Raw genomic sequence first — 144,179 nt, 5'->3', positions numbered from 1 at the left:
GTGAATATACAGAGTTTTAGTAATTTGCCTGTGTAGCCGCACCTGACACAGGAAGGGTTAATAATCACTGGAAAAGGCTTGCCAACAAACTGTGACCAGGAGGTGAGAAGGCCGGTTAGCCAATGATGGGTAAGACCTCCGGGGGAGGGGGGGGGGGAGGCAACCTAAGCCAGGCGGCGGCTGCCCGGGGGCACAGATGGAGAAACGATATCGACATCGGGAGCAGGAGGGACCGTTGCCTAAGAGACCTTGCCTGCTCTGATATAAAAATATACAAGCACAGCAATAACATGATAATATCAAAACAGAGGCCAAGGGAGGGCTCCTTGAGAAATCACTAAGAATTCTTGGCATTTGCTAATTATTTCATCCAGAACACCTGTGTATGCTTAATAGATGTAAGCTATGTATATATTGAAACATTGGTTATAATAAACTCAGAGTGGCCATCAGCCCTCTCCCCATCTATCCTGATGTGTACATTGGATTGCGACACTGATAGCCTAAACTCAAAGAGCCAAGAAGTTGCTGAGACTTGAACCCAGGTAGTCTGGTGAATCACTCACCTATGCTGTAAGAACATGGGAGAGAGGACTTTTCAAGCAGGAAAACATGTAAATAGTCAGTGAGGTAACTGTGTGTGTGCCCGTGTTTGGGAGAGGAGAGTGTTAAAGTGAGTGAGAGCATGCAACAGACATGGGGATGTGCCACTCAGATCTCCTTTGAGATGCGAGGAGTCTGGTTAGTTTACAGCTACCAGCCGTTTATTCTCTCAGGATACACCTCAGTTTTTGAGTGGAATTCATGCTCTTTGGAAGATGACCCCTGGCCAATGAATGATCGAAGCAGTTGGATAAAGAGCTAGTCATTTCTGCCGAATACAGGCCTCCCCTCATTGGGCTGGAGAGACTTCGTCAGGTCTGCACTGCTCTCAGTTCTACTTCTTCCCTTTTGCTTCCACACGTGTTACTTCCCAACCAAATTTTATACTCCTAATTTTATCTAAGCATCTGATTTCCAGAGAAATTAACTATGGTAGAGAAGACAAGAATAGGAAGTCAGGTAGAGGGCAGATCAACAAGAGCTTTATAATCTCTAATAATGAGTTGTTATTGATATGATAATGATAATACTTTTATTATTACATTGCTGATATTTATTTTGAAACTTTCTTGATTCTTTTAAATGATTTTCTTATAAGATAAAAACAACTGAATCTCAAATAAAGCCATTAAAGAGATAAGAGAATTAAAGATGTGATTCCATAGTCTCCATTGAGTTGGGAAGGAAATGATCTCTGGGAGAAGAAACCTTTTTACCATTAAACTAGAAAAAAATACCTACAGAATCAGCTCCCATTAACAAATAAGGAATTTTTTCATAACACTTTTGTTTAGACCATGCCAGACTCTTCTAAATATATAATAGCAGACAGACAAAAGACTCATAAACTCTTTATAAGCACCAAACCTTCCTTAGCAGAAACAGAGGTCTGGCTTGCCCATTAGAATTCAATAAATTCCCCTTTCTTTTGCATTAATTCCATTTCTAATTTCCACAAGTTATATGTTAATATCTACCAAACAAAGAGTGAAAATTTTGTCTATGCAATATTCAGAATACATCCCCTCTCAGAGTCTCCTTTTTCTTTAGACAAAATTAATTACCTCTTCTCTTTAATTAGAAGATATTACTTAGATTAAAACAAAAAAGTAGAGCTACTTTACTTAAGAATCAAGCATATACATCACCATACAATATTTTGCTTTTCTAGAAATTTGGCAACCATCTGATCCTTCAAGAACTTACCCAGACCCACTTATTATTGTTGTCATTTTGTTTTGTTTTGTTGTTGTTAGCTTTTTATTGTCATTTTTAAATGAATTTAATAATGTTGGGAACTCACAAATGGTCATGACAAACATTTGGGACATTTACAAACAAAATGTATCTCACTAGAAAATGCTCCTCTCTTCAAAAAGCAAATTAAGATTTTTTTCAACGTGGAAAAAAATAGCCATATATTATTTTTAGACAGAAACTTATCATCTAGAAAACACTTTCAGGTGCCTTGTTTAATATTTTTAGTAAATCAGGCGTGGTAGGTATTATTACTCCCATTTTACAAAAGGAGAAACCGAGGAGCTGAAAGAGTAAGTGCCTGAGATCACACCAAAAATAAGAGACACCAAGTCAGGACCGGAATGAACTCCTGACCCCTAGTCTTGTTTTCTTTCTAGTCCGCCATGCAGTCTCCACAGAACTGCACAGGAGAGCCACAGCATTTATGATCGCTTTCCCTGTCCTCTAGCAATCTGGGAAGGGGCCAAACCTCAAATCCACTCATGCCCTATTTACCATTTTACTTAAATGAGTCTTGCCAGGAATGCTAGGTAAGTGTTCTGTGGAAATAACTAATCGATAAAACAATATGAATAATGAGCGAGAGACCTGGCAGTTTGTCATAAGGGCCATTGCAGTGAGTGGAAACTTGGAACAAACACACTCCTCATGCCCAGTAGTGTAGGCGAAGTCCTGTGATAGCAAACCGTAATGGGGCCAGTTTTCTGAGAATCATCGTATGCCCGGTAGGTTCTCATGGGGAGCCTACTGAAGGCGTGCCCTGGGATATGAATGCAGGAAAGTTCCAAAGGCAGGGTACAGTATCAGGACCTGAAGCCTGATAGACTTGCCTCCTTTCCACTTGAAGGACATCCTAACAGGAACATCTTTGTACACTGTATAAATCTGATCTTATTTCTCTAACTGTTGTCTCCACTGTCACCCAGGACTCTGCCATGCCCCTCAAAGTCTCCAGAGATCTTGAAAAATCTATCACAATTGGCTTTAACATTGCTCATATTGTTCAAATGTCACAGAGGATTACATGAGAAAAGCTTGACAGATTTATACTAGGAAACTAAAATTTTCATTTCTAAGTTTAGGGGGCATGTCAGCTATGTGAGCTTATATTACCGTTTCTCCATTCAGTCTTTCACTCCACATCTAAGCAGCAGGAAGAAATAGAGGAAGTCAGTATGAGCATGATTATTTTGATATTTGCTTTTTGAGTCTTGTCTTCAGTCAAAATTCCTAGAAACTGATTCTGAGGACGATACTTGCATGCAGGAAGTTTATTGGGAAGGAATCTAGGGAACAACATCAAAAAGGAAGTGAGGGAGCAGAAGTGGACAGCAGGATTGTGAGGAAGTTTCAAGAAAAGCTGTAACAAATGCTACATGGGACTTGGAGCTAAAATAACCCCTCAGATTTGTCCCAAACTGAGGCGAGGGGGCCAGGCCTCTGTAACTCCCCATCAACCAGTTCGTGGGTGAATTTCTTCCAGCAAGGAATCAAACTCTGGGGAACTATACCACATCTGGAAATAGCTTCTCTGTGATTGGTATCATTACCTGGGGAAACTTTCAAAAGGAAGAATGGGGGGAGAATTGTAGCCCTCACTGCAGCAGCTACTCATGAGGCTGCAATGAAAATTCACTATCTCCCAAATCTCGCTTAGATTTTGTTTCCAAAGACTACTGATATCAGCTGTCCTAGTGTGGGTTTCCTGGATATAGAAACTGAGAGAGAGATTTGCATGTAGAAGTTTTACTGGGAGGTGCTCTTGGGTAACACAACAAGAAGAACCACGTAGGATTAACAAATATAATCCAGTATGGTGGACGAAAGGAAGGAAAAGATCAGAAGAGGTGATACATGAGCTGAATAGGAATTTCTTAGTGGCAGTGAGGAAATGGGAGGATTATGAGAAGAGTGAACATCATACAAAAAGATGTAGAAGTGTGTATGGGAATCTCAAACATTTGATATTGCTGGAATGTAAAGTGTGAGGGAAAAAGTGGTAAAAGATGAGGTAGGATGGGGGTTCAGGGGTCTGACTAAAAAACTTAAAAGCCTAAACCTCACTACTGTAGATAATGGGTCAGGGAGTGAAGCAATCAAAATTGCCTATTGGATCATTCTGGCAGCTTCAGAAAGAAGAGATTTAACAGGAACTATACCAGATACAAGGAAACTAGTTAGAGTACATAAATGTATTCTGCCTCTCATCTCGACACATGTACTTTCGGTAATCAATTTTTATCATCTTTTAACTTTTGTGATTCTATAATATCCAGATTTAGTGGGGAATTGTTTGTTTTCCTAAAACTTCTAGGACTACTTCTTTGACCTGCTTTATTTCAGTTTAATTAAAAGGCTACAAACGATTACTGATCATTTCTTTTATACCAAGTGCTGTGCTAGGTACTGGGGAACTAATAAGCATATACTATCCTTTTTTTTTCCTTTTAGCAATTTAACTTTTGTCATACTTCTTGGCTAAACTATCAACTTGAGAGTTCCCAACATCAAATCTAATAACTAAGTCACGTTAAACGCTGAAACATTTTTCACTTGCTTTCTGATGTTCTTTTGATAATTTAAGGTAATTAACAAATTAGAGATACATTCTATAATTTCTAGAGTAACCAATAAAAGAAGAATAAAAAGTACAACAAAAAAGCTAATATAGGGGATAAAATGATTAATGAGAAACACTTGGTTAATACAAAAATGGCAGAAAAAGAGGAAAAATGGAATAGAGAAAAAATATAATGTTGAATGAAAGAAGCTAGACACAAACAGGACATAGTGTATGATTCCATTTGTATGATGTTCAAGAAGAGGCAAAACTAATCTACGATGCCAGAGGCCAGAATAATGGTCAGCCCAGTGGCATGAGCTGAATTCACTGGGATGGAGCATGAGGTAATATTCTTGAGTGCTGCGTCTTTATCTCTGTGCTGGTTACCAGTGTAAACATATGCAAAACTTGTATATCTGGATCCTTAAGATGTCTGTCCTTTACTGTACATAGGTTACCCTCAAGTTAAAACCAACTTTTGAATAAAATAAAAATATTTCTAGGAGAGATCAATTTTTTTTTTCTCCCCTTCCATCCAGTACCAGGCTTAGACAGGCAAATTTTGTCCTTTTCTTATCTATGTTAAAGAATTAGACATTTATTCATGCTTTGGGATCCCACTTCTATCTCAGGGGTCACCATGGTTGTTCTCTGAGGTTTATCTTCTGCTCCCATAACCAAGTGCATTCATCTGAGTACCCTCTTCAAGGTTTGCAGATACCCTCAGTGAAGGCAACCACACATTTCCCAGGGTTCCTGGTTGGTTGGTTTGTATGTGTTTATCATATCTCTACTTTCATGCCACCTTAAAATGAATATTACGCATGTGTGTGTATGTTTCACAAATATATATTTTATCGAGCATTTTAGTAGTTTCAGTCATGAGAGTAATTCCAGATATCTAAATCTACTATCTGATAAGATGTGGAAGTGTCTCTCCTTCTAGCATTAATTTTCCTTCTGTTCTTTAGACCTACTGTGGGTAGAACCATCCTGAGCAGGAGATTTGAGTTTGTTGTTTCTTGATCTCTGTGATCATTGGACCCAGTCTAGTCATATTGAAGATGCCGTCATCTAGCTCTCACTCCTCATCCTTTTGCCATTCCTACTTCCCCTGAGTCCAGAATCAGATCTAATATTTTTAACTTAGAGCTACTGAAAGAGACAGAGGGAGAATAAGAAAGAGCCAAAAAAAGGAGGAGGGAAGAGACTTGTACTGGCTGATAAGTAACTATACATTTTTCTAATCATGGTTTTCTATTTTTACCTTGCTTTTCTTCAAATTCTTATTAGATTTAAAACTGGTATGTACAAAATGGAAGTTTTTTCTCACTCAAGTTTTATTCAATTATTCACAAATTTTATCTCTTTTTATCAGCTCCTGAATAACAGTTTTTTCCCCTGAATTCTTCATAAATTTCAAAAGCAGCAGTTTATTTTACCACTTTCAAAAACACCTATTATTCAGTTACACTCTAAATGTCTTGCATTAAAGTCCTATTTGGAAATTAATTTAAAAGTAAGTGTTGGAAGTGCTGAATGCTACAGAAGTTTAAAATTTTGGTTTATTAATAGTATGAAATCACATACTGTTTTACCCTATTAGCTCAAAACTCACTATTAAATTCCAACTGACTTTGGTTAATAGCTAAACTAATTGGGATGCTCAAGGACTTGGGTGTAAGAGGTACTTGACCTCAAAATCTAGAGGCTATTCATGACTTATGATAGTTTAGTAATAAATAACTAAGTGTGGTAGAGGGCTCACTGAAAATCCAAAGAGATGTGCCTGAAAGAAATACTTAAAGAATAAGGCTGATGAGGCTAGCTATTGAAGATCTGGGTGGAAGACAATGCAAAGGAAAGCCAGTTATTTAATAAATGGGACCAGTGAAGCACCCTTTGGGAATTGCCAGGAACTGGCAGCAATACTGATAACAGAATGCTAGCAACAGGGAGGGAACTACCTTTGCTGAGGAAAGCAGCTCTCAAACCAATGAGAGCCATTGGGCACATCGCCAGTAGGATCATGACCAACACAAGCCACTTCCTAGTAGAACAACTACTAGGGCAGAAAAAGTTGGTTTTTCAATACACTTTTGCCATGAAGGGAAGGTAGCAATTTTCATCTAGGAAACTTGATAGGGTTGAAAGACTAAAAAGTGAGCACTATTTCAAATTACCTTGAATTGTAATTATACTCTTAGATCCAGTGGATATTTTGCCTTCACAAAATTCACTGGCTTCAAAATTACTCTGTGTGAAGTCAGTTTTTATTCATAATAATCCTGTCATGCAGAATTCATGTACTGAGCAAATGCATATATAAAGAAATAGTGGTCTGTGACTTACCTAAAAATCATGAACCCGAGAAGTAACAGAGACAGGATATGAATCAGTTCTTCCAAATCCAGGTGCAGTGGTTTATGTCATATAAAAAAGAAAAAAAAAAAAAAAGAAATTGTAAAAACGAAGTCATTAGCTACATAACCTTAGGAAAGTCACTGCACATCTCCAGACTTTAGTTTCCTCAAAAAGAAAAAGAAATATTGGAAGAGATGCAGGCTAAATTCTCTGAAGCATCTCGAAAGGTAGCATGACAAAACAATTGAATGTGGTCTCTAGTGTGCAACTTGCTAGAATTCACACATCAAACTGTACAGCGTTGGGCAATTGACCTCACCACCCTGTGAATCAATTTCCTACATGAAAATGGGAGTAATAATAGTACTTCCTTGATTGTACTTAATACTAGAATTGTCTGAAGGTTAAATGAGTTTTTAGATAAGGCAAATAGGGTAGCACCTGGCACATAGTAAGTACTCTATACATACTAGACATGATTATTACGAAACTGATAATTTTATAATACACATATAAAAGAGAATGTGTGTACTTTATTTGTGTGTGTGGTAGAAATAATTGTCTACAGAAACACTACATTGAGCTTCCTTCAGATTAGAGTATAGCTTACAAAATGTATCCCAAGTGGTATACAGGCAATATTCTCATTTGAAAGAGTGATCTGCATGAGAACAAGCTAATCTATTTGTCAAATGTCTATCATAGAATAAAGGTAATTCATCATGCTTCTCTGCAGTCTAAATGAAACAGCCTGTGAGCATATGCAATTCTATTTGAGCTAATTTTGTGCTCACAAAATAAAATTCTGGTCATTAATTCTATTCCACATGTTGATCAAAAGTGAGAAGGTAACTTCTTGGGTAATAGACAAGAGTTTTTCCAGGCACTGGACTAGTTTCTTTCTTATGGTTCATAATTAGTTAGCATCTAGTTCATCAATCATTCCTCTGGAAGTTGGTTCAGTCTGATTCGGCCCTCCAGATTCTGGTTCCCAGTGCATGAATTGTGGACCAGCACAGCAGAGGACCACATCTGGACCATAGTTATCTCATTAAATGCCATTATTCTATCTGGCCCATTCTGCAGGATTTAGCCATTTCAAAGCCAAGACCCACCCAAACATCTCTTTAGATAAAGGGCCACTGGTCCATTTATAGCAACCACTCTCCATTTACATTACCTGACAGTTTTTACGGCTTGTCATCTTATTGCTTGATTGAAGGATTTATGAGGAAATAAGTCATACACCAAAAAAAAGAAAGAAAGCCAGGATCGCACAGGCAACACAAGAAAAAATAGATATATTGACCTTCGTCAAAATAACAAGCTTCCCTGCATCAAAGGACACTAAGAACAGAGTAAAAAGGCAATGCAAGGAATGGCAAAAATATTCACAAGTCATATATCTGATAAGGGTTTAATATTCAGCATATATTTTTAAAAACTCCTACAAGTTGGGGCCAGCCCCATGGCCAAGTGGTTAAGTTCACACACTCTGCTTTGGCGGCCCAGGGTTTCGCGGGTTCTGATCCTGGGCACGGATCTAGCACTCATCAAGCCATGCTGAGACGGTGTCCCACATGTCACAACTAGAAGAACCCACAACTAAAATATACAACCATGTACTGGGGGACTTTGGAGAGAAGAAGGAAAAATAAATCTAAAAAAAAAATTTTTTTTTAAATCCTGCTACAACTTAACAACAAAACCAAAAATAAAACATTCTGATTAAAAGATGAGCAAAGGACCTGAATAGACGTTTCTCCAAAGAGGGTTATAAATGGCCAATAAGCTCACGAAAAGATGTTCAATATCACTTGTCATTAAGGAAATGCAAACAAAACCACAAGGAGATACCACTTCACACCCATTAGGATGGCTATTATAAAAACAAAACAACCAACACCAACAGAAAATAACAAGTGTTGGCCAGGACATGGAGAAATTGGAACCCTCATACATTGCTGGTGAGAACATAAATTTATACAACCATTGTGGAAAACATACGGCAGTTTCTCAAAAACTTAAACATTGAATTTCCATATCATCTAGCAGATCTACATCTGGGTATAAATCCAAAAAAACTGAAAACAAGTATTCCACAGATATTTGTGTACTTGTTCATAGTAGCAGTGTTCACAATAGCTAAAACATGGAGTAACACAAGTGTATAAACGAAAGGTGTATATACATATAATGGAATATTATTCAGCTTTAAAAAGGGGTGTTTAGGCACATGTAATTAGCCTTTGACGGGTGAACATGATGTAATCTACACAGAATTTGAAATATATTACGATGTACACCTGAAATTTACATAATGTTATAAACCAATAAAGAAATAAACGCTGCAATAAAGAAAGAAAGAAATTTTTAAAAAGAAAGGAAATTCTGACACATGCCACAACATGGATAAACCTTGAAGACATGCTAAGTGAAATAGCAAGTTACAAAAAGACAAAACTTTATGATTCCACTTATATAAGGTCCCTAGAGTGGTCACATTCATAGAAACAGAAAGTAGAATGGTGGCTGTCAGGGGCTTGGCAGAGGATGGAATGGGGAATTAGTGTTTAATGGTTACAGAGTTTCAGTCGGGGAAGATAAAAAAATTCTGGAGACAGATGGTGGTGACGGTTGCACCGCAAAGTGAATGTATTTAATGCCACAGAACCATACACTTAAAGATGGTTAATTTTATGTTATACATGTTTTTACCATGATTAAAAATATTGAAACTTTTTCAAAAGACAGGATCAAAGGACTAAGGAAATTTACATGGCCTGCCCACCCCCCACAAAAATAATTAAATAAAAAGCAAAGAAATAAGCTAATAATGGTTGATGCATGCATTGATGCAGTAAAAATAAAATTTAAGCCGTTAACCTTAACCAGAAACCTATGACTTCTCCACTGGTCTCTTCAGCATTCCTCTTGGCAAGATTTCGGTTGCATTTTCTGTCCAGCGAGGGATCAGAATGTACTAGTGATTGATTGAGTTTAGTAAGAAAAACTTTCCTTTGTACTCAGATCTGTCCTTCGTGCTGTAAAATAACTAAAATCAACTGTCTATGATATGTTAATCTTTCCAGAGGATATTTAAATATTACCATCTCGTATATGGTAGAGTTAACTTGAATCATTAACTAAGTATTCTTGCCTGCTGCTGTTTTCTTTTGATAATAGCTTCTCCAAAAATCATGTGAAAATCCTTTATTCTGAGGGAGGACGTCACATTTGACATAGCCACATAACGCTAAGTTAAAAACTATTCTAGATCAATTGCCATTAGTACCTTTATAATGGAAGTTCCTTAAAAAAAATTAGATGAAATTTAAAATTGATTTTGTGCCCAGAGTTCTGAGTCATATGATCTAATAAAACAAAAACATTCCAATATTTATAGCTTGGATCTAAATCTGACACACTGTCAAGTGATTGAGTCTATAAATCTAAGCAGTCAGCAACATTTCTAACAAAAAATAAATCTCTATATGCATGAATACACAGACAGAGAAAAATCATACATATATGATCCATTTATTACTGATCTTTTTCCCCTTACGTATCAAGAAACAATAAAATTGCAGTTTTCCTACTTTCTCAAAGAAAAAATATTACCTAGAATATCACACAAAGCTTTTCAAAAAGTTTTTCTGCCTCATTTGTCTCTGGCCGACTTATCAAGCATAGACATCCCGATTATTTTCCTAAAGCACAGCTTGATCATGTCACTGTCCTGCACAGAAATCCTCAAGAGTTCTTCATTGCCTGCCGAGTGAAGCTCAAAACTCGCTCAAACAGTCCAGGACTTATATCAGTTTCCAACTTCCTTCTCAAACTGCCCCTGCGCTATTTCTTTATTCGTCCTCCTTTGTAAATAAAACAGGCAACGTGCCATTCCTGAACAAACCCAAGATTTCCAAAGCCTAGGCCTAATCATTCTGCCTGACTGTAACGCAACTCCGTGTATCTAAATGTAACTCTTCTACATCTAAGCACAGTATAATCTTCTCGCTTAGCATCATACTAGACTGTAGGAAGGAGACCCACACATTCTGATGGCGTTTTCACCATATGTTTATAAATTAACACTAAATACCCCGTGGTATTTATTAAAAGCTTACAAATAGAGAGCTAGACTGACTTTTCAGCTTCCTAGGAATCTGGAAATCTCTGTTCTACATAATTCTATGTAAGTTTCTCTTTCTGGAAGTAAGAATTTTAATGAAAAAAAAATTAATCATTGTCAGTTTCTTCCTCTAGAAATTTTGACCCTCAAAGAGTGAAAAGAAACTGTATTCACAAATATATTTACTTGTATATTTCACAAACCTTTGCTGAATAACTTCCATGTACCTCAAATTATAGAAAGCAGTGCAAAGTGATTGAAAAAAATACAGAGGTTAGTATGAATTTCATTTTTTAGGAGTAATAAGGCATAACCATAATACCAAGTAGAAAGTGACACGTTGTACAAAGAGAGAGTAAGAGATGGCTTTGGAGTTAAAAGAAAGAAGAGAGATTGTGCCTGCTAGGGAGGATCCCAGAAAGCTTCACATTAAAACAAGATATTTCCATTTGTCTTCAGCAAACGTCAACCACAATGGAAAAACATTAAGACAGCTAAGTATAAAACCCTTCGACATGAATCTGTTTCCATGGTGTCAATTCTATATGTTTATAGAGATTTTTTTCTTGGTCTCGTGAAAAAGATTTTGGTAAATCTATGTACATAAAAGCACTGAGAGCCACATTTACCACAAAATATGAAAGTTCTTAAATATTAGTGATTTGGAATACTTATTGCATATATTCCCACCCTGAACTAGCTCTCTTTTAGCAATTTGGGGAATTGTTTTCAGTCTATTCCTCCTTAGAAACTATTGATGCTGTATGACTTTATCAGCACAAAATAGTTTCATGAATGGGAAGGTAAGTGCTTACTTCAGGAGCTAAGTTTTGTCTTTCACAAATGTGAAGGGCTGGAGGTAACTTTATGAATTAATTACAGTTCATTTCAGGACTTCTCTTGCCTTTAGTGTCTCTCTGAAAAGACATAGTCCAGAAGCCATGCTTTCCTTCATTAAAGGAATATTTAGATTCTTGTGAAGGGAGAAGCAACAAAGAAATCCTGCTCAATTAATAAACTCTGGAACATTGCTATTAACGAAAGGTAAACAAACCAATATAGTAGTTATTTGAAAAGTGAAAAACAACAATGGATCTTTTAAAAGCAACTTAACACATGTTTATTTAGTTTCTATAAGGTGTCATCATTTTAGGCATGGTGGACATGCGAAAAAGACAAGCAAAGTCCATGCTCTCCATGCATCTCATGTTCTAGATGTGTGAGATGTGGGCTATCGGGAGAAGAAAGGCAAGAAGTAGGAGACAAGTGGAGATAAAATACATGTGACTAAGAAGTAAACAAATTCCAAAACATAATTTCAAATAGTGATAAGTGCTATGAAGACAGTAACTTAGGGTGAGTTGATAAAGAGAGAATTGGCAGGGACCTGAGGTCAGGTGGACAAAGAAGGGTGGCATATATAAGAAAGTGATATTTGAGCTGATACTTGAGTTATCAGTTTACAAAACACCAAGCCATGTAAAAATCCAAGCAGAAGAGCAGTAAGGGCAAAGGCCCTGAGATGGAAAACAGTTTGGAAGATTCTAGAAAAAACAAGAAGCCTAGACAGAAGAATGATGACTGAAGTAGGGGATGCTACAAAGTGAAATTTTTGGTTTTGGTAAGATCATGTAAGGAACATCATTTAAGTTGTGTAGTGTATATAAGCACTTTGGATTTTATTTCTTAAAGCCCTGGTAAGGATTTCTGTATACCCTTGCATACATTAGTGAAATGAAACTTTCATTTTTACATTTATTCAGAAAGAGATTATTGAGGAATTCCCATATGCTACAGTCTGGAATTGGGAGTGGGGTGTTAGACAAGAGGATAGACTTGGTACTTACTCTCAAACAAGTTATAGTGATAGAAGAGAAAATGCTAAAAGCCCTGAGTATATTATATTTATAAAGTATTATATATATTCTAAGAACTGATGTAACATCCAGTGGGTAAGATATTTGCATATAACATTGCATATAAATTGAGGCTCGAAATATAGGTATGAATTGAATGTATGGAAATAGGGAATGGGGTGCTGAAAGTGGATTAAAACAGGAGGAAAAATACAGGGCCTTTTATGGAATGCAAGGAACAGCATTTAGTTGCTGATACAGTCCATATATTTGAGGTAATGAAGGGAAATTCATTCATTTAATCTTTTATTCAGTGAATATTTATTGAGCAAGTACTATGTGGGAGGTACGACAGAAACTGCTAGTGAATGGAGGTGAATGGAAGATAAAATCCCTGTTTTTATGGAGTAGTCCAGTAGGGGGAGACATAAAATAAACAAGTAAATACAGACTACAGGGAGATGATAAGTGCTGCAGAGGAAATTAAAGCAGAGAGGAAGCAAAGGCAGTCTATAGGTAGTTAAACTTTTACAAACAGTGATCAAGGAGGTCTTCTCTAATAAGTAACATCACAGTAGAGACCTGAAGGACATGAGAGACTGACTGATGCAAACATCCAGGAAAGAGTCATCAAAGCAGAGGAAACGATAGACAGAAACACCCTGAAGTGGAGGCAGACTTGGAATGTTCAAGAAAAAGTATAGAAATTAGAATAACTAAAACATTGGAGGTAAGCTGGAAAGTGACAAGAGATGAGGTCAGAGAGGTAGAGTGGGAGAGAGAGTGTAGACATGTAGCAAATTGGGAAGCCACTGGAGGGCAATGAACAAAGTAGTAGAATGATCTAATCTTTATTGTCAAAGGACACTATGACTACTGTGTTAAGAAGAGCCAAAGAGGACGGAACAAGGGCAGAAGCATACTGACCAAATAATAGGCTATTGAAGTTATCTAGGTAAGAGGTGATGGTAGCATGGAGCTGGGTCTTTATGAAACGAGTGATGAGAATGATCCAAGTCTGGAAATACTTTGAACTGATAGGATTTGAGAATGGATCAAATATTGAGTGAGAGAGGAGTCAGACTGACACAAAGCATTTGTAGCCCAAGCAACTGGAAGAATGAAGCTGCCATTCACTCAGATGAGAAAGACGCCAGGAAGAACAAATATTTGTTAGGCAATCTAGATGTTGATTTTAGACATAGCAAGTTTGAGATGCCTATTTGTAACTAAACCAGGATTTTGAATTGGCAGCTGAATGTATGGATCTAGAGAAGAGGGAAAATGTCTGAGCTGGATGTAAAAATTGGGGAGTCATTAGGAGATATATGATATTTGACACTTGTGACTAGATTATATGAACCATGGGGTAAGTCTATACAGAGAAAACAAGAAGGCCTAGGATTGAGTCCTAAGATACTACAAAATTTAGAGGCCAGGGAGAGGAGGAAGAACCAGCAAAGGAGAAAAGTACTAATAAGGAAGGAAGTAATAAGAGAGTCAAGAGGAATTAGTGTCCCGATAACTAAATGAAGCAAAAAGAGAGTAATCAACAGTGACAAATGCTTTTAAGTAAATTGAGAACTGAAAAGTCACCGGTGAATTTGGCATTGGGGAGGTAATTAGTGACCTTGACAAGAGCAGTTAGAGTGGACAGGTAATAATTAAAACCTCGCTAAAGTAGAATCAAGAGAGAAAAGATGGGTAAGAATTAGTGAAAGTTAACTCCTCTGAGAAATTTTGTTGTAAAAGGTGGCAAAGAAATGGGACAGTGGCTAATGGAGGAGATCCAGTCAAGAAAAGATTTGCCTGAGATGGGAGACAGGTCAGTCTACTTGTGTGCTGCAGGCAATGGTCCAGTGAGAGAGAGAATTTGATGAGCTAGGACAGAGAAGAACTGCAGAAGTGATACACTTGAGTGGCCAAAAGGGTTACTATCTAATGCACCAGTGGTTTATCATACTAATAGGAAAGAAAGCAGAGTATATTTGCATTAATATTTACAGGTGAGTAGATGGAATCGTCAAAGCTTGTAGAAATTCTTTTCTAATTCTTTTTTCTTCTCAGTGAAATCGAAGGCAATTTCATCAGCTGAGAGTGAGGCTGAGAAGGAGGTGGTTAGAGGAGAGAGAAGATTTAAGAGTCCTCTATAGGAGTAGGAGAAAAAATAAAATACATTTCCCTAAATGGTTTGTAGGTCAGGACAAAAGTTCTGTTTTAAACTAGCAGGCATGCATTTAAAAGTGATGTCATTAAGTAAAATGTGTATGCTTTTCTCCAGTATGATTGCAGGGTTAGTGTAGGAGAAGCATCTAATTTAATCAACTTTGATTTTGTAAAATTAACGATGGGCAGGATGATGCATGGATAGATTCTAAGCTAGAGAAGGACATGGAGGGTATAAACACAGTGAAAATGTGGTAAGATCCAAAAAGCATAGTTCCTAGAGTATGGTTGGAGTTTGGATACAAGGGAGACTGAGATTTAGAGCCTGTGGGTCTGAAGATGTTATAATTATTGGTATTTTATAAAGTCGAGTTTTCATCAAAGAGAAAAGTCAAAGTAGGATGGAAAACAAGATTGTTTACGAGCAGGAAAAGAAAATAGGAAAAAAGGATTAATTGCCAGTATAAGGAGTAAGGGCCACAGACTTAATCTTAGAGTAAGTGAGAGTCTCTGAAACTTTAAAGAAGAAAAGTAGCATGATCAGTACTTTGAAACAGGTAATCAGAAAGGAGCAAGGAAGGTGAATAGAAGTATGTAGAAATTGAAGGCAAGAGAAAAATTAGTAGTCTGATAGCACAATCCAGAACAAAGAGACAGGAAAAAACTGAGGAGAGGTTGGGTTGCTCTCTGTTCTCAGTGTAAGGAAACAGATGTGTTGTCTCAAGAATTTGGCATTCAAACTAGGTAAACAGGCATGTAAATAAAAATTTTGACCAGATGTAATATATGCCATGCCACAGGTATGCACAAAATGTTATGTAGACACAGAGAAGGGATTGAATAATTCTGATGATTCTGCTATGATGAGGGAGAAAGGAAAAACTTAATTGAAGACATAAATTGTTAGCTGAAAGATGAGTGGTAATTTTCCAGATAGGGTACATAGACCTGGGTATGCAATGTAGAGAGGAGAGTAAGCTTAACATCTAAGGAGCATAAACAACATGCCATAGCAAGTATGATAGCGTTGTTTTGGATTAGTGTGAGCACGGGTGCCAAAGGGGACATAGTGGAAAATAAGGTTAAACTCATAAGTGGAAGCCAGTTGTGAAGGACTTTGAATGCCAACCTAAGGGATTTGGACTTTTTTCCTGTAGATAAGGAGGGTTCACTAAAATTTTAATAGTGTGCTTTGAGAGGTTTCATCTGCGTGTGTGTGTGTGTGTTGCTTGTGATTTTTTCTGGAATTAACAAAATGATATGCAACTCTCTTTCTAGGAACACTTAAACTCACTAATTCAGAGGCAGTCAACTAAGACTACCTATAAAAGTATATGCAACTATATTTTTGATAAAATAGTTTATTAGGAGTTGACAAGATATAAAGTAGATAAGATAAAAGTAAAAAGTTCTGCTATAATATGATATATATATATATCTATATTCAAAAAGCTTTTTGAATATTTGATCCTGGATTTCTGCATTTGTCAGTTTGTTTCCTAACAAGATTTTACCAACTGTTTTTCACATTGTCACCACGTCTGTGCAGCGAGCACATGCACACATGTCTAAGACAGTGCACAATGTTTCTTTTTGTGAATAAGTCTGAACTTATTTGTTCACATTTTTATCTCCCGTGAAATGAGTGACAACATACAGCTGGATTGTAGTTACAATATTTACCCATTCAAGAGAGTAAAACTAGATTTCGTTTCTAGTAATCCAATCGGAAACACTGATCTCATCATTACTACACTTTAACAAATGAAAATGATCAAGAATTATGTGATAGGAGCAAAACCAGAGCCTGGCAAACATCATCTGGGGTTTAGTTCCTCTTTGAATCCAGTTCTGCATTTGGATAATGGCAAGGGTGGAGGATGGACATATTTGATAACTCTAAGCTTCATTCCATATCTAAAAATGTGATCACTCTATGTTAAGAATGAAAAAAGGAAATCTATAACTAAAATTTCACTGTGAACATCCACATATCAAAAAAGTAAAACTGGCTGTCCTCTTTTTACAATTCAGAAATAAAATGGAAAATCTAGTTGGCCAAAATAGCAGTTGGTCACTATACTAGTAGGTCAACATTGAGTAGGTCAACAATTATATTGAATGCTAGTACATCCATACTGATTTCCAAGGGCAGTATGGAACATTGCTGTCCAGCCTGGTTGGCATAATTTTGCTAATGTTCAGCTCTTACTGAATTTGTCTCATTTGAATTCAGAGGAATAAACCAAAACTTTAAAACACAAAGCCAGCAAGTTTTCCTTGTTTATATGTTTATGCAATTTTTGTGACAAAATGTTGTGACAAAACCACAGCTTCCAGTGGGTGCATGAGAGCCAAGTGGTTTCACCATCTCAAACTGGAAGCAGATGTGAGGCCTGGTAAAGTGACCAAATGTCATAATACAAAACCAAAACAAAACCACTGTTCAATGTCTTTATCTCTGCAAAGTACCAAAATGATGTGTTTCAAGGATCAGCAATGGTCTGCATGAAACTTGTCTTCATTGGGAATTAGGATCTCATCCAAGACCAGCAAAGAATTAAATCGTCCAGGGATTTGGGTGAAATATTTGCACCATAGTTTTCGGAGGAAACTGTTAACTGTTGACTAAACTCATGGAGCTTGATGGTTAACCATGTTGAGGTCTTTTCACTGTTCTACAAACACTATGCTCATATCCATTTTAAAACGCTGCTGCTTTTATATCCCCCAGTGACACTACTTTCCTCTTTTTCTCTCACTAGTTTCATTACTTCTTATCACTAATGGTCCAGCTCAAATTCATTTATGAAATAACACTTGCCATGAATACTCCCCTCTTTCATTAGAGATCACCTAATGATCATCTAATCCCTTTATTTTATAAATGGGAAAATATATCTTGGAGATATAATTATTATATTACATATAAAGATTTGATTATATAAAGATTTGATAAATTCATACTGTTTACTGAAGGTTCATAATTTCTCTAAATTCCTATAGCTTTAATTATCTATAACACAAATAGCTTTTATCATAACCAGAGAAGGGTACCTCCCAGTTTATGAACGTCTAATTTGTGAACAATATAATCCCATGCTGAACATTGGGGGAGCTGTCTATTAAAAATCCTCAGATGTGAGAAATGATCCCAGAATGCCACAATCTGTTCCCTGCATTGATGCTTTCTTCACAGGTCCATAAATATGGAAGGGAGCAGCACCATTTTTAATGTCTTTAAATGGTTCTGAGATCTGAAACTCGTGCTTTAGTTTGACAGGTTCTCTACTATCATACCATGAATGATTTATTTTTGTGTTCTTCAAACACCCTGAGTTTTCTAATTCCTTCGTATCAATTACTCAACCATGGAAAAATAACAAGACAAATTTTACTGTTCCCTTGATGTGACATGAATGAAGATTTCAAAATAGGTAATGTCAAGCCTCTTGGAATCAAGTAGTGACCTAGGAGAGAAAATAATGCAGTAGCCTAAAATTTCCATATTTATATATCTCATATCGTATAAACCAACAACAACTGAAACTCAGAAAAGTAAAAAAAAAAATTGTATATGATCACTGAGCATATAGCTAAGGTCAGAAAACTAGGTGCTCCAGTTCTAAAACCAATGTCGTTCCCTCTTCACCTACAAGTGTTAGTAGTATTGCCAAGAGTTGCAGTTTCCTAGGCCAAGATTCTGCTACCATCTCATCAATCTCCTCTCCATAGTGGAGATAAATTCCTTTCAAGGTTGTAATTGGTAAAAAGTTCTGAAAAGAAAGACAAAATAATTGTTTCCTCTTCTGAAAAATTTAAAGGACTTACAGAATGTGGCACAGAATTAGGACACCTAAGCAGCACTCAAATATCCCTAGATGAGTATGCCTTCTTACTCACATCCTGGAAGCTATGTGGTGATATATTCAGGATGTTGCTGAGTTCTCACACACTCTCTAACCCAAATTCATAAATAGCTCCCAAGTGACTATTTGATTTCCTGACTTCTCCTAAGGGTGACTGGCTCCAGTACGTAATCCTTCAATAAATTAGCAAATTTAGGTAAACACGTGGGTTGGCAATGGTCAAGGATATAAGGATTTAAGGTAATAATGCCACCAGACTTGAGGAGAGGTCACATATTAGGCCTTCAGGAGGAGGGGTTAACATTTCGGTAAATTGGCTTCTCATCTCCTACAATGATCTTTCCATTCTCTGAATTTATGATTTTAGCAGGTACCATCATCACTTATATTCACTATTATTCAACAAATATGGAATCAGACCCGGAACATACACTTCAACAGTGTATAGTTCAAATATTAAACCTACGTTAATCACCTAATATATGCTAGGTATCATGATAGGCTCTGAGAACATAAAAAAGAAAAGAAGTAATTTTCTTAGAGAGATTCACAAGACAGCAAGTCCAGAATGCTTGGAAGACCAACGCATAGAACCATAACTTGCATTTATTATTTGATCTATAAGTAAGAGAAGCAGCAAAAAAAAAAAAAGGGTAAAACTTTCTTTCATATGGCAAAAATTTAGTTGGAGAGATCAAATGCCTCCTAATAAAAACTTCATAAATTAGTTTATTTATATAAAATTCCAAACCCGAAGGCTAGGAGGTGAAGATGCAAATGAAAATACATAAAGTAACATCTTTTCATATCTCTAAAGAAAAAAGAGGTACATTTGTTCTTTAAAAATTGGTTCCATTTGAAATTATAAATGGGCAAATGAGGCACTGATCCTTTAAACTTTATTCTAATATATTTAAAAAATCTAGAAAAATAGATGTTTAAAAATTATATAAACATTGCTCACTTTTATCTATTTGTTAAAATATATATAGATGTAAATGAACAATGTTTATGCAAGAAAAAACTTTAAGACTGAAAATCCAATACTATAGAAGCAACCAGAAAGTATGTTTAAAGATATATTCTGACCCAGAGGAACAAATATTTCCTAGGTTATGTAAACTCTTCTAAAGCATAAAATGGAGATGGAAAACTCCTCAACTCATTAGAAGAAACTATAGGGGCTGGCCCAGTGGCTTAGTGCTCTGCTTCAGCGGCCCAGGGTTCACAGGTTTGGATCCCAGGTGTGGACCTACACACCACTCATCAAGCCATGCTGTGGTGGCATCCCACATACAAAATTGAGGAAGATTGACACACATGTTGGCTCAGGGACAATCTTCCTCACCAAAAAAATCCAAAAGAAATTAGATAGCAAAACCACCCGTGTGCAGGTGCACACATGTACACACACACACACACACACACACACACTCTAAACAAAGACCCATTTATATACTTAGATTCAAAAGCCCCTAAATAATGTATTTAAAAAGCCTGGCAAGCAATGAATTGAGAGAGTAATATATTCTGAAAAAATGAAAACTTTCCCAAAATTACAATAAGAATATCTTCTTTGCTTCATTTGGTGTTTCTCTATTTTGTGAGAATCTATTAAAAATTTATTAAAATTTACCTGACATATATTATATTTCAACTTCATTTTCTACTTTTTAAAAGTTTTCTGTCTCTTCATTATAGTATATAACTGATTATTTTTGTTAGTTTCTTAATTAATTTGTTAGTTTGATTTTACCCAATTTGAAAGTCTCTGTCTTTTGAAAAGGAGAATTCATCCTTTTATCTTGATTGTGTCCTTATCTGTTGGTCCTGTTTGTCTTATCTTTTTTTGCCTAATTATGGGGTAAATTTGAGGAGGAGGTTGTGGGTTTTTGTTTTTTCCTTTCATATATTTTGTTGAAGTTTATAGAATTTTCTTTTTGTCATTTATATTTCTGGTGATATGAAATTTATATATCCTTTTTTTTTTTTTGAGGAAGACTGACCCTGAGCTAACATCTATGCCCATCTTCCTCTACTTTATACGTGGGATGCCTACCACAGCATGGCTTGCCAGGCAGTGCCATGTCAGCACCCAGGATCTGAACCTGTGAACCCCGGGCGGCTGAAGTGTGAACTCAACCGCTGCGCCACTGGGCCGGCCCCTCTATATCCTATTTTAATCTTTCAGTCATTGTAATTAAATTTAAACTTTTTTCTATTGTCATCTAGATTTACTTAGTCATCACGTGCTGTATAACAACGTTTTGTTCAACCATGGACCACATATACTACAGTGGTCCCATGAGATTTGCACCTATAGTCCAGGTGGGTAGTAGGCTATACCATCTAGGTTTGTGTAAGTACATTCTATGATGGTCCCACAACGAGGAAATTGCCTAATGATGCATTTCTCAGAAGGTATTGCTGTCGTTAAGCAACACATAACTGCACCTGTATCCATTTGATGAACAAAAGAAAACTTAGCCCAACTGTACTTTCCCATCTCAGTTATCTCTCTTTGCAGAGAATCTGGAAATTTAACTGCAGATTTCTATTTATATCGTTTTTTACATTTTTCATCTGCGATTGTATGAACTTTGGTTTTACTAAGTTCTTCACCAGCCTTGCATCCTACATCTTCCCTCTTTTGCATTTATTTTTTATTTTATTAAAATGCAGTTTCAATCAAGTCTTTTAAAATGGTCTGAACCCTTGATTATCAGAAAGTGTCTTTGTTTTGCCCTTCTGCTAGGATGCTAAGTGACTGTGAATGATTCCAATATCAAAAGCATTTCCTCTCATAGTGTTGAAGAGAATACTCCATGTTCTCTTAGCAATGATGGTTGCCAATAAGAAATCTCACGGGAATCCACCTCTTTTCTAGGTAACCTGTTGTTATTGCCATCCTCATTACTGTTGGGTTTGCACATACATTTTAGCTCCCTGAGCTTTCACAGTCATCTCACCATTCACACTCTTATGTTCATTGATTATACTTGGCAGTCACCATGTATGTCATTGGTGTTTTGTTGTTTTTCTTTTTCTCACCATTAATGGTTTTATCTCTATTCTTTCCTTTTATAACTCCATTTGACTGATGTAGTCATTTCAGTATCTATGCTGCATATCTTCTAATTTTTCTCTCATGCTTTCCATAGCTTTGGCTTTTAGCATTGATGGACAATCTTGTGGTCATTTATTTGTTCTTAATCTGTGTCCATTCTGAAAACCAGCCTATTTTTGAGGTCTTGATTTTTTTAATGTAAATATATAAAAGTTCAAAGAAAATTATAACTAACACTAACATTCCCACCAAACACTAAATAATTTGTCATATTTTTTTGTAGTTGTATTTTATAGAGAGACTTGAAGTCCCTTCTAATCACCACCTTCTTAGTTGTCTGCCCTTCCATGAGAGGCGCGCCTCTCCTCAAAACATTTATAAGCATTTTCATCTAGGTATGCATTCATAAGCAATATAGTCTTTTTTTAAATTACACAACTATCATTCTACGATGTATATTGTTTGCTTCTTGCTTTTTCACTCAATATTGCATTTTAATGCAATAGTTATTTTACATAGTCCGGTCATTTTAAATACTATATAATATTCCACCATACCAGTATACATTATTTTATGAATGCATTTTCTTATGAGTGGAGAACTAGGTTTTTCCAACAGGTTTTGCTACTATACAAGGCAAACAAACTATGTAAGGACATTATTTTGTATTGCTTCAACTTTAGTAAGCATGCATTGAAATGAGCACTCTCGAAAGGTATTGAGTATCTTATTCACCAGAGTACGCCCTACTGGCTACTGCCTCACAAGTATCGTCTTAGGTGTTTTTTGGGCTGCAGTTTTCTCCAGTGTTGTTTCAATTGCATCTGTTTTCTATCTTTCCATAATTCTTCAATTATTATATCTCTTTTATGACATGTTTCCTGTTTTCCAGTGTTCTAATAGGATGTTTTTCACATATAGAAACATATATGTGTAGGGGGCTGGCCCCATGGCCAAGTGGTTGGGTTCACATGCTCCACTTTGGTGGCCCAGGGATCACTCGTTCAGATCCTGGGTGCAGACCTATGCACCGCTCATCAAGCCATGCTGTGGCTGCATCCGACATAGAAGAACTAGAATGACCTACAACTGGGATATACAACTGGGTACTGGAGCTTTAGGGAGAAAAAACAAAGTAGGAAGATTGGCAACAGATGTTAGCTCAGGGCCAATCTTCCTCACCAAAAAAAGAAAAAAGAGAGAGAAAGAAACATATGTATATATGTTTTTGCATCTATCTTCATATATATTTTTTAGCTTAATCTTTTCTGTCTTCTGCATATACCATAATCCTTTTCACTAGGAATTATACAATAACCTCTTACAGGTTGTTCTCTCTTCATCCTCCTTATCAATTTTCTACAACATTAGGGTTATCTTCTAAAATTATAGGTGATCTCATATCACAACCCAGTATCCATAAAGCCCTCAACATTTTGCACTTCATTTAGGTTAAAATGTGAATCCTTACCCTCTTCTAAAGGGCCCCAAATAACACAAACCCTGTATACTGTTCCTCCAACTTTACTTCCTTCCAACTCTCCCTGTTCCAGCCATTGTCGATTCCTTTTTTTTGTTTCTTACCTACTCTGAACTGTCTTAGAATCTTTCCATATACCACACCTTCCCTGTTCTCTACCATTTGCTAATTTCCTCTCATCATTGTATCTCGGCCCAATTTTATATTTGCAGAGGAGCTCAGGAAAGAAATTATCTTCTCTACTCCACAGAGAAAAGACACACTGTAGTGTTTCTAAGGACTGGAGCCTCCCTACTGCAACATGAAGGCACATAGTTTTTATGAGGTGTTAGGAGCTGAGCCCCTTCCTGACGGCAGCAAATAAGCTGAAAGATCTCTTTTGTCTGTGAGGACCAAAATGAGAAGCATGGACCTGGAGGAGATTTGGGAAAGGACATGAAGAAATAGTACTGGGTCCCAAATTTGGATACCTGAGTCTCACCAAAAAAAGCAATTCAGAGATCATTCAGTGACCTGCAAGCACCAGGACAATGGGCTGGAAGGAATAAGAGGACAGCATACAATTGCTCAGGTCTCTGCAGGTCCTGGGTAATCACTCCAGTACGAGGGCCCAGGAATGCTTCATCAAGACAAGGTAAAATTATAGTTACAACTCTGATTATTCATCTTACTGTTTGACCTTAAGTACATCTCTTTTTCCTTATACACATCATCAATTAAAGTGATAATCTCAAAGATTTTATAACTTTATAGACCTCTACAAAATGCAAATTCTCGACACAACTTCTTTTTTCAGAGTATGCTGTTTTTGTTTTCACTTAGGGCAATTAGCACTGGACATTCTCTTGGACAAGGGACCAGTCATTAAGCTATTCTAGATTTGTTACATCTTATGATCATTTTATCCCATACTTGAGAAGTCAGAAAAGTACCTGGTATAGTACTCACTCTCTCCTGTTCCCCTCAGGTGACTTTGAAATGATTGCACCAGGCCCAAATTACAGATCCTGCGTAAGCTTTCAACAATAAAGCTGTAATTTTAGAAACAGCACAGAAGTCACTCTGTTCTTGTTCTTCAATTAGCTAGAATGTTTGGGGCTGTAAATCTTTTTGGAACAACCCCTCACGCCTAGTTAGTCTTGCTTGTCAGTTTATATGATAGGTCTCTGGGTGCCAGAAGAACATGTCAACCCCAGAATGTAGTTTTATGAGGAAGCCCATTTAACTTTTATGTCTTCACCAAGGCAGTCATTATTGTCACTAGTAAAAGATTTCTAAATTGGCTTACAATGTCAAGCATCACATTGAGGGTGCAAGTGTTTTGGTGGTCTGAACAGTGAATAAAAAGGGTTAAGGACAACCATGTGCATGCAATTGTCCATTCAGCTGACTGGCTTGCAAGCATGGCATACTTTGGAATGTCAACTCAACTTGTAAAAATAACTTGGACTCTTAAACACTTAGGTCTGTATAATAATTTATAGACATCAGATTAGAATCCCATAGAGTGCTTTGGAAATTTATTTAGGTAGACTTTATTCCAGGAAAATTTCATCATGTAAATTTGATAGCTAAAACAGTGTGCTAAGAGTTTCAGGCAATTGCCTGCTAACTTGAAATCTTGTACACTCAATATAAAAATTATGGCCACTGAATTTTCAAGGAAAAAAATGAAAACGTTTCATATTTTCTTTTTTGCAATTCCACAGTATATTTATTCTCTAAACTCACAGATCCAAAGAGTTAAGAGCAAGAGTGGATTCAGATACCATCTGACCCATTCTCTATTTTTCATATAAGAAAACTGAGTTCTAGAGGGGGAAAGTGGCTAATATGGTTATACAGACGTTTACTGCAAGGCTAAGAATAGAACACAACTTTCTTTTTTTTTTTTTTTTTGAGGAAGATTAGCCCCGAGCTAACTACTGCCAATCCTCCTCTTTTTGTTGAGGAAGACTGGCCCTGAGCTAACATCCATGCCCATCTTCCTCTACTTTATATGTGTGATGCCTACCACAGCACGGCATTTGCCAAGCGGTGCCATGTCTGCACCCGGGATCTGAACCGGTGAACCCCGGGGCCACTGAGAAGCAGAACGTGCACACTTAACTGCTGCGCCACCTGTCCAGCCCCAGAACACAACTTTCTTATACCCGATATTGTTTCAACCCAGATCATATTAAGCCTAACTATACAGAAATGTGTTTATGTCCAAGAATGTAAAGTTTCAACCTCTAGTTCTGGTGTATCAGCTACTAAAATGAGACAAATAGTTTTTCCACTCAAACAAGGGTAAAATAAATAAAGTTTTGAAAGAAAGCTGCTAACAATTTCCAGCACGTATTTAATCAGTAATAGTCTCACTGGTTAAGAAAAAACAACGAATTTGTCATTTCAATTCTAATAAAACCAGAGTTTTTAAATGATGGATTTTAGAGATGGAAAGAAAATCACCTGAAAAGAGAAGAATCAGGCAGCCTTGTAGGGATATTTATTCAAATGCAAACAGGCATCCTTGTAACTTGTCATATCTATGGAATTAGAACTAGAAATGATGGGAAAAAACACGGAAGAAAATGGCTTCCTCACTGAGTCTTCCACTATAATGGATTAGACCATCCTGCATTATTGTTCAAAATACCATGCTGAGCAATGCACGAAGCAGTCAAAGAATTTTTTTGACATGTTCCATTTAAACTAAATTTTAGATTCATTCGCTTATTCAACCACAAATCATTCAGCTTGATTTGGACTCAAACTTACTCAAAATCAAATCAATTTTCTCTATAGTGAGGGCTTGGGGTAGGGAGGAAGTCACAGTGATAAATACCACAGACCATGTTATTTTGACAAAATAGAATATAAATCTATATTTTATTTGCTCTCTTTTATGATTCAATGAAATGAAAAGTTGCCAATTTGAAATGGTAAACATAATATAAATTTAACCTTTTCTCTTTTTTCTTTTTTTGGACTTATGTTCAGTCCATCTATATGGTTATGTTTTTAAAGATAATGAGGCTGAAAAAGCTTACTTTAACCTGAAACACAAGGTTGCATGGGAATTTTCAGAGAAAATTGTGACTTTTTAAAAACATATTTCCTCAGGGTGGTGACCCGACAGGGAAGAGATTTCTTAAAGTAACCTCTTAAAGACAGTTGAGGTTTCTGCCCCACGGCTGTGCTCAATTAGATTAAGGTGCATAGTCTGTAGTTCCATTTTCCACAATAGAAGACATTAGAAAGTAAAATAAAATATACACAGAGTTTTTCAAATTCCTTTATTTTCACTCATTTTGACCTTTTCTACTAATTGAAGGCTATTCATATTCAGAATTATATAGCCTCATTTGACATATCAAAGCATCTCTTTCATAAAGAGAACTATACCTAAATTCTAAGATACTGATATATTCTTTGCATTGCTTGCGCTTGTATATACTCACATTTAGAATAAATTTCACTCCTTACTAGTTTCTGCAAGGCCCTATTTGAGCTAGCCCTTGCCTACCTGTGTGGGATCATTGCCTTCCATTTCCCTCCTTAGTCACTTTACTCTCCAGCCACCAGAATCATTGCTCTTCCTAAAATATGCCCAGTTCAAGCTCTACATGAAAAGCTCTTCCCTCAGATTATTAAATGGTTCAAATCATCATTTCATTCAGGTCTCCACATGTATTTCCTTAGAGAGGAATTCCCTCACTAAATTACTTAAAAACCACCCCCAGCCTTATCAGTCTTCTTCCCCTGATTAATTATTTGCATGGCTTTCACTGCCTGTTTATATTAAATCATAGTTTATTTTTCTATCTGTAAATTCCCTGACGGCAGGGACTTAGAGTGGCACTGTTCACTGCTGTGTGTCCAGTGCTCTGACAACGCCTGGCACTTAATAAGCAGTCATTACTTATATGTTAAAAAATAAATTTTATAATCCTGAATTACTTTAAAAATTATATTTCTAGGGGCCGTCCCAGTGGTGTAGTGGTTGAGTTTGCGTGCTCTGCTTTGGCAGCCCGGGGTTCACGAGTTTGGATCCCAGGTGCAGACCTACACACTGCTCATCAAGCCATGCTGGGGCAGTGTCCCACGAACAAAAAATAGAGGAAGATTGGCACAGATGTTAGCTCAGTGACAATCTTCCTCAAGCAAGAAGAGGAAGATTGGCAACAGATGTTAGCTCAGGGCCAATCTTCCTCACCAAAAAAAAAATATATATATAGGTATATATTTCTAGCTCTAGGCAAGCACATTTGTGTATTTTAAATCATATTGAATAAAATTTTGGAGTATAAAGGTGTTTAGAAGATAGCAAATTACTTTATGAAAGCACATTTAGACTACTCATTAGGTCAAAATTATCTCTAATTTTTACATTTTTATTTTTGTTATGGTCTTGAAAAGAGGAAGAATGATAGATAGATAGATAGACAGACAGGAAAGAAGAGTCGATTTCTCAATATGTACACCTTTCAAAATGATTCATAAGATGACTGAACCTCTGTGATTATTTCAAAGAGCCACAAATGGGATGAGACGGATAGGTCGCTCAGAACCAAGACAGGGCTCTCTGGCCTGTCTTCCTCATGTGCAAATCAAAGAACTGGACCTGATGGTCTCTAAGGCTCATTTAGTTTATTGTTCTACAAATTGATTATTGTAATTTGAAAAAAAAATCCTCAGCTGTAACTCTGAAATATCAAAAATAAAAATATAATTTTATTAATGGAAGTTTCATAAATTATAACCATAAATGCCAATAACTTACAAGAATCCATGTTGATTAGGAAATATTCCCACCCAGATTCTCCACCTAACTAATTGTGTGACATTAAGAGAGTGGCTTCATCTTTTTAGGCCTCAAGTTCCACACCTATAAAATGGGATTAATTATAGTATACACGCTATGAGGTCCTTAAAATTAAGTGAGCTGATGTGTGATGCCCCATAAGGGGACAAGCAGCATAGGTGCTAAATAATTGTCAGCTAATGACATAAACACAATTAAGGAACTTAAGGTTTTAAGAATAAGTTAAAGTGAAACATGCTACCAGATCATCTTAACACTATCGATCAATTTCCACGTTCCTTTTTTGAATGGGAGTGGGCAGGTGGGGGATATTTCCAGAAGTAATTTAAACATAGAGCTGACTTAATTAACACAAATTCTGAATCCATTCAGTCCAGACAAAAGGTATTATTATGATTATTTATTTTCCCTTCAATCATTTATGAAGACATATTAGCACTGATTTTTTCATATTTGGAATATATTATAAGAAATAAATAAAGGAATTCAATAATAAATGGAATGGGAAATATATATGTTAGGAGAGATGCTGCTCAAGTGCAGAATAACATGGCAAAATAAGAAGTAACCCCGGGCCACCGGCCACATTAAAACTGTGAATGCCAGAGAAGGGAGTGAGAAAATTTACAAATCTCAAATAATAAAGTAAAATAGAGAATGAAAAAAGAATAATAAATGCAGATATAAATGTTACAGAGGTTTAAAAATCGTAAAAGATTTTTATCAATAAATAAATATAATTAACTCAAAAGTAATGAAAAATATAAATTTGAAAACAATTGGATAATGAAAAAAATAAAAGTAAAACGTTCTTTATCATTTTATTATTTTATGTGATAGTAAAAGAATATCACCAAGAATAAGATAAATAGGCTTCAATGGAAATTTGCAAAATTTGAAAACCTAGACGGAGGAGCCAGCCTGGTGACACAGCAGTTAAGTTCACATGTTCCACTTTGACGATCTGGGGTTCACCGGTTCAGATCCCAGGTGTGGATTTATGCACCGCTTGTCAAGCCATGCTGTGGCAGGCATCCCATATATAAAGTAGAGGAAGATGGGCACGGATGTTAGCTAAGGGCCAATCTTCCTCAGCAAAAAAAGGAGGATTGGCAGTGGATGTTAGCTCAGGGCTAATATTCCTCCAAAAAAGAAAAAAAAAAAACCTAGATGGACAAGATAGAAAAGTATGAAATGGAAAAGTTGACACCCAAAAATATGAAACTTCAAAATCCAATAATAATTCTTAAAAACTGAAAAGGGAATTAAAGAACAGCTCCTCTCCATCTCAGAAGAAAATCCTCAAACCAAAACAATTGTATGATATTTTCTTGTAAATTTTACGTTAAGCACATTGCTGTGAAAAAAAAAATAGAAAGAGGGAAAGCTGTGCACGTCATTTTATAAGGCCATATGGAGCTAAGCCCCAAAGTGGAATAAAGATAGAACAGAAATCATAAATCTATTATATATATGGAATAATTGCAAAATACTAAATAAAATGTCTGAATATCAAACAAAAAAGTGTCTTAAAATAATATATTTTGTTCAAGTAGATTTAACTCAGAAATTCAGATGATCTGTCACATTAGTGAAGTATAGGAGAAAATCAAATGGTTATTCAGTAGAAACAAAAACGGCATTTGATAAATATTAACAAGCATATTTACATTTATAAAATATCAAAGCACTGTGTTGTACATCTGAAACTAATAGGACATTGTATGTCAATTATACTTCAGTAAAAAAAAAAAAAATAGGAAAATTCCCTTATGAAAAAGGAATAGAATGAAACTTTCTTAATTTGATCACAAACATATAGGAAGTCTCATGATTCCTGAAAAATCTTTAGTTGGGCATATTATCTCTAAGATCAGAAACAAGATCACAGGCCTATGATTGAAAAAAAAATCAATAGATGATGTAAAGAAAAGAAGGGAAGAGACAAAGCTGTTGTTATCTACAGATGATGGAATTAACTACACTGAAAACTCAACAGAATGAAAAACTTTTAGAATTAGAGAGTTCACCTGGAATTCTAAATACAAGATGAACTTGAAAAATAGAAAAGCATTTATTTAAATTAAAAACATTTATATTAGTAATATGCAACTGGAGTATATATTAGATATCATTCACAATAGCAGGGAAAAACAGATAGGAATTCACCTAACAAAGAATTTACCCTGCACAATGTATGAAGAAAAACGTTTAATTATATTAATTATATTAAAGGATATAAACGACATAAAACACGAGCTAAACAAAGAGATTAATTTCATGTTTATGGATGGAATTTTTAGCATTTTAAAGATGTGAATGTTTCTCCAGATTAATCTATATATTCAACACAAATTTGAATAAAAAACCAACAGGATTTTTTTTGAGAAACTAAGGAAAATTATTTCAAAACTTACTTTGAAGAATAAACATCCACAGATGGTTATTTCAAATGGGAAAGAGCGGAACAAAGACTCATCTTACCAGATATTATGATATATTATAAAACACAGTAATAAAAAATATTGTGGGATTAGTTCAGGAACAAATTACTAGAGCAAAAAAAAAAAAAGCCACAAAGCAGAGAATTTTGAAAAATACCCATGCGCATAGAGAATAAAAATGAGTAGACTGTAGTGCTTAAAAGCATGAATACTGCAGCCAGACTGTTGTATCCAAAACATCATCCTGATAGGGTACTTAGCAGTTACGTGACCTTGGCCTAGTTCTTCACCTGTCTGTGCCTCGATTTCCTTTTCTGTAAAATAGGAATTAAAAATAGTGCCTTCCTTTTTTTTCTTTTTTTTTTCTGCTTTTTTCTTTTTGGTGGGAACATGTAAGTTCTACCCTCTTAGCAAATTCCAACTATACAATACAGCAGTATCGACTGTAGTCACCACGTTATACATTAGATCCTCGACCTTATTCATCTCACAGCTGAAAATTTGTATCCTCTACCGACCTCTCCCTATTCTCCCCACCCCTCAGCCCCAGGCAACCTCTTTTCTATTCTCTGTTTCTGTGAGTTTGACCTTTTTATTTTAGAATCCATGTGTAAGTGATACCACGCAGTATTTGTCTTGGTCTGTCTGGCCTATCTCACTTAGCATAATGCCCTCGAGGTGAACATGTGAGGTGATGGATGCACTAGATAGCTAGATGAGGGGACTGCTTTCACAATGTGTACATATCTCAAATTACCCCGAAGTACACTTTAAATATCTGACAATTTTATATATTAACTACACCTTATAAAGCTGAAACTTAAAATATATATATAATAAACAAAAAAAATAGTGTCTTCATTATATGATTGTTGTAAGAATTAATTGAGCAAAGCACTTAGAACCCTAGTGGGGATAGGGTAAGTGCTCAACAAAGATTAGTTATTATTAACATATCAGGAAGGAAACTGTGCACCCCTTAGTCGATGGTGTTGTAGATGCTGGTTCACTGTCTGGTAAAGAAGACATTAGGAACTCCAAGTGACTTTTTAAAAATTAAATATGAAAGATAAAACTATCAAGCTAATAAAATTTCTTCTTAAATTTTTTTTTGAAAGATTTTATTTGTTTTTCTTTTTCTCCCCAAAGCCCCCCGGTGCATAGTTGTATATTCTTCGTTGTGGGTCCTTCTAGTTGTGGCATGTGGGACGCTGCCTCAGCGTGGTTTGATGAGCAGTGCCGTGTCCGCGCCCAGGATTCGAACCAACGAAACACTGGGCCGCCTGCAGCGGAGCGCGCGAACTTAACCACTCGGCGACGGGCCGGCCCCTTAAATTTTTTAAAAGGTGAATCATAAGATAAGCACTTGATAAACTTGACTACATTAAAATTCAGAATTTGTGTTCATGACACATGTCATAAACAAAGTTAACAGAAGGTTAAAAGACCTGGAGCAGATATTTACAACTTCTAATAGGACTAATAACTATCTCTAGAATATAAAAAGAGCACATAAAATTTATTAACATCACAATCCACCAAAATAAACAATGACTCAAAATAACACTAAATGGAAGAAGATATGCTACACGATAAAAGTCTGTGAGCACTGAAATCTTTTAAATATAAATAAAATTAAACAGCTTTGAGAATTATGGCTGTTGAAGAGGATGTAGAGTGGTAAATCTTGACACTGTAAAAACAGCACTGAATAAAAACTGAGATGATGGGAGCAAGTGGAGGAGGTAGGAAGACATGTGTATACAAATTCCTCATCCTTTAAAGTAAGAAGACAACACAATGCTCAGAGCTTATAAATTAGGAAACGGTTTTAAGTAAAGAATAATTGCAAGCAGAATATAGCTACCCAAATTACCAGAAGAAAATAAAAGCAAAAGTATCTAAAACAAAGCAAATGTAGAGTAGAAAGTAAAGGAGATCAAGAGAAGCAATGAAAAAATCAAATATAAAATTAGAAGTCCAAAATATGGAACACATGATAAATTTCCAAAGTCTGCCATCCACACTGTTTAATATGCTATATGTTTCCTACTCTGCCGACAGTCAGCATCTCGAGAGCTGGTGTAACATTTGATTCATCTCTGTCCAGTTCTGTGCGTCTAGTAGGCACTAAAAACTAAGGCCTCAGAGCCGGCCTGGTGGTGTAGTGGTTAAGTTTGTGTGCTTCACTTTGGCAGCCCAGGATTTGCCAGTTCGGTTTCCAGGTGTGGACCTATGCACTGCTCATCAAGCCATGCTGTGGCAGGCTTCCTACATATAAAATAGAGGAAGATGGGTACAGATGTTAGCTCAGGGCCAGTCTTCCTTAGCAAAAGAGGAGGATTGATGGTGGATGTTAGCTCAGAGCTAATCTTCCTCAAAAAAAATCCATAAATAAAAAATAAAAATAAATCCTCAATCTATAATGAATGTATATATTTAGAAGCCTAGCTAAAAAGTTGCAAAAGATTTTTTAAATTTCATTTAAGGATGATTAAATCCTACTTCAGATGCCAATATCTTGAGGAGGTTTGAAGAACAATGAAGAGTAACATATCCCCCTTTACCTGAGGAGTTCAGTTTACAGTCTCAGCGGGGAAAAAATGGCACCCTCAAATTGAGTAATCGGAGGAGGGTTTCAAGCAGGGGTTTGAGAAAAAGCTGTAGGTCTGATGGAAGGAAACTAGAAGAAATAGCTCAGTAACAGGACTAGTGATGGTAGAGTACTGTCACTACCTGAGTCCTATAGGAGTGAAGTGAGGGAGCAGGTTTGTGTAGATAGACAGAAGGCCACCTGATAAGATGGAGCTGCAACCTTCTATCTAGAGAGCCAGCCCATCAAAATACCTGAGGAAGACTGAGCAGGGGCATAAAACCCTGATTTTACTTGCCTCCCACTCACCCAATCTGGAAGTGTCTCGCATTGGTCAAAACCAATTGAATGCTAGAGGACAAGGAGCGAGCTGATGCAGCTTATGAGGCCAGCCTCCCTGAACAAAGAACAGACTGAGAAAGGGGAGCAGAGGTTCTGGAAGCTCAAACAAGACATGTCCAACACAGAGACTCTACCCAAAACGGTTGGAACATGGACCATGTTGATGTTTTCCCATGATAGACAGATAATTATTTTTTGTATTAATAAATAGCAAGTGTTAAGCTTCTATTCGACCTATAATCACAATCTCTATCTTCTGTGGATCTAATATCTTTTCAAATAAACCAGGAAAATTACATTCTATGCACTCAGATAAAGAGTTCTCAGCCACAGGTCTTATTTTGGTTCCCCTGGGTTTGAAAACTGGGTCTCTGATCTAGTTTCTGGTCAATAAAAAATCAGTCATGAGTGACACACAGAGTTTCTATTTAGCAGCAATTTTCGGACCAGGCAATTCCCAGTGCAGCAAAGATGGATTTATTTCTCTGCAAAGCAGATGGAAAAAAGCACCTAAAGAGTGTCTTCTGTGTTGCCTGTTAGGGTAGCCAATCCTTTGGTGCCAAATCTTACATGACCCTTTTTACCACATTATTAATAAGGGCAGATGTTTTGAATTAAGGATCATGCCAGATCCAAAATATGCTCTTGACCTCAAAAGACAGGATCAAACTTCCACTGTACTGTAACGCTTTTCTCATCCAGAGACATTTATTTTGGGATGTATTCTTTTCATAGAAGATTTCTGTCAAATGAATTGAAATACTTTCTTGGTCCCTCCTAGCTGGTTAAATTTGACCTCTGCAGACACATTTTCAGCTGATCTCAGAACAGGCAGAGAGCAGAGGGTAGAAGATAGCCTCACCAAAGAATTGAGCTTTAGGTCTCACGTCAAAAAGAGGTAGCATCCCAGTCTATCTTTTCTTAACTCCTCATTTTTAAAAGAATTCGCATGAAATGTGTCAAATTGTGGTTCCTTGCACTGGAGTTTACAGCTTATAATTTGTTTCACATTCTAGTCAATTTGCTTTCCCCCCTACCCAGTCATGAGGTCAACTGTTCTATTCAGTTCTCTAATTCCCTTACCTACCTGCTTGACTCAACTTTCATGGCTTATCTCCTGGGATGCAAACCTGAAGGGTTAAGCGATGCCTGAACAGCTCCCCTTAGATTCACATGGGCATTTAAAACTTCTTAAAATATGCCTTTCCTCTGGGATTTTCTATCTTCTTAAATAACCTCTCTATCTATTACCCAGTTTTCAAGACAAAAATCTGGGCATCTATTAAATGATCACTCTTCATTATAACACCCACCCCATACCCAACTGCCATAAAGTGAGTTCCCTGGGAAGCCAACTCTGAGGCAGAAATTAGTGTTCAGACGTTCAGTAGAAAGTGCTCTTGGGATCAACAGCTATGGAAGGGAAGAGAAGGAAACAGGACTGGATAGAGGGAAAAGAGTCGAGATACAGTCTTAATAGAAGCCTCAGCCTCCTACGGCTATTCTCAAATGAACATTTATATCCCCACACGGATTAGTCGTTGGATGTGGGCCACCCTAGGAAGGGGTGTACCCTTGGCAAAGGGAGCTGTTCCCAGCTGAAGCTGGGGCTTTTTAGCAGCAGCACTCCCTAAATAGTATATTAGAGTGGCACAGTATCCACTGTACTGATAAATCTCCTCATTCTATCTTTTTTTTTTTTTTTTGTGGAAGATTAGCCCTGAGCTAACATCTACTGCCAATCCTCCTCTTTTTGCTGAGGAAGACTGGCCCTGAGCTACCATCCATGTCCATCTTCCTCTACTTTATATGTAGGATGCCTGCCACAGCATGGCTTGACAAGCAGTGCACAGGTCCATACCCAGAATCCAAACTGGCACACCCCGGGCCGCCAAAGCAGAATGTGTGAACTTAACTGCTGCGCCACCGGGCTGGCCCCTCCTATCATTTTATTACTTAAATAGCTCTCAAGTCAATCCACTGCTTCATGTCCCCACTTCCAGTACCCTAGTCATCACTAACATTTCTCCCCAAGACACAACTTTTATAAAGGATTTCACTACATCCAGTATATCTCTCTTCTAATTTATTTTCCACCAAGCTGTGAAGTCTTTATCAGTCGCTTATTGGACCACCTGTCTCCTCTGCTTAAAAACTTTCCGTAGGGGCCGGCTCCGTGGCCGAGTGGTTAAGTTCGCGCGCTCCACTGCGGCAGCCCAGGGTTCGGATCCTGGGCGCGGACATGGCACCGCTCGTCAGGCCACGTTGAGGCGGCGTCCCACATCCCACAACTAGAAGGACCTGCAACTAAGATAGACAACTATGTACGGAGGGGGTTGGGAAGATAAAGCAAAGCAGAAAAAAAAAAATAAGATTGGCAACAGTTGTTAGGTCAGGTGCCAATCTTTAAAAAAAAAAAAACTTTCAGTAGACTCTTATTGCCTTTATGATAAAACATTAATTCCTTGCTCTCACCATTAAGGCTCTAATGATCTTTCCTCTGTTCATCTCTTTAACATCCTGAAGCCACTCATCGCCCCTCACACTGCCCTCTGGCAATGCCTGACTATAGCAAACCGCTCAAATGTACCCTACTCTCACCCCTCTGATTTTCTGTCAGATTCCTGCTGGGAATACACATCACCCTTCTCCACCATTATGGCTAATTTAGCCTACTCTTTTCCTTAGAGAGGTATTTCTTGAGTCCTTAGAATATGTTAGATCCTTCTACTTCTGCTCCTTTAGCATCTTTTATTTCCTGTATCATAAAAATGTTCTATAATTTTCTGCCTCTATTATTTTATTTTGTACTTGTTGCCTGCTAAGTATTTCATGAGAACAGAGCTTGTATTTGAACTAATAACCAACATGGCCCGATATCTGGTACATAGTAAGTGTCCATAAATGTTTGTTGATTGAATGCAGAAAGCTCATCTGAAATGATTGTCTAAGTGGATCCAGGAGAATACTTCAAAGTTGCCAAAACTTTGAGAAGCAAATTCAATAATGGTGCCATCCTAATTTGATAGAATCTTAAGGGGTTTTCTTTTTTTAACCTTTTCTTTCTTCTTTTTCTTCATGAGAATTAAACCAATTTATAGTAGTGATTTTTAAGAGCAGTGTGTTAGCTCAGGGCTAATCTTCCTAAAAAAAACGAAAAAGCTAAAATAATGACTTAGTCTCTTTATGTTATATAATATAAATTTGTGTTGTGTATAAATAATATAAATTTAGTTATTCAAGATGTGTTGTACCAATTTTTACATCCACTGCATCAGATCTCTAAATCAGAGCTATAGTTAGACTTTGTGGCTTGCTCCTGAGGTCTCTTACCAATCTGCCATGGATTCGGAATATGGTTCTGGAATTTCTAATTTATGCTGATCTCTGGAACTTTTCTTGGAAATGAAGAGAGCTTTCTGTATATTATGTAGGTGATTGATACGATAGCTAGGACATTCGATTAATCAAAGCACAATGAGAATAAACTGTATTTGAGACATTTACATTTATGTTCTCTCAACGTTCTTCAGTTACTGAATTATACTCTCTAAAGAATCTTGATTTTGTTTTTTTTAATGACATAGAGATAAATTGTGCAGAAGTAAACACATATTCAATGGAGCCTTTATGGGCAGTCTTACTCCTATGTAGCACCTTACTCTTATATAGTCCAGTCTCAAATGTTGTAACAATAACAATAAAAAAGGAAAAAGGAAAAAATTAAAACCAGACACACCAAAAACAAAACATAGCACAATATTTTGAAATAAGTAGGTTTTGGCTGAAGAGTTTTGGGGGAACAAATAAGAAGAATGAAACTGCACATAACTCAACAAAACTTTAAGAGATTCCACTCCTGGTTGTGGAGAAAAAGGAACCCTCATACCCTGCTGGTGGGAGTGCAAGCTGGTGCAGCCACTATGGGAAACAGTATGGAGATTTCTCAAAAAAATTAGAAATAGAAATACCATACGACCCAGCCATCCCACTACTGGGTATCCATCCAAAGAGCTTGAAGTCAGTAATCCCAAAAGTCCCATGCACCCCTATGTTCGTTGCAGCATTATTCACAATAGCCAAGACGTGGAAGCAACCTAAGTGCCCAGCAACTGATGATTGGATAAAGAAGATACAGTGTATATGCACAATGGAATACTACTCAGCCATAAAAAAGAATAAAATCATCCCATTCACAACAACATGGACGGACCTTAAGGGAATTATGTTAAGTGAAATAAGCCAGACAGAGAAACAATCTCTGTATGACTCCACTCATATAAGGAATTTAAACATGTGGTCAAAGAGAACAGATTAGTGGCTACCAGGGGAAAGGGAGTGTGGAGGGTGGGCACAAAGGGTGAAGGGGTGCACCTATAACACGACTGACAAACAATAATGTACAAGTGAAATTTCACAAGATTGTAAACTATCATCAACTCAATTTAAAAAAAAGAGATTCCTCTCCCTTTGGCATGGCAGCTGTTGCTAAATCATTATTCTCTCTCTCTCTTTTTTTATTCTCTCTCTTTCTCTTTAATCCTCTCTCTCTCTCCTGCCTCCAGGTAGCTTTATCCCTTTTTTTAACTTTTTTTTTTTTTTGGTGAGGAAGATTGGCCCTGATCTAACATCTGTTGCCAATCTCCCTCTTTTTGCTTGAGGAAGATTGTTGTCCCTGAACTAGCATCTGTGCCAATCTTTCCCTGTTTTGTATGTGGGACGCCACCACAGCATGGCTTGATGAGTAGTGTGTAGATCCATGTCTGGGATCTGAACCCTCAAACCCCAGGCCATTGAAGCAGAATACACAAACTTAACCATTACTCCACTGAGCCACCCCCCTAGATTTATCCCTTGTTTATCTTGGATAATTTAGTCCTATTCATTACTTTCCTTAAGCAAGAAGATATACCTGACTTCCAATCCAGCCACCTTAAATAGGGACAGTAGAAATTTCTAAATACTATAGATATGTTTGCAAAGCTTTATAATAATATGAAATTTCCACAACTCTTGATTGACATTAGTGCAGATGGAAAATGGCTGTGGGTTTGCATAATTCCCAGAGCATCACCTCTTTCTCAACTGCTATAGAGAGTATACTGAAATACTTATGCATGTGCATGAGATCATTCATTCATTCAAAAAAATATATTTAAGTGTCCTCTGTGTGCCAGGCACTATTCTAGTTTGGGGAAATACAGAAACAAGGAAGTGATACATGAACACAGGTTTTGTGGAGATTTCTTTCTAGTGAGGAGTGGGGAAATATATAAACTGAAAAATAAATTAAAAAGGCAGTGTTAATATAGAAAAATTCCAAGAAGAAAATAAAACTGGATAATAAAAAAGTATGGCCAAGTGACTATTAGATTGACTGGCCATGAAAAACCTCCTTGAGGATAGGCTATTTGAGCCAGAAAGCTAAAGGATAGGAAGGATTTGGCTGCAAAGATATGAGAAAAGCCATCCCAGGAATCTGGAAGTGTGAATGCAAAAACTCTAAGGTGGAACATAGTTTGGTTGGGCCATTTTAGTTGAAACAAAGGCATCAAAGGGAGAAGTATGAAGTAGGCAGATATCAGATAATGTACCTATGATTAGGAGTTCAATTTCAGTTCCATGTGAGATGTAAGGTCAAGGATCTTGGTGAGAATCAAAATGAAGAAAGGCAGTACGGCCTAGTTATGAGGAGCAGGGCTTTTTGGAATCAGTCTGCATGGCTTTGAATCTCAGTGCTGCAAATTGCCGGCTGTGTTATCTTAGACAATTCTCTTAACCTCTTTGGACTCATTTCCCCATAGAATGGGAATAAACATAAAAGTATCTATTATACTTTGTCAACTGTAAAGTGTTAGTAGCTATCTGACTTCTGTTTTAAAAGATCACACGAGGGGAGTATGAAGAAATAATTGCATGAAGGAAAGGAGAAATGGTGAACTCATTTGGGGGCTGTATTAATTTCCATTGCTGGCATAACAAATTACCACAAATTTAGTGGCTTAAAACAACACAAATCTATCATCTTTTAGTTCTGTAGGGCAGAAGTCAGACATAGGTCACACTGGGCTAAAATCAAGGGGTTTGGCAGAACTGCACTGCTTTCTAGAGGCTGTAGAGGAAAATCCATTTTCTTGTCTTTTCCAATTTCTAGAGGCCATCTGCCTTCCTTGGCTCAGGGCTCCCTTCTTCTACCTTTAAAGGCAGCAACAGCAAATTGAATCCTTCTCATATTGCATCTCTCTGGTTAACTACAGCTGGAAACGATTCTCCACTTTTAAGGACTCCTGTAATTAATTTGGACCCTCCCAGACAGTCTGCACTAATCTCTTCTCAAGGTCTGTACCCTTAATCACATTTGCAAGTCTCTCTTGTGTGTAAGATAACATATTTGCAGGTTTCAGAGGATTAGGGCAGGGGCACCTTTGAGTGGTCATTATTCTGCTTAACACTGCTTAACACTGGTGGCTATTAGGAAGATATTTTAGTAATACTTAATTAAATAATATTTTAGTAATTTAGTAATATTTAGTAATTTTTAATTTAGTGATGTTTAAGCAAACATTTAAAGTAATATTTAAGCAAGTCCTGTGCAAATTTCATGTCTAAAAATATACCATTGGCTTCAAATTATACAAGGTTCTCATGATCCAAAGACACTTAAGATAAACCTTTTTAAAAGGGGAAACATGTCCCAATAAATAATAAAAATCAAGTTTAAATAAAACTAAAATTAATTTGAGTTTATTTATTTTCAAATTTAACAGTTTAAGATGTAATTACAATTATACAATAATTGTTAAAATAAAAAAAGAAGCAAAAGTAATTTCTCAGAAAAGTTGTATGATAGCATAAAAGGACATTCTTTTTTTTCTCTTTGCTGAGGAAGATCAGCCCCAAGCTAACATCTGTGCCAATCCACCTCCACTTCATATGTGGGTCATCATCACAACATGACCAATGAGTGACACAGGTCTGCAGCCAGAATCCAAATCTGTGAACCTGGGCCACTGAAGTGGAGCACACTGAACTTCACCACCACACCACAGGGCTGGCCCCCCCATAATAGGACATTCTTTTTTTTTTTTTTTTTGAGGAAGATTAGCCCTGAGTTAACATCTGCTGCCAATCATCCTCCTTTTCCTGAGGAAGACTGGCCCTGAGCTAACATCTGTGCCCATCTTCCTCCACTTTATATGTGGGATGCCTGCCACAGCATGACTTGTCAAGCGGTGCCATGTCCGCACCCAGGATCTGAACCAGAAAACCCCAGGCCGCCAAAGCAGAACGTGCACACTTAACCACTGCGCCACTGGGCCAGCCCCAAGACATTCTTTACATTGACATTTCAAATTTATTATTTAAAAATTATTTCAAAGCAAAATAATAAAGAACAGCATTTTGGCAAGCAAGAGCCCAATTCTGATTAAGGAAAGTTAGTTAATGTAGACTAACCCTTCTACAAGAATAACTAGAGAAACTGGAATAGATAGAAATCAGTAGATAGATACATGGATAATAGATATATTCCATTGAAGAGTCCTTAAAGAGCCACTAAGGCAGTGAAGAATTGCCTGTTCAATGTGACTGTGTAAGAAGGAAGGAGATGAGGCTCTGGAAGATGAGTCTAGCATTTTGGGCACTTTGCCCCTGGAGAAATCTATTGATTCTGTCAAAGGCTACTAAGAGGAAGACAACATGAGTCACATTTTCAATAAAGGGCTGGGTGGATAAAAATTGGCATTGAGGACCTGCTAAGGTGGTAGGTTTCTGATAAACTTCTGCATATTTTTGGTTGAAATTTGAAAGACATATATCCTAGGAGAAAACATGCACTGAATCTAGACTGGCACTTTCAGGGACCACAGTCCAACTTCAAATCATTGAAAATATTTTCAACTATACGTAATCAGAAATAATCAGGGACACACGGCAACAGGAATATATAAAGTAAATCCAGCAGAAACAAAATATAACAGAAGCCTATCCAATGAACCTCCAGATATTGGAGTTGCCAGACCAAGCTTTACAGTAATTATGTTCAATATACTCAAATAAATAAAACAGAAGACTGAAAATTTATAAAGTAGAAATTCCATAACTGAAAGATTTAAAAACTGAAATCGAAAATTGATGATAGGATCTAAACTTTAGACGTAGTTGAGAGAATCAGTGACCCTGAAGATGGGTCATAAGAAAGCATCCTAATGAATCGTGGAGAAAAATGAATGAAAAAAGGAAAACAGTTGGGTAAGACATGTAAATGATATAGTAAAAGAGTCTAATATATGTATAATTGGAGTCTCAGAAAGAAAGAAGAGAAAGAAGCTGCAGCAATATGTGGAGAGATAATGGATGAGAATTATCCAATGATAACAGACATAAAATATGAGCATACAAGATCCAAGCAAATTCTTACCTAACTACATTTTACTGATGTTCCTGAAAATTTGAGACAATAATAGTATGTAAAAGAAGCTGAGAACACAATAAAATATTTTTAAACGAGCAACAATTGGACTGAGAGCTGAATCCTCAAGGGAAGTAATGAAATAAAATAAACAGTGGAATGCTATCTTTATAGTGCTAAAATAAAATACATGCAAATTTAAAATGTTTTACCCAGAAAAACAAAATGATAAACATCATCAAGAGTTAATGGGAAATAATGTTACCTTCATAAAAATAAAAATTAAGAGGATTTTTCCACATAGACAAAATTAATTACAAGGCATATTTTTCAAGGAGAAGGAAAATAATCTCAGGTGTAAGACCAGAGGTTCAGGAAGAAATAAAGAGCAATCAAAGTGGTCAATATCAGGGTGAATCTAAATAAACATTGACTATATCAAATATAATAATGATAATTACTATATCAAATAATAATAATGTCTTAGGATATACATATATAGAGAGAGTGAGATTGAGAGGGAATTAAAATATATAACAATTGCATATAGCTGAAATGTAGTGGTAAAAGTAGTTAAAATGTTTTAAGTTCCTTGAACTTTTTTTTTTTTTGAGGAAGATTAGCCCTGGGCTAAGTGCTGCCAATCCTCCTCATTTTGCTGAGGAAGACTGACCCTGAGCTATCATCCGTGCCCGTCTTCTTCTACTTTATACGTGGGAAGCCTACCACAGTATGGTTTGTCAAGGGGTGTCATGTCCGCACCTGGGATACAAACTGGCGAACCCCTGGCCGCTGAAGCGGAACATGCGCACTTAACGGCTGTGCCCCCCTTGAGCTTTTTTAAGGTTAAAGTACTAATTAATATTAGACTAAGCCAAGAATGTTATACTCCTAAAGACTTCACAAAAAGAATAATAAAAAACTTTCACCTAACAGAGGAAAAAATGGAACCAAATAAATATGTAATCTACCTGAAAGAAGCAAAAAGTGAGAACAAGAAAAGAGAAAGGAGGGATAAATAGAAAGCAAATAGGAAGATGCTAGACTTTAATACAAGTATATCAATAGTTACATTATTTATATTACTTATAACTGGACTAAGTGCTCTAATTAAAGAATAGAGATAAGACTCAAAAAGTAATAATATACTGCCTACAAAAATATTTCTAAGATATGAGTACCACAAGATTGAGGTTAAAAATTTGGAAAAGTATATAGAATACAAATTCTAACCAAAAGAAAGCTTTTAAGTTCTATCAGTAGCAGGTAAACGTTAGTACAAAAAGAATCATAATTAGGGGCCGGCCCAGTGGAGCAGCAGTTAAGTTCGCACGTTCCGCTTCTCAGCGGCCTGGGGTTCACCAGTTCAGATCTCGGGTGTAGACATGGGGCCACTTGACAAAAGCCATGCTGTGGTAGGCGTCCCATGTATAAAGTAGAAGAAGATGGGCACGGATGTTAGCTCAGGGCCAGTCTTCCTCAGAAAAAGAGGAGGATTGGCAGTAGTTTAGCTCAGGGCTAATCTTCCTCAAAAAAAAAAAAAAAGAATCATAATTAGAAATAAAGGCAGGCACATCAAATGGTAAAAAGTTATCCACCCAGATTATATAGAATAAAGACACAAAATATACATGTGTACAAACTTAACGTCATTGTCTCAAAATACGTGAGGCAAAAAATGACAGATGTAGGAAGAGAAATAGACAAATACCTAATAGGGGGACATATTAATGCAAGTTATTCACCAGCTGATAGAACAACCAGAAAAAATAAAATCAGTAAGTATAGCGGAAATTTGAACAACAAGATTAGCAAACTTGACACAACTGAAATATGTGGGACAGTGCACTGGACACCCGCAGAATACACACTCTTTCAAGAACACATGGAATATCCATAGAAAATGACTAAACGATAGAATTTAGAGTATGTGCTCTTGGCATTTTCTACTAAAATTGATGAAACGTATCTTATCTTATGGCAGAGAAATTCCACTCTCATTACTTGATAGATAGATAGATAGATGATAGAGATATAGATATAAGCACCAAAATACACATACAAAATTGTTCATTGCAGCTGTATTCATAATGGCCAAGAACTAGGAAAAAAACCAACAGCAGAAGAATGAATATTTAACTGGCAACATATTTATAACTTAGAATATTATATGGTAATAAAAATAAGCTACAGCTAAAGGTAACAGCATATTTAAATATCACTAACCTAATATTGATAAAAAGAACTCAGTCAAGGATAATATATACTGTATCTTTATATTTATATGAAAATCAAAAACTAAAGGATAATAAAAGCCAAACTAAAGGGTAACATTAGAAATTGGTATTGTTGTTATGTTTGTTCAGAGGGAAGAAACAGTCAGTGGGAGGGTGAATGGGTATTGGCAATATACCATTTCTTGAACTGAGTGATGATTACGTAGATGTTCTTTTTGTGATATTTAGTTGAACTCTGCAAAAATGTTTTCTCTACATTCTTTTCCATATATGTGTTATATATCACAAATTGCATATGAGATTGTATAATTATATATGCATATACATATACACACAAATATATATGTATGTATATAATATAACATGATATAATATAATATATAAATATAATCAGAAATTGGAGTATGACAAAACATAGCACTTTCTCTAATTGAAGTTAACTTACTATCAAGCCTCTATGACAACTGATAATGGACAGCGCTTGACCTTGACAAATAAGATATCTCAGTCTCTTCTTTTTAAAAATAGTCTATTTTGGGTAGTTAGACTGGATATAGCACCAGCTGTCCTCTCTACTTTGGCTCAGATCTCTCCCCTGACACAGTGGTCAGCATATCCTCTAAATTAATATTGAACAAATATTTAAAGGATATAATATTTAACCAGTGCTAAAATAGTAGACTCCATAATACACCTACGTGATTCAGTTGGGCCTGTATACAAACTATTCGTATGTACCTATTCAATTCCCAAAATCAATATTATTTTCCTTAAGAGCAGGCTTCAGATCTAACTTTCCTTTTTCTTTTTATTTTTTTTTGTTGCCTCTGCCTAAAATAATATACTCCACAGCCTAGGCGTTCATTAAATTTTTGTGAATATTAACCATTGTGATATGCTTTTAAGGTAAATTGTTAATATCTCCATGTTGAATAAGAGGAAAAGAAAGTTTAGAAAAGTAAACTGGACTCCCCATGGCCCCATGGGCTGATAATGGCATAGTTCGTATTCAAAGTCTGATGCCATAGCTGAGGTTCTGCCAAGTTCCATCATTTTAGACTAACTTGAAAACCCATTCAACTCTTTACATTTTTTCTATAATTCTATAGCTTTAAAACAAGAATAATACACTTCACAAATCATATTTTTAGTGCGTCATATTTTTACCATGGATCCTTATAATGAGATTATTATCTAAAGCACAAGTTGGCAAACCATAGTCTGAAGGCCAGATCTGGCCAGATGCCTGTTTTTGTAAATAAAGTTTTACTGGAACACAGCCACTGCCCTTCATTTTCATGTTATTTTGGCGGCTTTAGCTCTAGAACAGTAATGCTGAATACCTACAACAGAGATTATATGACCCAAAGCCTAAACTGTCTACTAGCTGGCTCTTTATAGAAAAAGTTTGCTAATCCTAGAATAAACATTCCATTATTTCCCAGTAATATATATTTGTGTACTCTGAGTCTCCTGGACACCAAAATAGAAAGTAAAACACAATGGATTTTCATTATATAATAGAGTGAAAAGTAACATTTATTTTTAAAAATTGATGCTAAATTTGTCATTTGGATATTTATATGTTACTTTGAATGGCATAATAGAAAATGGGATGTATCAATCAGGCTCCAATCAGAAGAAAAAATCCACATCAGTAATTTGAACAGGAAAACAATTAAAGAAATTTTAGCCATTAGAAGAAAATTAATTACTAAAAAATGCAAAAGAGAACTCTTATGAGATCCAAGAGTTAACAGGTAGAAAAAAAGCCGCCATTACTTCTAGCCTGAGAGAGTGCACAATAACGGAACTAAGAATTAGGAGAAGGATCCTACCTCCAAAACTGAAATTCAGACGTCATTGGCTTGGGCATGGTGACCACAGGAATACATAAGCCTGCCAGTGGTCAAGGAACTAGCTGCAGGGTTCAGCCTAGAGCTGGTGTGTGGAAGCGGTTTACCATGGCAGAGCTGGCCTGTTTAAGCACTGGGCTGCTTGGAAGTGGTTTATTCTAGGGAAGTATAGTCTGAAGATGCAACTGAAACTTCCTTGCCGCATAAAATAATAGAGGACTGATCAGGACCCAGCAAGGAAGAGTCTTCTTGCCTCCATCACCTTGCAGTTTTGCTCCTTTGCCCTTTACTGATGAAGCCTTACATTCTACCAGCTGGGAAGATCCACAAGATTCAGTTCCAGTATCATAAAGCGGGGCAAAGAAAGATGGACCTGACTCTGAGAAACAGGAAGTTGATAACTGGCACATGTGGAAAAACAAATTTACAGAGCATACGTGAATGTCCCATGTGGCTCTTTTAAGAACTGACTCAATTAACATTTAAGTCATAAGACTAGATTAGAGTCAGAGAATGAATTCTTCTGGCAGAGGGCTAAATTTTTAAGATACTAGCTGCTTCTTAGTGATCGAAGTCCATAATATGATAGTATTTAGAAGATATAGAAGAGTGAGTTGTAAGCATGCTGTTTAGGATAAATATAATTTTAGTTATAGTTTACTTTTCTCTAAAGAAAAATCACCCAACAGAAGAAATTAAAAATGGGGTCTAGGTGGTGTTAAAATAAAGTACAAAATAACGCTCTCTGTTCTGCTTTTATCCAGTGTTTTGAGTACTTCCAAACTCTAACAACCTAGTGCTTTGTGTTCCCCAAATTATCATACATTTGCTCTCATCTCGGTGATCATGTGTAGCTGCCATTTTCCTCCTCTACTGCTTGGATAAATGGAAAGAAGACAGCTGCTGAGAATGCTAAAATCCCCATAAGCTGCAGAGACACTGCCAAAGCAGCCAGAGCTCCCAGTGCCCAAGCCACAATTGAGGGTGCCCATGCAGAAGATGACATGATGCCTATGGTGTTGTCAGAGTTGTCGACATATGCCAAAGTGTGACATCTTCCCCTACTTTTAAGCTGGCCCATTCGCTGGAGGGTGTTGCCCACTTGGACTACGATGTCAACCACCACCATGACTTGCACTTATGCCGTGCACCACAAATGTCTTTAACCGAATGTTAGAGACTTACATCTTACTTTTTGCTTTTTTCCTCTCTTTAGGACTCAAAAACATGTCCACAAGAGAAAGACCAAAGAAAAATCCCCTTTTCCAATGGGACACAAACCAATTTTTTATGCCTCTTAACTTGCTTTGCTACTTAGAGTTCTTCCCTGTAAGGCTTTGGTTTCTCATGCAGAGAAATTCGAGATGAGTCCCTACTGTGGAACCTCCAGACATGTCCAAACATATCTAAATCCTCTAGCGACACTTTATGCTGAAGTCTCTGAGCTCCTAATACATAAAAATAAAATTTGTTTTCCACCCGAAAAATATTTAACATTGCGTCATTTGAATTCTTCTGGTATCCTTACTGAAAAAATCATCTTTTTATGTGTCTCTCTCTTTCCGTCTAGCTGCTGAATTTCTCAAGAGCAGAATTTTGTTCTGATTTTTCTTATCATTTTCTAAGCACTTAACACAGTGCCTGGTAGAAATAAACATTCAGTTAATGTTTGTTGTTTCAGTTTGTGTGGAAAAGAAGTGAATTTTTAAGTCAAGTCAAAAGAGCAACATGAAAATCCAATGTTGTGTCCGTATTATTAAAGTTAATCATTTTGACTTAATTTGTGTTAAATAATGAAGATAATTTTTGTGATTCTCAACTGCTTTTCTTCTATCAATATGTTAAAAAAGAATGCTAAAGATCACCCCCAGTAATATATGTGGAAATATTTTCTTAAACAATTATATTTGCAAGGTTTTTCCATTTTTACACTAAGATTTGGTAGCTGGTGGAACAAGGAGGGCCAGTAATTGCAGTTGCTAATGGTAACATATCCTGAGGACAAACAGGAGAGAGACCCTGGGAAGTGGCATGGAGAAAACCGTAGAGTTACAGGGAGGATATCAAAGTAAAAATAGAATAATTTAGAAATCACCATCTTTCTTTGAATGGATATCCTGGCAGTCAAAATCCCCAAACAGAAGCAACTTGAGCCAAGACTTCCTTTGAAACCACTTCTATTTCATGGAAACTAATTTTTAAAATGCCCAGTGGTTTAGGAACATGAAGAGTCAGTTTACAAATCATCATTCACTTCACGAAAAGAAAAAGAAAAAGAAATCGTCGAGAACCCAGATTTTAACCATATAACAGAGTTAAACGTTAAGTCATGTGACAAATTAGAGGGACACCAGAGTAACTTCAACACAGTCAAATCATCAGCCTTCAATCCTCATAGTGATTATGCTCTCGGTTTACATACATCTCTGCATTGCTGTGGTGTCTTAATAACATCTGTTAAAAATCCTGACATGTTGGTAATGTGAGCAGAGGGCATCCTTCAGTGTACCTATGCCAGTAAGCAAATGTCTGTTCTAGTTACTGAGGTTTTTAGACTTTCTGACTATATATAGCCCCTACTTTTCTACTCTCCTTACTTCAGAGTGGAGTGTACTTAATAGCTCAGTGGAAATAAGCAAGTTGTGATTATTAACTGGTTCATGTGTTGGTTGGAAAACCCGGGTCTATAATAAAAAGCTCTGATAATAGGCATGAGGTGAGTATGTGTGAAATCTGTACTTGGTAGGAGAGCTGCATTAAATTTACCTTAAATATAAGGCAACCATCTTGTTTTTTATTAAGATATTTTTTCCATTTCCCAGATTGATTGTGTCCCCAATTATCATATATTCTGGCTCAAATATTAATACTCACTTCTCCTAGAACATGCACTTTAATCCATGAAAGCCTTTGCACATAGCGTTTCCTCATCACTTAGTATTTTTACATATTCTTCAAATCTTAACTCAGATATTTCCTACTTTATGGAGCCATTCTCCATTCCCCTAGCAGAGGCAGTAGGCTTCTCCCTTCGTGCTCCCACTGAACGTACAGCAGCCATTGCATTTGTTGTAATAACATGCTTATTTTTCAACCTCCTCTCTCAGAATGAGTTTCTCAAGTGCAAGAGTGGCATATCTTGCTTCTTAATGCCTCACTGTTTAGCCCAGTTCTGGAACATAGTTGAGAAAAACAGTAGTAATTTGTTAAATGAGCCAATCTGCCTTCTGGATCTTATCTCCCATAATACCTCACCCCAGTACCATACATACATTTTATTATGCTTCAGACACAGGGGCCTATTTACCACTTTAAAATCTGTCAAATTTTGTACTACAATAGTTTTGTTCAAAGAGTTGTATCTGTCTGCATTGCCCATCTCTGGGGCGAGACAGAATATATTCATAGATACACAATATAGGAGACCTATTGTCTGTTGTATTTGCAGGGACTCTTGAGAACTGCCTCTGTGGCCAGAACCTCTACCATCAGAGTGTCTTCCTTTACATCACAGCCCAGTCCTATTCAACTTTCAAATGCTTCTGAGAAAGATCAATCGTTGATTTCTCTGTACAGTAGTACTTTCCAATGTGCAAATCATCTGAGAGTGAGAGAACAATTTGCTCAAGGTTCAAGACAATCTCTATACTTTATTGGATATATGATTTGGATTTAACTTCAGTCTGTCTCATGTCCCCAACTGAAAAATTTTGGTAATGATAGATAGAGGTGGTACCTCAAAACATTTCTATTTTATAAAATTCAGTTGAATGTGAAACTGTGATGATAGTCACCATTTATTGACTAAATATTCACATTTACATTTGCTTTATACTCATTATTAAATTTAGTCATCCCTACAGCATTACAGAACAAGTATTGGTATCCACTGTCTACATAAAATTTGCCCAAAGATATACGTATGTGTGTGTGTGTTGAGGAGGACACATCTAGTATAGTAATCTGGTCAGAGTTAGTTGAAATATGACAAGTGAACAGCTGGAAAAGGGAGTTAAAACTACTCAGTTAATATGGATTTTTATCAAGTGTAATAATAAGGTTCTTAAGACAATAAACTAGCAATCAGCTTTCAGATAGGAGCTGGTATTTTTAATAACACAGTAAAAATAAGAATATTTTAGCAAATAACCAAAAAGTTCTCCTGAGATGGAACCTCATAAGAGGCCATATAATCCTGATAAAGCTAAAACAAATCATCAACTCAAGGGAAAATTTATGTTATCTAACACAAGTCAAGTATCAAGCTAGATTGCTGTGATGGAAACAAAGATGCTTGGATGCTGCTGTTACCATGAAGGATCATAAAATGCAGTGGAAGAATCAGAGATGCAGTGGAAGTTTTAAGTTAATAGTGAGAGGAAATAAAAGTACTCACATTATGGAATGTCAGCGAAAGAAAGAACTAATTCAACTGGAAAGACGAGGGAAGGACTTCATTTTTGTGGTCTTTGGGACCTGAGTAATAATTGATAGTTGAGGAATAAGAGATATTAAACACAGGGTTATCATGTACTATTTAGAAATATCACCTCGAGAACCTAGTCTATTTGGAAAATATTGAGATGCTGTATTCCGGTTAATGTGTATCCAAAAAACATGTGTTCCAAAAATGGAATCTAAATTCTAGGTAAACTTGAGGTATTACCATGTGACCAAAACATATTAATCATCAGAATTTAAACAATAAAATAAAATACTATTTCATAATTTACCTAAAAAGTATATCGCTGGACAGCACTGGAACCCGTAAAAATATAAGTTTAGCTCATGTTTTGCATTTCTTCCTGAAATTCAGCCAAGTTTGGAATGCAAAATAACCATGCTTAGTTTCTCTTTTAGTTGTATCTAGGAAATGAGAATAGTGTCTTTGAAAGTAAATTAATTATGGAATTAAATGAAATTCCATAATTTTAATTGACTAAATTCCATGATTCTAATTTAATATTTAGTGAATAAATTTTTTCACACCAACTCTCTGGATAATTCTCTTTCCAACCACCATACCCCCACTTTCTCCACATATATAACTTCATCTTAGTAAATAAAAATAACAATTTCTATCCCCTTGTCAAGTGGAGTATGAGTTAAAGGCAATTCCAGTCAGGACTGAAAAAGCTAAAAAGTGGGAAACTTTTACCTTGATAGCTTGAAAATAGAGGACAGATGCCAGAAGTCACGCACCAAAGATTAAAATCCACTGGCAATTAAAAAATCAAATAGTCAAACCAAATAGTGAGGTGACCGGTGAGAGTCAGCAAAAAAACCAACTGGTGATTTGAGAAACCAGAAAAACTAAAGATTAAAAAGTCATGGAGTGGACAAAGAGGACGTGATCTGGAAATGTTCCTGAAATGGAGTAAGGATGGCTCCAGCAGCCAATCCCAAGTCAGGGAAGGGTTTTGAAGGTCAAGAGCATCTCATAGAGCCTGAGAAGAGCAGAAGAGTACTCATCCCTTTATACAGAAGATCTGGACAGTGTAGACTAGAAATGGAGACACACCTTCTTAATCTCAGTTTCCATGTACCAGCTTAAGTCTACCTGGTCGGTCTTCCACAGCAACCCTAGAAGTAAATCTCTCCTTGTAGTAGATACAAACCTATCTAAAGAGAAACTTTGGGAGAATCAAAATTTTCTCTCTGCCCCAATAAAGGTGTGTTGATATAGAAACCCAAGCTTTTGAGAAAGTGAAAGCTAATTTTTGAAGATGGTCTAAATCAGAGAGGTGATAAAAGAATCACACTGCTTTTTATCTTTAAACTCACTTTTAATGATTAAATTTAAGCACAAAATTTTGTATTATGTACCCAGAATCAATACTATTTTTAAATCAACTGAAAAATACAGAGTTAAGTAAATCAATTTTTGCTCATGTTTATAAATGGATAAAGCTTTAATTTTAAGGCATTAGATATAGAAAAACATTTCCAGCAGATTCCTATTTCAGAGTAGTTCGATATATCAATAACCTTTTCATTCTAAATCCCCAATTCTGTAGAGAGTTTTCCCCCTGGGACCTTGAATTATTTGGACTAAGGTAACAGATACTGGACCAAATTCTATAGCTCTACCCTTGATTTTTTCCTTCCTTAATCTGGCCAGCTCTGCTTCTAAAAAGAGATTTTTTATTTACATATATGCTCAGCATATCCTCTTCCACATGTTTCTCTGAATTTTCCCAAATACTTTCTTCACCCTAGCAGAAGGTTTCTGGGGAAAAAAGAAAACAAAGAATGAAAAGATAGCTGTGTAATTCTAGGTAACTTGTTTTCGTTAGAAAAGGGTGAATAGAAATTGCTTATATTTAGGAGGCATATAATATGTAAGCAGAAATATGCATGGCCTCTGAACACATCAGCTTGCATTCCATCTCAACCACTTACCAGCTGGGTGACCTCTTATAAGTCATTTGAACACTTCATGCCAAAGTTACTTCTTTTTAAACTTATGCCTAATAGCAATACCCACCTCTTAGAATTACTGTGAAGAGTAAACAAAATAATGAATGGAACACTATTAGCAGAGCGCTAGCTCCAAGTAAACACTGAATAAATACTAATGGTTATCATTATTGTTAATAGACTTCATGTTTTGGGAATATTGAAGTAAATGAGCCATTCTGTGTTCAATTTCCTTCACCTTAATCTAAATATCACCCTTCTGTTTACAGGAACAAAGGCTCATGAAATCGTTTAGATCAGATAATCATAACCAAATAATTAAATAGATAGATGCTTTTTCCTCAGCGAAATACGTTCAATAAACCGTGATTACTTAATAACATTATGACAAAGGATCCACGAACAAAATAATTGAGAAACATTTTCTTGAGAGTTGTGTTGCTTTATGACTCAGATTCTTTGAAAAGTGTTTTAAAACTTTTGATAAATGAATAACCAGCTGACTTCATCCTTTATAAATTTTAATTAAGTATTTTTAATACGGTGCTATTGGAACTTCAATGTTTGTCATTGTCAGTGATTTTTACTTCATTCTGTTTGTTTTATGTCAATAAATGAATATTTCTTCCAATAAGGTAATTATTTTTGTTGTTATTTTATACTACACTTTAACACAAGTGAAAAATGAAAACAAGATGATGGCACTTGATGATGCTGCTCAGAATGGACTGGATAAAACTGGAAAATATTGTGGGACAGTGTGGGAAGAGGATGGCTCTGCTTACACCCACATGACTCTCATTTGTCAACTTCGCACAACGTTAACTCTAACTTTACATTCAACTTCATATTACCAGATCCACATTTATAATTATATTTAAGACTAAAGTATACATTTTAATGAGAGGTATATAGTTTTGCCTTACTTTGGCATGTCAGTGAATTCTAGTAACTTGGCAGACAAATGAGAGAGAGTTTATTTCAGGTAATGAGCAAGATCAGTATAAATGTGAAACAAGAGCTCCATATGAAGAGTAAGAAATGGTATCCTTTTATATTCTAAGAAATATAGAGAAACAGGGCTAAGCATGTGTGATTTCTATTCAAGGAAATAGTTTATGGCAATAATTGTAGGTAAGATAATTTTAAGCCTTGACTTTGATTTATAGCTTCAATTTTTTTTATATTCATGGAAGCTGAAAGAGTATGTGAATCTTGATGTAAAAAACAATTTACTTTTGTCTATTTATGATTTAGTAGTGTGGACCTTAAAAGCCTCTTCCAGTCTTGGCCTGTGGATGGTAAGATACATCCTTATTCAAAAAACATGTGTGCACTTACTTAATGTTAGGGTGAGATCTGTCAGCCACTCTTCAGGCACCCTGGCAACTAAAATAATATGAAAGAAGGTAAATCTCTCAAATCATGTTTAAAATATGCTTCCATAAAACTTTTTTTCATTCCATTTGTATAGCACCACATTGAAATGTGATTATTTTTAAAGTTAACCCTCTCCTCTGAAGACCTTAAGTTACCTGAAGACATGGGCTATCCCTTGCAAACTCTTCACCCTGTGCCTTGACTTTCTCAGGAAAACTCTCAGAAATATCTGTGGCAATGAAACACACACTAGTGTAGTCTATGTAGGCATGTTCCCCAATAAGCTGTTGCCTGATTTAGTAAGTCAAAGAAACTTGAAAACTTGAAAGGGACTTAGGGATCACTTGAATAAGCTCCTTATTTCACAGGTGAGGAGCCAAAAGCCCAGAAAATGTAAGACTTGTCCAGGACCTGCACAGGAGAGGGGAGACCTGGGCTCACTTCCGGATCCCAAGTACACCAGTCCATGGAGGACCAAATGGCGCTAGGGTTCATTATTCCAACGAGTCTCTTACTTCTAATCTGCAAAGGAAAAAACGGTAGGAGGCTCCTCAGTTAAATCACAGCTGGTGGCCAAAAGTCCAGTTTTGCAGAAGGCCGTGGAGTGTGAAGATTCGGCATGAAGAAAAAGGAAATTTGCTTGCCTCTGCTAAATATCTATTCATCTCAAGTGCACAAAGTCATTAAAACATTAAAAATGCTACTGTCTGTGTGTTTAAGAGAAAGAGCAAGAGAGAGAAAGCTTTGAATACGAAAATATTCTCAAGGGAATTATATTAATTAATTGTATGTAAATGCAAAAATAAATATAGTATAGTGACATAAACATTGACTTATTTTAAAAAATAAAAAGGAAAACTTTACTTTTCTAATTATTGACTATTTTTTATGACTAAAACCTATTGCTGTTGCAGTTAAAATTGCCACTTGTCACTGCCTTGGCACCATGCACTTTCTCTTTTAATAAGGAGTAATGACCAGGCATCTGGTCTTGGAACAAAACAGAATCTGTTGACTAACTTCTGTACACTTCAATTTGCTTATTTTCAAAATGAATATAATAAAAAAAAGAGCCCAGCTCATAGGATTATTGTGATGATTAAATAAACTGGAACATGTAAAACACCTTAGAGCAGTGTGTGTTGTAGTGACTACTCAACAAATCTCATATATATATATATATAAATGCTAAATCTATAATTATTATACATATTATAAATAATATATATATTTTATTTCCAATCCCAAAACACAGAGGTATGAATCCTTCAATATGCCTCCTAACCTGAAACTTGAAAAGAAAGGAAAGTTTCTTTTCAAGTTTTGCGCAAGTTTGAGAAAATCACTAATATTTAATATATGGAGGTAATAATCAGTGAGATGAGTGAAATCTGACAGGAATATACTTGACCAGGACTTACACTCATACCTACATCTGCCCACCACCATTTGGAATAAAAATTTTTATAGGTTAGTGAGCAAATACAGTGTAATAAAGAACTAATTTTGAAACAAGGAAGAGCAACAATCATATCACATATTATATGTATGTTTTGTTGAACAATGTGTTTGTTTAGGTAATAGGATGTAAACTGACTATGTGGCAAAGATGAGCTCTATCAAAAGAAAATTTATTTTGATTTGCTCAATATGTCTGACAATCACACAAGGGTATGTGTTTTATATGGTAAAACTCTCATATGGTAATAACTCAATCAATAAATGGAGGATTGTCTAAACAAGCCACTCTTTATCTATTTGAATATAAGTATACATCTACTTTTCACTTTTGTTTATAGGTCACAAAGCTTAAAAGAATGTTACTAGTCCCCTAATCTCACCTCCCTCTTGATGTGACAATCCTTTCTTCAGCACCCCTGAGATTGCCACTTTTTCATAAGTGTCTTTTGATGTGAGGACTAACTTCTCTTTGAGAGAAATAATTCTATTGTCAAAAAGTATTAAATAAAAACGTTATTGATAAACAATCTTTTTGTTCCTATTGAATTCAAATTTGTCTTTCTATAATTTATAACCCAAGATAGTTATTAGGACTCTTTATACATTTATTTTTCTTCAAATTAAACATATCTGTACTTCTAAATGGTCCTTAGATTAATTGCTTTTCAGATTCCAACCTATGCTGGCCGCCATTTTGGTACACTCTAGTTTGTCTGTGTCTTTCTTGTATGGTATAATCTTACCAGCATAGAGTAGAGTAGGACTCTTACCTCCATCCTTTGGATATCATGTCTATGTTTAAAAGTTTTATTCACATTTTTAGCATCCATATCATAGTGTTGATTTGTACCAGGTATGTTTGCTTAGGGTAAAGCCTTGCTTTACTAGATGCTAGAGAATTTAATAATCTCATTAGGGGCATTTCCTACTTGAGAGGTTCCAGTTTGCTTACCTTAGTTATCACGGCATATTGAACAACATTTATTTATTTTGATATGCCTGGGGATCCTTCCCAGTGTGAATTCATAGAGATGAGTTTAAGAGACCCATAATTCACAGAAACACTACTTCTCGACAATGATGGAAGTTGATGGCCTAAATAGATGCATTCCAGGAATGGTAGGGATACTCAAAGCTGTCAACTTGACTTCTCAGTGTCATTAGTGTAGTGCAGCGGAAAGCAGTGTTGAGTGGGGTGTAGAGAAGAGATTTTGGAGTAGTCTTTCATGCACACAAATCCCAGCTCTGCATGACTTTGAACATATTCCAAACCTACTATCCCCATAATTTAATTTTGGGTAACACCTACCTTGTGAGACGGTTCCTAGGATTAGTTGGAGGGACAGTATAGTGTAGTTGTTAAAAACATAAGCTTTAAGGTCGGGAAAATTAAATTTGATTGAAATCTTGGCTTTACTATTAACTAGTTTATTGACTTTAGCTAAGTTTTGATTTCTTATTCTGTAAAATGAGGATAATAATTTCTCTTTCACTGTATAGAAGTGAGGATTTAATAACAATTTTCATATGGCAAGTTTTCAATAAATTTTGCTGTAAAAAACATAATATAGTACCTGTTTCATAGGAGGTAATAAATAAATGGTTATTCCGATGATTCAGTGTCCACCCCTATAATTTCATGTAACTTTAACTTGAAACAAATAGTTCCTGACTCAACATGAAAGAAACCACGCTTGATAAAATGATTGTTGGAAAACATTCCAGAGTATCAGGTGATCTGTTAAGGAAAGAAGCCCCATAAAAATCATGCAAATAAGAGCTAAAAAAGGAAGGTTGAATTCCTCACAGGATAACATAGAGACCATCCTGGAGTGATTTGCATTTCAGTTTTGCCTCCCCTATTTGAGTATAGGTTCCCTAAGAGCAGGGCCAGCAATTCCACAGACGCAGCAAAATTCCGTGCACGTCAATGGAATAGGCAAATATAATTCTTTAAACTACAATTTTTTCATTTGTATAATGGTGTTAATAATAGTTGCCCTATTATCTAAGAACATTGTTATATCAACAATAGAATAGTTACTATAGCAGTAACGTAAATGATAAAGAGATTCACAAATTTTGAAGTGCTGTATGTTGATAGGTCATTAAATCATTCTATGTTTAGGCGTTGTGTGTGTGTGTGTGTGTGTGTATGTGCATATATATGTGTGATAAAATTGGGGATATAAATGCACTTGGTCTTCTCGGGTGTATTCTGGTGTCCCCAACATTTCCGTGTCCTTAAACCAATAAAGTCAGCGATTTGAACTGTTAGAATTTAGCAGGTAGAATTCTGTAGTTAATGTAACCAGTAGGGGTAATGTTAATTGGGAAAAGGCATAAAGGACGGAGGTATCAAATGGCAAGGACATTCCTTCAGGGTCAGCAATTGGTGTGGCTGTAAAAACAGTTCTTGAAATAAGGCCAACAAGATTAACTGAGGCTCTAGCCCTCTAAAATAAAGGTGAAAGCTAATGTGCTTTGGCTCAAAGATGATCTGTAAACCTCTATTCTGTTGTAAAGCCCCCACCATAGCAACTACCTAGGTACAATGGGCCCTAGACATGGAATATATCAAAAATCAACGCAACACCCGAGGAAGAGGAGGAGCTCTGTAAGGTCCAGAGGTAGACATCAATCTTCTGACCTGAGAGATCAGGACAAAATGAAAATGTAACCTTCTGGAGTTCATTTCAGGATAAATACAAGTGAAAATATGAGAAGGCTCGTGAATGCAGTTCTCACACCTCTGAATTCCATCATTAAAGGGATGATTTACACAGATGAAAAACACAATGAAAGAGGTAGGACTTAGCTAAGAGACATGCTTTGCATCTTATTTCTGTAATATGAATGCTTTCAAATCTGTTTTCATGTCTATAACATTGGGATGATAATAAAAACAATATTATCAGAAAAAAGAAATGGAAAGGGATTATTGAAATATTTTTCTACTGCAAAACAGGCAGAAAAGTAAAAGGAAAGAGACTTCTTTCCACCAAACATATAGGAAGCTGCAAGGCAATGTTACTTTCACAAAGTCATGCAAAACTATAACTCTTTTTGAGCCCATCAGGGAGTTGAGGTCAATAGGCAACGAGGGGCAGTAAATTTCAAATGGTTACAGTTCCCCTGAGGGGAGAGAGGCCACACAAATTATTTCACCTTTGGTAGAACATTTAAGGAAGAAGAGACTAGTATAAAAGTGGTTGAGAAAGAAAAAACAGTCAAAATTTTAACAAATTTTTAAAGTACATGCGTAGGCTGCATGAGAGTTTAGAATTCCTGGAAGCCCCAGACATAAGCAATATGCTAAAAAAAATTTTAAAACACACAAAATATCAGAGACTAGATTCAGAACAGGAAACAGTAAGTGAATTTGAAGCTCAGTCAATAAAAAGAATTCCAAGTGAAATACAGAGAGGAAAAAGTGTAAAAAAAAAGTCAGACTTCCAAGAAGTGTGGGACAATATCAAATGATCTAACATACATGTAATTGGAGCAACAGAAGGAGAAAAGAGAGAGGATGGGACAAAAAATATTTGAAGAGATAATGACCAATTTTTTTTCCAAAATTAATGAAAGAAAACAATCAAGAAACTCAGAGACCTTTAGGATAAATATAAAGAAAAATACAACCCAGCACATCATAGACAAACAGTTGCTAACTGACTTCCTATGAAACACTGTGCAATCCAAAAGAAATGAGAGCATTAATTTTAAAATACTAAAAGAAGAGAAGCTATTACCTCAGAATTCTATCATACACAATAATAACACAAAAATAAAGATGAATTAAACACTTGCTTGGACGAAACGCTATAATAAACGTTAAAGGAAGTTTTTCATGCAAAAGAAAACTAGTACTACTTGGAAATGTGAATCTAAACACACACACACACAAAGAGCAGCATCAGCAATGGTAAATGTAGGTAAGTATAAATTTTTTTTAATTTTTAAATAAATTGATAGTTTCACACATGCTCTTCCAGAAAATAGATGAGGGTTGTTATGGACTGAATGTTGTGTCCCTCACAAACCATGATGTTGAAATCCTAAACCCTAGTGTGATGGTATTTAGAGATGGGGTCTTTGGGACGTGATTAGCTGAGGAAGGTAGAGCCCTCATGAATGAGATTAGTGCCCTTATAAGAGACCCCAGAGAGCTCTCTCACTTTTCGTGTCACGTGAGGAGATATTGAGAAGACCACCATCTCTGAAGCAGGAAGTAGGCCCGCATCAGACGCTAAACCTGCAGACACCTTGATCTTGGACTTCCCACCCTCCAGAACATAAGAAAGAAGCATTTATTATTTAAGCCACTCAGTCTATGGTATTTTTGTTATAGCAGCTCAAATGGACAAAGACAAGGGTATTAATTCCTCCCAATCTTTTTATGAGAACAGCATAACCCTGATACCAAAACCTGAAAAATATATTTTAAACAAATAAATGGCCAATATCCCTCACGAATAAAGATCCTTAAAAAGTATTAGCACTTCAAATCCAGAAATATAGAAAAGGATAATATGTCACGATCAACTGAAGTCTATCTGAGGAACACAAGGTTGTAATTCACCATATCTAGAGACTAAAAACAAAATCACCTCACTAAATGCAGGAAAATATTTTTAAAAGTTGGCAAATTCAATGTCTATTTATGACAAAGGAAAACTTTCAGAAAATTAATAGGAGGCAACTTATAATAGAAGGGAATAATAGGAGGGAACTTCCTCAACCTGATGAAAGGCATCTATAAAAACCCTACATTATCGCACTTAATGGTGAAAAGATGAATTCCCTCCCCACCTCAAGATCAGGAACAAGACAAGGATGTTCACTCTCCATTTTTAGTCCATATTTCACTGGAGGAGCTGGCTGAGGCAATAGGCAATTGCAAAGAAATAGGAGACACAAAGATTGAAACAGAAGCTACAACAGTTTTTATTCCCAAACAAGAGAATTTTACATACACAGAAAATCCTGTATAATCTACAAAAACCTAGCAGCACTGATAAATGAGTTTACCAGGATCATAGAATACAAGATCAATACACAATAATCAATTGTATTTTTATATACTAGGAATGTCCACTTGGAAATTGAAATTTGAAAAACTACCATTTTTAGTAGCATCAAAAATAATTGGGGATACATTTAACAAAATATCTGCAAGATTTATATGCTTTTGAAAATAAAAAATCATTGTTATGAGAAATCAAAGATCTAACTAAAAGAGAAATATACTATGTTCACAGATCAGAAGCCTCAATACTGTTAAAATATCAATTTTTCCCAAATTAATCTTCAGATTCAATGAAATCTCAATAAAATTCCAATAAAGTTCTTTCGTATGCACTGATAAGCTGATCCTAAAATTTGTGTGGAAATGTAAAGGACCTAGAATAGCCAAAAGAATTTTGAAAAACTTCTAGAAAGAAACATAGGAGAAAATTTTTGCAATCTTGAGTAAGGGAATGATTTCTTAGGGCACAAAAAGCATCATCCATTTTTCTAAAAAGGCTAATTGGACTTTATTAAAATTAAAAATGCCTGCTCTTTGAAAGCAGAGAAACTGGTAAGAGAGTGAAAAGATAAGCCACAAAGTGGGAAAAAATTTGCAAAACACAATCTTATAAAAATCGTGTATCCATAATATATAAAGAATTCTCACAACTGAATATTAAGCAAAAGATTTGAACACATTTCACCAAAAAAGATATATGAATGGGAAATGAATACATGAAGAGGTTATCAACATCATTTGTCATGAGGGAAATACAAATTAAAACACAGTGAGATGCCAATACAAATTAAAACACAGTGAGATGCCAGTATATACATTTACTAGAATGGCTAAGTTTTTGAAAATGGCACTGAATGTCAAATACTAGCAAGAATGCAGAGCAACTGAAACTCATACATTCCCGGTGGGAATGCAAAATGGCCGAGCTACTTTGGAAAGTAGCTTTCCTATGAAGTTAAACGTATACACTTACTACATTATCTAGAAATCCCATGTCTATGTATTTGCCCAGGTGAAATGAAAACATATATCCATTCAATGATCTCTACATTAATGTTTATGGCAACTTTATTCATAATCACCAAAAACTGGAAACAACTCAAATTTTCACCACCTGGTGAATAAGCAAATTTGTGGTACATCCATCCAATATAACACTCTCATTAAAAAGAAACAAAGTGCTGGAGCTGGCCCTGTCACCTAGTGGTTAGGTTCAGTGCACTGAGCCCCAGCTGCCCAGGTTCGGTTCCTGGGCATGGACCTATACCACTTGTCAGCAGCCGTGCTGTAGCAGTGACCTGCATACAAAATAGAGGAAGACTGGTATAGATGTTAGCTTAGGGTGAATCTTCCTCAGCAAAAAAAAAAAAAAAAAAAACCAAGGAAACAACGTGCTGATGCATTTAGCAATGTGGATAAATTTCAGAAGCATTATTCTAAGTGAAAGAAAGCTAGACACCAAAGACTACATACTGTATAATTTCCTACAGCCTTCTGGAAAAGGTAAAATTATAGGGACAGGAATCAGATTGGTATTTACCAAGATCTGGGGTTGGGGTAGCGGTCTGACTGTAATGGAGCATGGGGAAAATCTGGCGTGTGTGTGTTGCAGGGGGGTTATAGACATGGTCTATATCTTGATTGTAGTGGAGGCTACGTACTGTCTACATTTGTCAAAACTCATCAAACTTTACACTTGAAAAGGGTAAATTTTGTATATGTAAATTACACTCAATAAACCTGACTTGAAAAAAAATGTTAAGAAGTATGAGACTATAATGTGGACAATGGTGGCATTTGCAGCCATGTTGGTCTTTACAAAGGATCCCATTTTTATGTCTCTTAGTACAGTTTTGAGGTTAAACAATGTGGTAGGTCTTTTGTCGCCCCTTTCTCAATCCTTTTTCCAGTTGGTTTGACCAAAACAGGACAGGAGATTGCATCAAGGCAGTAGAGAGAAATCTCGGTGTTTATTTCCTAAGCTACCTCCCCTGTAAATTTTTCTTGACTGGCTGTGTCCCTTGATCAAAGGTCTCACTCTGCCAGGCAACTTTCTCTACACAGATCCCTCTGTCTCTGAGTTCCTGTAATCACCTTTAACCCTTCAAGATTAGGGATACCTGGCTATTATTTCTTCAGGGTACTGCACTATCCTTTCTGGTTCCTCTACACTCTGCTCACATTAAATTCTCCTCAAATCACTGAATTTGAATGTGCCATCTCCTTCCTTCGAGAATCTTGACTGATACAGACAGTAAGGTTCAACTTCTGGTGCCATCACTTTTAAGCTGTGAGCACTTGGGCTATGCATTTCACACAGTTGAGCTTTAGTTTTCTCATCTGTTATACATGATAGTAATATTCCTTGGCAAGGTTGTTATGGGAATTAAATAATAATATACTAGCTGAAAACATTTTCATTAATATATTTTCCCTTTCTCATATTAGTCTCTCCTACTCATCAATGGATGTTTATTCTCATTCTATTTCTTCATATGCTCCCATTTCTACTCTCTCTTTTAAGATAACAGAATTTCTCCATCTTGCATAAATGCAGAAGTAATTTGCGTAGGGGTATATAGAGTGCAGAAGCCTGTGTAAATGGCTTAAATGTACCATGGTTCTGTTCCTGGAATAAACTGTTGCTATTTCTACCACTGCAGAACAGTTAAGTCAAACTTTTGAATTAGGTCAACAAAATCCACAAATAGGGTGGAATCTTTGGACTGTCTAAGCAGGGACAGATCTGGAATAAATCAGCCACAGATATCACTTGTCAGCATGTTGAGGGAGGTATTTGAAATAAGGGTAGAAGGTAAGTCAAGAATATTGGCTTCTGGTGGCATTATGATGCATCCATTAAATCTATATTGAGAGTTTTCCATCATGTGGATTCAAGCTAACATAATCGGTTTATGGCAGCAATGTCTAAACAAGGGTCCACAATTCGGCTGTATTTTTATCCTGACTTGTGAACCACCACTGCCAACTACTCGAATTTCAAACTTGTTGAGACATATGTTATCCCTGGAAACCCTTCATAAAAATGAAGCATTTTACTGTCCCACCAATTCAGCGTGCTCTGGTCAGTTCCCCTTCTAGAGTCAAATTAACCATATAATTGTTCCTACACTAGTGAGTAGTATTTTAAATGGTTTTCTAAGAAAACCAGAAAGAACAAATTTATTTCTATTTATGCAAAAACATAACCTGCTTTGGATTCTCTTTTCTAGCTTTTTAATTAGTGAGACAGAAATAAGTCATGGGAAAAGAACTAGATACGGAATTAGGAAGATCTGTATTTGAAATCGACCTCTGCTACGACTTCCTAGCTGTGTGATCTCATAAAGTCACTTAACTTATCTAGCCTCAGTTTCATTATCTGTCAAATGGGGATCTACCAGTGAATCAAATGCCCTAATAATGATCTAACAACATAAAGTATTACCTTTAAGACTTAATGACTTATTTTTTTACATTTCGTGTGTGTAAGGTTGCAAATGTGATCAGTAGGAAATGGGAATGAAGAAAACTTTCAGACCGAGGCAGGAATATTTTGGTTAAAAAGAAATTAAAATACTAAGAAACAAGAGCAAGATAAGAGTGATTACAGTGTCTGCATTTATAGCCTGCATGTCACAGTTCAGTATTTATAGGTTTGTGACAGCCTTCCCAGTATAGCAATGCTAATACGAAGGAGCTGTCAGTTTCACTGACACAGCGCTGTGCACCTGACTGAGGCTGAAACTACTCAGTGTTTCCGTACATGATCATTTAATTATAGGTCCGAAATATATAGCAATAAATCAGTTGGGGTTTCGGATTATAATCTCCCTAAATCTTACTTTCAAGGACCCTAGTGACTTTCTTTTTAACAAATCTTAGTGCATTTCATTTCTCAAATATGATTTCTAACTATCAGAGCTGGACTAAAGCCTTAGGAAGAGGCGATGAGTCTAAGGCGAAACACAATACAAAATGTATACTGAAATCTTCCAGAGCCCAAGCTCCCATTGCTATTTAAATGCCATGATAAAAACAATAGATAGAATAAATATGAAGAGGAAGAACTGGAGAGAGAGAGAGAGAAAGAGAAAAGTGAATGAGAGAGAGAGAGAAAGAGAGAGAGAAATTGAAGAGAGGCTTGGGAAAATGTTCAGTGGAAAATCTGTAGAAATGATGTAAGAGAAAGCAAAGGCAGGGATTGGAGTAAGGGGTGTATAACTGAGACTATAAAAACTCAGAGAGAAAACTCTCCATCAGGGCTGAGTTTAAGAGAAACTGCACAGACAGGACTCGAAAGTCAGAATCTCCTGATTTTCACAAGGTAAGTTAAATAGAAAAGCTGATAAAGATTTAGTTGTTTTTCCTCTTAACTATTTTTTTATTTTCACATACTTTTCAAATGTTTTTATTATATCTTGATTTTGTTAGAAATGTTTTTTGGTAACATTCTCCTCTCTAAAGTGAGTAGAAAATCTGAGCAGATATTTTTGTAATGCAAACTTAGGGTGGAGCTAATTGTTTGCTCAGATATTTCATATTTATTACATTATTTTTTATTTTCCATTTCAAAACAAAGAGAAAGGGAACTCAAGATAATGATTTTATCCGTATGTTAACGTTATTAATTTTGCTTTCATTAAAGATGTCCAATCTTCGGAAACTTTTAAATGTAGAGAGGTGGGCTACTTTTAAAAACCTAGGTAGTAAAGAAAGTTTTTTTCTTATCTTTATTTTTATCACAATTGGAGCTTTAAAAAGTTCCCTAAATTAAACAAACTATAAATTCTATATTCCATATTCTTCAAATCTAAAGTATCCTCTGTTTTTCTTTTTATAAAACTCAAATATGCAAGTATGATATTAATAACATAGTTTAGAGCAGACTTAGATCCTGTCTATTCAGTATTTGAAGTGCTCTTGCTAATAAGTGATTGAATCAAGAGTTCATCTGAAACATACATTTGAGTTTGGTTTAAGAACAAAGTCAAGAGTTCGTTTCAGGTTTTGATCTATGGGAATAGTGTACACTCAATAACTTCAATTCTTGAAAAATATTGCTCTTTCAAATTCCAGCTATAGATTCTATAGGTTTAGGAATGTGACTATTATTGGTTTCTGAGTTACCCTAGAAGTTAAATAATTTTAACACTGATTTATGATGATTTTAATGACCCTCTAAGCTATAGAGTTGATAAGGTTTTATGTAGTGGTCTCCCCAAAAACATCAGGCACATTTTGTGTCTTCTCTTTACCTGGTGCTTACTCTTCAGCGCTCTTACAGAACTTTTCTAAGGAAAGCCTCCTATAGATATAAATACAAGTCTTCTCTTTGTCAGTGAATTGCACTATTGCTTCACTCAATAAGTCATTTAAGGTATTTAAGGTTGACATTTGCTTTCTCTCCCTTATTTCTCAGGGTTTTGAACTGAATCTTATATAACGAATCATGCGCAGTAGAGAAGAGGACATGTTTAGTAGACTAGGTTTGGGAACCTCAGGCTATAATTTTAACTTCTTGTTCAAATGCTTTCAGTGATTTGAACATTTGATTAATAAAATTAGATTAATTAAGCTTGTCTCAAAGGAATAGAACTCAAAGTAAGCAGTCCCAAAACACTGTCTCAATTCTGTCACTATGTGGTTGTGCAACTTCAAGCAAGCCTTAAGCACAAAGTAGAGCTCAATAATATTCTGTTATTATTGAAAGAGACAAAAGAACTAGAAGTGCCAGCACTTCTGAGTATAAGAACTACCCGGGGAAGCTCTATCTCAATCAGTTTTCCCTATGCTGGGGAATGAAAACTCGGTATCACAGAATCTTGGGGCTCATCTTCAGACATCATCTAATTTAACCTCCTTGCCGATATTTCATCTCCTGTGGTCCCTACCGACCAGATCACTTTTGCTTAGATTCAGTGGTGCTGTTGGAGGAACACAGCTTTGAAGTCAGTTAACCAGACTTCTAATCCCAGTCCTGACTTCAACAGCTTTCCCTCAGCTCCCTGGGGCTTCATTCTCTCCTCAGTAACACTGGAGTCCCCGAGGGTACAAAAGGTGAGCTACAAGTTCTCTCCTAGCCTTGGGCACCTCTCTACACAGGCCAACTCCCATGAGCCTGAAGATGTCTGATTAGAAGCATTTTTACCTGAGCCCTCCCCCTCCTTCCTCCAAACAATTCTCAAGGTACCTCTCTGGGGCAGCGGTTAGCATCACCTGCCAGTAATTGCCTGGTAACTTGGTTGGCTTGAATTGGCTGTTAACCAGCCTTACCCCTCCTCCCTTATCAATCCCCCATCTGCTCAGGCCTCAGCACCAAGCACCCTCTCCCTCCAGAAACAACTCCTCTGCCATGCCTCCCCCTGCTCCCTCCAGTTCTTCATCTGCCTTATCGCACCCCTTCATCTCCTCTCCCTTGGGCCAGTTAACTATCTCTGAGCCTCATCTCTCTATCTATTGAAGGTGTTAAATTTGACAATTTCTAATGAATGCCCCCTTCCTTTCTAAAATTCTATATTCCCATGACACATAAGGCTCTAAACATGTGAAAAATGCATTTTTAAAATATCCTCCAGGTTACCACTGGCAATTTGGCTGCAGACCCACCAAGTCGTAATTGTGACTTTCCATGTACCTCTCCATGGGCTTCCCTGTGGTCCCACCTTGGTGCTTGTATTTCTCTGCAAGCTCTGACTTGTCCATCCATGCCAGGACTCTAAGAAGATTAAAAACTGATGTCCCCTCTTCCTCTACCTCCTCTGCAGTCGTGTAAGGTCTAGTTTCTGTAACAAGGTCCTTAATTCTCATAACACCCATGGTGGTTCTGCTTCCATGACACAAGCCTGACTACGCTGTACTGTCAATATTACAAAAACAGTGAATATCATGATTCCAACTACATAATGAGTGATTTTTTAAAAAACAAAGTCAATAAAGATATCTTATGAACTATAACACAAAACATATATCATATAAAAGTAAATTAAAAATTCTCTTTTGTTGATATAATTAGAGCTTTAAGAATAATTATGCTCTGATTATAATTGAGATTTCTTCCCTTTTTTTTCTTCCCATTGTGATATTCTCTATAGTTGTATGCTAATCTTTTCACGGGAATATTATGGCTGAAATTAATGGTAATGCATAATACACTGCAACGTCAAATGTTAGAGTGATTGCTACTTTTAATTGTCTTTGGGAAATTTCCTTCCCACACTCAATATTACTTTCTTTGTTATACTTTATTTTCCATCACTCTGCCATAATTCTAGACTCCAAGGACTAATTTTGTTCCTTAAAATGAACAAAGATAAAAAAAGATTTTTTTCATAAAAACAAAAAGTGGAAAGAAACATTTTCAAAAGTTACCATATTTAGAAGGCCGGATCAGGATAATGACAGCTATTATTTATTAACTACTTTGTGCCAGTCACCCCACCTGTATTATTTCTAATCCTTATAATAAACCTACAAACCAAGTCTTTGCCCCATTTTCCTGATGAAGATATTAAAACAGAGAGACTAAGTGACATGACCAGTCAGGAATCATGTCCAGGTCTGTGTAACTTAATGGCCAACCAACCTCTTTCTACTAAGGTGCTTTGTTCTGTTAGAAAGTATACATGCAATACCAGGAGTTGGGAGACCAGGTTTCCAAAGTAACCCAGGTTGTGTCAGCTCATCTATTAAAAAAACAGAATTATAATATTTTCCATATAGAGCTAACATGACTGTTGTGAAGAAGAAAGGAGATAGATGCATTTCAAAATAATGAAGTATTATACAAGTGTCAAAAAAAAAAGTTATTTGCAACAATTGTGCTTCAAGGAAATGAAGCCTTCCAGGAAGATTGTGCTCTTGCAGGAGGAAATCCCTGGGCAGGGCAAATGGTTGAGAGGTTGCCACCTCCCCAGGCTGAGAGCAGCTGGAGGACAGAGGGAGTGTCTTATTCACCTTCGTATCCCTCGTGCCTGATATACAGTGTACACCTGATAAATGCATTCTGTTCTTGGGTATTATAACATTTATATTTTTAGCCCTTCATTTACATCTTAGAGAGTATTTTTTCATTGATTATATTGGCTAGTTTAATGTAATTAAAATGTAAGTAAATATTTTATTAAATATTATATATAAGGACAAAGCGGGGTAAAGGATGAAGGAGGGGGTGATATTCCACACGATCCTCAGGCTTACATATGCCATGTTTAACTGCATTGATCCAACTTTACCCTTTGAAAGCCTCTTTATACCGCATAAAAATTGCCTCAGTATCAAATGGCCAAACAGTGTGCTCATGTGCAACTCTACCAGCTTCCCCATCCATCATTTTAAAGATTCTTGTTTTTCCCATAATTAAGCATTAGAATTAAATACCACATTCCTTTATATACAGTCATACACAAAGTCTCTTCTATTTCTAAGTGACATAGTTTTATATCAAGAAACCTGTAGTGATTCAGGGATCTAAGCACAAATTAATGTTTGATAAGGAGAAATCTTAAACTCTACTGGGATCATTATTGGGGAATATTGATGCATGTCCCTTTCATTAGAATGAGAATCTGGGATGTGAAATGTTAATGGACATACCCAGGAGTCTGGCATGAACTTTATCACATATTATTGCAGATGTAAAGCTTGGGCAAATCTCTTTACTTCTCTAAGCCTTATTTCCATATCAATAAAACTGGGATATTAATATCTGCCCTGCATTCCTGTTTACCCACCACGTAAGTCTGATTCATTCATTCGTTCATCCTACAATGTTGACTCTGTGCCAGGCATTATGTTGTGTCCTGGGATACAATGGTAAACATGACGTAGTTCCTACTCTCAAGGAGTTTACAGTGATGACTAACTACTTTGTTAAACATACATACCTGGGCTTTTTAAGAATGAGATCTTCCTTTAAAGTGTCATCATAGGTTTCTGCTTTCTTAAATTTTTGCAAGAAAGATACTAGAAGTCTGGTTGAAAATTCCAAATAGAAAAAGGAAATAGAGATAGTTAACAACAAAATTTTACAATTTTGGAAGGCAATAGTGTCTGAAAAAGAATGAAAATGGTGCCAGATAAACTAAAATAAGTTAACACATGTATGCTAGTAAATTGTCATTTTTCCTGGTTTATAACATTCAGGGAAAGTCATTTTAAAATGCAGGTGTCTGCCACATTAAGAATACCTCACCCATAAACATTTTACTTTATAAGCCATTTCTTTTGGAAATGGAAAAATGTTTTCTACTTCTACAAATAGGTTATACTTGAAGGAGCACAAAAGTGAGAGTCTGAAAATGTAAGTTGTTCTGGCTCTTCTTCTAGCTGGCTTTGTGAGTTTGGAAAATTTATTACTGCCGATTGAAGAGCAGTGAGAAATGGGAAAGAATGCATTCTTAATATTTTAATTTAAAAGAAATGTGAAATGTTACATTTCTCAGTCTCAATTTGCTCCTTCCTTTCAGAATCATACTCAAACATAAAGCAAAACGCTTCTCACCCAGTTTACTGAAAATGACAGATTTCAAAGAGAATTTTAAATAAACGGCTAAGCACCATGAGTATTTCTCAGGTGTACCTTTGTGAGATGATATAGATGATATATTTGTTAGTGATAGAAGCTACAATTTGTATTTCAATGGCTCTTGGGTGAAAATCCTCAGTGATTTTCAATTTCTTATTTGAGCTTAGGAGAATCCAAAAGCAATTCGCCACTTCTAAAGTTCTAAGTGTCACAGCCACAGTGAGTTCTCTTCTTGGAGCCGATTTCACCGCAGGCTGTGGAATCGCAGAGCCAATAAGAGACCCCGAAGTCCGAGTCTAAGCACCTGGTTGTGTCATTCATCAAAGAAACTGAAAACAACCTTCTTTAACACCTTATTCAAGTGTCACTCATTGAAATATCAAGATTATCTGTAGAATGTCAAACTGTAATGTATCCTGTTGATTGTCAGTTTTTCACATGGTCTCTATGAATGACTCAAATCCCCTAGGTGGTTGATGAGTATAAGCTTTATATTCCTGGAAGGACTTGCTTCAAAGACCCGCCTTCAGTTCAGTAAGAATCACTTTTGTACCATGCCATAAATCTTTCCGTGCTATCTTATATTTTACAAAATTTCACGTGCAATTTAGAGTTCTCATTGAAAAGTTTTTAACTATGGTAAAATAACAGTAAAAATAATGCAGTTTTTTTCCACAGATAAATGTATGTCTTTGTACCTTTTTAATAAATAAAATTAAATATAAAGTTAAATACTTCTATTGCTCTTGTTTGGCAAACAAGCCAACCCCATAATGATTTGTGCTATTCATAAATTAATTAAATAACTTTAAATTAACTAAAATTAGTTAATTAAAACTTTGTGAATTCATAAAGTTAGTTTTATTGGACAGTTTCAACACTTTAAACATCTTACTTAAGATCGCAGGCCAATAAATAGTGCAGTAAGAACATTTGCCCCAGTCCTTCAAGTCTAATTCTGAGTTTTTTCCTCACCATCATAAAAATACCATTCTGATGTTGAATACCTATTTACTGACTGAAAGAGTTTTATTTCTAAAATATTCGTTAGTTCATCTAAAGAAGATTTTTGGAGGAATAATATGTGAAAAATACTGTACATATATGGGTGTATATGTGATATTGGTGGTGGTTTCAGATATAGAAATTTCTATTATCAAAAAGCCCTAATTTTTATCCACCAACATGAAGATTCATGGTTACTGTGAAAATATTCAAATGATTATTTTATCTAGATAGACATACAAACTATTAACTCCAAATGCAGAGGAATAGGGACTCAGTCAAATCCTTAAAATTTTTAATATTAATTATATTATTTTAAAATGTATGTGATAAGTTAAATATTGTACCATCCTTGCCTTCTCTGAGCCCAAAAGAGGGGATATAACTGCACATTACGGAATCTGGAACCTCAGGTCTAACAATTCTTGCTTTAAAAGTGTGGAAGAATTGAGCACAATGATTAAGCATGATGAAGAAAAGTAAAAAAAAAAAAAACAGCTAAGTAAACAATTAACAGTAAATAGATATGCCGTAATTCATCCATTCTGACGCACACCTAACATCTCTTAAATTGGAATGAATCTTACACCTGATAGCATGCCATAATTTAATTGGTAGCATTTTTTCTTTTTTAAGATACAATTGTAAAATGGGATCTCTCAGCATAAATGACATCTTAAAATCAAAGATTTGGAGGACTTCTATTTTCAGCTAGAAATACTTAAAATTCAAGAGGCTCATATTTATGTCAAAACCTAGATGCAATCTTAATGCTTAGACTTGGCTAACCGGAGGGGCAGCAGGAAGATTTTCCTAGCTAAACCTGCACGAGCTTCTATCATTACCTGCAGGGTCTGCACTTCCACCAGAAAAGAGCCAGATTCACCAACAGACTTTTAAAAAGCTAGATGCAACTTTAGAGTCAGTTACACCAAACCCATTTTGCTTGGTCTAGACAGGAAAGGTTTTGCCCAATGTCATACCATGAAATAGCAACGGAGCCAAGGCAGGGCCTGAGTCTCATAACACCTAGATCTGGTCTTTCTATGACACTGAGCCACACAGGTGTCATGTTAAGCATTGTCCCTCTTAGGCCTTCTTTTAAAATAAAACACTGTAGTCTCTCTGTTATCTACTATTCCTGGAGCTCTTCTCTATTATCAGAAAGACCTCGGTGATGATAACTTATGGGTCAGGGTAAAGGGTATACAGAAGAAGAACTTGCTGTTTTACAGACTTACTTAGGGGCCAAGCTGACTCACCACTTGCCTAGAAGAACAACGCTGTTTTCAGAGAAAGAGGATTGTGGGCACCGTTGTGGACAGGCACACATGGTCATTTCACAGTATCGGAACTAGAGACCCGTTATAACATGTCCTATTGAATTTCACTTAAATGTCTGTGCTGTATCAAAGTGGGAAGAGAGGAATTTTTTTAAAAGTTTACTTTTTAAGTTCTTTATCTTTAATTAAGTCCTTTATTTTTAATTTTTGTTGAACATAGGGGTGGATAGTCTATTTTGAATATTTCCAATCAAGAAATTAGAGTAAATTGAAATAATTATCAGAAGTTACCGAGATTCACTCCCAAACTCAGTCCTGTTGTGAATTTCTAATGGGTAGATCTGCTATCCATAAGCCAGGTATTGTTGAAGAGAAATTTCTGTAATCACCTCAGTAGCCTGTTTTTCTTCAGCACCAGCCAGCACTCAAAGGCAGATAGTTTAAAAGTTTCATTAGTTAAAAAGTGCATTAGATCAGATACTGGCTAATATTGCTTCTCTTTTTTAACTTAATCCTCTCTTACTCTAACACCTCCTCCCATCCCAGTTTGCCCTTTCTTTTTTAGATCAGTGATTCTGAATCTTTTCTTTTTCTGCCCTAGCCCTTTGAGAGATTTTTTTCACAATAACAATGACTCATTGCACCACTGATTCTCAGTAATGCAAATATCTTTGTTCATTTTAACAGACTTCTCATTTAATTCTGATTTTAGTGTAATTAAACCATTTGCTTTACTACTGGACTTTCAAGGCCTTTCATACGTCAATGTGCTCTATCAGTGTTTTGAAGGAATACAGAATATGTGCTGTTTCCCAAACTTAAGTGACAAAATTTCACACCTTCCAGAATACTACTCAGCTGTGAAAAAAGACATAATCCGCCCATTTGCAGCCATGTGGATGGTCCTCGAGGGCATGATGTTAAGCGAAATAAGCCAGACAGAGAAAGACAAACACCATACGATTTCACTCATATGTGGAATACAAACAAACTTACGGACAAAGAGAACAATTTTGTGGTTACCGGGGTGGGGTGGCGGGAGGATGGTGGGCACAAGGGGTGCAGGGCCACATTTATATGGCGTTTGACAAACATTAATATACGACTTAAATTTCACAATGTTATAAACTATTTAGACCACATAAAAAATTAAAAAGAAAAAAAACTTCACACCTCCCCACCTTGCTCCCTCCACTGCCACTCCAGCCAGATTGGAGGATCCCTTCTGGGTATAATGAGTTCTTACAGGGGGTAAAGTCTTTGAAACAAAGGTTACGATGTCATGTAAAGTAAGATGTTTCTTTATTCAGCAGTATTATTTTAAAAGTGAAAGTTCATCCACATAGTAACCAACTGGCTGAAAATGAATAAAGTACAAACCTCATCTTCTTATAAGGCAGTTCCCATGCCCATTGTCTCTTTTGAAGCTCCTCACTACTCAGAGAAATGTTATTCAAAAATTACTCAATATAAATTATTGGTGGGCCAGCCTGGTGGCACAGTGGTTAAGTTCACACGTTCCAATTCAGTGGTCCGGGGTTCGCTGGTTCAGATCCTGGGTGCAGACATGGCACCACTTGGCAAGCCATGCTGTGGTAGGCGTCCCACATATAAAGTAGAGGAGGATGGGCACGGATGTTAGCTCAGGGCCAGTCTTCCTCAGCAAAAAGAGGAGTATTGGCAGTAGATGTTAGCTCAGGGCTAATCTTCCTCAAAAAAAAAATTTATTGGTGTACTGTAAACATTGCAAACACATCCACTTTAGCATATTCATACAATGAACATCCTTTGAGGGTTCTTTCTGTGATCTGGAGTGTAAATGGGGTGGAGCAGATTTTTAAATCATGGGCTATATTTATCCACTATCAACAAAATAGGGAAATGGGGCTGAACCTGGTCTTTTCCTTCCCTCCCTATAATTTCCTCTGTTTCTAATTTTGTAGCAATCAAGTTTCAACTAGTTAATCAAATGTCTTTTGTGTGGCAGGTGCCAGGGTGTTTGTTTTCATTAGCGTACCAAATGCCATATTTAGAACTTGGCCTTTCGGTTAACTGGCTACAAGCATGTCTTTAAACCATTAAATGTGTGTATTTAAACTCAGCATTTATTTTTACATCGCCCTATCCAAATAATCAGGATGTGGTTATCTGTAAGATGATACATTATGACATTTTTCCTATATACACCCAAGCACAAAAATATATGCCTCAGACATAATCATCAATATTATAAACACTCATCATTCTTTGCCATTTATAAGATTGTGGAGATGGAGAGAAACCTGGTCAGTAAAATGTGCATAAAAATAGTTAAAGGAAATCCACATGGAAAGGCTTATAAAATTGGGCAATTTCACACTTTGTGACCTGTTTTTAACGTGATAAAAAACGAGGAAGAAAAACACCACAATTGTAGTTTATCTTTGATTGAATGAGAAAGCTATTTTTAGAAAGATAAGCCAGAAGTGTGAGATCATTTTTAAAAGAGTTTTGTTTTTCATATATCTTCCTTTTTGTTGGGGAAAGTCAAAGAGCAAAACCAGAAGGGAAAAATACGATTCAGTGGTGGATTTTCTAAAGGAGTAGGTGATACAGGTTTTGGTTGGTATTTTTACCAGGTAACTGTTGCATCCTTTCTCGTTATTTTTCTACCGTCTCAATTTAGAGAGATAATCGTGACTTATTGTTGTTGACACTTACCAAAAAACTCAGCTTAAATATCAATTTGTCAGAAAGAGAATGCAGAGACAATTTACTGCCCTCTTCCAGAAAGGATGGAATACAGAGAAGCAGCTAGTGACTAATATGTGACCAGATTCCAAAATAGACTAATTGGTAACATAATGAAGAACTAGTTTAGACTACATTATGTGAAAATTAAGATTATATTTGATAAATAAATGTCATAGTCAATGCTAAAATATTTTATCTCTATTTTAAGCCTTAACACACAAGGAAATACAGATGCTTCTCTGTCTATATAAAATACTTGTATTTGTCTGTATTCTAGCAGATAACATTGATTACCAAGATCTACACTGAGGTTCACAAAAACAGTATTTTAAGGAAGAAACATAAAGAAAATCTTGGGTCACACCAAAGAGAATGTAGTTACTGAAGTAAAATTTAGTAGTAACTTATAAATGTTCTTTGATTTATAAATGATAAATACTATATGGGATAAAGAAGTTATGCATGAATCAGTTCAATCCTCTCAAAGCTCTTCTGAGGTGAGAATTACTCCTCATTCACAGATATGGAAAATAAAGGTCAAGTCGGTTAAATGATACACACCCAAGTTCACACTAATACTAAAGCAAAAATGAGACTCAAATTCAGTTCTTCAGCTCCATCCTAGCATCCTTTCCTTTCTGCTCCCAGCAGGTTTCCAAATCATTTTTTTTAAGGAAATAGAAGTTTACTGCGACTTCTCATTCATAAAGGATGGACTGGGGGACTTCCCAAAGTCGTGTACTAAGCGGCAAAGTCAAGCCCATTCTGTCACAGCTCAGTCCCTCATCTTCACCCAGCCGGGCACCGCCTCCCTCTTTCCCAGAGGCCAAACTGGCAGCCAGTAGGCCTGATACAGATCATAGATAAGCCTTAATTGGATGTACCGTAGCTTTTCATGTAAAAAGTCATAAGTGTATAAATGGCACATCTTTGTGCTTACCACACAGAATTAACAAATGTGATATTTTGACATATTTGCTTTAAAAAATAGAGAGAGATAAAAACTATCTATGTTTCCTCCATAATCTTATTTCCTTCCCATCTTCCCCAGAGGCAAGCATAATCATGAATCAAGTTCCATCGGTTTATACTTTAATTATACGTAGATTTCAAAATATATAGAATTGCTTTGTATATTTCCAATTTAGGTAACATGGTAGCATTCCATATGTATTGTTCTAGAAATTCTGATTTTCCCCCAAAACTGTTTTTCTGAAATGCATACATATAAATACACATAACAATTAGGTCATTTGTTTTAACAGTAAATACACATATATTTAAATCATTTGTTTTAAGTCCCTAGTATGATTACACCTCAACTGATAAATCCATTTCCTACTTGAATCGATTTCAGTTTTCTACTACTATAAACAATGAGGCTATGAACTTTCAGATATATGTCTCCTTACAAACTTTGACCCATTTTTACTTAATTGTGTCTATTTTTAAAACTTTATTTATCAGAGTTATTTAAATGTTCCAAATGCTAATCTTTCTTTTTCATATCTGTTGAAAATATATTCCACTTTGTAATTTGTTTATTATATCCTACCATACAGAATTTTTCAACTGTGATATGATGAATTTAATATTTTTTTCTAATCTAAGAGATTCACCTTTTGAATCTTGCTTAAGAAATCCTGACATATCACAGGGACATAAAAATATTCTCCTATTAGATCTGTGCTATTTTTCAGATTTTGAATTTAAATGCTTTAGGACACAGCACATTCTCTCTGGCTGATCACAGACCCCACCCAGCCGTATTCTCTCATACCTGGCCAATTTTACACATTTCCCCTTAGGTACGTGAGGTTATAATCCCTGACTTAGACAGTCAAAGAATAAAATTACACAAACTAGATTTCTCAGACTTGGGTTACTTTGAATTAAATAATGATTATAGCTGTACAACCCCCGTCTAGGTTTCCATGGAAATGAAGTCTCCATAGAATTCATCCTAGGAGATTGACAGCTTCTATTAAGTATTGTTTCAGTTTTGCAGAGGTGAACTCCAGCACAAAGAAGCTGAATAATTTGGTTTATCACCTGTCTATAACAAGCTCTATCGGATTTTTCGTTTTCTATCTTTGTGTGCCACACTAAGAAATGTTAACTGTGATGTATGTGACCCTTAGATGCTGGACTGGAGATTGGCAAGTGCACATTTGATCCTGGCTGTGATGTTGATGCCGTGGAGCTCAGGAAGAGTGCTCTCAGTGGATGTCACAACAGAGGTAACGGAAACTAGCTTAAGCGACCATATGTGTTTTTATGAACATAAGCCATTTCTGCTAATGTCAGAAGCAAGTGCTGCTGACAAATAGGGAGATGACTCGACCCACAAAATCAAGCAAATAGGAATTTGTTCTATGTCTTATCCTCACCCTGGATTCAGAGAAAGCCAGATATCTAAATGCTAAATAAATAAATAAATAAAAATAACAAAGGTTTGTATCCCTTGAACAAAAAAGCATAAGAGAAAATTCATTATCATTTCAGCCATATTTATAATTAAATCAATTACATAAAGATGAAGTGCTTTTATGTGAAATTTGAAGTTGTTTACATGTCAAAATTTGAGTAGTTTGGGCCAAACTTTTTATTATTGAACAAATGTTTTCTTGTGGCCGTGACTAAACTACAAAGGAAAAGAAATTTGAGGACATCGCCACACAGAGAAAAGTTAATTTGGCTTATTTGATCTTATTAGAAACATATTCTTTGTACTTCTTAAATAACAAAGTGAGAATCTGAAATGGATTTTACTGAAGGACAAGTTTTAATTAAGTTCTATAATTTTTTCTCTGAGGATTAAGAATATGTTTAAAAAGAAATAAGAAAGAAAGAAAAAGAAACAAAGAAAACCCCTGTATTTTGTATGCGTGTCAGTTGGAAGAATGAAAACATTTTTTTGGAGGATGCTCTGAGAGATAATAAAATATCTCCTGTCTTTGCCCCTCGAAGGTTTATCTCCTACTCCTTAGTGTTTCTCATGATTATAGCAACCTTCCCTTCTCCAGTTTCTATGTTGTCAAGCTTATATAGGGAAGTGATAGAACATGAGATTTTAAGAGGAGTTTGGAACCATATTGTGGACTTTGCATTATAAGTAACAAAGAGCTGTAGAGATTTTTAATTTTCCTTTTGTATGATGAAAGTAGTGTTGTGGATAATTAACTTCATGGCATCATTTGAGATAGAATGGAAAAGAGAGGGAGATAGGGGATAAACAAGTTATAAGGTGATTAAGAGTGTACACTAAGCAGTCAAGAGGGCCTGATGAAAGCCGTCTCTGATGGAAATCGGAAGAGCAGGGCAAGAGGGGTTTTCCAGAGAAAACTGACCAGACTCAGTGTAGATTTGATTGGTTTAGCAAAGAGGAGGCTCAATAGCTTTGAGTCTGTGTGTCAGACTATAAGTGTTTCAAGAGTTGCTTGAGTCAATGATGAAAAGGCTTAGAAAGTGCTATTCTTATGGTGATGGATTGCAATTAGTCTTTGGGTGATGAACATGATGTAATCTACACAGAAATTGAAATACAATGATGTATACCTGAAATTTATATAATGTTATAAACCAATGTTACTGCAATAAAAAGAGAATAAAATACACTCGGCTTATTAAAAAAAGATTATATTACATTCTGAATCTGTGAAAACAAAATTTTAAAAAACTGCTGAATTTAAGGAAGCCTATAATAATAAATGTAAGGAAAATGAAAAAAAAAGAAAAGAAAGTACTGCTCTTTCTTTTTATTGGAGAAAATGAAGAGAATAGAAAGAGAATGGAAAAAATAATAGAAGAAGAAAGACAGGAAGTGAACTAAAAGAGTCTTGCCAAGACCAAGAGTATGGCACATGGAATAATGTGTCCAAAAAGGGAAAAAGAAGAGATACCTGGAGCTAAAGTTTCTTGCTATAGGGGAATATTATATGCATCTTGGGGAAAAAATAACATCCCCTGGACTATACAATGTCTTGAGATTGTTAATAGGAGTATTTAAAAAAATGCTGTGAGTGGGGTTTGGAAAGGAAAAGACAGACTTCACAAACTGGACACTCATACTTTTATGACTTGGATGAAGCGCAAAGTGGCAATATGTGTAAGAGACAAATAAACAAACAAGAAATCTTACAAGAGATAGTAAAGTCACTGGGATAGCTCTGACTCACTATTGACACTCATTAATATTTGTTAATAAATCACATGGATAGAGATGGTAAGCTGCCTGAGGGTAGAGACTGGATTTTGTTCATTTTTCTATCCCTCAGGACTAATACAGATCCTGGTACGTAGTGGATGCTTAGAGGCTTGAATCAATAAAGTATGAATGAATAGTGAAAATAAAACAGCATGAGGTTTCGTTTTTTCAGAATTCATTCAATAAATATTCATCATAAATTCATAGAGTACTAACTGTGAGCAAAATACTGGGATAGGCATTGAACAGAGGAAATGAAAGACTGATTAGACATATTGCCTTCCAGTTACTCACAATCTAATATGCAACACAAATATATTGGAATCAATCAAAGGAAAATGTAATAAGTGTGATGAGGAAAGTCGTATAAAGTGCTATGGGAATGATAAGGAAAGACGCAGCTGATACTGGCAAAGAATCTGAAAGAATGATGAGTTAATATACTAAATTTTAGAGGCAAGCCTGGAGTTTTTCCTTTTTTTTCTTTGGGGGTGTGTGTGTGTGCGTTTACTTTCTTTTGGATATACTTCACCTCTGTGGGGTTTTGCCCCCAAAGTCTTTCTCTCTGGACCATAACTCCACAAGAAATCAAGTTTCATGACAGGCACGTCAGCTAAAGACAGCAAAAGCCAAATGCAGACGATTATACATATTTGAGATTTCTTTTTCTTAACGAGTGGAATCACCTTCCTGCCCTATAGGCCTTTGATTCTGGAGTCATACATGTGCAGTCACCACCCACAGTCAGGGAGGAGAAATCAGCCACTGATCTGGCAGCAAAACTCTTGCTTCTTGATGAACTTGTGTCTCTGGAGAATGACGTGATTGAAACAAAGAAGAAAAGGAGCTTCTCTGGATTTGGCTCCCCCCTGGACCGACTCTCAGCTGGCTCTCTAGAGCATAAAGGTAAACAGAGGTAAGGAACTCTTGGAGAAGAAACGCTTTTATTTTTTTAATTCTTCCACTCTGAGTTCAGAAACAGAGAGAATTCCACATTAAAAATCCAATGAAAACCTTGTAGGTTAGCAGATTTGACATTGTGTTAGGTAGCTCGTGCACTTAGTAGTATGATTTTGGAAATAACTGTTTACAGAGAAAAATGATTGCTACAGTATGCATTAATATTTTTATCATGCTATTTCCCAAGGAAGATTCTGTTGTGTATAGATACAAAATAGTTATTAGGAGACATGACAGTATTTGAGAGGTAAGTGGAAATGCGTGTGCAATGGGATAAATGTTCTGATGAACTGGGTTTTCTATTTAATAGAGGTAACCAGAATACTACTTTTATTATTACCCATGCTGCAAAGCTTTCCAAATTTTGTGAGTGCGTCCTATACCAAAATGTAGTGGAAAGCTGTCAGGACTTGGAGTTGAAACACGTGTGTTTAAGTCAAATTTCTGATCATTTCTAGCCATGTGACTTCTAAAAGAATCTTACCCTGTGTGACGCTCAGCTTATTTATCTGTAAAATGGGGATAATTACTTATCTCCATAAAAATCAAATGAGTGCTGTGTAAGCTGTTAATTATGATAACAGAATTAGAGTAATTAAGTCTCCCTGTCATCACTGAGTAACTCAGTACTTCAAAGCAGTCATTCCAAACAATTCGTTTTCTACCCCCTCAATATCTGCTTCTCATGCTGTACATTTCGTGTTAGCAATGGCACAAGAGACCACCCAATTACCAATGTCTGGAATTGGGGGAATTTACTAGGATTCCTTTTACTCACCAGAATTCCTTTTGCTCACTCTAAACATTCCATTTTTCACTAAATTCTCTAACTCCTATTTGTTTTATATGTTAAATATCTCCAGAATATCCTTTCCTGTTAAGGCTTCCCTAATTCTGGCCTTACCTTTTTCATATTTTTTCTTTCTCTATTTTTTTTAGGTTAGAATAATTTTTTATTGTGGTAACATTGGTTTATAACATTATGTAAATTTCAGATGTACATCATTATATTTTGATTTCTGTGTAGATTACATCATGTTCGCCACCCAGAGACTGATTACAATCCATCACCATACACATGTGCCTAATTACAACTGTGCCCTCCCCCCCTCCTCCCTTCCCCTCTGGTAACCACCAATCCAATCTTTGTTTCTATTGATTGTTTGTTATCATTTTTACCTGCTATTTATGAGTGAGATCATACAGTGTTTGACTTTCTCCCTCTGACTTATTTTGCTTAGCATAATACCCTCAAAGTCTATCCATGTTGTCACAAATGGCCAGATTTCATCATTTTTTATGGCTGAGTAGTATTCCATTGTGCATATATAGCATATATTCTATTTTTTTTATTGCAGTAGCATTGGATTATGACATTATATAGCTTTCAGATGTACATCATAATATATTTCAAATTCTGTGTGGATTACATCATGTTCACCACCCAAAAACTAACTATAGTCCATCACCACACATGTGGGCCTAATCACCCATTTTGCCCTCCCCCCTCCACCCTTCCTCTCTGGTGACCACCAATCCAATCTCTGTTGCTATGTATTTGTTTGTCATTGTTTTTATCTTCTACATATGAGTGAAATCATACAGTACTTGACTTTCTCCCTCTGACTTATTTCACTCAGCACAATACCCTCAAAGTCCATCCATGTTGTCACAAATCCCTGGATTTCATCATTTCTTGTGGCTGAGTAATATTCCATTGTGTATGTCTACCACATCTTCTTTATCCATTCGTCCCTTCATGGACATCTAGGTTGCTTCCAAGTCTTGGCTATTGTGAATAATGCTGCAGTGAACATAGGGGTGCATGTATCTTTATTCTTTCTCTGTTCTTTCTTCATCTCTACTTCCACCACCATCACCACCCCTTTATCGTCAATATGTCCTTTACTCTGCTATCAGGGGGATCATCTAACACAAGAATCTTTTTGTGAAATGTTCCCCATTGCTTACAAGATAAAAGCAAGCTCCTTATGCAAATCCTATGAAGAATTTTATAATATGGTACCTTATTATTTCTTGCACCCATCTCCATATTCTTTGTTCCAGTCTTACCTAGTTACATGGAGTTCTAGGACTTGTCATACTTGTGCCTGGGTCTATGACTTTGCTATATTCAATGATTCTCAACATGCAGGATGCAATTTGCTAGACTTCTGTTCTGAAAGATTCTCAAAGCTACACTAGGAAATAAAATCATCACTTTGGGACTATAATTTATCCTACCTGTACCTGAAAAATAATCTCACACTTACATGTTGAAATTCAGACCTATTTTAATTAAACAAATACAAATTAGTTTCATTTATATTCTAGGCACTGTGTTGGGCTATGGTGGAAAAGAGGAGGAAAATATAGTCCCTAACCTTCAAAGAAATCAAATATTAATAAGAAACATAGAAATATTTATAATGAGTTGTAACACAAAGCAAGAAAAAAATATGTTTAAAGAGCAATTTATAAAGAAGGCCATGGAAATCCAAGAAATAAGTGGAGAAAATAAGTGTCTTATAATAAATCTTATTTCTTTGATTCCTGGATCTTGCAACATAGTCTACTAAATAATTTGAAAATCAATATATAAATGTTATATGTAAATATTTATATATAAACTTATAATAGCATACATAGAATATACACCAAATATGTATTGCATTAATTTTATCAATATATATAAACTACATTGAGGTTTCAGCACAATAATTTCTGCAGGAAGTGTCATAAAGAGAGACTGTATTAGGATATATATCTCTAACATGTATCTATATATGTTAGATATACAGATATATAGATATATATCTATAGACATGTTAGAGATATGTATATATCTGACATAGCTTACAAAGAATAAAGGGAAATTGACAAGCATTTAGTATCCGTTTAAACAGATTTCTATATACGAGTTAAAAATAAACTATTATGAGTGTGCAAAAAATTAGGGAATATTGTTCTCATGAACGCTTTCTGAGGAAGCTACTAGATGACTTTCTTCAGGAAAACAAAATGACTGGAGAGATATCATCATAAGAATTGGTGTGAGCATAACTTTAAAATTAAAGTGAAATGATGGTTGCAAGGAAAAGAGTGCCATGTGTTACAGTTATACAGTCTGACAATATAGATACATCAAAGTATCAAACAATTGAGGGACAAGAGTAAGAGCATATAAATTTAGAATGATTTTTTGATTCCTTCATGGCTATTAACCGGGAATAAAAGGATATAACAACAATTAGTTGCTTGGAGACATGGAGAAGAAGGAAAAAGGAATACCAACTAAATGTAATGAATCATTTTCTAAATAATAAAAGACAAAAACTGAAAAGAGAGAGGAACAAGGATTTTCATAGAAAAATATTAGTACAAAAATAACCAGAATAAAAATTAAGGGGCCAGCCCCATGGAGAGGTGGTTAAGTTTGCGAACTCCATTGTGGTGGCCCAGGGTTTCAGCGGTTCACATCCTGGGCATGGACCTCGCACTGCACATCAAGCCATGCTGAGGTGGCATCCCACATACCACGACTAGAAGGACCCATAACTAGAATATACAACTGTGTACTGGGGGGCTTTGGGGAGAAGAAGAAAAAGAAAGAATAAAAATTAAAACTTTCCTATAAAAGAGAAAACACAATAAAATAAGATGAAGTGAAAAACTTTGTATAAAAGATTCATATATATAAATATAACAAAATATGATGGATTTCAAAAAATATTGATCATATCAGTAAATGTAAACAGATGTAACTTGCCTATTAAAATACAAGTATTTTCAGACTGGCTGATAAAGGAAAATTCAACGCTTTTCTGTGTTTAGGAGACACACCTAAAAATAAAGAGATTTATAAAGGTTGACAACAAAAGAATGGACAGATTATACAAGAAAAATCATAAATTAAAAATAAAAAATGATGCAACAATATGTATCAAAGAAAAACCACAGGGAATGCTGAGAAATAGAAAAAAAGAAGTATTACTAATAGGAGACAATTCATTTTTTAAAATCCAAGACAGATTATATATTGAAATTTATAGAAGATATGCACAACATAATCCATAAAATAGAATTTATAAATCTGCTTTGAACTCTGAACTTCAGATAGAAAATATAACTTCTTTTCAAGTGCATATGGAATATTCACAAAATTTATGACATCTGAGATGACAAACAAACCCTCAAGAAATTCTAAAGAACAGATCTAATGCAAAAGCATTCACTAACTAAAATACAGTGAAACTAGAACTTAATAACAAAACCAGAAAACAAGAAGGTATAAAGCTGGAATGTATAAGCCATGCCATTACATTAGCTATTGGGTCAAAGAGGAATACGAAATAAGGTTACATATTTTATTGAAAATAATAATACAGAAAATGTAATATTATGGGCAGATAAAGCAAATACCAGATGAGAATCAGCATTATAGTAATAAAAGTAAAAATAAAGCAAACACTACACAACAAAAATCTAGAAAGAATAGCAAAGTTAGGCAGAAAAAGCAGGGGGGAGAAAGCAGAAGGTAGAAATTAACAATGATAAAATCTGAAATCAGTAAGTTTTTAAAGCAAACACAGGATATAATAAATACATGCAAAACTGTTTTTCTTAAAACAACAAAAGGCAAGCCACTAGCTAACCTAGTTAAGAAAAAAGTAGAAAGCAACTTCACAAAATTAGCAGTGACAAGACAGAAATAACCATCAAAACAGAAGAATATAAGAAAAGCATAGGAAGCTACTTTGCTCAACTCTGCCTAAGTAAATTGAAGACCTAGAAAAAATGGATAAAATTTTAGAAAAATATAATCTACAAACATTGACCCCCCAAAAAAAGACAAAAACAGTCCAACTACCATGGAGAATTTTTTTAAACCTTGCCAAGAGACAGCACCAGATCTAGATATTTTCACAGGAGAATTTTACCAAGTCTTAAATTATCAGATACCCAATGTTATTTTAACTTTTCAGAGCATGATAAGAAAGTAAATTTTCCAAGTTCATTTCCTGAAACAAATATAACATTGACCCTCAAATCACAAGTATTACATTTTAGAATGGAAACTTTAGACTTATCTCATATATGAATATCAATGCAAAACACAATAGATAAGATGTTAGCAAGCAATACAACAATGCTTTAAAAAAATAACATGCCTTAACCAGTGGGGTTTATTCCAGGAAAGTAAGTATGGTTCAATATTAGGAATTTCCTTAATGTAATCCATCATATTAACAGAGCAATTAAGAAAGAGTATGTGATCATATCCAGAGAAAGAAGAAAGGGTATAGACAAAGTCCAACATTTATTCACATATTTTTTAAATTCAACAAAATAAGAACTGACATACTTCTTTAACATGATGTATGTGTGTGTGTGTGTGTGTGTGTGTGTGTATACCTCAGCCCAAAAGTCAATATTTTACTTACTGGTGAGGTATATTGGAGACATTACTAAAATGAGGAACAAGAAAACCATGCCCATTATTTCCACTGCAATTTGGAAATGGTTTAGACAACAAAAAACATTTACAGGCATAAGAATTGGGAAGGAAGAAGTAAAACTATGTTTGCTTACAAATGACAAGTTAGAAAACCAAGATAATCAATGGAAGACCAAGTACAATAAAACTCTTTTGATATATACAAACAGAAACCAGGTAGGCCCCATTTACAATAGCATAAAGATAGGAAAATACATGGGCATAAAGCTAACAAAGATTGTCCAAAGAATATGTAAGGAAAACTACAAAAACAAAGCTAAAATACAAAAAATAAATTCGACCAAATGAAGACACATACTATACTACAATCTTGCATCAAAAGAGTCAAAAGCAGAAAAATGTCAGCTCTTCCCAAGTTAAATTGCAAACAACACAATTCCCAAAAAATACCAACAGTTTTTTTAGAGCTAAAGAAGTTCACCATAAGGATCATTTGAAAGAATTGAAACTAGCCTACCAGGAAAACCATTAAAAAAAGAATGAAGAAGAGCCCTACCAAATATTTTTAGGTATTTTATTTTCCTTTCTTTGTAATAGCATAATATCAAGCCATGGATAAACCAAAAGCAAATAAAACAGAACAGAAATTCAAGAAACAAAGCCAATCATTATATGGAACTTTAATACGTTAAAAAAGCAGCATCTCATATTAGTAAAAGGACAGTAAAAGGAAAAATTTTGAATAAGTGATTTTGGAATATGGCAAAAAGATAAAATTGATCCATTTTCAAAGTATACAGTACAATAAATTCTAAATGGATGATAAATTTGGATGAAAAAACATATAAACCCATATAGGTACTCAAGGAAAACATTGGTGAAGTTCTATGCAGAGAAGGAATAGGTAAAGTCTTCTAAATTCTGATGCAAAATCCAGAAAAATTCAGAAAAAATAAGTAAAAAACAGATACATTTGATTATCTATTTTTTAAAGTTTCCATAGCAAAAGAAACCATCAATCAAAGTAAAATCAAAAAGAATAAATTGGAGAAATATTTGTAACTTATATCAAAGACAAAGGTTAATAAAGAAAGAACTTTTAAGAATAGAAAAGAAAAAGAACAAGGGTATGGAAAAATGGGGTAAGAAAATGGTTGGAGAACTTAACCAATAAATGTTCTGTGTTCTGACTGCTCTACCAACCAGCCGTTCCCTGGTTCCCTCTCCTCGAGCCTTCCTATTCCCTGAGACACAACAATATTGAAATTAGGCCAATTAATAATACAAAATGGCCTCTAAGTGTTCAAGTGAAAGGAAGACTTGCACGTCTTGCACTTTAAATCAAAAGCTAGAAATGATTAAGCTTAGTGAGGAAGGCATGTCAAAAGTCAAGATAGGCTGAAAGCTAGGACTCTTGTGCCAGTTTGCCAAGTTGTGAATGCAAAGGAAAAGTTCTTGAAGAAAATTAAAAGTGCTACTCCAGTGAACACAGGAATGATAAGAAAGCAAAACAGCCTTATTGCTGATACGGAGACAATTTGAGTGATCTGAATAGAAGATCAAATCGGCCACAACATTCCCTTAAACCAAAACCTAATCCAGAGCAAGGCCCTAACTCTCTTCGATTCTGTGAAGGCTGTGAGAGGTGAGGACGCTGCAGAAGAAAAGTTTGAAGCTAGCAGATGTTGGTTCCTGAGGTTCAAGGGAGGAAGCCGTGTCCATAATGTGAAAGTGCAAGGTGAAGCAGCAAGTGCTGATGGAGAAGCTGCAGCAAGCTATCCAGGTCTAGCTAAGGCGATTAATGACGGTGGCTACACTAACAACAGAGTTTCAGTGTAGACGAAATCATCTTCTATTGCAAGAAGATGCCATCTGAGACTTTCAGAGCTAGAGAGGAAGAGTCAATGCCTGGCTTCAAAGTTTCAAAGGACAGGCAGACTCTCTCGTTAGAGGCAAATGCAGCTGGTGACTTTAAATTGAAACCAACGCTCATTTACCATTCTGAAAATCCTAGGGTCCTTAAGAATTATGCTAAATCTACTCTGCCCATGCTCTACAAATGGAAGAACAAAGTCTGGATGACAGCACATGTGTTTACAACATGGTTTACTGAATATTTTAAGCCCAGTGTTGAGACCTACTGCTGAGGAAAAGAGATTGCTTTCAAAATATGGCTGCTCACTGACAATGCATCTGGTCACCCAAGAGCTCTGATGGAGAAGTACAATAAGATTAATGTTGTTTTCATGCCTGCTAGCACAACGTCCATTCTGCAGCCCACAAATCAAGGAGTAATTTTGACTTTCATGGCTCATTATTTATGAAATACATTTCCTAAAGCTACAGCTGCCATAGACGGTGATTCCTCTGATAGATCTGGGCAAAGCAAATTGAAAACATTCTGGAAAGGATTCACCATTCTAGATGCCGTTAAGAACATTCATGATTCATAGGAAGAGGTGAAAACATCAGCATTAACAGGAGTTTGGAAGAAGTTGATTCCAACCCTCATGGATGACTTTGAGGGGTTCAAGACCCCAGTGAAGGATGTAACTGCAGATGCAGTGAAAATAGCAATAGAAATCGAATTAAAAGTGGAGCCTGAAGATGTCACTGACTTGCTACAATCTTATGGTAAAACTAATAGATGAGGAGTTGCTTCCTATGGACGAGCAAAGAAAGTGGTTTCTGGAGATGGAATCTACTCCTGGTGAAGACAATGTGAAGATTGTTGAAATAACAAGAAAAGACTCAGAACAGTATGTAAACTTAGTTGGTAATGCAGCATCAGGGTTTGAGAGAACTGACTCCAATTTTGAAAGAAGTGCTGGAGGTAAGGTGCTATCAATCAGCATGGCACGCTACAGAGAAATGGTTCGTGGAAGGAAGAGTCAGTCCATGTAGCAAACTTCATTGTTGTCTTATTTTAAGAAATTGCCACAGCCACCCTAATCCTCAGCAACCACCACTCTGATTTGTCAGCAGCCTCAAGATGGAGGCAAGACCCTCCACCAGCAAAAAGATTATAACTGGCTGGAGGCTCACACGATGGTTAGCATTTTTCAGCAATAAAGTTTTTTTAATTAAGGAACGTACCTTGGTTTTTAGACATAGTGCTATTGCACAATTAATAGACTACAGTATGGTATAAACATAACTTTTATATCCACTAAAACCAAAACATTTGTGTGACTCACCTTATTTCAATATTCACTTTATTGTAGTGGTCTGGAAATGAACCATAATATCTCTGAGCTATGTCTACATAGGGTGAGTTTTATGACATTGTTAATTAGTAAGAGCGAGATGTATAAATTTGACTACAGTATGCTACTTTAAAAATAGCAATACAAATACAAAAATTCTGAAATTAAAAAAGTAAAAGGATAGGGGCCAGCCCAGTGGTGCAGCAGCTAAGTTCGCACTCTCCACTTCAGCAGCTCAGGGTTTGCCTGTTCAGATCCTGGTATGGACTTATGCACTACTTGTCAAGCCATGCTGTGGCAGGCGCCCCACATATAAAATAGACGAAGATGGGCACAGATGTTAGCTCAGGGCCAGTTTTCCTCGGCAAAAAGAGGAAGATTGGTGGCAGATGTTAGCTCAGGGCTAATCTTCCTCAAAAAAAATAATAAAAGGATAAATATAAAATATTTTTAAATGCTTATCTAAAAAGAAAGATGAAAAAAGGATAAAGGGATCAAAAATAAAAGCTAGACTTATTTAAATATACCTTGTTTTGATTTCAGAACCATTTCAGTATTTTACATAATAACAAAAATAATAAATTGTTATACCTAAATATTAAAAAATAACTGAAACTAATTAAATATATATTTTAGTTGATGGCATTACTACACAAACTAGATTCATTCTAATTGATGAAATAAAAAATTTGACTGTATATACTTATTGAAATATACAAGATAAAAAGCCCTGATAGAAAAAAGAAAAACAAAATTATTTTCAGAAATTATATCGTTGGTAGTACTATTATTACTGATATTCTGAGATTACTGATTGTGTATTGTGGGAAAAGCAAATAAGTCTTTATTTGATATTCTAATTCTGTCATTCCGGGTGCCATTAAGAACTGAGATTCACAGCATGGAATAAAAATGAGATCAAGCTGTAAGTTGAACATGTTAAATAAAATAAAAACTCCTGGTCCTTAAATATCCCATGATTTCAAAATGGGATGTCCCTGAGACTTTCATATTAGTATGAACTCACATGTATGAATTACTGTCAGCTTGAGTTTATGATTCAGTCTCTACACTGGAAATGCTGCAGAACAATCACCGATCTAGGGACAATGGGCAACTTTAGTGCCCAGATTGTCATCTTTCAATATCATTTCTCACTTCAAGAAATTTGAGCTCCTCCCAAAAAGAGTTAGGGCAGAAAATGTACAAATTGAGCTTGAATATCTTGCCATTCCTGATAACAAGGAAGCCTGCTATAATTAAGTTCAGGTCAAAAAACACAAGAGCCATTAAAAGAGATTCACTCTGGCCAAGTATGGCAATCTGAGCATCAATAAAAATATTAACTGTAATGCAGTAAAGGTTTAAATCTCTGAATTAAAAATCATATTTTAAAGAAGAATTGATCCTCTTTGGAGAATGCTAGTTATAAATTCATCACTTTGAAAATTTGTAAATAGAGAACATTAAACCTACTTTTCTTGTGTGAATTGCACCACTAAGTAACTAATAGTGGATGAAGTGGAAACTTCTCTTTATAGAATTTTTACAGCTAAAGCAATGAGGAAATGATAGAATTAGATGTAGATATTCCTCTTTATAGCATTACTCCAGCTAATAAATGAAGATGGAATGATAGAATTAGAATATCTCTGTTTTGCAGGTTCTAATGAAATGACGGATCTAGACAATGATCATCACTTACTGCTAGCATCACAAAGAAAAACCAGCAAGGCATGATATGTCTCCTGATGGAGGAACCTAACATTCCCTATAAAATAGAATTGCCAAAATTAGTCTTGCCTCTAGATCACATACCAATTTTTAGGAAATATAGAAGACAGGGAATGACTTCAGAGGGATGCATACCACAGGGATGCAAAGATCAGACTATAGAAACTATAGGACAAATAATCCAGTTTCTTCAATAAATAAATTACAAGAACTTGAAAAAAAGAAGAGATGATGGGCAAAGGGGATTCTAAAGATTAAAGTAGGCTAAGACACTTATTAACTAGTCACAATTTTGGGGAACCCTGATTCAAACAATTATTTGTTTAAAAATTGACATATGTGGGTGCCAGCCCAGTGGTGTAGTGGTTATGTTCACATGCTCCACTTCCACATCCCAAGGTTTGCAGGTTCAGATCCCAGGCTCAGACCTACGTACTGCTCATCAAGCCATGCTGTGGCAGCATCCCACATGCAAAATAGAGGAAGATTGGCAACAGATGTTAGTTCAGAGCCAATCTTCCTCACCAAAAAAAAAAAATCACATATGTAAGAGAAAATTGTGAATGTGAATGGTGGCTACTTGATGATTTTAAGTAATTATTGTGTACTTTAAATATGAAAATAGTACTGTGGTTACATTAAAAATGAGAGACATTTTCATTTAAATATTTAATTGAAAGCATTTATCTCGGATTTACTTCAAAATAATACAGGATTCGGACTGGAATAGATGAAATGAGATTTTCCATGTATCGGTAATTGTTGACCTAGAATGAGGGATACATGGGAGTTCATTATACCATTCCATTTTGGCATGTATCTGAAATAGTCCAGAATAAATTTTTTAAAAAACTGAATGAGATAAATGACAGATTAGCCCTGGAAAAAGAGTAAATAAATTAATCACAGGATAAAGCTAAGGAAGTGATTCAGAATATATCACAGAGATGGAGAACAGAAGGAGAAATTGTAACATACAAATTAATTAATGAGAGTTTTGTTGGAACAAATAGAAGAGAATGAAGAGATTACGGGTATGTTTTCAATAATTTCCCAGAAATGATGAAAAAAGATGATTTCTCAAACTCAGGAATAATAACAAAATTTTGACCCAAATAATTAGTACTACTTTTGAAAGAGTAAAGAGATTAAGAACAGTCAACTTGTTAAGAGGAAATCGTGTAAGAGACAACTTGCAGGCTTGAACAATCAGGGCATGTTCTTGGGGGGCTAAATAGCTTGGTGTGGGCTCAATATCAGATGCTGAGAAGTAGGATAAGAGATGAAATTGAGAGGGAGGGTTAGGGCCCCACAAGGATGCTGTAGTCAAAGACAATTCATATCATTGCCCTCTGGACCGTGCAGTGCGAAACCTATATAAGCTTAGTCAGTATCTCTGGAGCCAGACTGTGAAGGTCCCATCCAATGCTGTATAAAGCAAGAAGGAATTTTAGTAGAGTAATTGATGATCTTAGGATGTCAAAAATAATTATTTTCTTTTCTCTTTTTCTGAACCTTTCCCTTCACCTCCAACTACTTTCAGAAGGTTGGAAGTGTTAAGGAGAGCGCAGAAGTTTATCCATGAGCTTGAAAAATTGAGGATTATCCAAATCTGGACTCTTTGTCTTGCTTCATGCCCGCAATTAGAATACAGAGACTCTGCTCCTTTGTATTCCCTGGCTTAACAACGAAGGTGACCTCCAATGCCAGGAATGTTTTATTTAGAATGCATTTATTTATTTATTTTAATTTTTTTAAAATTTATTTAGAATGATGTACATACATTAATAATTTTCTTATTTACATGTAATTTATTTATGTCTTTTATATTATTATTTTTGATAGTTGATGTTTTACTCTTTCAAATCAAATTCCAAGGGCACTTCCTGTGAGATTTTCTGTCAAGATTCATTTTTTTATACAGGAATTTCTGTTCTTGGTCTTAAAGCAAGCATTAAATTTGCTTTGTGTATTAGTGAGTTGGAAAACAGTGAGAGATGAGTAATAGCTATTGCATAAAATATATCTATACACGTTCTTGAGTTTTAATAGAAAACTAATTTTAGATCTCTTTCAAAAGTGTTATGATAACTCGAACAAGATTAAAAGTTAAAATTTTCTATCATCTGTTACGAAGATATTTCAGCATCACTTAAATCTTTATATTAAAGTCACAAGGCTAAAATGAATATTTTCACATATTTAGTAGAAAGAATGTACAGTTTAGAGTTTTGCAACTATTTTGTAAAAAGAAGGTTCATAAAAGTTATAGTAATTTCACTTAGGAGAGCTGCATATAAGGTTATTTGTTGCTCTTTTATCACATTACTCCTTCCGGATTTATTTTTCAATTTTTCACAAAGCCAGGAGTTATCTTGTTACTCTAATATGCATGATGGCACATGAACACATTCTTTGCTGCTTATAAACACCTTTGGCTTTCCTGCACATGCCATCATTTCTTCCTCTTCTCAGGCATGCACTCTCTATCTTCTCTTACTCACCAAGTGGAGGTGATAGACCTGAGATTCATTTTTCATGCTGTAGCACTAAAGATCGCATCCATCACTTAATCCAGAGATTCCTGAGCTTTTTTTGTGTCATGGCCACTTTGGCACCTTGGTGAAACCTATGGACCCTTTCTCAGAATATTATTTTTAAGTGAATAAAATTCATAAGTGTTCAAAGGTTACCAGTTAACAGAAACAGAATTATCAAAATATTTAAAAATTAATTTGTAATATGACAACACATATGCTTCTTTATTAACATATGAAATAACAAGATCTAAGAGACAGGTCTAACAAGCAGTAATTTCAATAATGCTGAACATAAAAATAATTTCAATGTATCTACAGCAACTAAAATGTGGTCTAAACGTATCTGTGATTTCTATTTATGACAAAGGTCTAGGTACTACTAATACTATTGTGATGTTTTCCCTACATTCATGATTGAAGCAAATGCTATTTTTCAGTTAAAGGGTATTGAAACTAAAGATGTAACATTTTCCCATCCGTGTTTATGGATCCCTGAATTATGTTGGTACATGACCCCAGATTTTAAAATTCTGAGTTTCAAGCATATTAAATATATTATTTTATCTTCAGTTACTATAAAATATTCAGAAAAGAAAAATTTTAAACTTTGCTTTTAAAAAGGTCCATAAGAGATAGAAACGGCAAAATGAATAAACAGCTGAGAAAAAGTTAAAATGAAAACAAACAAACATAAAAAGTTAAACAGGGCACAGTGTATGTCAGATCATATTAAAATGTAGCAAAGAACCATCTATTGTTTCCTATGTTATATTATATGTAATATATTCTTTTTCACCTGAATATAACACTAGCTTCATTTTCAGAAGGATGTACAAATTAATTTAATTCTCAGGGCAAAGTTAACTCAACTGTGCTTTGAAGTCCAAAATATTTTCTTCATTCAGTTCTCTTGTTGAAAGCCTGAAGTTAATGAATGTGCATCCCATTTATGCAAATAAAAGGAAGCAGCTATGATGATATCTCTGGGAAAATATTATCTACTATCTGAATGATCCTTTTAATATTGGATGTTGATGATTTGCCTGAAATTTTTCTAAAGGATAGTTTCCCTCACTCCTTCACACAATACTGAAAATACCTTGCAAAAACAATAACAATAAGGGGCCAGCCCTGTGGCATAGTGGTTAAGTTCACATACTCCACTTAGGTGGCCTGGGGTTCATGGGTTCAGATCCCTGGTGCAGACCTACACACCGCTCATCAGCCATGCTGTGGAGGCGTCCCACCTACAAAATAGAGGAAGATTGGCGCACATGTTAGTTCAGGGACAATCTTCCTCAAGCAAAAGGAGGAAGATTGGCAACAGATGTTAGCTCAGGACCAATCTTCCTCACCAAAAAAACCTAATAACAATAATAATAATAATACACTCTATTTAAATTCAATTGCTATAAACATTTTCACAACTGTTATTGCTTTCATTCTCCCATTAATGTTTTGAGATCAGCAAAGTAAATAATGTCATTTGGTCAATCAGGGTTCCTGCAGGAAATACGCAATGCATTTGAAATAGGAAGATTTGAGAAGAGTTTTCACAAGAAGATTATTTACAAGAGACCAGGTCTAGGCAAATCATGGCATATGGCGCAATAGGTGGGGGCCCTGGTCTGAAGAGTCAGACGCCTTAAGAGAAGCAGTGATATTTGGTCAGAGGGAAGTGATCTTGCAAGGAGGGAGCCAGGAGAAGATTGTCCCGACCTCACTTCCCCTCTCCTTCCAGTCTCTGCTGACAAGGCTGCCCATTGCCTGCCTCAAACCAAAGCCACACAGAACAGGAACTTTTCTGTGATCCAGACAGGTTAGCATCCTGGACTGAAAGTAGGATGAGAAAAGGTAGTGAGAGGATCTAGAGAGCAGATGGAAGATACCCAGCACAATTATACACATTCTGTAGATTCAGAATTATACACATTCTGTAGATTCAATAAACACTTTACTCCATAACATTGTCATTATAACCACTTAACTGAAAGAGAATGACTCCACAGGACACAATCAGAAAAACAATCTTATCCCCCACCCACATGCGTTTAAACTCATTCGGTAGGAGTTGTTTCCTATCTCTTGGATAAAAACAAAGGTGGGTACATGGGCTCTACTGGTCACACTGAAATAATAAAAATCCCTCTGGCCACTTTTATTAGGAAAAAAGCATATTTCAGTAATTAAAATAACCATTCTTATGTCTTACCCCCCACAGGAATATTATTAATGTTTCTCTTTTCCCCAGCTTAGGCACCATTCAAGCTGGAAAGCCGCAGTGGGAAGGGGGATGCATTGGGTTTATTCTCACACCTTCCCCTGCCACAGTGGGCTGCCTTCTGCCTCCTCCAGTATCTGGGATAGGGGTACAGAGAGGTAAAAAAAAGTCTTACTTGACTGATAGTATCACAACCTGGCTTTAGTGCTCTCTGGCCTCAGTAAATGCTCAAAACTGACTCCTTATCATGGGGTGGTTTTGTGGGGTCATCTCATCACCCCCGTTGAAAACATCAATACAAATATCCTTGCCTCCAGCAATGCTTCTCTTCCAGCAGGAAAGGTTTCTTCCCTTCTTGCCCTTCTCTTTAGTTTTGTTCCTCATCCTCTTCTTACTCTCTCACTTTCTTCATTTGACACCACCACCAGCATCCTGCTGAGGTCACCTTACCCATGACCTCTGGCAAAAAGCCCTTCCAGGAAGGTGCTCTTTATAATTAACCCAGGCCAACTCCACCCACGTGCTCGCTCTACATCTGTTCCACAGAAAACCCACATCCTCGACTCTGGTCACTGAAAGTGAAGCTGGTCCTTACATAACCAGCTCTTCGTTCCGACATGGAGCCAATTCTCACAGCTTCTTGCCCTTTAGATTTCATAGACACTGTTCTACCAGGTCTAGCCGGCGTCACCGGGCATACTTCAAGCTCTCTGAGTGGTTTTCTTAAAGCCCTTCCTCTATATGAAAGAGGAGGGAAATGCCACTATTCTCCAGTAACTTGCTCCAGAGAAATTCTCCTTCTTCACCTGTTCAACATCAATCCTTTTACTGGATTAAAGTGGGAAAAATCAGTTTGTAGCAACCTCCGTTGTAAATACTGCTGAAGTCTAGCACCTCACTTTGGAATGAGAGAGGAAATATCACTCTTCCCCCCCCCACCCCCAGCTTTTTTGGGCCACAGCCAGAACTGAGATAGAAAGAATTCCATTTTGGTACCATTTTTTTTAATCCCTATAACACCCTAAGAAGATATTATCACCATTTTATTGGTATATTTTCAGAGAGATAAAATGATTTCCCTAAGATTACCTAACTGGAACGTCAGGCTGTTTAACTCCAAGTCCATGACTTTCCACTTAATAAGCTGCTTCTGAGAAAGAAATTAAATTTCTGTGTGAATAGGGTATTTGTCCAAGGCCAGGAACAGAGAGGTTCACTTGGAATATATGCGTTAAATAAATAGTTTTGGAACAACTGTACAATGATATATGGATTTCTATCCTAAATCAGACACAAAGTTCAGACTAAAGTTGAGAATAGCAATTCCAGCTTCAATTTGTCAGATATGATTGCCCTTCTTGATGACAGTCCCAAAGATTAAATGTAAAAATCCTAATATTTCATCTTCCTTTCTTATTCATTGTGAAGCAATGCCACAGAGCGAGGCCAAACGAGGTACCTCATGATTTTTGCTGTTTCATTCTAGCTCTTATTTGGTACCCTCACAGGTGTAGTTCCAAATGGGCTCCATTTCAGAGGGAGTAACATGGCACAAAGATTCAGAGTGGTGCCCTACTTCCATGCTTCCTTCTTCCCTGTTGAAAAGCCTGGGATATATATGCTTTGAAATGTATATTACCCACTCTCCTCAAAAGAAAATTCTAGAAAACATTTTTGTGTAACTCCATTTGCCGGATAGGAGCTTCCGAAGTTTTGTTAGACCCTCAAGAAGTTTCATCAGCCAAGTAAATGAAGATCCCCTCTTCCTTATCCTATAGTTCTACAGTGGTTTCCAAATCAAGCATGCCTGGGTTACTTTACAGTAAACCCTTTAAATCTCATTATTTGATTCCAGTGCTCATGGTTTGTTTCTAAATGCCTGTTCGTATGGCCCATTCCTTGTGATAATACTCTAGAAACTGACATTATGCCTAGTCAGCACCATCGTCATACATTTAGTAGAATCTGTTTAAAATGGAATTACCACTTTTGAGATAGAATTCCAAAAGTCATAAGTCAACTTTCTGCTAATGAAGTAGCACTTTCTTTCATCATTCTGAAAGGACCCCATTTATTAAGTCCTAGATTTCAGCCTCATATTTCCACATAGAGGAAGTCTGGTTAGGGAAAGACTGGCCCCTTGACTCACCTCTTTATTCACTCCATCCAGAGAAGTAGTCATTTATCTGAGAGGTCAGTTGGGCAGGAGTAGTTGAGCATGTTCAGCTCATCCTCTTTCTTCCTGCTTTTATTAGATAACTATGACTAGTTTTATAAATCTGTCTAATCCAAAGAAGAAATGTAAGGAAGTCCTTTTAAATGTAGATTAAAGCCATATTCTACATCCAGCTTGATCAAAATGACATTTTGATTTTTATGCATTGATCATTCGCTTCTTATTTCTCTATTGTTTCTGAGTGTGGACTCTGGAAAAAAGGGCATTATCTGCTGGCTCCTAAAAACTACATCATCACTCAGACTTAATATGGTCCTTCATCCTAACATTCTGGAATTTGAATTTGAAAGCCTAATTGTCTCTTTTCAATTTAAACATGATTTGTGGACTTTGATGATTTCCCCTTTCCTTCTTTCCAGGGCCTTGCTGAGTCCCTCATTTGAGTATATCCTCATACATCAGTTCTTCCAAACTCATATCATTGTATCTGTCTTCCTAAAGTCATTTCTTAATTCTATACTTTCATTTTAAATTGTGATAACCAAGACTTCAGGATTCAGGGACACCATTTGTTTCACTGTTTTCACCTGTTCCATAAGTTCTTCCTGGAATCCCCTCCCCCCAGTGGCTGTGATCTCTTCTCTTGTGGAATCCCAGAGCACTTTGAATCTCACTAGATTAGATATCTACTGTTATGCAAATAAGTTATGCAAAATTTAGCAGTTTAAGACAATAATAAACATTTACGTTCTCACACAGTTTCTGTGCATCAGAAATCCAGGGAAAGCTTGCCTGGGTGCTTCTGGCTCAGGGTCTCTCCCAAGGGTACAGTGAAGAAGTTGCCCGGGGTTGCAGTCATCTGAAGGCTATATCAGGACTGGGGATATCCATTTCCAAAACGGCCCACTCACAAGGCTGACAGCAGAAAGTTTCACTTCCTCACTGGCTGTGGGCAGGAGGCCTTAGTTCATGGCCACATAAACTTCCCCATAGGGCTATGAGAGTGTCCTTAGGAAACAACAGCTGACTGCCCCTAGAACGAGTGATCCAATGAAGCAAGGTGGAAGTGGCAATATTTTTCATGATTTAGCCTTGGAAGTCATACATCATTTCCACAATCTACTGTTGGTTAGAGAGGTCTGCCCTGTTCAATGTGGAAGGAGACTGTGTTACAATAGAGTTATTGTGGTCCAGCTTGGAGCCTGGCTATTATACTCATCTAAGCTTTATAGTGTAGTAATTTAATTTCATGTTTTGCTAATCTAAATTACTGAACTATTTAAAAGAGCATCCTCTTAGCTATCACTGTATCCTCCCGGCTTGCATATTGATCAGTTTTGGGTAAGCTGCATGCCCTTCTTGAAAGGGGCCAAGTATTTTATTGCCTCGTAAGATGTAGCAGCAAATCAGACCATTGTCTCTAGGGAACACTCTCCACACCCTAATTCCTAGGTTTCTTTCCTTGGAACTCAAAACCATACGCACTATCAGTAAAAGTTGTTTTGTATCCAACAACTGGGGAGAAAAATGTTTAAGTTCACATGAAACAACTCTTAAAAATTAATAAAATGCCTGTCCACAGAATAAGCCTTAAAAATTGTAGTCTTGGTTATCATACAGAACATGTTCTCAGACCGTGATGTAATTAAATAAATAACAAAAGGATTACCAAAAAAGAAGTTTCAGTCCTCAACTCATTTCAGGAGAATAGCATTATCTGGGCACCAAAATCATATATAGAGAAAATGAGAAAAGAAAATTACAGAAAAACTTCATTAATGACTATAGATACAAACTCCTACCAAAAAATTAGCAAAACAATTTCAGTAGTGTATCAAAAAGATAATACACCATTATCATGTTGGGTTTATTACAAAAATACAGTATGAGGTTGATTTGCTTTAGAAAGTCAATTAATAGAGTTAATAGATTGAAGAAATAAAGGCATATCATCTCAACTGATGCAGAAAAAGCATCCAGTAAAATTAAATGTCTTTTCATGATCAAAATCACCAGTAAACTAACAATAGGAGGAAAATTTTTTTAACCAAGTAAGGGACACTTATTAAAACCTATAACATATATTCTTGAATGATATCACTCACAACAACAATAAATCCAATAAACTATGGAAGGTCTTCATGGAGAAAATAACAAAAATGTGTGAAAAGGATTTAAAGATAACCCAAATAAATGATCTTGGAAAGTAAGATTCAATATCATTAAGATCTCAATTCTCTCTTAATTGGTTTATACCTTAGATTCAATACAATTCCAGGGAAAACTGCAAAAAGATTTCCCATGAAACCTGACAAGCTGGATCTAAAATTTATAAATAATTAGATATGGATACACACACACAAAAAGAAACATGGCCCCCATCGCACCCCATAGATAAAAAATAATTTCAAAAGGATTAAAAATGTAAATGTGAAAGGCAAAACTACAAAAAGATCTTAGGATAACATAGGAGAATATTTTCCTAACATTAGAGAGCAATGATGTAATAAACAAAATGTAAAAATATTGATAAATTTTAAAACAGCATTAAAGATTTTCATAAAAGACAATAAAGAAGACTAAACACAAGTAAGAATATATGCACATAACTGACAAAGTCTAATATTCAGCGTCTATGAAACCCTCCTACAAATTAATATTTAAAAGAAAAAGAAACCAATAGGAAAACAGGTAACAGACTTCAACAGGCACTTCCAAAAGAAGAAATCCAAGTGGCCAATAAACAAACAAAAAGGTGAGGAACTTCATTAGCATTCAGGATAAGCAATTTAAAACCACAACGAGAAGCAACTACAAATGCATTAGACTGGTAAAATTAAAAGCCCATGATAGGGGCCGGCCCCTTAGTATGGTGGTTAAGTTCATGCACTCCACTTTGGAGGCCTGGAACTCACAGGTTCAGGTCCCAGGCACAGACCGAGCGCTGCTCGTCAGGCCACAGTGCGGCAGCATCTCTGTGGCAGCATCCCAAATAAAATAGAGGAAGACTGGCACAGGTGTTAGTTCAGCGAAAATCTTCCTCAAGCAAAAAGAGGAAGATTAGCAACAGATGCTAGCTTAGGGCCAATCTTCCTCACACAAAAAAAATAATACAAGTCCATGATAACAGGGGTTGGCATAGATTTGAAACAATAGAGATTGTCATGCACTGCTCTTGGATGAGTAAATTGGTACAGCTTTGGAAAACAGCACTGTGTAATACAATTAAGTATAGGCGGAGCTAGCAATTCTACTTCTAAAAATATACCATGGAGAAATCCTTGATTGTACACTAGAAGCATATATAAGAAAATTTTCAGCTGAACAGTACATAACAATAATAACAAAAAAGGAAACACCTTGAATTCCTATCCACAGTAAAATGTATAAATAAGTTAGTGTATATTCATACAGTGAATTAATATCCAACAGCAAAACTAAAGGAACTGCAGTTGCATGTCACCGTGGACAAGTCTCAAAACACATAGTACTTGCTGAAAGGAGTCAAGAAGAATTTGTATGCGATTCCTTTTAAATAAAACTCTAGAACCATCTAAACTACCCAGGAGTATTTTAAAGAATACATATAGGGGAGGGCCCGGTGGCGTAGTGGTTAAGTTCACATGCTCCGCTTTGCAGCCTGGGGTTTGCTGGTTCGGATCCCAGGCATGGACCTACACACCACTTGTCAAACCATGCTGTGGCAGTCATCTCATGTATAAAGTAGAGGAAGATGGGCACGGATGTTAGCTCAGGGCCAATCTTCCTCAGCAAAAAAGAGAAGGATTGGCAGTAGATGTTAGCTCTGAGCTAATCTTCCTCAAGGAAAAAAAAGAATACGTATAGATTATAAGGAAAATCAAGAGAATTATTAAACCAAAATTCAATCTACAGATTACCTCTGGGACTGAGCCATGAAAGGGATGCAGTTTGGAGGGGGAAAACTGGGGACATTTAAAGTACTGGTAATATTCTATTTCTTAATTTAGTGCTACTGATAGGAATGTTCATTTTATTTTTCTTTAAACTGAACATAGATAAATTTATAGATGCGTGTGTGTGAAGTGATTCTCAATAAAAAGTTTAAATGCAGTTTTTCTAACTGTTGTTTAGGATGTAAAACATTTTCAGAAATTGAATTATTGAAGAATATAAATGTTGAAAATCCTATTTGGCACCGGAAGTGGATATTTTAGTGTGAAGTTTAAAGTTATACTTAAAATAAACAACCCATTCTCTTTATATTGGTTTGCTAGATATTCTATATCCTTAAACTACTTTCAGAATATTTTAGAATGGAAAAGGTGAGTTGAGTCAAATGGATATATAATATATGCCATGTCATACCATTATTTTGTCACAAGAGGGACTAGATAGTCAGAAAGTACAGTTTTCCCTTTTGGTCATAAGAATATTTCTGTATCTTAAAGTGTACGTTTTACACACCGTGTATTCCTGTCAGTATATGTGTTATTGAGTGTAGTCTATTATTTCTATTTCATAGCAGCAAAAATGTTAACTACTAGTTTGCCATTTTACTTTTGACTGGACAGAGACTGGATAGGAATTATCTAACTTAGTAAGCCTCGATCCACTTTTCGTTTATCTGCTTTATGGAAATAACTGTTTCAATTTTTCCAGTAGTGCTAAAAATTCTAAACACTGAATGGATTCTTTCATATATATGTTTTATTTATTTTCCTTATTCGATTTCCAGATACCTGTGAACATTTGCAACCGATCCCAAATTTGATAAAATGAATCAAAGTAATTATGGCTCTATTGCTAGAACAAAAATATTCATGACCTATGTCTCTATCGGGTGGTTACCAAACTCTGCTCTAAGGACCCTTAAGTGTTTCTGGAAGCTCTTACGGGGCCACTATATACGGGGAAGGTGAGGGGCTCCTTTACTGAGACAACTCTTCACTTGGCTCTTTAGATATTGCTCTCTTTTAGAGAGCTTTTATTTGTAGAAATAGTAAGCTACAAAGAGCTTGACAACCACTGGACTGGGACAGGAAAGAATAACAAAATCAGTTCAAATGTATAAACTGTTTTCAGGCGTGTTACCTCGCTAGCTTCTTCCAAGTAAAATGTGGGCTCCAGCAGTTAATATCTGTCTTCTTCACCTCTGTTTCCCCAGTACAGAGAGCAAATACATATGGTTACGCACAAACAATCAAATATTACTTAAAAAATAAGTGTGTTAAGCGAATAAACAGCTCCGGAAGATAGGCAAAGCAGGTATTATCTGAATTTTATCAAAAAGGAAGGGGAAGCTCAGAACGACAGCAGACTTACACACACTCTCACTATCAGTAAGTGGAAGAGTCAAATAGAATCCACTTCTACCGTTTCCTGGTTCCTAACACTTTTTGAATCAATTCTGGGGGAAAGAAGAGAAGGAAAGAAAGAGAATCAGGGACGAAGGAAGGAAGAAAAGAGTTTATTTTGCTGCCTGCCATACCACAGCCACCTCTCGTTTACTGCAGTAAAGAAAGAAAAATGCTATTTTCGTTTCTTTCACCTTCATTTTTGAAAAAAATACATTAGTAGTATGGACCAATAAGTGTTCTAATTTATAATGATGTATGAGACCATCATACTTCTCTTTAAAGAAGAAAAAGGATTATTTTTCATGGCATCATCAACACCCCAGGAGCGTGGGGAAGCCAGTACACATGTGTGGCATTACTCTTTTCCCAGCTGCCATTTCCTTCCTCTTCTCACCAGCCCTTTAAACACCTGGAAGGGGCTGATTTCTCACTTCCTCTTCCTGTTTGGCTGGGACTTCCTGTGAGCACTCTCCTCCATCCTGAGGTGGCTTCCACCTTACCCCTGCCCTGGAGCTATAATACTGGTAGTCAGTGAAGGAATTTAAGAGTTAAAGGAATAAAAATCCCATCAGTTAAATTTTTTTATGTATTAACTACATTAAACTTGGACGTCAGCCCTAATTCCTAAATCCTACAGACAAATGTATTTGCAGTAAATTACCACAAACTTCCAGACATAACACAAATTTATTATCTTACAATTGTGTAGGTCAGAAGTCCAGTAGATCCGCACCAGTCACCAGATATCATTCTAGACAACTTTTCTCAGTCTCTTTTTCAATTAGGTGCAGCCATATGATTGATTGCTAGCCAGTGGGTGGGCCCTCAAATTCCTCCTGCACGTTGCTCTGTGCTTTCTCTTTTGCCTGGTTTGCCAGGAGGATACAGAGGAAGTCAGGACATCCTTGGCTGTGTTCCTTCTTAAAGGGTCTAGGGGAGAATTCATTTCCTGCTCATTCAGGTTGTTGGTAGAATTCATTTCCTTTCTGTTGTGGGACTGAGGTCCCCGTTTTATTTTGAGAGCTTCTAAAGGCCGCAGCATCCCTTGATCCATGGCTCTTTCCTCCATCTTCCAGGCCAGCAAAGGTGGGTTAGATCCTTCTGGGACTGCAGCTCTCTGACCCACTCTTCTTCAGTTATCTTCTACTTTTAAGGACTCCTGTAACTAGTTTGGGCCCACCCAGATAATCCAGGCTAATCTTCTCAACTCGAGGTCTTTATTAATCCTATCTGCAAAGTTGTTACTGTTAGGTAAGGCGACATATTTACAGATTCTGTGAGGTGGACATTCTTGAGAGAGGGGCATTATTCTGACTACCACAAAGAAATAACTGCTGAAGTTAAGAGTCTGTGTATTTTCTTATGTGAGTAAAAATAACAAAAAATATAAAGAAGACATTTTTTCTTCATTTTTCACCAGTCGTTATTTATAATTACCTCAGAAGACCTACAGCATGACGGATATGCATAGCTTCATAGGACTATTGACCATTAATTTTTTGCTAATTTGACAGATAGCATATTTCCAACTTGATTATGAAGTTGAAAAATATGTATTCAATTTAGTGTCAAGAAATCCAGAAGTGCAATGAATAGGCACCGCGTAAGAGGGTGGGTTTTTTCAGAAATCTGAAGAACGGAGGCAGAGGTATGGCTCAGCTAAGGATAAGCACTGTATATTTTTTCCCAGATTTCCCCCACCGATCAAACAGTTGTCGAGGAGCCAGTCTTATAAGATCATGCATACAATGCTATCTGCATTGGTTAACAAAACTAAGGGCTAATCTAGAGAGGAAAAGAGATGTGAATCAGGAGAAAAGAAGACTGAATTAGGTAAAAAACATAAGATGGCTCTATTCGTACAATATCATTCGAGGGTCAGCTTGACATCAGGTTGAATGCCTATTTTTATCATCCTTATATACACAGCTCTAAGCACAGTGCCTGGTATACAGAAAGCATTAAGGAAATATTGATTACCTTCAGATTAATTGCTTTAATTAGAATTAAACAATGTTTACAGAAATTTCTATGTGTAAGATACAGTAATACAGATCTCTCATGTTTCCATTTTTCTCTATACTTTTCACAACTTTTTAAATAAATTATTTATCTAAGAGTAATATAAAGAACATTGATAAAACCTGATAGTTTAGGTAAAAACTTGGCATGAAGAAAAATGAGAGAATTTTTTCTCCACTATTCACATTAAATCATTACCAATCTGACAGTACTTAATTATAAGTTTTTGAAAGCAGAGACTACTTCTGACTTATTCATGCCAAGGCAGCCACAAAAAGAACCTTATACATAATGGGTACATAGGAAATGATAATAGGAAAACAATCATAGATATTGCAGTTTTCATTCATTTATAGTGCTTAAATTACATAGTATATATTGACAAGATAATGCAAGTAATCAGAAAAGAACTAAATAAACTATTGAAAATGTTCTGAAACAAATCTTTTTTAACTCGTTAAACTGTTGAAAATTGATTAAGTTGTCTTAGGGGCCAGCCCGGTGGTGCAGCAGTTAAGTGCACACTTTCCGATTCTCCGCACCCCGGGGTCCGCCAGTTCGGATCCCGGGTGTGGACATGGCACCTCTTGTCACGACACGCTGTGGTAGGCATCCCACATATAAATAGAGGAAGATGGGCATGGATGTTAGCTCAGGGCCAGTCTTCCTCAGCAAAAAGAGGAGGATTGGCAGCAGTTAGCTCAGGGCTAATCTTCCTCAAAAAAAAAAAAGAAAGAAAATTGATTGAGTTGTCTTGTAAGGTAATTAGACTCAGAGAACATAGAACAAACATAGGCCATCACATACAAAGCTTCTCTAGGTAAAATGTGAGTGAGGCGATGAGAGGCAGACTTCCACATTCAGTCTTGGCATCAGCTCCTGTTCCTCTCCCACCACCATCCTTCCCCAGAAGACCATTCTGAGGCAGAGCTTGGGGAAAACCACTAACCTAGTGCTATACCTCTCAATTAACAGAAGAATACACCAAAATCTGAAGACAGAGGAACTTACCCAAACTGAATACTTAGCAGATTGGTAAACTGATAAGACCTAGCTTTTCATCTGGGCTATTTGAGTTTGCATAAGTTATTTAATTTCTCTAAACCTCAGTTTCCTCAGATGTAAAAAGGAGATGGTACTACCTACTTTGATAGATGTTGAAAGGATAAGAGATAACGTCTAGTACATAGTGGGTACTGATGAATTATAACGATCATGGTTATTCCAACTCCTGAAGAAAGCTCCCAGATCTGCATGAAATAAAAGAGCAAAGATAATGACTGATAACTTGGACTTTAGCTTAAAACTGTTCTCCTTGGTTTTTGTTTCAGGAAAGTAGTAAATCATCCAAAAAGACGATTTGGTGTCCCCATGGATCGGATTGGTAGAAACCGGCTTTCAAATTCAAGAGGCTAATGGATTCCAATCGTGAGTACAACTTGAATAAGTAACAATACATGCAGGCTTTTGATTCATATTTCACAATGGGCTAATTGGCCCATCTTGGTTTATAAACCCCCTTTTTGATTTCCTAGGTTATAAATTCACTTTTTCAAACATTTCTGTGCTCAATTAGTATATTGATGCTAAATAACTTCAATGACGTTAAAGAAGGAAAGGAATGCACTAGATCTACTTTACCCTAAAGAAATGATCTAGTTATTCTCACAAACTCCTATATAATTATCGACTGTTAATATTCAAACAAGAGTTAAAATCCTGATACCAAAATAAATCACCTTCATAAATATACACAAATGGGTAGCAATCCCTCCATTATGAAGAAAACATATTCCAGCGACACACACCTTTTTGTTGCCCATAACTACATTGCCAGAATTATGATAACGTGGAACACAAGAGAGAGAATTGTGTAGCAGACAGAATATTAGCCATGGAATCAGGACACCTAATCCAAATCCTGGTTCTATCATTCATTATCTTGTTCCCATCGAGATACTTTCTTTACAGTTTGTACATTTAGATAATAATGTAGTGGTATTATGAAGATTAAATTAGATGCTTGTACTAGTCCCAGAATGCACTGGACAAACCATACATGCAAGTGATAACAGCTTATATTACAGTTCTAAAAATTTACTCTGTACTGGGTCCTCTTCTTAGTATTATACATGCATTGCTTCATTTCATCATTGTGTTCCATAAAGTAGGTACTATTTTTATCTCCAGTATCTTGAGAAGTAGTACAGTATAAGGGGTAAAATCGTCAGCTAGGGAAGTCAGGCTTTGTGGGTCAAATCCTGAGGACTATATGAATTTATACACATTAAGCACTTTGAATAGTGCCTGATGTGTTAAGTACCCAGTAATCACTAGTTAATATTATTATAATACAAAAAAATGGAAAGCTTAGATATATTAACTCACAATACCACATAGCTAGTAAGTGATACAAGTAGAATTCAAATCCAGAAAGCTTAAATCCTGAGCTTATATTTTAAACAGTGTATTTAATCATACATATGATATGTTTTAAACACTAAATGTTTGTTAAATATAAAGTCTAGGCAATATATTTTCTCCCAGTAGGGCTTACAAAGGGTGCATTCTCCCTCCCAACGGATAAGAACCTGGAACTGCTTTGACAATTTCAGGCTACAGAAGAGAGAACTCTTCTTTCTGCTTCTCTCAAGATGGTCCTCAGACCAATGACGTCAGGGCCCCAGAACATCTCTTAATTTAAATCACACCATTTTTTTCTCTTCATCAACTGTTCTAAACCACAACGAGAAGTCAATATTTTACCTCAACTTTCTCATTCTCAGAATGACTTAGTTAAAAGAAATTTTTTTCCCCACGGAGTCCTTAATCACTGAAGTTATGAAGTACTGAATGTTCGCAAATAGAAAAGGACTTGCTGAATACGCCCAAGAACACTGCCTTTTGAGCAGCACCATCTTCAAAACTCAGATTGGCCTTTCATTCTTTGTATCTAGAGATATTTCTTTCTTTATATCTAGAGATTCAGTCACTCTTCATGGATGTTAAAAATCACCACATTATACTTGAGTGGGAACTAACGAATTGCTTTTAAAAACCAAGTAACCTTGAAATCAGGGTCACAATCATCCAGTTTCTTAATGTATTGAAAACGTGATGACACTGAACTCAATAAATAACTTCAATTGGTTTCCACATGTACCCTATCACCTGTGCCACCCTTGATTATCACCCACTTTAGTATTTCTGAATTCAGCCAAAACAGGTTATGATGAAAAAATCATACAGGAAAGTCATTTTTCAAGTAAATTTTCATATAAAGTTTTAGACCATAAAAACTACAGGTAGCTACTAAACTATGAAATGGGAGTTGAATTAAAATAATGTTTCCTGAATCACTATTGGGTGAAATCTAAATTAGTGTATTATGTCCTTCACTTAATAGACTTTGTTGAGTATCATGACAATCACTGTCCTTATTACTAAAATCTCAAGATAGTAATATCACAAAAGAATAGTTTTAGAAAAGAACTTAACATCATATATTTTCTGTTTGTCTTTTGGCAATCATTGTGGGTTCACCTGCTCAACCATTAGTTCTATTCATTGTTTCCTGCCACTGTCACCAAGATATCTCAGATATTTTTTGACTTCCTCATGTGAAGTTTCGTGTTTTATAGTTTATGAAAAATAAAAACCATAAAAAATATATTTCTCATTTCCATTCAACTTTTCAAAATTAGTTTTTGGTATATTATTTCTTATTATCATACTATTCCTGTGAATTAAACAGGAGATGTCATATTGCATCATTTAATAGATAACTTAAGGGTCATTAAATAATGTTCATACAGTCATGCAGCTAAGTGTTCAGAGATTCAAGAACATAAAGTCTCATTTAATCTAATTCTTTTTTTTTTCTTTTTAACAAATGAGGACACTGGAGCAGTGAGAGGAAGTTGATTTGCACAGAATTTTACAGATTCTCAGAGAAAGATCCAGGATCCAGGTCTCTGGACTTCTAGGCCAATATTTTCTTCATGACCCATAAGGTCTTCTGGGTGTTAATTTGTCATTGCCGGATGCTAACTTCACTGGTCATACATTTCTAAAACAAACAATATCTCAGAATTTATGAAAATCTTTCTTTCACTTCTGTGGGAGTTGATGTATACTCTTTTGGAGGAGGTTTATTTGTGGGTTTTCACCTTCTGGGTTTCACTATGTGTCTTCACACTAAAAGTGAAACTGGTACTAATCGTGGAAATTTTGCTTGGTTTGAGGTCAAGTCTAGATATAGCTGCTGTGTGTTACCTAGTTTCCAGAACAAATGCTAACCTCTTCCCTGATATGTGTTTTGGAAAAGAGGATAATCTGATACTTATACAATGTCCTCCTCAAATCATTAATATTGGACCAAAGTTTTGAGTTTTTAATAGGCCTCAGCTGTGAGCAACTCAGATTCAGACAGGTATTTTATCTAAGGTTTCAAGCTTCTCTCGATGCAATTAGCAAGTTCTAGGTCCCTGACATTCAAATAAGGATACATGATTCTTGATGAAATGTAGTAGAAATAAGACCGTTAATTGTGCCACCTCTTGCTGCCACATACATTAAGACTTTTAATAACGTGAAGCACACATTGCTGTATTATACTGACAATTTTAGAACAATTTTGACACACCATTATGCAAATAAATTAACATGACTCTCAAATAGCAGAAATACCATGTCTAAATGCCAGTATATGGTTGGACTCTTGAAAAAGAGTAACGTATACACAGTTATCAACATGTTATCATAACAATAAACAGAAAGTAGTAGTCAGATTTTCTTTGTGTTTCTTTTTGTCATAGCAATGTCCTTTGAATGAAGATTGAAAACTCAAAAGAAATAGAATATAGCAGGTACCCAAAGAAAGGAAGTGTGGCTTGAGCACAAGCACTTAGCTTACAGGTTGAAAATGTTCTTTTTAATGCATTTTGATCTGAAATTACCATTTCACATTGTCTTTACAATAAAAATATGGAACATAAATAAAAGCTATAATGAAACATCACGTAATTAGTGTTTTCACTCTTCTCAACTGAAGTTAATGGATTTCCCCTTATCTGCAGAGTTCTCATTAGCTCTAACGATTTCAACTTTCATTTTTGCAGACGCGACTTCCTTGGGTAAAATGTCACAGAAACATGGAAGATGCTTCAGTGAAGTTCTTCACACTCTGTAATAATTAAACTTTTAAGGAACTGACCTTCTGCAAATCCTTTTCAAAGCTTGAACTTCAGTCCATCACATCACAGTATTGTTACAGCTTCAATTAAATTACACAGGTCATTTCAATGCATGGATGTTTTTAAAATACATATTGTAGTTATTCAGGGATGGTTACTTGGCCCCAAATCGTACTTTTCTAAGAAACAATTAAAAAACACAATACAGTGAAATGCTGTCTATATGCATTTACCAAGTACATTTATACAGTTGGAGAATGATAACTGAAGGCTGATTTAAAATTTAGGTAAATTTAGGTAGAATCTGTTTGTTCGTTATTGGGAAACAAAGAAAGACAATGCTATGTATTTTCTCTTGAATACTTTTACTACTCTCTTGTCCTTTGTCTGTGAGCCTCTTGGGTAATGGTTATGAAATTAGGCATCTCTTATGATATCCAAATTTCAATCAGGCTCAACCAAATAAAACACAGCCCCAGTTCCAGAAACAAGAGAAAAAAGATCTCTGAGCAAGGAGAAAAAGCAGTAATTAAGCCAAAACACTTTATCCTCCCAAAGAACTGAAAAAATACCTGCATGTCAGAGAATATTGATTTAGAACTAAGAAGTTAAGGATATTACTCATTTGTCGAGCCTGGATATCTCATGTTCCCTAATAACTCTCCGTTTCTCTAATTACAACTGGTAATTAATTAAGAGCAGCAGTGTGTGATTATGAAGAGAACAACTACACACGGAAAGTATGGGGGAAGTCAAAGAATCATGCAGTAGGAAGCCACCAGAGCAGTCTGGGGTGGGTGCATAATTTTAGCCTAGCACAATAAGCAATCTCTTGATGTTACTGAATCACCTAAGAAACCATTTAATCTGTTTCATAGACTGTGTTTAATAAGGCATTGAAGAGTATAATGTGTTTGAGAATGATTGCTTTAAAATGATTCAAATTCTTTTTAATTTACCTATCAAAGTATGAGATTTGATATTCTGGAAGGCCCAGTTCTCAGCAATAACTATGACGTTACTGTAATTTAGGCACATACGCCCATTGTGCATTGGATATGCTTTCAAAACACAAAGATAACTTATTCCTTGGACCAGAGATTTAGCAGAAGTTTATTAAACCTCTGGAAGGCACTTCTTTAAACCCTAATAATCACTATCAAACAGACCTGATATGTGGGAGGAAGGAAGTTTGGCCAGTAGAGCAGAGGTTCATTTTAGCATAGAAAGGAAGAGTGTTATGAGAAGGCATATTTGTATTAGAAGAGAGAAATAGGTAGTTATTAATCTTAACTAAAAATGAATTAAACTACAATCCAAAGAATAAAATAAATGCAAAGAAATATGAAAATGAACACATGTACTTAAAACACAGAGTGGTTTTGTTTACACCTTTTTAGTTTTGGGGAAAACTTTCCAACTGCTGAACATCTTTAAACTTAAGTTGAGGAAAAAACAGTAAATGAATGATTCTTTTCATTGCAATAGAGGGGCTGTAGCAAAGAGAAATGAATTTTGAGAAAGCTAATCAATTCCACTTTTCATAAACTTTCATTGGAAAGTTAGCAGTGGAACATGAGTTAATACCCTGCAGGACTTGCTGTTTGAAAGAATTATTTAAGAAGAAGTTATGGTCTCTATTGCTCACCTTTCCCCAACCTTCTGATGAATTATAAAAATGTGTCCTATTCCTTGGAAGCTCTTTCTTTCCTTTTGCTCCCATTTTGATATTCGTAAGCTTCTAATCCAACCGGGTGTTGCTGCTTCGTGCTTTGACCAAAGGTATTACAACCTTCTTTAGCCTAAAAATTTCTCATAGTGAAGATTTAAAGTGAGATTAAACAAATTGATTTCCTATCTTATTTTTTTAATTCAAAATTATGCTTATGGAATTCAATTTAATTAAAATAAGAATCACAGTATATTGATTTATACTCTATTCTAACATGTAATGCATTTGTCTCATAATATAATATATATATACAAGACTTCCATGAAGAAAAAAGAAAAATGTTTTATCTACTTACAACTATTTTATTTCACATTTTAATTTTTACTAATATTTTATACAGAGTAGAAAATAAGTCAGCAGTATAGTTTGAAATAGGCATTCTTTTAACATAGTAGGAAATTAAGAGATAATTTCTAAGAACATGACAAATCATCTCATTTATTTCTCCAATGTGTTGCATATTACCAAATCCAGCTATATTTCAGTGGGAAGTCACCAACTTAAAGGGACTTTTCATTTAGTTTCTAAGAAACACATTATCTTTTTTTTTTCTTTGTTCCTATGTGAAGCTTCATAGAGCAAACTGTGAATGTGGATTTCTAAGTCCTGACACCAATTGCATAGCCAGTTTTTCATGAGGGGACATTAATTCCTAGCTACATTGTCTTGAAATTTACTCACACTAGGAAAAGTCTAGCAAATTCTACCTTTAATCTACAGATAGCTTTAGGGAATTAAATTTCTAAAAGTAAATTATTAAAAGATAACTTAATAGATTCTTCTGAAAGGAAGAAGTATCCAAAGCTTTTTTGAATGACGTTACCCCTAAAGCTTCAAAATGCTTGAATATTGTCCAACTGCTCCGAAGTTAATAAATACGAGATGATGAAAGCAGGAGTTTTTGTCTTTCTTTATGATAATATTGTGTTTGTGTTCACAACTGGTATAAATACATGGGAATACTCAGGCATTATTGAGCAACTAATACGTATGTACATTTGAGTGGCTCCTAACCAGCACATATGTAGCACTACGGGCATATAACTCAACTTGGTCTGTTTAATGTATTTTTTAAAATTGTTTTAGTGCAAGCCATGTTGTTCAATCTGTCTTATGAGATAGTTTTATCTTTAAGCACCACACAATTAATATTATGTAGATAAACTGCATTTCCCCCATATCATGAAGTAAGGGAATGTGGGTAGGCTCATCTGGCCAGCTATTCTAGTCATTAATATCCTTTAATTATAAAGTTACTTTGACAATGTTTCTGTGCCGGCACAAGTGGCAGTTGAATTCCCAGCTTTGAACTGATTAAATAATCTTGTTCAGATGTGAGCAAGAGCAGCTTGATGTATAGATGTGAAAAAAGAATGAATAAAGGAAAAGCCAATGAGTTTGTTTTGTTTTGTTTATTGTTTTTAGCACACTGAGTCTAGTTTCTTATAGATATGCTGAGAGCCTCAAATAGTTTCTGATGTTGTGGAGGAGGCAGAGATGAGAATTAAGAAACCAAAAGGCAAATTGTTCTGTAAGAAATTTTTCTTAATATCTATCTTTGAGACATCTAGTACCACTTTCTCCTAGAGTCCAATAAATGATGTATTTCTGCTCCCTAGTCATGTACTTATTTGGTTGTAGTAGTCTCAGTGACAATTCTTCAAATTAACAGAAAAGAGATAGTAGCCAGCACAATCATAAAAAAGAGAAAGGACAATGGTGCATATTTTCCACAAAAATTAAGATAATATAATTTATTTTAATTTTCCAAGATGCTTCTTAAAATATTTTAATTGATAACTCAACAGCATAGTCATCACTGGACAAAACTCTATGCAGACAATGAATTTATAGAAAGTATACAATAGATACAGCACTCTCAACTTTAGCTCTGCAAAACCATTTTGACAGTCCCATGCCATTCAAAAGTGCGTCTGATTTGTCATTATTTACAACATAAACCTCAAACGTGTAATATGCAGGATAAATGCCACAGTTCTTTATGCTTGAAATAACTACAACCTTTAAGCAGTAGATTGAGTAGATGTGTATCTTTTTCTAATGTTCTTTCTTGCATTCAGAGAAAAAACTTTAGACACAGTATTTCCAAAAGCAAGCTAAAAAAGTAAACAAAACAAATTCTTTATTAGGAGGATATGTGATAAAATATTACATTTGAAAAAAATCGTTTATGTGTGCCTGAGTGTGAGAGAGTTTTGTAAAAGGGATGTTCTATATGATAGTTATTAGGCTTACGAGAATCTTTAATTAAAATTTGAAAATTCAGCTTCTCCATCATACTAGCCACATTTCAAGCACTCGATACTTATTTGTAGCCAGTGACTACTATAATGGGCATTGCGAATTAGAGAATGGTCACATCATCACAGAAAGATCTGTTAGCACTGTTCTACATTATAATGCATGTCATACAGTTCGGTGAATAGCAGGTTGTCCTATTAGATGCACCCCTCTATTTTATAGTTGGGGTAACTGAAATTGCCAAGAGGAGGTCACATGAGTAAAAGCACGTGATAAATGTGTTTCTATTTATTGGGGAAAAAAGGAAGAGAGTTTAAAGTTCACTTTGCAAACCACCAAATGATATTTAAGAAATTTGTCACACTGAGTCTTCCCATCCTGCTCATAAAACGATGCTTCAGAAAAATCAAATTCTAAAATCTAATTCTAATTCTAAACCTAAATCTAATTCTTCAGAAAAATCAAATTCTAAAATCAAAAATCTAACGGCATTTTAATCTTCAAATGCATAAATGAGTCACTTTAAATCTTCTGTAGTTTGTTCCCAATCAATTGCCTGACTTGTAGTAGTTTCATTTAGCTAATCATAAATTTCTCTAATTTCCTTCCATTTAAATGGTTTATCAAATTAAGACCTCAGAGAGATGGGTCTTTGATTCACTCTTGATTGATGAGATGCACAATGAAAAGAGTTGAAAACTCATAGCACAGTTAAGGCACTCAGTGAAGTAAATGATAGAAGTCTATCTGCCTGCCCCGGTTTCCCTTCCTCACTCTGTCAACTGCAGCCCAGGTTCTCATACCACAAACACACGCAGTGTTATGCTAGCACTCAGAGTCTACTTTTCATTTCTACAAGAGCCACAGCTTCCTTTAAGCAAAACCACATTCAAATCCTATGAAAGGAGAAGTTTATTTTCAGACATTAAACTGAGAAGCTTGGCTCACTAATCCAACCTTCTTTTTATAGTGTGCTTTGGAAAATTAGCGTCACTGCCCTTCCTGTCCCTTCAGATATCTTTGAATATCTCAGTCTAGGCGGAAAATATAAATCGACACATATCCAAGACATACGCCACAGGAGCAGGTCAATTAAGCAGGCAATGGAATAGAGTTTGAAACTTTTTTGGGCTTGGTTGAAGGGAACAGTCATGAATGGCGTCACCAGTAGAGACAACTCCCCAGCGTTTATCTTTCGCCTGTCATTTATGTGAAGGGAAACCCTAGCCAGCATTCCAGTGTCCCTTGATGTCTGTCTGCTTCACTCTTGTAATCCCTGTTTTTAGCATGACGCTAGGTGTTGCACACCAGTATTTTTAGTGAATGGAATGACTTATTAGGTGCCTATCAACTATGTATTAAATGATAAGACAAATTATAACATTGCACAGTAAGTCTGAGTTACTATTGCCTTCGCCTCGATCTCTGGGTCTATTTCACCTTTCAACATTGTTATTTGTGGCATACAGTTTCTAGTCCTGCCAACAGAACCACACTTCAGATATGGGGGTTAAATTTTTGTGACCTAACCTGGGTCTGTAATTCATACGTTTATCACCACAAATACTTAGTTCCTATCACATGGAAATATGTTTTAACACCTCCTTGCTTAAGAACAAACAAACAAACAAAAAGCTTCCGTGACCCTTTCAAACTACCCTAGCTAATATCCCAATTTTGTCTACCCTTTAGAACAAAATTCCTCAAAAGAGTTGTCTATTTTCAGTGGTTCCCATTCTTTTATTATGTTCTCTTTAACCAAAAGTCCACCAAAAATTCTTGTCAGAGTCACTAACAACCTTTCCGTTGCTATTTAGCTAGAAAGTCTTAGTTCTTATCTAACTGGACCCATCATACCTTTAGATCCAGTTGAACTATTTCTTCATGAAAACAGTTTTTTGCTTGACTTCTAGGGCATTCCTTTCTTTGCTGCTTCCTTCCTTGGTAGCTGCCCCTACTCAGCCTCTTTCACTGATTCTCTCATCTGCTTAATCTCTAACCTTGGAGTGACCTGGACCTCAGTCCTTGGATGTCTTCTCTTTTATATCCAGAGTCATTCCCTAGATGGTCTCATCACAATACCAAGCAATAATGATATGCTGATAACTGTCAAATTTATGTCTCCAATCTGGGCTGCTTCTCTAAACCCCAAATTCACATATTCAATGGTCCACTCAAATCACCACTGGGAAGATTTTGTTGTACATCGTATAACAAGTCCAAAATGTTTGTGGTAGGGATGGGACTATCCAACTATTCCTTGTGCTTCTCTACATTTCCCAAGTGCTTCCTCAGCCCTGTTAAGTTAGATGGAGATCATGTGTCTAATTTTGGAGGTTAAGATTGGGTTTACCTCCGTTTCTCTCCTATCCTGCTACAGGGACACATGGTAAAGGCACAAAGTGAAGGACAGTGACCCACGTACATAAGGCTTCATGTCAACACAAAATAAATCTTGAAGCAAGTGACATCACTGGGATTGTAAGGTCATTTTGTTAATGTAGTTTGCCTAATTTATCCCCAAATGCAATTTGATAACTTGAAGTAGCATGCTGCTCTAAGAACATAAATCATTGCACAGTCTCAGCAACTGGTTAATGGCAACAAGGAAATGGATATCATGGGATGGAAAAGCGAAGAGCCCTTTTATGAAGTAGGAAAACATGCGGTAAAACTGACATCAGCAACAGTTCAGATTCAGGTTGTGTTTCTCTTGAACTTCTAGAGGAAAACCTTGGAAAACAGAATATTGGCAGTCTTTTTAGGTTGCTATTGGATATATTCAGCAAAATATTGCAAGAAATTGATGAGGTTAAGAAGGAAATTGTGTCTTTGCAAACAAATAAAGGGGAGTAAAGAGAGTTCAGAAATACAGGGTCTTGAAATATTGAAAGAACGAACTGCTTCTAGATCCCAAACACGAAAAAAGGATTTAAAATGTCTCCCAGGGGCAGAGGCTCTGTAAATATCAGTTGAGGTAAAGAACTCAGGACAAAACTCAGATTAAGTGTGTAGCCTTTAAGGTATGTTCCAGACACTTTCAAAGCAACTGCCACTAAATTGGCAGTGAGATTGCAAAACAGTTTTTAAAATGCTTTTTGAAAAAATATTTGTTTTGTAGCAAACAGTTGAAGAAGCTTCCTAAATTTTTTAAATAATATCATTACCAAAGAAACCATAGACCCTAGCATAAAAAATATCTTTGACAGTTTGAGACAAAATAAACCTTGGGCCTCCAACTTTGCAAGAGTAGGATGAGACCTGAGAAAACTGTGTGATCCTCAAGAAGAGATTATTCCCCAAGCAGCACATAAGAAGTGTCCAGGGATGAAAATGAGAAAGCAAAAACCTCAGAAAGGGTGGAGCCAGTGATAACAATACAATGGACAAAAGACTCCCCATAGATACCAGCAGGCCCTCATCAAGAAACCTTCCTCCATCCCCAGGGTAGACCTTTATAATATTTGCGCAGTTGGATTTCAGAATTGCTGAAGGTCAGCATTGTTTTGCTTTTTTTTTTTTTTGAGGAAGACTGGCCCTGAGCTAACATCTGTGCCCATCTTCCTCTACTTTATATGTGGGACGCCTACCACAGCATGGCTTGCCAAGCGGTGCCATGTCTGCACCCAGGATCCCAACCGGCGAACCCCGGGCCGCAGAAGTAGAATGTGCACACTTAACCACTGCGCCACCCGGCTGGCCCCAGAAGGTCAGCATTCTTGATGTTGTGTCTCTTGATCTTTTCCTTTGTGAACAGGATTGATTGTGGTTATCCTGTTTGTTTCTCTGCCTATTACTGGATTTGTCCTTTTAGCTAATAGGTCTGTGAATGAAGAGGAACCACATTGTACCCAACGAAGACTAGTAAGTATCTGCTGGAGAGCCTGCTCTATGTTCTGGGTGCAGTCAGTGAAGGGGATTTGGGCATACGTCTCTCTAATGTGAATAGGTTGAGTATAGTTTATGTAGTCAAGTAAACATCAAAGGGTTGACTGTGGTAGAGGCGGTGCTCCCCAAATATTATGTGTACTTCCTAACATTTACCAGCATGTCTTGCCAATATTTTGGTGGCAGCCCAAGTGGTTCATTCTAGCCAATGAACTTCAGGAGAAATAATGCATGTCATCCAACTGAGTTCTCAGCTGAGGCAGGAGAGAGCTGGGATGTGTCCTCCATTCCTCTCCTACATCCTGGCAATCTTGGAGGCAGTCAAGATATAGCACTATTCTAGATGATATAGGTACAAAATAGAAGGGGGTAGTACTACATGCATTGAACTTTATGTTTGGGCTTTATTATAGTAGGCCTCTGGGATTTTGATTAAAATTGGTAACACATCATAGCCTAGGCTATACTAACTATGGAAAAGTCCAATAAATCTCTATTCCACCTCTTCTCCACTACCAGACTTTCTCCTCCTCCACCTATCTCCAGCTCAATAAATAGGAATTGCCATTTTTTCCTAGTCACTCAGAGCAAACACCTCGAAGTCATTTTTGATATCTTCCTTTTTTTTTTGTAAAACCTACATGTAATCCTACAGCAAATTTTGCTGACGTTTTGTTCAAAATATACCCAGAATCAGACCCCTTCTTATCAATTCACTACTGTCACTTTAATCCAGGCTACCACCATTTATCATCTGGACCATTAAGTTAGCCTCATTATCTGTCTCTCTGCTTCCATCTTTGCCCCTCTTTTGCAGTGTATTCTTCACAAAACATCAAGAGTGGTTTTGTTAAAACTTATTTCATATTACTCATTTGCTCAAAACTTTCCAATGATTTCCCACTTAATTCCTAAAGCTAAAGTCCTTAAAAAGCCTGACGGTTCCCTCCCTTTCACCTTCCAATTCACCTTCTACCACTCTCTCCTTCAGGCTCTCTAGCTAAGTCTCTTAGCAGTTGGGTAATTTCCAGCATGTAATTTAACCCCTCTGAGATGTAATTTTCCTATCTTTTAAATAGGCAGAGTAATAGCTATCTTATGATGTTTATGATGAGAATAAAATAATAATTATAGTAATAATGATCAAAGCAATAAAAAAAAAGGCTTACCTAGAACTTACTATATGCCAGGTATTATTCTAAATGCTTTTCATATATTCTCATCAAATCTTACCTACAATCTCATAAAGATAATTACTATTATTTGCATTTAGAGGCAAAGAAAATGAGGCACAAGAAGTTAGATAATTGCCTAAGATCACACAGGTAGAAAATGTCAATGTGAAGATTTGAACCCAGGCAATCTATCTCTAGAGTCCATGTACTCAACCATAACATTTTGAGGTATTAAAATATAAAATATCTGGTATGTGATAAGTGTTTCAGTAATAAAAGTTCATCCTCTTCCCTCTTAGTAGCATTTTAAGAACAGGTTTTTGCAGAAGTTAAAGACAAATCTGGGAGGAGGGGGATAAGTAAAGATAAATAAAATATGCCTTAGGGAATCTCATGTCACTACAAGAATGGGGACACATACACACGATTTTTTTCAAATATAAGAACTAATTTAGCAAGAAACAAGAATTTCACAGGAAATGTTATAAAAAGTTAGAGGGATCCAAATGACAAATCTTTCTAAAATTAAAGGTTATGAACCAAACCTTGGACCAAGTGTTTTAGCAAGGAGGGCTTTCCTTACTTTAATGAAAATGCTCTAACATACTGAATTGACTTAAAACTTGATTATTTCTATTTGGGATCCTCCCACTTCCAGTGTTTAAGCACAATAGCAAAGGGAGGCCACAATTTTAAACAATAAGGGCCTGCTAAACTTAAACCGGGAGTGATTGACCTTGCTACCCACTGTTGTAAATATGACAGAGCTCAGATACATTCATGTGGGAACATGTTCATTAGAATCTTTTTTTAAAAATATGAGCCTTGATCTTGATCACCACCATAGCATTAAGAAATGTCAACTAGATCTCTTCTCTCTCGGAAATCAGCACAAAAGTGATCTTTTAGAAGTCAATTTTAAAAGTGTGAAATGAAAATTTACCTCGCTTATTAGGATAGGCAGAGGCTAGACCATCTATAGTGTAGGATATCTCAGCATCATTTGCCTCCATGAGTTGTTCCTTTAGCTTTTCCAGCTGTTAAAAATCAAATATGAAAATTATTAGTCTTTAACAACAACCATGCTGTTTTCTATTGAGGAAGAGGAAAGATAGAGCAGAAAGGAAAAAGAGAAGGAAAGATGGAAGAAAGGAAGAAAAGAAGGAGAAAAAAGAAACGGAAAAAGAAAGAAATGAAATGAAAGAAAATAAGCAAAAAGAATTAAATAGAAAAGTAAAAGGAAACTTGCATCTAAAGACCGGCTGGGAAAGGTACATGACTCAACAGTAGACCAGGAAGAAACAGTTTATGGTGAAGGAAGTCACCTCCGGGTGTTAATTAATGGGGAGCCTGTAAACACAGCCTGTTTAGCTGGACTTGATTTTATGTCACCTATAATGAGCAGTCCTTTTTAAGGAGCTCCAAAGAGTTATGTGAATGTGTGGATTTCCTAAAATATTTGCCCTTTCTAGCAGGAAGGGAGAAGTATTTTGAGGCCCTAGGGTTTCCTCCCAGAATTCAACTCATGTTAATTTTTAGCAAGCGCTCTTATTGCCTAAGTGCCAAAGACCTAACTCTGCTGAAGTAGAGTTAGCCTGAACTACTGCACATGTGCATGCCTTAGCTGCTCAGAACGATGGGGCGTAATTTTCTCTCCCAAACAGACACACAGTTTGTATAATAAGGGCTTCCATGCAGTTGTATTTGAAAGAGTTAAAAATTATCTCATCTAACGACTTGCAAATTTTCTTCATAGCTTATCACGGAGTTGGGGGAAAAGTGTGCTGAAAGGCCACTGTCAGGAGGCCAAATGCAGGTTAAGAAGGCAGCTTCAGGCTCCTCCCAAACCATCTCCAAGCAAAACAGCTCCATTTTTGTATGTTTCATTTCCTGGGGCCACATCCAATTTTGTTTGGGAAAAAGTATTTCCACTTTTAAAAATAACAATAACTCTTGAAAACCACCAATCTAGTTATAGCTTCGCATTTTCATTTGAGAAGAGTTAGGTCTAAAGAATTTTAATTTGTCCAAGGTCTCATGGTTAGGTAATTGGAGAGCCAGAACCAGAATCCACATTTCTAGACATTTTATCCCATGATCACTTCAGCTACAGTCTTGTTTTGCTTTTTTTTTTTTTTTTTGGAGGAAGATTAGCCCTCAGCTAACTACCGCCAGTCCTCCTCTTTTTGCTGAGGAAGCCTGGCTCTGAGCTAACATCCGTGCCCATCTTCCTCTAGTCCATACGTGGGACGCCTACCACAGCATGGCTGCCAAGCAGTGCCATGTCCGCACCCGGGACCCCAACCAGCGAACCCCGGGCCGCCGAGAAGCGGAACGTGCGAACCCAACCGCTGCGCCACCGGGCCGGCCCCTGTTTTGCTTTTTTTTTTAATTATTTTTTTTCAGTATAATTTGACTTTCTTTCCCTAGTCAATTACTTAACTCTTTCTCTAGCGGAAATAAAAGTTTCACAATATAAAAGTATGAATTGCTTAAATTACTGCATCAAAAAATTGCCTCAAAATTGAAACTTTAGAGGCTGGCCCCTTGGCCGAATGGTTAAGTTCACACGCTCTGCTGCAGGCGGCCCAGTGTTTCATTGGTTTGAATCCTAGGCTCGGACACGGCACTGCTCACCAAACCATGCTGAGGCAGCATCCCACATGCCACAGCTAGAAGAACCCACAACGAAGAATATACAACTATGCACTGGGGGGCTTCAGGGAGAAAAAGGAAAAAAATAAAATCTTAAAAAAAGAAATTGAAACTTTAAGTATTTCACATTCTTACCTGGTTCAGTTCTTCCAACTTGTCAGCCAGTTCTATATCTGCAAGACACCTTTGTCATATGAAAAATGTACATTGCAAGTAATGTTTAATTCACTTTAAGACGTATATTCAGGATCTTATGTGGAAGACAAAGGTCTTTTTCACATGATTTGAGATGACACACCCATCCCTAATATAAAAATCCCAAATATTTTTTCTGTACTATTGAAATGTAATCAGTTATGTAATGACAAAACACCTAATTTCTAACAATAAGCACAAGTTTTTCTAAAGTAGATCATAGTACTAACAAGGATTGTCATTTAGGAATAAACGATTTTACTGACAGGAAAGTCTCATGAAACAATATTAAGTGAAAAAAAGCAGGACACAGATCTTATCTATATAATTCAATCGAAAAGGAAATTCACCCAAATATTAGTAATATCTCCCTCTGAGTTTTACAATTTTAGTATGATTTTTTCTTTTTTATAATTTTGTTCATTTTCTTCAATGAGAATATCTTACTTCTAATTTTAATACACTGTATTTTTAACATATTTAAAGGTATTATTTTAACTAATACGTTATCCCATGGGTAAACAATTTTTTAAAAAACAGATGTTTTCTTTTTGAGGAAAATTAGCCCTGAGCTAACATCTGCCACCAATCGTCCTCTTTTTGCTGAGGAAGACTGGCCCTGAGCTAACATCCGTGCCCATCTTCCTCTACTTTATATGTGGGATGCCTGCCACAACATGGCTTGACAAGCGGTGTGTTGATCCACACCCAGGATCCAAACCGGCAAAGCCCAGGCCGCTGAAGCAGAATGTGCGAACTTAACCACTGCACCACCAGGCCAGCCCCAAGACCAGGCGTCTTCTGAGAGGATACCCACATTGTCACATTTTCTCTTAAGCTAGCCTTGCTAAGTTTCTGAAATATTTGTCATTTCTAGGAGAGCAGTCTGATCCCTAATTGTAAATCAGATTTTCTTGTTCTTCAAAAAAAAAAAAATCTCAATTTGTGTAGCTTAAATTTCCCAATGGTCTCTACTCCAACCATTTCCCAAATTGAAAGAATTTGATTGCAAAAGGTGCTAATTTAACTGCCACAAAACTGTGGTTAATTTGTGATTTGAAGCATTTAGTAATAATCTTGAAGCATTTAATAAAAGAAAATATTAACCATACTAGCGGGGAGTTGCAAAGATGAGAAGGAAATATGAGTAAAGATAACTATTTTGTAGCTAGACGGTTACTGATCCCATCAGGACCCTCTAGTTGAACAAAACAGGATTTTAATACTTTATAATAATACCATTGCTTTTAGCATGAATATGAAACTAAAAAACACTTAAACCTTCAGTGCAACATAAAAAGGACTAGTTATTCACATGGACAAAGAAAACAGATTAGTGGTTATCAGAGGGGAAGGGGAGATGGGGGGGCATAAGGAGTAAAAGGGCACATTTATATGCTGACTGACAAATAATAAGGTACAACTGAAATTTCACAATGTTATAAACTATATGACCTCAATAAAATAAAATAAAATATTTTAAAAAGGGAGTAGTTATTATTTTATTTAATATAAATTAACATTTAGAAAGAGCAGGTCAGAAGATAGAGTAAATAAAGCTCTATTTTATTCTTAACTCACCAATGTTGGAAGGTCTTTGGAAATCAACATTGTTTTTCAGTAGAGTCAGCAACAGTTCCTCTTGATTTGTATCTTCTTTGTCTGGAAATAATTCACTTCCTGCAAAGATAACCTCAATGTGATGAAACCTCCATCTTCAACCTGTATCCCTGAAAGTGTTTCTAATTACATAGGTTTTACAGGTAACTATCAATGTGTATACTCACTGATAAAAGGGGTGTAGAGTGAGGTGTGAATCCAAAAGCATGGGCTGTTTTAAAAATCATTGAATATATAAGAACAGTCAAAGACAGATTGTGAGAGACAGGTAAGCAGAGACAGAGCATACACGTGGAAGATTACACCTTAACGTTTTCCTGCAATTATTTTTGGGTAGTAGAATTGCAGATAAATTTTACTTTCTTCTTTTTGTCTGTGTTTTTGAATTTTCTGCTATTGTGTTTGACATGAGAAATATAAATTAAAAGTTGTTTTTAAAAGAAAAAATAAATAACATTTAATTTTGAGATTTTATTTAATATAACACTTAAATATGAGCCCTTTTGTGTTCTGGGGATCACCTGTAAACCATCCAAGGGAGCCTGGTGGAAGAGGTGGTGTGATGTCTACTTTTCCCTATTGACGTCTTTCCATCTTAATTCTTTACTTCACAGCCCATTCATTATCAGATGCTCAACTCTCCCAGCACTCTAAAAACTGAACTATCACCCACATTTTTCTAAATATTTTATCTGGAGTAGAAATCAGAGCAATACAATTTATTCAAGTTATAAATCATGAAGATTCAACAAGACATTTATTAACAAACAATGCAATTGAGATAATAATTAGCGTATTACAAACAAAATGAACTTCTGTGAGGTGGCTTGAAAAATCAAAGCTTTATCATATTATTTCTATAGGATCACTCTTCTTTCTCTCTGTCTCCTCATACTGACTGATACAGTGTGGGCAGAAGCTAGATTAGTGAGGTTGAAGTTTAGAAGTGAGAATATTGTGGTCTCAGTTAGAGAAATGGCTCATAATTTGACTAGATTCTTCCTTTAAATCATCTGTCTTTCCCTGTGTCTGCAAAATATCAGTTGATGAACTCAAACAATTAAGTGGCTGATTAAAGCAACAACAGAAGCCTTGCGGAGGAAGAAAATGGATGCCTTGGGGCAGGCGATAGCATCAGAGTTTTCTACATTGACGAAAGACACTTAATTGTTGCTCAATTCTTCAATTTCCTTTACTTCATAGACATAGAAATTATCTGTGAAATTTTGGGGGATTTTTGGTGAGTGATTAAAATGTTAATAGAATATCAATAGACCTTTTGCTTAACATGAGTTATATGAAGACCCTCAGAGATAGTTTAGTTTAAGAGAAGACATGATTATGCAATAATGTAATTTTTATTATGGTGGTTCATTAAAATGTTAAATTATAATCTTTAAGATATTTAAATTAAAAAACAAACAAGGTACATTTTATAGCCAGATGATAATGATCACTTGTTTCACAAGAGAACTGTAATAACAGAAACAGATCCATTGCCTTCAATTTGAGAATTTATAAGACTGGGAGGAAGATAACCAGGAAAGTGCAGATCTGAAGCTTTTATTTGCTTAATTCACAGTCCACTTCTCTGCCTATTTAAATGGAGCATTTTTCTAAAAGGAAAATTAATATATTTGCCTTTCTTTACCAGTTTTATCTCCAGTGATTACATCTGCATAACTGTCCTCAGAAATTCTTGTCACTACCTTTTAAGATAGCCATCTTTTATAGGAATCTCTGAAGAAAAAGTTTTTTCAAAAAATTTTTTGAAAAAACTCTTTTCTATTTCTAAAGTTAAGTAAGATACTGGCTAAGAAAAATTGTAGAAAATGTCTTTTTTTGTTTGTTTTCATTTTTAGTTTTAAAACAGATACAGCTTCAAAAGAAAAAAAAATCACATGTACTTTTAATATGTTCTATCTTTGAACTAAAAGTTAATATTGATAAAAGATATGATTGAATAAAAAAATACCCAAATGTAGATGCACCTTTAGCACAATGGATGGAAAAGTTACCCAGATATGAGAGAGTGACTACTTTTGCAAATACACAGAAAATACTGATTGATTACTACTTGAGATATTGAATCTTAAAAGACAGTTGTCTTCTTGCTTATCATTCAAATGTGATGATTTTACTGCATATAGACAGAAATTTTGCTGGAAAGAAAGTCAGAAACCCCCAAAATGATAATATAACCAAAAATTTAAATTTTCATAGTCTTCTTGGTCATGACAGTCACTCTTTCACATTTTGTAGCAGCCAATTTGCCCAGTTTCAGGCTTGTGCATTGAGGTATGCTCTTCTATGGTCTCAAGCAAATGAAAGCTGGCAGATTGTGCCATTTGTCTCGGATATTGTCTAACAGAGAGAGAGCAGGATGGTGACCCCAAATCATAGTCTGTCAGCAGACAAATGATTATTTGAAAAAATGTGTCAAGATAAATCAAACATTTGGTTGCTTTGAAAAATGTGTACTCTAATCATGGATAATTTAGATTAGAAAACAACCTTTCTAATAATTTAATCTTCACCATTTACATATGAAACTGAGATCAAAGGGGGGGTCCCAGAGAGAAACCTTTCTAATATGCTGCCAGTGACATATGCATATCAATGTGTGGTATTCTAGGCTCTGAAGTGTTATATAATTGTAATCTAGCAAAATGCTAAATGTTAGATTTTTCTGTATTTCATATACACATGAAATCAGAAGTTAAGGTTACTAGCAACATCCCAATTTTGCAAAGTCCTCGATAAATGGCCACATTTTTTCTTACATATTTACACTGTGATAAAAACATTGAAAATTTCATTATTTCACAGGAAGAGAACAGAAGCCTACCAAGGGCAATGATTTTGACTGGCCAATAACAAAATGTGAGTGCCATGGATAAAATCCAGAAACTTTGATTCCCCAGCTTATATTTAGGTTTCTGGGACAATATGTTTTTCAATGGGAAAATCCCTATGAATAAATAATAAAGGTCTGTGCAATTTTATTTCCACTGCCAAAAGAACTGCTCTAATTTTCATTGACTTTTAAAACCACATTTCAGGCAACAAGGTCTAGAAAAATTGAATTAGATCCAAAAGGGAGAAACTTGATTCTTTTTCACAAACCAGTGTCATGTAAACAAAATTTGTGACATTCTCTCTTGGTTCCTCTGTGTAAAACAAAAGTAAAAGGATATCTCCCTCTTCCTGACAAGGAGATCAGTTAGAAAATAGATAACCTCAGAATTTCAAACTGGAAGGGATAGTAGAGAGCACTATTTTAAGTTACTATTCTTAAAAAATAAAGAAATATTCAAAAGTTTCGATGAGATTATTTGCCTGATAAATCAACACTAAATCTAGCCCCACTGATTAAGAACTCTATCCACTGAGTGCATTGAAATTTTAAAGAAACATCGATACAAATTACAATATTACAAGAGCAGAAGCTTGTTTTCTCCAACTTTATCATGGCACATGTTTTTAGAAATCATAAATTAAATTATATCATTTAACGTAAGTACCATAAATATGTTAGAAATCTGATAAATACAGTCAATTCACAATGCGGCTGGTGGCATCCTCAAAGGATGAAGTAGATTTCGCCATCCATTATTGTCCTCAAATCTCTGCAAACACAAGTTTCTGTCTTGATGTGTTTTTCTCTGAGCCACTCTCCTCTCATAAGTGATTTACTAACAATCTCACAGGATGAAAATTGCATTTTTCTTTCCCCAAGATATACTTTTAAAATATGCACAGATTGTGAAATTGACTGTATTACTATTTACACATTGCCTATTTTTGGTGATGGAATAGCAATGAGAAAGAGATGCCCCATGATCAGAAAAAAATTAAGTGTAGTTGAAATTAGTGTAATATTGGTTAAGATTAATTTACTTGAGAAGAACAGCATTACAGATTACATTTAATTTAAAACAGCAACTACTTGAAGGGATGTTTGATGATATAATTATATTAATGTCTTAAAACGTTATCGTGATAATGACAGAAAAATCAAGTGATGCAAACAGGAAGATAAGAATTATTTACCCACCTGTAGGATTTTTAATTCCTATGTACATACCTTGGATAAGATACGGCCGTCCATGTACCGATTCTAAAGTGATCATTACAGATAACAAAGTTAAGAGTCTAAAGCAAAGAGTGGTTGAGAGTATCTTGTGCATCTTAAAAATCTTCTTCCGCACTAGCAGGAAAACTGACTACCGAGGTCAAGACGAATATTTCAATGGCTCTGGAAGGCTGCAGAGCTCACTTATAAAAGGCAGTAAGTGTGCTTCAACTACAAATGATCTGGACGAAGAAAAAAAAACGTATAAAGTGTAATGCATCCTGTCAATATGATTCACTACTTGGAGAAGTGACAGGTTTGCTGCTCAGTCAATGACAGGAAGAACCCAATCGATTTATCTCATACCTGCCAATTTCACTAAAAGCTGGCATTCCTATACATGCCCACACACTCAGACACACACACAAGCATAAAGCACAAACTCAGAATGTAGAACCTGTTGGTTAGATTTTCATAATTTATTGTTTAACTTCCTGATTCTGGGATTAATTAACCTCAAATCCTATTAATACTGAGGACGAGTGTGTAGAAGGCAGATGAAAGTGGGAACAATGCCTTTCATTTGACCAATTTAGAGCCAGATGGAGGTCTTCCTGATAGTGATGCTATTTGCAACCATCACTTCATTTTTAACCAACCAAATAGATTTGAGTTGGGAAGAGCTCAAATTTGCAATGAATCATAATGGGAACATTAATGTCTCACTACATGGAAGAAGGATGGTTTCATTTTGCTGCAAGCAGCACTTTAAAAAATTAAGGCGAAATCTAATTAATTCAAAGTTGGCAAATGTCCTGTCAATTACTCTGTTTAATACTTGTTTTAATTGTGATGGTTTTCTTTCTAAGTCAAAGTCTTTCAGTGTATCTCCAATTCCAATTTTATGCCTCCAAAGATGCAATGATGACCTCTGGCCTTGGCATTTACTTCCTGTCCTAAGAGACTCTAGTTGCATTAGCAGTAAGACTGACTCAGTTCCAAGTGCATACACTGCAGTACATGATGATGTTAAAGAAGGACAATGACCGAACTTTTCACTAACCCATGGTTTTAATAAATTCCCTGAATAAAGTCTAAACTATGTAGTTTGATATTTAGTCTTGTTTTTCCTTCAAGGCTCATTTTCCACTACATGTCCTTGTGCACTTTCCTGAACATATCCTATACTTTCTTTACTCCAGAGCTTTGCTGACATATTTCTGTACATCTGGGACTCCTTTATTCCACCACCATTTTACCTATTAATTCCTCAAGCCTCTGATCAAATGTCACCAACTCTATTTAGTCTTTTGGATTTCTTTTTTTTTTTTTTTAGCCTTCAGCCATAACTTTTTTTATATATAAGTTTCAGGTGTACAGCTTTATAATTTGACATCTATATACATTACAAAGTGATCACCACCACAAGTCTAGTTACCATCTGGCACCAAACAGTTGACCCCCTTCACCCATTTCATCCATTCCCCCCAATCCCCTTCCCCTCTGGTAACCACTAATCTGTCTTCTGTATCTATGAGTTTGTTTTTGTTTTATTGTGTTTGCTTGTTTTGGTCTTTTTAGATTCCACATACGAGTGAAATCATATGGTATTTGTCTTTCTTCATCTGACTTATTTCACTTAGCATAATACCTTCAAGGTCCATCAAAGTTGTCGCAAATGGCAAGATTTCATTCTTTTTTATGGTTGAGTAGTATTCCATTGTACATATATACACACACGACATCTTCTTTATCCATTCATCTATTGATGTACACTCAGGTTGTTTCCATATCTTGGCTACTGTAAATAATGCTGCAATGAACATAGGGTTGCATATATCTTTTCTAATTAGTGTTTTTGTATTCTTTAGATAAATACCCAGAAGTGGAATAGCTGAGTCATATGGTAGTTCTATTATTAATTTTTTGAGGAATCTCCATACTGTTTTCCATAGTGGCAATTTACAACCCCACCAACAGTGTACAAGGGTTCTCTTTTCTCTACATCCTCTCCAACACATGTTATTTCTTGTCTTTTTGATAATAGCCATTCTAACAGGTGTAAGATGATATCTCATTGTGGTTTGGATTTGCATTTCCCTAGTAATTAGTGATGTCGAACATCTTTTCATGTACATACTGACCATCTGTATGTCCTCTTTGGTAAAAGGTGTATTCAGATCCTCAGCCCATTTTTTCAATAGGGTTGTTTGGTTTTCTTTTTTCTTGAGTTGTATCAGTTCTTTATATATTTCAGATATTAACTCCTTATTGGATATATGGTTTGCAAATATCCTTACCTATTCAGTAAGTTGCCTTTTTATTTTGATGACAGTTTCCTTCACTGGGCAGAAGCTTTTTAGTTTGATGTAGTCCCATTTATTTATTTTTGCTTTTGTTTCCCTTGCCTTTGGAGCCAGATCCACAAAGACATTGCTAAGACTCATGTCAAGAAACTTACCAGCATAACTTTTTTCACCTCCTTTGGACTGCCGCAATACCTGGCTTATATATCTATCATAACTCAAAATCCATTCCTCTTTTAATTATGGTTATGTGTTTATGTGTCCACCTCCACTATTAAATTGTAAATACTTTGACAGCAGTTATTGTCACAGCCACTTCTGCCCCCATTTGCAAATATCAGAGTGATTTGAAGTGAAAATGTATTTGACATGCGTTTAAGTAATAACTGAAACTTCTGATAATTTAAAGGCAAATGGGATAGCGCTCTTAAATTTTATGTCTAGTTATAAAGTTAAATGAGTAGAAGGAATAATCACAATTCTTTAAACGTCTGTTTTTTTCTTGAGCCTAAAAATTCAAGGATAAACAATGTCTTTGAAACTTGATCCTAAAAGTTTATCATCCCATAGTGTTTGAAAACCTTCTGTCATTATTCAAATACACTTTGATGTCATCTGTCAATTTATTTAGTAAGTTATTTAAATTGGCTTTTTAAACTCTAAAGCATTTGTATCAATATGGGAAAGGGGAAATCAGTATCACTTGATGGACAAAGAATATATAAATATGATGAAAATTAGTATAATTACAAGTTAAATATTAAAGTAAAAAGATATAAAATACACTGATAATAAATCTAATCAATCACTTATTAAAAATACTGATAATAAATCTAATAATTCAAAATAAAGACCAGAATATATTACCCAATGAAATGGGAAAGTTAAATATGAGCCAGTATTAAAGACATGTTCAGCTCATGGTTCCATAATTAAGAAAAAAAAATTTTTTAATAAAATTTTTCTCTCTCCTTTTTTTTTAATTTTGATGGTAAGCAGTACAAGTCCAGTTCTCACGGGTGTGTTCTTAGAAGAGGCAAAATAATTTAACTGCCTTCTCTGATAAGATAGGATACTGATGATTCATTTCTAAACAAAATGATATGTATGACATTTATTCCACAAACATTTGTTTCAGAAAATCTGATGCAATTGCTTGAAACTTTTCTTCTGTTACATTTTAGTTGATGTTGGCAAAGCAATAAAAAATAACTTCCTTATCCGTGACCCTTTCCATCTACTATAGGGAAAAGCCTACAAAGACCTTTCAATAAGTCTTTCATCTCTCTCTTTCCTTAATCAAAGTATTTTATTAAGTTCTTCTCATGAGTGTATAATGAAATTAATTGCCCAGACAAAAACAAATTTTCACTATTGATTGTATTAAACAGATAAATGTTAGAACTGTATTGAAACAGATTGTATTGAACAGATAAACTTTCAATATTTGTTTCTGGAGCCCTTAGTACACACAGTAATAATACATACCAATGTTATTGTTGCCATTTACTGAGCAATTATCCCATGTGAGGCCCTGTTATAAACACTTCACATATATTATCTTATTTCATTCCCATAGCAGTCCCTCAGCAATTATAAAATTATTTTAATTTTTCACCTTTTATAGCAAAAGAAGAAAGTTATGAAGTCAAAAGTGAAACCTACATCTATCCAACTGCAGAGCCACACTATTAACCCAAGTTGTCTCTTGCCCATGATTGGGGAAAGACAGAGACGGAAAATGATGGACTATTCCAATAAGAGACCCCAATTTTAAAGGACACTTACAATTTTTAACCTCTCATTTTCAAAAGCAATCATTTTGATCACTTAGTCTGTATTTCAATTATAGCATATAAAAATCATTTCCATTTTGTCAGTAAAGACATTGTCAAGTTATATGATAATTTACACATAGCTATAAGATTCGCTTACATCATAACTATTTCTCATAATGAGCACAGGAAAAGCACAGATAACAAGAGTCCATATGACAGATACATTTGAATAATTACTTTTTGACTTTATTAAACACTTGGGCTTTTTTTCCCAGTGAGTAGAAAAATAGAACAATTTCATTTTGACCTCTCTCTGACCCTGTTAATTCTTGGTAGAATTCCTAACATATAATTAAATGAGTGAATGAAAACAGCAGGCAGAGGAAGAAGGCAAAAATAGAGGCTCTGGCATTCTAACAAGCCAGTACATGGATTTTTTTTCATTGAAGAGAATTCAGAACGGCCTTTATTTGCCAAAATAAAGTGGAAATGTCTAGTCAAATACCTTGACAATTTTTTCAAATTAGGTTGTCTTTTTATTAAATTGTAATTCTTTATATTCTGGATGCTAGTCTCTTATCAGATACGTAATTTGCAAATGTATTTTCCCATTCTGTGGGTTGTCTTTTCACTTTCCTGATAGTGTCCTTTGAAGCACAAAAGTTTGTATTTGGATAAAGTCCAATTTATCTATTTTTTTCTTTTGTGTTTTTGTTTTTAGTGTCGTATCTAAGAAACCATTGCCTAATCCAAAGTCACAAAGATGTGTGCTTGTGTTTTCTTTTAGAGTTTTATAGTTTTAGCTCTAAAATGTAAGCCTTGGATACATTTTGCATTGTTTCATATGTAATGTGAGGTAAGGGTCCAAATTTATTCTTTCGCATGTGGATATCTAGTTGTCCCAGAACAATTTGTTGAAAAGATTATTCTTTCCCCCATTGAATAGTCTCAGTATCTTGTCTAAACCAACTGACTACAGATGTATGCTTTTGTTTCAGACTCTCAATTCTATTCCATTGATCAATTTGTCTACCTTATGCCAGTCCCAAGCTGTCTTGATTATTGTGGCTTTGTAGTAAGCTTTGACATCAGGAGGTATGAGACTTCCAACTTTGTCCTTCTTTTTCAAGATTGTTTTGGCTTTTCTGGATCTCTTGCATTTCCATATAAATTTTAGAATCAGCTAGTCAGTTTCTGTTAAAAAGAGCAACTGGGATTTTGATAGGAACTGCATTGAATTTGTAGATCAATTTGGGAAATATTGCCATCTTAAAAATATTAAATCTTCCCATCCATGAACACAGGGTATCTTTCTAATTATTTAGGTCTTTAATTTCTTTAAAAGCTGTTTTATAGTTCTCAGGGGACAAGTCTTACACTAATTTTTCAGTTTACTCCCAAATATTTTGTTTTTCTGCTATAATAAATGGAATTATTTTCATAATTTAATTTTTGCATTGTTCATCGTTAGGGTATGAAAATACAATTGATTTTTATATATTGATCTTGCATCTTGCAACCTCGCTGACTTCACTTGTTAACTTTAACAAAATTTTTTGTTTCTTTGTTTACAGATTCCTTAGGATTTTCTGTATGGAAGATCATGTCATCTATAGATGTAGTTTTACTCTTTCTTTTCCAATCTGGGTGCCTTCTATTTCTTTTTCCTGCCTAGTTGTTCTGGCTATAGCCTCCAGTACAATATTGAATACAAATGGTGAGAAAAAACCTTCTTGTCTTGTTCCTCATCTTAGCGGGGAAAGCTTTCAATCTTTCACCTTTAAGTATGATATTAGTTCTGGACTTTTTGTAGATGCCCTTTACCAAGCAGAGGAAATTCCCTTCAATTCCAAGTTTGTTGAGTGTTTTTATTAAAATGAGTGTTGGATTTTGTCAAATGCTTTTTCTCCTCTATTGAGATGATTACGTGGTTTTGACCTTTATTCTATTAACATGGTGTATTACACTGATTGGTTTTTTTATGTTAAACAAACCTTGAATTCCTAGGATAAACCCCATTTGGTCATGGTGTATGATCCTTTGTATATGTAACTAGATTCAATTTGCTACTATTTTATTGAGGATTTTTGCATCGTATTTGTAAGGGATATTGTTCTGTAGTTTTCTTTACTTGTTATATTATTGTCCAGTTTTTATATCAAGCTAATACTGGCCTTATAGAATGAATTGGTAAGCATTCTCTCCTCTTTCATTTTTTTAAGAGTTTCTGAAAGATTGATGTTTATTTTTCTTTAAATGTTTGGTAGAATTCAACAGCGAAGTCATCAGGTCCTGGACTTTTCTTTGTGGGAAGAGTTTTGAAATGCTAATTGAATCTTCTTACTTCTTTTAGGTCTATTCTACTTCTTCTTGATCTGATTTTAGTAGTTTGTGTCTTTCTAGGAATTTGTCCATTTCATCTAGGTTGCCTAACTTTTGGCATACAATTATTCATAGTATTTCTTTATAAGCCTTTTTATCTGTAAGGTAGTAGTAATGTCCCAAACCTCTGTAATTTGATGATATATATTTTAAATATAGAAAAAGACACTGAGATATTTTGTCACTTCTTTATTAAGAAGAGCCATGAGATACAAAGACCTCTCTGGCAGATCCCACGGGCAAGTGATACTAATAATAACATATACACCAAATATTGAATGCCAACCAGAATTAACATCCAGAAGGGGCCATGGCAGCAGGAATTTCTAGGCACAGACACACTGTCATGTGAGAGTTTAGTCTGTTTTCAAGTAGCATTTTTGGTAATGGTTGACAGCATGGAAGGTGCCTGACAAGAAGTGAGTAGAGGCTTAGGTTCTGGTCCACACTGGGGACCTCTAATCAAGGAGCAAATATATGATTCTTCACTTGTAGCACATGATAAAAAACGTAACAACTGAGGTGAAACCACTAAGCAAAAAATCATATGAAATATAGTCTACAGTAACAGGAAGAGGGGAAAAACTGGATAAAAAATCCAGGATCTATAAGAAGATGCAAAATTACATTAGCAGTGTCTGTGCAAAAAAAAAATGGTTTTTTTTTAAAGATTTTATTTTTTCCTTTTTCTCTCCAAAGGCCCCCAGTACATAGTTGTATATTCTTGGTTGTGGGTCCTTCTAGTTGCGGCATGTGGGAGGCTGCCTCAGCGTGGTGGTTTGATGAGCAGTGCCACATCCACGCCCAGGATTCAAACCAATGAAACACTGGGCTGCCTGCAGCAGAGCGCGCAAACTTAACCACTCGGCCACGGGGCCAGGCCCAAGTGCAAAAAATTGTTTTAAAAAAGATTCTCTAAGCCTAAAGATGTTGTAAGCAGCAGGAAACCAGACTCTTAGAATTGAGACTAGAGGAGGAACTTGCCAAAAAAAGGGTTTGGGCCTCAGTTTAAAGGGTAGACTCCTTGGCCGAGAGAGGCCCTGGGTTATGATAAATGTCGCTAAGCTTACCTTCTTCGAACTTCAGCTATCTTGGCGATGGTAGTTGTAAAGATGATTTATCCTTCCATCAAGGAGCAGGGTCTCCATGTGCCACTATCCTTTAAACGAAACTTTTTCTCTTCCTTCTTAAAACAAACAACAAATAAACTTTTTTAGGCTACTCACAAAATCTTCCACCAACTGTTTCTAGTTTCTCCATCCCAACAAGGCCAAACTTTCTGAAATAATTTCCTCCCTCCAGTTCTTTCCCACATATTTACATCAGCCCATTTCAATCTTGCTTTTACCTTCCCCTGCCCAACTCCACTGAAGCAGTGCTTTCCAATAATCTCATTGCCACTAAATGCAATGAACACGTTTGGGTCCTCATTTTCTTGGACATCTTTGCAGAATCTCCTTGGTTGACAATACCATTCTCATTGAAAAACTCCCTGGTTTTCTCCTCCTTTGCTAGTCTTTTTTCTTTTGGTTTCTTTTACCATTTCCTCCTCTTCTGAACTTTCTCAAGGTTTGATTCTAGATTCTTTTTTCTTATCATGTTTCAATCTCTTCTGGAAATTACTTTAATCCTATCTACGTGGCAGTGACTCCAAAACTCATATCTATCTTCTCCCCTCTCTTCTGAGTGCCATACCTGGATTTCTTACAAGCTTCTCAACCATGTCCAAGAGTGAACCATTCACTTTCACTCCAGTGTTTCACTTCTCTTTCAATGTTTACCACCTAAGTAACCTGGTCATTTACCCAGGAATTCATTCAAGAAACCCCTTCTTCTCCCTTACTTCCCATCTTTTCCAACCAATTGCAAGGTTCTGTAAGTTAAACCTCTCAAGAATTTTTCAGATCTTCTCACTTCTATCTTTCTTGTCACCTCCCTAGACTAACAAGCTGTCATCTCACACCTGCACTACTAAAATACCCGTATTACCAAGTCTCCTCATTCTCACTGTTGCTCCCCTTCAACCTCTTTTCCACAAAGCTTTTAGAGTAATCTTTGGGAAATGAAAATACCAGTCTGTAATACTCCTACTTAAAACCCTTCAACTCTTTTTCCATTACATTTAGTATAAAGATTGAAAGTTCCCACATTACCTGCATCTATCTACATCTTCAATCTTGTCCAGACTCATCTTTCCATTACCACAGTTCAGCCACAGTAATCTTCTTTCAGTTCTTCAAAAATGTCAAACTACTTTCTGCCACAAGAACTTTGCATCTGCAGCGAGGCACGCTCCCCTCTCCCTACTCACACACACACACACGCACACTCATATTCCATTGTAAGCCTCAGTAAAATTTTCACTTCCTCAGCAGATCTCCTCTGATTTTTCCAGTCTAGGTGGGTCCTCCTGTCATAGCCTCTCACTGCACTGTGCATTTCCTGGATAACTCATGTCCCAACTCTAAGTCAATTCCTTATATATGTTCTTGTGTGTTGTCTGTCTCCCTTGCACTATAAGATTCGATACGCCATGGTGTATGTTTGCCTTGTTCACAACCATATTCTCAGCACCAGAAGGGGTCCTGGTCCATCACGGTCCCCCACAAAATATCTAATGATTAAACAAATGAGTAAATAAGTAGAATAAGACTCCATTTGTAGTTCTGTTTGTGCTTGGGTGCCTCTCATTAGTATGACCAATTCAAACTCCACCTGCTAGAGGGAAGCAGCTTCCTGACTATTCTAGACACAGAATAGGGCTATCTCAAGGAAAGGGGAAGGATGAGTGTCTCCAAAACTAAGTAGGGCTGAGATTTCCAAATTTAGAGGAATTTCTGCAGTGTGCAGAGGGAAAGAGGAGGAGAAGGCAAAGGCTGGTATATATTTTTTTTCTTTTCTCCTAAGTGGAGGAAATAGCTGTCATTGAGCAAGAGAGGTGAAGGGGAACCAAACATGACTTTGATTTAACACACAAATTAATTCATAATATGTGAACACCTTAATGTGTATATAGACCTGGCAATAAACTGTAACGATGCTGTCTGTGCTTGAGAAAGAATGTCAATAGAGTGAGGAAGAACAGTGCTGAAGCCAAGAAAGCCAGAAAAGGAAACTGGCAAGCATCCTGCAGATTCACTTGACATCTGAACCAAGCCTCCTTCCAGGGGAGCTGAGAAGCAAAAAGCATTTTTCTATGAGGCTCTTTTCAAATGAAGAGCATCCCTATAATGTCTGTGCCTTTTCTCCTTGGTGTAACTTTTGACTTTGGACTGCAGATTAATCTCAAGGTTTTGTCCCTTAGAAGTGTCTGACTCATGGCGTAATACTTCTGAGTTTGGCCATTTTCCTGACTTTACTCTTGTTAGGAATGAATCTCTATTTATTCTTCTCTGACCTTGGTTTCAGCTTTTTCCTTTCTCTTACTCTGAGGGCTGGTTTAGACCTTGCCTTACTGTGCAGTGAAGACAGAAGAATACTTTCGAGACAATTCTTTTGTTCACACAGTTCCCATTGTCTAGAAGATCCTTATCCTCCATTTGGCCTACCTGAAAAACTCATTAAAAAAAATAGTAGGTCCGAGATTATATTTTCCAATTAAGAATTCCTTGATCTTCTCCTTAGGGCAGAATTAACTGCTTCTTCTTCCATATACTTATAGCATAAGATAACTTGTCTTATTGCATTTGTTGTATTATATTTGTTACTAAATTAAGTAAGTGTCTGGGTCTCCTAAATCTGAGTTGCTTGAGAACGAGGACAGTAATTCCTCCTTTTTCATTCTCATATATACCTTCCAACCTGCGGTGGGAACTAAATTAGAAAACAGATGTAAAAAATTTAGCATAGCATCTGCCACATAGTTTATGATTATAAATGTTGGTTAAAATGAATAATCGTTCCAACATTGATTATCTTAATTTCACCTATCCCTATTTAATAAGACAATTAATTTTAAGAAAACATTATTCATCATATAATGCACTAAAAGAAATATTTACATTGTTATCCAACCAACACCTTCTGCCTCTGCCTTATAACATTGGGACTTCCTAGCTCTGGGCTTCGGTCTCTAATGTGTCAGATGTTGAGGTTAATTATATCCGAGATTCTTTCCCCTTGAATATTTTGTGGCAATATTCTGCTGAACACTTTCTTATAACCTATTTTTCTCTCATTGTAGCATATAATTATCTTTTTTTTACAAAAAAAGATAATTTCAGACTCTTGTCATACATTTTCACACCCAACATAATACCTAGCACAATAACAGATCCACAGTAGCCTCACAAAAAATTCATTGACTTGAATTATGAAAAAGTCACTGCTTTGTTTAACTTAGAATGGTTACTCTTTTTCCTTGGTAAATCTATTTTTCATGTGTATTCTAGTTTATTACTTCCTTTTCTTTCGTTTATAGGTATCTCATGCTTTTTGAAAGTTTGCTTTAAGCCACTTGGCTTTTATGAAAGACCTACATTAGCACCTGTTTTTCCTAACTGAAAGAAATCCAAAGTGGATTTTCGCTGTTACAAAAAAAGGCAAAAAGCAAAAATAGCGTTCTGCCTTTGTTTTGCAGCCAGCTGTTATAGAGGCAGAACGCACCCCCAGCAAGGAGAGCGCCACTGCCAAGTTCCTTCTCTGGGAACTACATTCAGCATCTCAGCATCAAGCCGCCATAGCTTTGAACTGTGTCTGTGAGCATCTGTGCATTGTCTCCATTTATTTTGTGCATCCTTTAACACAAGTGCCTTGAGGTAATTCTTCCTCGCTTTATGCCATTTTGAAGGTTTCATAGGAACGCTCTCCTATCGGACAGCAGAGGAAACCTGTATAGGAAGGACGTGATGCTTACTCACGTGGTGTCACTTTCCTCCTCTTGACTGAGCTGCCTCCTCCTCCTTAGGTGGATTCCAGCAAGTCTTTGTGTAGCCAACTAGATTTAAGAATTTACATAAGCCTTAGTCAAACCATCAGGAGAATTTGTCTCCTTCTAGCTGACGGCCTGAAGATTTGGATGGAAAACAATCAAGTAGTTGAAACATCCTTGGCTTCGCAGGATCCATTTTGATCAGTCCTAGTTGATTCACGATGCTACCTTGCCTTCCACAAATTTCCCTTTATCTCTTGCCACAATATTTTTGAGGATTTCACTGTGAGGAACCTTCTACATTATCAATACATTAAGTAATAGATGAAGACAGATAGTAACAATTCAGTTTTATTAACTAAATTCTTGGTGATATCAATATATCTAGAGAACCTCAGTGCTTTAGGGAGAAGATGCCATTATCATAATGAGATTTCTTCCTCTGACAGAAACCATTAGGTGGAGTCAATATTTATGAAGCTTTTATCCTGACTTGTGTAATTTGTAACTCCTGCCTGGAGATGACTTTTCAGCTCAACTGTTCGTAAGTCCATTAACTACTATAACAGGATGAACTCAGATTTATTGCTACTCCTGGGAGCTTTGCTAAGTGGTGTGCGTTGAGAGGAAAAGGGTCCCTGGAAGGGGGAGGATGTAGAAACAATCAATTTGTTGGCTGCTGAGATTCAGCTCCATACATAGCTTTGGTATGAGACACCTCCATCAGGCACCCTTTACATCCTTTGGACAGATATTCCCTCTAGGAAAGGGGAATTTAAGACAAGAATCTGGACAGTTAGTACCTAGGAACACATTCCTTCTAAAAAATATATCACTGTTAATTCACAAGTACCTGTTTATCTCCAACCACGTGACCATCAGTGAGCTAAGCGATGTGAGAGACAAAATCATTCAAGAAGCTGTGTTCCATGATAGAAGAAGCCCATCACTAAGATTCAGGATGCCTAAATTCAATCTGTGATGTACTACTTACAAATGTCACAACAATTGCTGAGTCCTGATTTCTTTATCTTCTTCTTCCTCATCCAGTGTTCTTCCTAGTATTTCAGGCTGATGCACAAAGAGCAGTTGTCTGTAAAGTATAATATACACGGTCTTGACCGACACTCAAGCCATTTGGGATTATAGTTTTCTGTGTAGCCAGATATAGAATAGAATGCGGCACAGTTGTTTAGGTCCAACTTGGCACCAAACCCTTCACTGAGGAAGAATGTACTGCAGAAGAGATACTTGGCTGATGTCCTTAAAAGGAAATCTAGCAGAACTCCCTGAAACAGCCTTCATCCAATGAAAGAGAGGAATTTGGAAAATAAATATGCCAGCTTCTTAACCTTGATTGAGACAACTCTGAAGTGTGTTCTTCACCTTGACCCCAAGTTCCCTAGTGGATTATGCTCCAGTTGGCCACAGTGGTAACTTGCTTGAAAGCATACTCTATTATTTTCTTCCTTTCCTGGGCTCACTTCTCCTCATCCCATCAATTTCTTCTGGTATTTCCTCCCAAATAAACTACTTGCTCTTGAATACTTGTCTCAGGGTGTGCTTCTGCAGAAAGCAAATTAAGACACTTCTAATACAATGTGAATATAATATTCACATCTCATTTTTAACCTCAAAACTCCATTGTACAGAAACTCACTAAAAACATCATATGTTTATATTATTTATCTTTTCCTTCATGTATCCTATAAGATAAAGAAAGTCTACATTGTTTTAAAAATGTAAAGAGCACAAGTTAACTTCAGGGATATATTCAACCTGCTCACTGATTTCATCATCAGTGAATTAGGCATAATGCAAATAAGGCATAGGCATCAGTAAATAGGCATAATGATGATTCAACCCTAGCACATTTTACAATTTGCAAATAATTGATTTGCCATGTATTTTGTTAGTTCATATCTAGTTTTGCTTCAACCCCCAAAAAATTTGAATCAGAAACATAAAATAGCAACCTGATTCCATATTAGTTTCAGAAATTGCCTAAAGCACCATGGAGAAGTTGGTAATAGTACACAAGACCTGCTTTGGGGTTTGTAAGCTGCTTGAGAACTAAATAGTCCCCGCCGGTCAGGAGGGGAAATTTTCATGCTTGATGCTGCTGATTTCTCATTAACTAATTCCCTAAAGAAGCCTTGGTTCACCTCTAGCAGACCTGCCTCCCCAGCACATGAGAGATGGGCTACTGACAGTAACCGGAGTGCAACCCACATAATTAAATGAGAGAGATTCATAGGAATTATGTGAAGTGAAAAAATCAGCAATCTTCACTACCCAGCTTAATTAGCTAATGAATGCCTGGACAGGCACTGAGTCACTTTATTGATGTGGAGTCCTGTTCCCACCACTCTATGTGAATACAAAATCAGAGATTCTTGGAACTTGAGTGTGCTTTGAATCCTTAGCTTGACATTGAAGGTTCTCCATGATCTAGCCTCAACCTATTTCTCCAGTCTCCTCACTGACCACGTTTCTATATGCCCTCCATATTCTAGTACTGTGTTTTAGCCTGAGTCCTTTAGAAAAGAAAATTTGAGGCAAAATTACATGCTGAAGCTTTATTGGAGGGTACTGAAAAGGTGGCAGAATATACCACTTCAAAATATGTCACTTTGACATAAGGATTATTTTGAGCTAAAGGCACTTGAAAAACAGCAGGTGCGAAAAGGGAGATCTGACCTCCTCTTTTTCTTCCTGAAAGCAGAAGATAAAACCCCCATATGGAAGACATCTCCTGTACCAGGAGGAAAGTAACATTCCTATCACTGAGAGAAATCTGTAAAAATAAACATTGTTACACTCACCCTTATCTTTCTAGTTAGTTCTCTACCCAATTAATTATCCTAGCCCAAGCCTCTCTGCTTTGTCGCATTTTCACAATTTGCCACTCTTCGTCCAATTCAGTTCATATATAAGCATTCAAATGTAACTGCTTCTTTGGGTCTTCATTTCCCTTTGAGGGCTCTCTGTCATGTAAAACTTACATTAAATACATTTTTTGCTTTTCTCCTATTAATCTATCTTATGTCAATATAATTCTCAGGCCCAGCCAAAAAAACCTAAGAGGATTACGGTACTTTTCCTCTCCTATAGTACAAAGGACCACAAGACAAAAAAGAAAAGACATGGAAAGAGGGAAAGCAAATACAGGGTGAGGTGTTTCTGTGCCAGCTACGGTCTCACATAAAAACATGTTCAATTGCTGAGTCCAGCAGAATAAATCTGGACTGACTTCAAGGAATCACTGTACTTCAGATGGGTCCACGGTGGATTGGAAGGGCAAGGGATTCTCTGTTCCCTCCCTCTCATCTCTCGTATCTTTGATCAACCCCATGGAGTGCTAACTCCCTGCACTTTCAGGCTGTGTTATTCCCCTCCCTGCCCCGAAGGAATCCAGTAGGAAAGCTAGACCCTCCTCAACTTCATTCCACCAATAAAGCCATTGCAGTGGTCTCTCCTTGTCAGTCAGTACCTTATGTTGGGGCTCTTTCCTTTGTGTTGGTGGGACAAGCAGAAACAGTTGAGCCTTTATCATCATGGGAATGGCAAGAGCTATTGCTAAAACCTCTGTGGTTTGGAAGCGAGGCAAGTGTTAGGCCCAGGGATAAGGGTGGAGGTGAGCCACATGAACACGTTCCAAGTGGCAGGGCAGCTTGCACTGCAACATGGACCTCCTGGGGAACCCTCTTTTGTACAAGGTCACATTCAAAACATGCAGCCTCTAAGTCACACAGTTAAAAGGCCACAGTAGTGTTACCAGTTGCTGTAAATGTTACCTCCAGAATTCCAAAGGGCCTATATGCTCTCTATCTCTTTTTGTCATGTAGGAGTTGCAAGAGGCAACATCATATTTATTTACTTTAAAGCAGAGTTTCTCAGTCTTGGTATTAGTGAGATTTGGAGTTGGTAATTCTTCATTACGAGGGGGATTTCCTATGCACTGTTGGATGCTTAGTGGTTTCCCTGGACTCTTCCACCTTAGTTCTTACCCTGGCCTCTACCCCTGGTTTATTGTCCACTTGATGCAACCCCCTCTTCAGTTTTTGAAAATCAAAAATGTCTCCAGACATTGTCAAATGTCTCTCGGGGGCAAAAATCCCTGGTTGATAACCATTGCTTTAAAGAGAATGATTCAGTATGCCCCAGATCATCAGACCCTAAAAACATTACCCCTGAATCTTTATTTCCACTTTCTGACATATGTGTATCTTACGGAGTGTTGAGGATACTTATCTCCACTTGCTTACCAGGTCAATGAGAATGATGTCATCTGTAGAGTGGACCACCAGGATATTCTGCAGAATGTGAGAAGGATCATCCTGGTCAAGGCACCTGAGGACTATATTACAAAACAGAGTAGGACAGTTGACATAGTCATGTAAAGGAAAACTGTATTTGATCCTCCATGCTAAAGGGATCACTAATTCCATAATAGCATACCAAATGTCAGAGACTGAGTTAATACGCTTCAATAAAGGTAATAGATCTGCTATTGGAAGTCAACTCTCAATGGTTATCCCACATTCCTGCACATCTTGTGAACAGAGGCACTGACTTCCTTTGTCTTAGGCTATCTTCCAAAGGATATTTGTATGACAGCCTTGGAAGATAGAGAAAGCATCTTCCTTCAGAGCAAATGGTAGATTTATTTACAACCGAGTATGACAGATATCACCCATCAAGGCAAAGGTCACGCAGGCTTACTGCCCATTATAAAAGATTTAGAATCCCCAACTTGAGGTTCCTCTCCTGTGACACACCCAACTGAGTGTGAAAGTGTCATTCGGCTCTCTTCGCATCATCCTGCATGAACTGAGACTTGGGAAACTGGTGCAAATGTTGTTGCTGTCCACTGCTGTTTCTGTGAGTAATAAACTTCTTTTGTCTCTACCCCAGGAATCTTGTGTTTTCTGCCAACATCCATGAAACTGTGGCAGGCTAAATTATTAGGTTGCAAGTGGAATAAAATCTCAGACCCTTCACACTTCTTGACATCTGGCAGAACAGCAATGATTGGAGTTATAATCTGATTAAGGTTACAGTCATCTCCCATTACCCACCATGATCCATCATGTTTTTACAGAAGTCAGACAGATGAATTGATCAGGAAAATGCTGGTGACTAACTTTGCTACATCTACTAAGTCCTTAATGGTGACTCAAATCTCCAGTTTCTTTGGAATGTGATACTGTTTCTTCTTTACTATCTTTGGGGTAGGGAAGTGCAGCTGCAGAAGCTTCCAGTTGGCACCTCCAGTTGGCTCTTATTCCAAG

General features: G+C 36.0%; 2 protein-coding genes across 3 annotated transcripts; one reads left to right on the top strand and one right to left on the bottom strand.

Moving 5' to 3' along the window:
- The first annotated feature begins 64,544 nt into the window (after positions 1-64,544).
- On the top strand, positions 64,545-106,168 carry OSTN (osteocrin). Its single transcript, XM_046658021.1, has 4 exons — positions 64,545-64,669; positions 77,031-77,129; positions 79,798-80,012; positions 106,084-106,168. The coding sequence occupies exons 2-4, from the start codon at positions 77,031-77,033 to the stop codon at positions 106,166-106,168; spliced, it is 399 nt and encodes a 132-aa protein (XP_046513977.1). The 5' UTR covers positions 64,545-64,669.
- Positions 106,169-111,706: 5,538 nt separating this feature from the next.
- Positions 111,707-127,732, bottom strand: UTS2B (urotensin 2B). 2 transcript variants are annotated; one of them, XM_046657726.1, is made up of 5 exons: positions 127,562-127,732; positions 123,436-123,534; positions 121,795-121,832; positions 119,948-120,041; positions 111,707-111,749 (listed from the first exon to the last, which is right to left on the bottom strand). In XM_046657726.1, exons 1-5 carry the CDS (start codon positions 127,662-127,664, stop codon positions 111,745-111,747), a joined length of 339 nt encoding a protein of 112 aa, XP_046513682.1. In that variant the 5' UTR covers positions 127,665-127,732; the 3' UTR covers positions 111,707-111,744. The 2 variants fall into 2 exon arrangements, with proteins under 2 accessions (XP_046513682.1, XP_046513681.1); XM_046657725.1 differs by lacking the exon at positions 111,707-111,749 and adding an exon at positions 113,408-113,796.
- Positions 127,733-144,179: the final 16,447 nt, after the last annotated feature.

The sequence above is a fragment of the Equus quagga genome, chromosome 4, assembly GCF_021613505.1.
Source record: "Equus quagga isolate Etosha38 chromosome 4, UCLA_HA_Equagga_1.0, whole genome shotgun sequence".
In the NCBI taxonomy this organism is placed as follows: domain Eukaryota; kingdom Metazoa; phylum Chordata; class Mammalia; order Perissodactyla; family Equidae; genus Equus; species Equus quagga.
This window is presented reverse-complemented; position numbering and strand designations above follow the sequence as displayed.

Coding starts and splice junctions, on each gene's coding strand:
- UTS2B (XM_046657725.1), bottom strand. CDS start 127,664: ATGCACAAGATACTCTCAACCACTCTTTGCTTTAGACTCTTAACTTTG. Junction 123,535..127,561: donor ACGGCCGTATCTTATCCAAG/GTATGTACATAG, acceptor TTATCTTTGCAG/GAAGTGAATTATTTCCAGAC. Junction 113,797..119,947: donor TGCCTATCCTAATAAGCGAG/GTAAATTTTCAT, acceptor TTACTTTTTTAG/CTTGCTTTTGGAAATACTGT.
- OSTN (XM_046658021.1), top strand. CDS start 77,031: ATGCTGGACTGGAGATTGGCAAGTGCACATTTGATCCTGGCTGTGATG. Junction 77,130..79,797: donor CAGTGGATGTCACAACAGAG/GTAACGGAAACT, acceptor CCTGCCCTATAG/GCCTTTGATTCTGGAGTCAT. Junction 80,013..106,083: donor GAGCATAAAGGTAAACAGAG/GTAAGGAACTCT, acceptor TTTTTGTTTCAG/GAAAGTAGTAAATCATCCAA.